Source organism: Centruroides vittatus, unplaced genomic scaffold (genome assembly GCF_030686945.1).
Source record: "Centruroides vittatus isolate TY-2023 unplaced genomic scaffold, ASM3068694v2 scaffold_450, whole genome shotgun sequence".
NCBI classification, from domain to species: Eukaryota; Metazoa; Arthropoda; class Arachnida; order Scorpiones; family Buthidae; genus Centruroides; species Centruroides vittatus.
Genome location: NW_027122709.1, coordinates 1,043,066 through 1,187,244, shown reverse-complemented (window position 1 = coordinate 1,187,244; position 144,179 = coordinate 1,043,066). Strand labels below are relative to the sequence as shown.

The following is a 144,179-nucleotide window of genomic DNA, read 5'->3' as shown; positions in this document are numbered from 1 at the left end:
AGTTTTCGAAATTTCTAAACTAGGCTACTGCACGTTTCCGATTCCGGTGGGGCGTGGCGCTTCATTTGTTGTCTTTGCAGTTTCTATATGTAGAAAAATCGCCGTCGTCATCAAAATTTGCAAGACATAAACGAAAAAATAACTCCAATTCTGTAAGTTATTCAACTCGTTGCAAAGAAAACCAAGAGAGAGGGAGGAGAAAAAAAGAGGGGATTACACCCGTGTAAACTATATTCTTGCCACCTTTTAATAATAAAAAAATATCCTCAAACAAGATATTTACTTATAAGAAGATACAGGGCGGAAGTTACGTAAATTCTAAACGCGTCGACGGCTCGTTTCCTCTTCTAGTTCCGGTTGGGTGTGGCACTTCCGCCGCTTGCACGATCGTTTCTCTATCTAACAGAACACAAAAACTCCTCACTCTTAACATTCTCAGTTTGATTCTTTAGGATCCGAGTGGGAGAAAACGGAATAATAAGTCTTACTTATACAAAACATTCGATTCATTTATTATTATTATTATTATGAAAAAAATGGAAGATAATAAAATTCATCATACGGAAGCAGAGGAAAACTGTCCACAGAAGAAAGAATCGAATTTAATATAGGAGAAGATGGGGAGCGAAGTAACGTTATTAGTCGTAACACAAAGAGAAAAAAGCGTGACGATAAAATCGCTATTGGCGGGGATGCATCTAAATTACAAAAGCGAAATTTCGAATGAATATTTGATTCGTTTAGATACTATTTTTCCCCTTTCTTTCTTTAAAAAATAAAAAAAAGGGGAGGGAGCCGCTTCGTATTTTTCAGCAGAGCCATTTAAATGTCGAATTCTCTACCTCCCCCGCGAAGAGGGGGGTTTTTTTTAATAAAATACAAAAAAAAAATCGATTGGCACATAAAAATCACAGCACGGACGGACGAGGAAAGTAAAATATTTACGGTTGCTTTTTAATTTCGGAAACAATTTTCGTGGCGGAGCCGTAATATCGAATTCCGATATAGAAGTCGGAAGGAGGGGTGACGCCGAGTGGAGGGGTGGCCCCGTGTCACGCTTTCCGATCAATTAACTGATGCGGAGGACCGGCTCGATCCATCTTCCCCAACGACGCGTGTTATTGAGAGTGAAAACATCTCCTCCTCCTCGGCGGGGCCCCCACCCTCCCATTTTTCTCTCTTCTCGCTGGCGCCCGTTGGCCTTTCTTTTGTTCTGCCCTCCCCCACCTCGGACCGTAACCGTGAACACTTCATCCCTCCCCGGAATAACGGAATATCGTCGTCGTTGGCTACATCCGGACGAGTCGAGCGTACCGCAATATTTTCTTGTCCGGACGAATTTTTGTTTATCGGAAATAAAACATTGTAACTTCCTGTTTACGGCGGAGTAAACCGGAAGTAAAATGTGCTGACTTCCCGTTTTTTTTTCCTTCTTCTCCTGGTAGAGACGGAAGTAGAATCTTCTAAATTTCCATTCTTCCCGGAAGTAAACGTGTTTCACTTTCGGTATTACTATGAATATTATACTTATTTTTGTTGCATAAATACGTATTATTTTTGCACTGAAATTTTCATTTTATATTCGTTTATACTTCGGAAATATTCTCTTATTAACTTTAATTTTTATTCTTATATTCTACGAATTTAATTAAAATTTCAGCTTTATCTTATCAGAGATTATCGATATTACGTGTCCTTTTTTTGAATTGTCGCACATTATTTCGTAGAAGAATGCACGTTTGACTTGTAGAATATCTACTCTGAGGGATTTTGCATCCTCTCTTCAAATTCTTTCCTCGCGAAACTCCCGGTTATCACTTTACGTCGTGCATCTTTGATCATTCCTCTTTCAGTTGTAATTAACGATTACTGTAAGTGATTACAACCCATTATAAACCCAACACTTCTACTTCTATGAGGAGGAACGAGTACCCGAGAGACTAACAAGCTAATTTTTGTTTTCGATCCATAACGGTTGGCATCGAAAGTATGGCGTGTCGTCCGTCGATATTTAATTACAACGGAGACAAACCATTGTTGACGACATATGGAACGCGTTAATAAAACTCGGATGACGTTAATTTTCCTACCCTTACCAGAAAAATTAATTGCAATATTATCGACCTAAGCAATTACTGGATGGTCGTACAAAATTCTAAGCGCGTATCCGTGACAGAATTCAAAACATCTGATCGTCTAATGGTAAAAGTATACCCGGTCAGACACACGGACAGTCTCTAGTTTTCCATTGATTAAGTTCAAATGCACTAAACATTCGAAGTTCGGATAAAATTTTCTTAACGGAAGTTATCGCGCTGACATTCAGACCAACGGAATTTAGTATACAAACAGAGGTTTTATCAGCTAAAGTTTAAAGCGAAAAAAAGCATTTATAGTTGTAGAAAATTAATTTTTTAAAGCTTAATAGTGTTTAGATATAACAAAATTAATTAACCTAATTTCAATTTAGATAATTTTGAGATTTTTTTATACGTCAGAAAAGTAATTAGTTACGTTATATATATATAGTTTTTTCTATTGTTTTTAGGATTGTAATCGTGTTTTAAATGCGTTGGTACAAAAAAGAAATAGATGATTAAGTATTGTTAAAAGTCCAGCTCATTGTTTTCGTGTCAAAAGTCACAAGGTTGTTGACGGCAGGTGTTCGATCGATGGTAAGTTTTTCTTTATATAGACAGCCGCGACTTTGATGTGAGTGACGTCGATATTTCCGTCACTTCCGGCAGATAATGTTTGGAAGATTGTCGAGAAACAATTTTTCAAATCTTATACCGTTAAATTCTATTGGATAAATATCTATTAAACGTTTGAATAATTTAAAATAATAAAATACCTTTCCGAACGTCACAAAGTGTAACGTTAAAATGACGAATACGTTCAAACAGATTATGTTAAAGGTGTTAGGAAAATATTCTTCGTCTCAAAGATCAAACATTTTCGTGACAGAGAGGTAGAGTGGGCTATAAATTATCAGTTATATTTCGCTTTGTGAGGTCATTCGCTTCTAAAGAATCGAAACACACACACCCCATACGTCATAACACTTCTTTAATCCATCAGTAGAAATTCGAGTTATCTTTATCCATGGTAACGAGATGCGTAACGAAATTTGTGACCCTCTATAAAAAGATTTCTTAAGAGAAAATGGGTTGCGATTTCGTTACGTCACGTCCGATTTGCTATTGAACATTTAATGCAATTGTAAATAATTAAGACTGCAATTCGAGGTAAAGAATAAAGTTTTTCGTTAACGTTTACGTGTCTAAATATGTAAAAGTGAGAGATAAATGACAACAGTTAGTTTCTACATACAATTATTTTACGAAACAAACAAATAGTTTGTTGCTAACATAAACAATAGCTTTGTTATTAGGCTATTGTACAAGTTTCTAACAAACCATCCGCCGCGTAGACTAAACTTCTGCGCCTGTAAATGTGTATTTCCTGCACGACAATGGAGTTTAAAGGAAAAGCCAGAAGCACTTTCTATTTTCTTTTCGCATAGTTCCAGGTGATTTTATCGCTTCTTTTGTCCCTTTTCTTCCTTTTTAACTGGCGTAGAAATTACTTTTTAAGCAAAAGTATATAGATTATTTGGAAATATTAAATTCTGTATAAAAAAATCTTGAAGTTGGCCCGTACCGTATAACAACAATCTACTGATAAAAATGTAATAATTAGCAAAATTGTTATTAAAAATTGTGATCTGAATGTAAAAATACTTAAAAATTAAGTGTAAGATTGTACACATACTTCATATTTTGCATTAAAGGATGTATTATCTTCCATTCTGCTTCGTTATATATTAATAAACTATTCTTTTTCGAGTTCATTTAATATGATAGAATCACATAAAATCATATAATTTTAAACGAAAGCAACTACTAATTGGTTTTTTTGTAGTTCATTAGCAAGAACGACTCTTTGAAGAGTCGTTCTTGCTAATTCAATTGCGATTCAATTAGTCTTGTTGAGACTAATTGAATCGCAATTGCTATAGAAATCAAAGTTTTATAATTAACCCATCTAAAAGTATTGTAGCAATTTAATATATATATATATATATATATATATATATACAATATTTGTTGGAAAAATAAATTGAAAGTAATCAAAGTATTTCACTTCAATTGCTCTTAGATAAAACGAACGGTTAGTCGGTGGCCATAAACTATGGCGATCGTCTTTATACCACGAGAGAAATCGCATAAAAAACATAACTATTTTCCTTTATTTTCGTTTAGTATTCGAGATAATCCAAGATTTTAACATTTAATATAACAAGAATTTAAATGTAACAAACGTTCAGTCGATAGCAATGTTTTAGACAACTCTAAATTGAATACAGAGTAAGATTATCAAAATTTGCAGCAATAAATTCTTCTCCGGTTGTTTAAATGACAAGAATTCCCTCTTATTTTATCACCAGAAAATATTTTCGTGGCTCCTTTTCAGAAGAAATTGTCGCTTCGCTTTTAATTTTCACTCCTAAACTGGAAGAGTGTGTTTTATTTGAATGAAGTTTCCAAACCAGTAATGTTAATTTCTCGGCCAAGGGTTTAATTTTCTCGTATCAATCGATGTTGTTCGACTTTTAACCCACAGGAGACACGTTCGATTCGTTTAATAATGCAAACTACTACCGACTGCGACCAGTTTTAATTTTGTTCTTCCACCAATAGAAAAACAGAGAAGCGCAATTTTGTTTTCTTATGATCAATATATTCGAATATTTTCTACTATTCTCCACGGCATGTACCGTATCATTTGACACTTCTATGATGCGGTTGATGGCCTGTAACATTATCACAGTCGTACACAATGAGCTAGATTCATTTCGTTCCATACTACTACATTTTCTACAAGAAAATAATACACTTTTGTAACTCCCCACTGTATTAGAATCTATCGACTGCCCTCGAGTGAATGTCACTACAATGCTCTGAAGATGCTCATAGACCAATAGTTTAAGGCATGATATATATATATATATATAACTTTTAAAACTTATCGCCGGTGTAATCTTAACATAAATCCATCATTTTGTAATGGAGTGATGAAAATTTCATGGTAAGAGTCATCCAAATATAAAATTTACTAGAGACAAAGGCTATTAATTAAAGTGTTAATTCAGATAGATGCAACCTTATTCTGGATATTCTGGATTCTGGATAATTTAACCACTTTAAACTATAGATTTTGTATGAAAATCTTGTGAAGATACAAACCCACGAAATCTATCTCGCATCTGTTTTGCATTACTTTAAAATAGATAAAAATTGATGCTTATTTTAAACATTTTATAAAATGAAAGTAGTAATTCTTCAAAATGTTCACATTTTTCTCGAAATTTTACTACAAAATCTTTGTGTGCTTCCACTCGGAGTTGCAACTTATCATAAGAGGATGTACCAAATGCAAACCTTGTACAAGATTTTCCAATCGATAACGTAAGATCTCCAAAACTTACGCTTGGTAATAGCAGGTTGTTTCTAAAGATTTATAAAAGAAAAACTCGGATTTCACGACGTTAGTGCTGACTTACCAAGTGCAAACGAGAAACAAACTTAGAAAGTCTTCTGTCGAGTTGTTAGACGAATAAACCTCCGGAAGACTTCTGATTTTATCAACAATTTGTGATAAAATATCATATGATATATCGCGAATTCCTCGCTCCACGGTGTCAGTTGACAAAAAAATAGGTTATAATTTTTTTTTTTTTTGAAAAATGACCACCCGTTAACGGTTCGATAACGTTGTTTACACAAAGAAGTCGCTCTTTTTTGGCTACTCTAAGAGGACCTCTTTAACACCAAACACGGGGAGGTATTTATTTGTAAACGATTTATAAATATTAACTCTTTAAGTGATCCAATCGCATCTTAATTAAGCATTAACTATAGGTGATTTATTCTTCAGAAATTCGCACCTGATAAGAATCTAGCAATTTTGGACGTGTTCCATGCGAAGCCATTCTAGTGGTAAGCTCACCACACCGTATTCTGTACCAGAAAGCTGAAAATTATTTCTTAGTAAAGTAGTTTAGCGCTCGACTTTGCTATATATCATGCATAAAAAAACTAATTTCCAGCTTTCTGTATAAAATTTTCTACACGAATCCCTCCATATTTCGACTATTTTATTTGCATTTTATCTACTCCATAACCGAAAAAAATGAAACCCGAATGAATAAACTTGAAAACATTTAAAAACTTCCACTCATACTACGTTACGTACAATACGGTACACATTTACAAGCGTACAATCTCTCGCTAAAGGTATGAAAATTTTAAAGAATAACGTTTAACTTCCAGGTTTTACAGTCGATATAAGTTGCGATTGATGCGTGATCTCTAGTGACAGTCACGACGTATATCTTGGAGAGCATGAGAAGTGGATGGCATCAGATATTCTATGATATATTTTACGGAGAGCGAATGCGGAAATGTGATCTAGTCACGATACAAGCTATAAAGATTGTATCTCTCACGGTTTGGCGAACCTAACCCATCTCTAGTATCTTCTTCATTCTAAAGAGAGGAAGAATACCTACTCCAGTTTGGTACAGAAAACATTATTTATAATCCTAATTAGTTTAATATCTAAATCTTTGTTTGAATCTTTATCAATTTAACAATCAAAAGGTGAGAATATCTCGCTCTCTTCTTACAATCTTCCAGTTATTAGAAGATCAGAAGGATCTTCTGGTTCTTAGTTTGTTAGGAGTATAAGATGAGGAAGAGGAAAATCTTTCGTTCTTCCCCATCTTCTGATTTTTAATCTCTTCGATTTTCTCGAGAGAAATAGCTTCGTGTTATATTACTTCTATAAATTTCAGAGACAAACTCGTTCTATACGAGATTTAGGAGGATTTGAGGATGGAAAAGTCCGTTTAATGCAGTGGAAGAATACAACAAAATTCAATTCGAAATGATAAATTAACAGAAGAATGCCAAAGTGAGTTTTCCTTTAATCTATAAAAAAAGTACGAATAATATTTAATGCAGATTGAGTTGTAGAGAAGTTAATTTTAATGTAAAAATGCCATTTTATATTGAAGTAATTGTTCGACATTATTTTTTTCTTTATCTTATAAAAAATATCCAACAGAGTGTATTTATCTTATGATAATAACTAAAGTTCTTATTTTAATGATTTAGAAAATGAAATTCCAAAGAGCATTGTAACACTGAGAATATCATCTTTCTTTATTAGTTCCAAGAACGTGATTTGTTTCGAAGAAAGACGATGCCATACGTTATCCTAGGGATTATAAAAGGGATGGAAGATGCTGCAGGTTAAACAATGATGCATCAATTTATTCAGAATTCAATCAGAAATTTGGATGTAGACGGTAATAAATGGAGAATTCTAATTTTAAAAAGCCAACCGTATGAATTAAAAGATTCAATTTTCACTTATTTATAAGCGACGATTATATATATACTTATATCGACATTAGTTAAGATTAAAGCTTTAAGAGTCGCTATTAAAGAGACCATTTATATAGAGATTGAGACCCAAAATCGACCTTTAGGGACATCTTAAATGATTGTTATTGCGAAAGGATAAAGTGTCATTTATACGTAAAGCATTGTTCAGTTTTGAAGATATTTTGTCACACAAATTATTGCTTCATACATCATAATTACATCGTTCTCTTCTCAATTCCCGTATTCCAACAGCATCGAAAGGAAATCTCTTTCGTAAATTATCTATAAATGATTATGTATTGATTATTCATGTCCAATTAATTTAATTTCGTGAAATTTTAAAGGAAATTTTTTACTTTTCGATCCATTTTTCATTCATTTTTCAATAAATTTTTGAGAAATTTTCTGTTTTCAACAAGTAAATCTGAAAATTTAGCTGGAAGTTAAAGTAAATAACGAGATTTTTGAAGCATTTTTATCTAAAAAAATAGTTAATTTTCAATTGAATTATTTAATTTAATACAAAAATAACACATCAAAATCGACTCTGACACCTAAAATTTATCCCTAAAATCGCTAAAATCCTATCCAAAATTAGAAGTGGAATTCTCTTAAAAGTGAACAGTCGTTTAAGATGAAACAACTGATGCGGAAGATTTTACCATTCTCTAATGATTTTCCTACCTTATTATCAGATGCTACGTTAGATTTATTTCTTTTTTACACTTTTTAAAGTATTCCGACGTAATTTCTTAATTAGTCTCCAAAGTTGCTTTAGAGTTTTTAAGTTTTTAAATACTTCCGCATAATTTTCTTTTGTCTCTTAAGCGCTGCAGACAACTTCTTTTGTACGTTGAGCTATTTTTATTGCTTTGTTGTGGATTATTTTGGATTATCTTACGCTTTGTTTAGCACATCTCTAAGCTTTTCTATTCTTGTACTAATTTTTAAGCAGAGTCGTACATGATTTTACCCTCTTTTCGTGCTTTTTAAAATCACCCTTGCCCGATAAAAAGCTCTCTTTTATCGAATCGATAACCATTTTACCGGCTGCACCAATTAAAAGTTTTGTAACTGGACGTTTACTAAATAAATTCTACTGCATCCGGGAACAATTATTGTATAATTTTAATACCGCGTAGCCTCATTACTTCTAGAAAATCATTTCCAAGCGGGCCACATCGAGAGTCGAGATGTCATTATGATTTGGAAAACCGAGAACCGGTTTCAACCGGTTTTATCAATTCAAAAGATGGTCTCACCATCTTCCAAGCGATAATTAGAGAGTAGAGAGTCTGTGGGATAGGATTTCGAGGGGGCGAATCGACCCGCACCGAATTAATTATTTTAATCGTCACCCGAAACTGCGAATTCTCCAGTGATGTTTTTCCAAAGAAGCGCAAGGAAATCCGATCCACGTCCGGCGCCGAATCCCCATTTTTCGCAAAATACGCTGGATTTTCTGGAAGAATACGCTTTCGGAAGAGGTTAAAGGTCACGCAGAATCCGCCAAAACAGGCGGAAAAAAAGTCAATCGCGTGTTTACTTAATGGAAATTAGAATAGATTAGGATGCGGTCGTCGAGAGGATTATGCCACAGTGGAAAGAAGGAGGAGAGAGGAACGGAGCGAAAGGGTAGACATTTGTCGCGTGTCGTGTTAGCCGCAATCGAGGCGCGAAGAAAGTTTTCCAGGCGAGCGCGGAAGATCGACTACCTCCGGAATTAGTGGATGGAAGAGCGCTTCCTCCGGACCGAGGTGCTTGACTGATAAGAAGAGGAGTCGCTTGTGACAAGCTAATCGTTCACCAGTCTCGCTGGCGGCGCTCCTTAGATTAGCGCCCTGTGATTTTCACACCCAATAAGGTTGTTCGGATAACGAAATCCCCTCCTCTCGTCCCCTCTGCGGGCCGTCTCTCACCTCTACCGCCCAACAACACCTGGATTTCGTCCAAGCTAATATTCGACTTTAAATAAACGGGGGTCATCCACAAAAGAAGAAAACGTACGCTGTTCTCCAGAATAATCTCTCGTGTGTTAAGTACCTATCGACGGATCCATCAAATTAGGTACATTTTATAATTTTATTCATAAAAAGACAAGTTCCTTCGCTACATCAGTTAAGAATCTTACTTCGACATCGCTGTTATTTAAATTATTCTGCAAGTACACTAAGTGTATGATTCTCACTAGGAAGATGATACAGAAAAACATTCTACACTATTTAATATTTACATTTCAAGTATTTTCAATGTTATATCGAAGAAATAAATTGACTAAACACCACGAAAATGAAGTAAATTCTTTAATTCAGTATATATATATATATTATTGCTACTAATATCGATTAACTCTCCTCTTTATTACAGAGGGGAAAAATATGAGAAACGATTAAAGAAAAATCAATTAAGTGTTACGTTATCACGTCTTTATCACAGAAGAAATGAGGATGTGTTATATCTCGAGGATGTATTATGTGAGGAAAGAGAGTAGATGCATCAAATGAATTATGACACGGAATACCGATAGAGTTACACCGGGAAATGAGATCCTTTGCTCAGAAGTGATAATTTAATGGACGAAAACAGTTATTTTGATTCAGAAAGCAACTAAATAATTGCAAATAATACGTCGAAAAATCCGAGTTTTAATCAACTTGATTAAATAATACAGATAAATCTTCATTTGCTGTATGCTAATTATTCGTATTTTAACATTTGACATTTAGAAAGTGACGGAACAGAATCGATAGAAAAATTCAAAAATAATTTTCCGATGTTAAATCTTAGAGAATTTTTCTGATGAAGAGTTATGAAAAAATTAAAGATGAAGACAAGAGAAAGGAATTTTCCATCATCTGATAATGATTTAGTGCTTTAGAGATGCTGCATCTATAACAGGGCGAGTGAAAAAGTATAAGTAAATAATTTCATTTCTGTAATTCAAACAGTTTTACAAATTAATGTGTTTAAATACATTTATGCTAGAAGTTGTAGTAATTTATGAATAAAAGTATAAGAGGGTGAAACATAGTTTCAAAGATAACCCTCGCTAATATGTAATAAATAATAGACGTGCGTAAATTACAAAGCATTGCTGGTGACGATAAAACATTTCTGAATGCAGATTTACCTAATTTTAAACAGATTTTCAAATAGAACCATAAATGTTTATAGAAGCAAGTTTCTGAAATGGAAATTTACGTTAAAAGTTGTTTATTTTTTTCTTAAAATTTATAAATAGAAACAAATTATTATACATAAAAAGATCAACGTTGCTTCTCAGGACTGCTCCTCCCGCTCCCGATCAGCATCACTAGAAGTAAACGTAGACTTGTCAACAGTTCTATCCTCTGGAAAGAAACCATAAAAATTTATTTAAATATTTTCAAATTTTTTTGTTATTTTCATTCAAAATTTTGTGACGTGGTACGTGAAAGTTTCTCCGATTGATCTGGAGTACCTTTTTGAATATATGACATTCGTCTTACAGTCGATAAATTTTTTCGACTGCAAGAAAAATGTCTTTCAGTTACAAAATTTCTCTACATCAATCAGATATCCTGCATTTGTATATCTGATTTTCCTATTTTGGGATACGTTATAAAGTCAGTAAATTGGTTTAAAACTTGTTTCAAATTATTTTCTCTCGTAAATCCTCTTTGTATATATTTAAACAAATATATCGATTGCTAGATATCGATTTTTAATAATTTAATATTATTCTTTTGCGTGCAGATTCCTCCCATTCGATCCTGTCTAACTGTCGATAAGTTATGTATAGAGCTGAACTTAATGGAGATCCATGCAGATATTATATCTTTAGTAGAAGAATTTCGAATATACTTTAAAATTACTTGATTTAATAAAATCATTTGTCACATTGCATAGATTTTTCTCGTTCCTTACATTGATTATTCTAAATTAAGATATCTGAATTAATCAGCATTTATACGCCTTATTCTAACAATTATTCTACTTATATAACCTTACGTTACTAACTAAACAAAGCTTTCTCTTGTTATTTATATAATTTTAATTATTTATGTATTGTTGACCTAATTCCTATTCTCTACACGAATTAAAATAGATGTTTTTATTCAATTACCAGAAATTTGAGGGATATTTATAGGCTTGATAGTGAGAAGATTCATTAAGAACGTTCTATGTGATCCTTGCGCGTATTTTTATAATATTATCGTGTTAAAATATAAGTTTAAACGTTCTAATAAATAACATTACAGGCGCTTTGCATACGTTATTAGAATCCAGCTCCTGTAAAAGAGTCTTTCCGGCGAGACTTACTATCACTGCGTGAAGCTACCTTTACAGGGGCGCGACAAACAATAGCTTCTTTAAGTGTTTTCCTTTGACGAATTACCGTTATTTCGGGAATATTAATCAGGTAGGAAAATAAAAAGAATTAAAAACGTCATAAATCATTCATCAAGATGAATATTGAAAGATTAATTCGAGTGACAACATGGAAAAAAGTTTAGAAAACGAACACGAAAATCTCGAAAAGGCAGTAAAATATATTTTTATATAATGCCGCCCGTTCATGTTATTCTGTAGGAAATGAATTTAGATTGCCTCGTTAAATCGCTAATTTACGCCCAACTGGAAATTCGCGTGGAGAAACGGGGTTTTGGATTTGTAAAGAGGGTTGTTTCTACGTTATTCGCTTTGGTAATTTCACCCATGATTTAAATATAACACGAATCATTCGGGGAATACTCTATACGTAATGACATCTTTGAACTACTACAATTGAATATTAAAGCCAGGGAGGACCAACTACTCATTACCGGAAGTAATGCAAACATACAGACAATGACTGAGACAATCGTCAAATTATCCGCTTCATCGACTACTTACGCTAGTCTGATTCTCTATTTAATGCTTTTAAAAAAAACCTCAATAAAAAACGTAAAATTCTAAAGAAATAAATAGAAATTTAGAAATAATTTTCCGTATAAAATATTTAAAAAAACAAACTGGAATCGTGTCATTCTGTGTAACGTTACTAACGTTTAAGTAGATTTTACAGAAACAATTTCAAAATAAAGACTTAAAGACTTCTGAAAATATAAGAAAAAACTAGAAAATATTCAAGAAAAACATGTTTTATAGCTAATATAAAAATACTAATACACTTAAATTTGTAGAAAAGTAATTTTGTTACGATGCTGTTTTTATTATCGAATAAAAAACTATTAAAAGAGTAATTCTTAAAGATATTTTAATACATAAAAATTTATTTACCTTTGTATATATTTATAGGTTGTTTTTCTTCTCATCCTCCTTAAAAATATTTGTATAGCCATGATATATTTTTAATCATTTCTTTGTGATTAATAGATAAAGTCTTCGATTAAGGTAAGCATTAATTTCTTGTATACATAAAAATTGTAATAAATCATCGAGATGAGAATCATAAAAGATACAATAACTTCAAGAAAAGATCGATAATTAAGTAAAATGACACTTTAAATATTATTTTAACGCAAAAAAATGTATTTCTAATATTAAATTCATGTTTAAACATATAAAATATCTTTGAATATCTAAGATAAGATCGCAGAAAATTAAAAATATGCTAATTTAATCTTCTCTTCTATACAAAAATTAAATATATAAAGCAAAATATTTTTCCCCTGTTAAATTCTAAATAAAAAAAAACGTAAAATAATCTTTTAAATGCTCTTATTCTACATTGATTTAATTTAGAAAACGTAATATTTTTGGGACAGTACTGTTTAAAACATGTATGATACAAGTATATCTGAATGTATTGAATGCCTTAGGCTAAAAGTACAGATATGTAATCAATATTTCCTTTATTAAAACCAAGTTTTTGTCTTTTTTTCACGGTCAAAACGAACTTAACATTAAAAAGAGAATCGTAGACATCACTCGAGAGATGATCAATGGACGTTTGACGATAAATTAATGGTTATACAACTATACAACAACTTCAAATTGATCAATATTAGTTTATAATAACCAATTTTCTAACTTTAATACGACCATTGAAAGCAATCAACGCTTCATTCGTTTTCCTTCCATATTCAATTTGAGACATTGTTATCTTCCAATCGTTCGCATTCGTAATCGTCATCACATACAAAGTATCATTAATAACTAGGTTAAATGGAATGAATTCTGTAGAATACCTTTATTAATCTATCACTTGAGTACCATCGATCCATTCGTTTACAATTATACCACTATGAATTCGGTTTATTGTGACTAAAATAAAGAGAATATATCGTTTCGTATGGCCATTTTTTTACAGTTAAACTAATAAAGATAATTTAGTGATGTTGAGAAGCGCTCCACGAAACTCTGTTTAAAATTTCCTGATGCTCCTCTACGATATACTTCACTTAGTAATATATTGATCTAGTTGGACTGTTATACAATTTTATAAATGGAATGTTGAACAGTGAATCTAGTTTCATGCAACAGGAAACTATTCCTCACTTAATATTATAAGCCGTTCGAAACAAACTCGATTTATTATCCTAAATAACACATTTAATAGTTATATTATACAATTTTTAATTAGATTTACTGCATGATGTTGTTCATAATTAGATACTCTACAAATTACCACAGTAGCCTGTCAATACTAAGTATCGTTATGATGTACAAAGATTCTTAACTAATATTGCCATAAAAAAATATTATCTTGAGTAATTACAGTATACATATCTTCTGTAATTAACTATCGATACATTTTCTATAGTTAATTATCTTATAAAAGTATACACGTTAGTTGGAATTGTTTTAAAAAAAATGGCGGCATTTATAATGTAAACAAACAAACTGTTTGCTGGAAAATTACGTTTTAAATATTCTAAAAGATGCAGAGATTAGATCAGCGATAGTTAAATCTGTATTTGCGTAGGAGGAAAAACAACTCTGTAATGTTGTGTTGCAGTAAAATTTGATATCAACGTATTGGAATATGTAAAACTGATAATAATTTGTTGGAAGAGAAAATTTAATTCTTTAAATCAGTGTCATTATATAAGAATTAATTCTATATCTTGTATGGAAGCTCGAGTCTGTATTATAAAATTCATTCCATAAATATCAAATAAACAAGTCTGTTTCCGAGAATCTCCGATGATGATGATGCTGCTCTCTAAGTTATTCCTCTCTTTATTCTCGTAAAAGAGGCTGTATTTTGCGTAGAAAAGTAGAATTTTAAAATACTCTAACGTGTATTTTTACTTCATTTTAATATGAATCTTTATAAAATTCTGTTACATCTTTTCTAATTTTCTCATTTGTCCAATATATAGAAATTAAATCGCCTTATCACGTATCACACAATTGTTTTGAAGAGTTAATATACGTATCTGCAGCAGAGTAGAGAATTAACTCTGCATATTTGCCTCAAAATCCAAAACTATTTGTTCACTCGACAGTATAACGAACAGTAAATTTACTCGTCGTGAATAAATAATTTTAAGCCCCTGAGTAAATGGAAGAAGTGGAATAAACAGTGATGCTATTAGTCGACTAGGGCCTATTTAGAGCGATTTTCGACTTGTGTGCTAGAGAAACAGTCGCTTCATATGTCATACTGTCATACTGTCAAAATTTCGGATGATCTACGACAAAATAATCTAATGCTAAACGTGGCCAAATCTGGAGAGGCGATGCGCAACTGATATAATAAAAATAAACATCTACCAAATTATTTAAACTCATTAAAGATAAACGATGCCAACCGCTACATCGTCTTGTATTATTAAATATCTAAATTTGATGTGTAAACGGGAAAATAAACTAAATAATCACTTATAAAATTCGTTCCTTACATGGAGAAAACGTAGATAATCGGGATAAAGTGCTTTTTTTTTGTCAAATTAAACAAAAAGTACTTACTTTATATACGTACCTTTGCCCTATATTTAAGCAGTATTTTGTTTATAAAGGAATCATACGAATTTGGGAAGCTTGACATAATTCAAACCCTATGATATATGATTATAAGGCTAATCGCCGTTCATCAGTGGAAAAAAAAACCCGAAGAGGGAGTTTTGTAAGAATCGCTTCTAGACGAAAGAATTTTATTTATAAAAAATAAAAATAAAAAGACATTCTTATTTATAAACAGTGTCATATTCTAAAATATAAATTTTCTTCATTAAATACATTCACTAGATGAGCAAGATGATGAGTAAAGAGCAGCATCTCATCGATGATTCTCGGAGACAGACATGTTCATCTCGTTGCTATGGCGATGTAATAATTATATTGTAGCTTAAATTGTTTAAAAAAAATAATAAAATATCGCTTTACTAAATACATTTTTTAACATATTTTTCTTTTTATTATGTTCATCTGTAAGTACGAAAGTCTTTCGCAACTTCTTTACCAAAAGATAAAGGCTCTGTAATGGAAAATTTCCGCTCTTTTCTTTAAAAAAATATGAACTAGCGTATTAATAATTTAATTTTGGAATATTTCCAAATTAATTTAAATTTTTTTTGTTACGACTTTCTAATTTTTCAATTATATTTTCCAGTTTTTAAATATTAAAAAAAAAATTAATTAATTAATAGGTATAAGATCTTTACTTATTTTTATATTTATTTATCGGATATAAAGAGGAAAATGAGATGAACAGAAATGTAATTATATAATCGAGACATTTAATTATTAGTAAAGTGATTTAGTTATAAATATATTGAAGAATAAAACATTTTTTAAAAGAATTCTTAAAGGTCAACAGGGTCTTGACCTTTATGCTTAACGAGATTGCTCCCGTAGATTTTCTTAAATTTAAAATGGATAAAGTTGTCCCTTTAATTACTAAATGCTTCTCTTGTTTTTATTTTTAGTTCTTTACTTTGATGACAAAATCGGATTATTTTTATCACAGGTTAAACGAGCAGAAAAATGTCCTCTCTTACTACAAACTACATCTTGACGTTCAATGCATAAAAATGATTTATACAGTAAAAAGAGCGGAAAAAATCCATGTAAAATAGCTCATTTTCAAAACAATTCAGTTAGAAAATTAATTTCCCACGAACGAGTAAGCTAATTATAAAGATTATTTTGAAAACACGAAGTATAGACAATCAGACGGACAAGTCGAAATGTTACAAATGAGAAATTTCTTTTTATTTAACCGGGCAACGTCGATAAATAATTTAAAAGATTGTAGGACCACATAAGTACTTTAAAACGTATGATGAATATGTAATGCCGAGGAACAAGAAGGATACACTCTTTTACCTTGTTTAAACATCTTAATACTTTAAACATATTAATCTTTGATAAACTAAAACTGTAACGATTAATCTAACTCCGAGAGTAAGTAATTTATCGAACATAATAATTAATTAAGTGAACAATCCACACGACACAAAATATCATAATTTCCATCGTTAAATGAACGTGTAAAGAAGAAGAAGAAGAAAAAAATAGATATATATAAAAATCTGAGACGTGTTTTGCTTTCCTAGCGAAAGAATCAATTTAGAACGGCTCTTAACTGGCAAACCGCATCTAATTATCCATCTATGACGACGTTTGACGTAATTTCCTCTTCCGGTCGATTTTTCAGGCAACTTTAAAACGAGCATCTCTTCATTACTAGCTTAGTTTTTAACGTCCCGTCCTGGAAGTAACAAGTTTTAAGGTAGAAATCTTTGTGTGTAACTCGATTGATGACTTAATTACTCTATCTCTCTCTTTATTTGTCAAGTTATGTTGCATTTTCATCGGTTAAACCCAGGAGAATTTCATCTACTCATCGAGTTTCTCGAATATCGAACGAGCGAATCTGTCAGAAAAATAGAGAGTACGGTTACAAAATTAAAAATGTCGAAAGTATATTACTTAATATCGATATATAATTTATATTTAATTTAAAAGAAATATCCTTTCTGTAATCTTCGAGTTTTAGATCACGTTATGTGGAAGGAAACGTATTTTTTTCCACAGTGGGAGGAAGGAGGAGAGAAGAAAATTGTGCACTCTCCTATCGACTCCAGCAGACCGTAATTTAATTTGACTCATTTTCTTTAAGTATTTTTCCATCGCATCGGACGTTAAATTGAAATCGAACTACATTCTTATCTAATAAAGCGTTTTGGAGGAGATTCAATCTGTCCGGGATGCTGGATTCGAAAACTTAAATAAAAATAAATCTAATTTTTTGGAAAAGAATTTTTGGATATAGTTCAAAAGATCGGGTTGCAAATCTGTTTGTGTATATACCCATTTAATTAAGTGTTATATATTAGAATACACCCAAAATACATCCTTATCCCGTTCGATATAGAGCAGGCTCCGTACTTGTTGCCTACATACTTAATTTACATAATTATGTACAAATTAAATGTATTTATCACTTAGAGGAATAACCCTTCTAATGTAATTTTTAGAAACATTTTCGAGTTCGAAATTGTTATTTACGGCACAATGACATTAAAAAATGATGAATTTTATGTAGAGAAACGAAGATAGATGTATTAAATTAATAAAAAAAAATCAATTTTTTAAAAATAAATTAAGGAAATTGCTTATATATACAGGAAAAAATGTAATATTTTAATAATTTTTCATCAGTTTTCCCTGGAAAGCATGCGATTCGGAGGATGAAGACGGTTTCCATATTTTACAACGTTACAAAATCATATATTTGTGGTTTTTCTAGAATCTAGAACCTTTACAGATTTGTTGTAGAGTCGTGGGAATAATTTCGACGAAAGAAAAGGCCTTTGGGACAATAAACGGTTTTGTTGGTTCTCCAAAGATCCTTTACTTTGAAGAATACTTGTGTGTACTTGGCCAGTTTTGAGGAGATGCTTAGTACGAGTTTTCCTTATGGGAATTGCGGCTTCTATAAAATATATTGGGTTGTTTGCTTATTTTTTTTTCGATTAAGGCTCCGCTTTTCTAAACTTTTCACTTTTCTAACATAACTTTGGTCCTTTCCTGTTTATTTCCGCCGAAAGATCTCTAATTTGCTCCTTGTATTCCGTGCCTATAAGCTTAAAGATGAGGAATTTACAATTGTTTACGTTCACTTGACTCATTTGTATCGAAGGATTACGGTTACGTGATCACCCGTTATGATTTTAATGAGATCCAAGGCATAATGTGTATCACTAGAAGCTCGGTATCCGTATATTTCTAACGATATTAATATCGAAACATTTATTTTCTAAATACCAAATTATTGAAGTGAAAAGCGATTTGTAAATTGAGATTAATATCGTATTTCGCAAGGCTAATTCTCGCCACTTCAAAAATTTGTACAGTACAACCAATTAATGACATTCCTACGAAGAAACTCGATCGATCTTCATTTTTGTTCGTGTGTTAGCTCTTTTCCCAGCATTTAAATTTATAAAATAATAATTATAATTATAATTTTATATATAACCCGTAAGCTGACGATCAACGTATTCCTCCTGTATCATTTATTCACGAATTTACAAACATTTTGTGCTAATTTTGGGCTACATAAATATTTATTTTGATCCACGTCACGTTAATGAACATCGTAACTGCTCCTCTGTTGGCAAAATTAGAAGTTAGTAGCGAGTGGGGGGGAGCGAATGTTTTAAATTCGTCACCTGGAAATTTTTTTAAATAAATTGTTGCAGTAAAAATGTTTCTGCATTTAATTTATTACAGCTAGTTAAGAAAGCAATAGAGTTATGAAAAATTCGCGTTATGAGTAATTTTTCATCAACTCGTTTCATTCCTCGAATTCCGTTGCACGAATTACAAACGTTCCCATAATGTCAATGATAAATCTTGCCCACTTTGAGAAGTTTTTCCATTAAATTGAAACCAGAAATGCAATTAAAAGTATCCTTGAAACCCCCGCTATATTCCTATCCTCTTTAAGTTTCCATTTTAAATTTTAATAACGTAGTCGCATCACTAATTTGTGAGGATGTTAGATAGAACACGAAGCTCATCTTCACCCTTTTTAACTAAGCTTCTGTACCCGGTAATATCTTTGTAATCTTAAAGAGAAACAGCTTTATACAGTTGCTGTTTTGTAAGAAATTGGGCATCGTTTTTAATATTATTCTCCAAAACAGGCTCATTTTAAACCCCCCCTGTATAAAGTACTATCTTATAAAAGGGTAGGAGTAAAATAGTTTCCTTATAAAAGCGATAACAATCTAGTCTCATCTCGTTGAATTTGTAAAGATTTGTAAGAATATTGTGAAAGTTTCGCGAGAGCATAAGATAAACTACCTATCACACACCCAGATAAAATATAATACCTTCAGGAATTCTTACAAATTTTTTTTATCTTTTCAGACCCTATATATCTTATACTTTAAAATATTCTTACGAAATTTATTGTAAGGATTTTTTACGCCTATCTTACAACCTGATAAAATTGCAAGACCAATTCTTATTATCTATAATATATAGTTTCGAATAGGAGGGATGCTATTTGCAATCTATTACGCCTTGACAATATTAAGGGTAAAGTAGATATAATATTGTTCGTCTCACTCCCTTTATAAACGAACTATCCCCTTATAAAGGGGAGGGGTACACTTTATACGAGATTTCTCACTATGCTTCAGAACTTTCAAAAATTCTTAAGAATTCCCTAAAATAGGGAAGTTTGGAAGATTTAGAGATATTTGAGGGAATTTGGGGAAATTTGTAAATTTTAAGGAATTTTGAAGAATAAATAAAACTCTTGAAAATTCTTTAAAAGTTACAAATTTCCCCAAATTCCCTCGAATATATATAAATTCCCCAATCTTCCCTATTTTAGGGAATTTTATTTCACGGTATTCGAGGAAAATTCTAGATTTTACTGAATTTTGTAGAATTTAACACCTAATTATAGAGAATTTGGGGAAATTTTGCAGATTGTTAATAATAAAATGTGGAGAATTTTAAAGATATTTTAGGGAATCTTTAAAAAAATTTTAAAGAAATATTTTAGGGTATTTTTGTATAATATATTCTCTAACCTAGGGTTTTCACTTAAAAATATCCGGTTAATGTTACCTGTGGTTCCAAAATGGCGGCTCGTCTCTGATTACAGCAAATAGAAGAAGAAAAACAGTGGAGACGCACGTTCTAACCTAACCTAACCTATTCTAATAATTTTGTTGGTAATAATTATGATAATTTATTAGAATAAGTTAGAACGTGCGTCTCCACTGTTTTTTTTTTTTTTTTCTATTTGCTGTAATCAGAGACGAGCCGCCATTTTGGAACCACAGGTAACATTAACCAAATATCCTTAAAATTCAAGGATATAATATGTTCCATGGAAGATATTCAAACTTTAAACTTTAATATCTTCAGAATTAATGCTTATAGCGATCTCACAACAAATCATTCCCGAAAATTTTCCTAGTGACCCAAAATTCCGTCATTTTTGTATTAAGCGAGGAGTGTAATATACAAAAAGTATTTAAAATTTACATAATATTTATTACATACGAGATGCGAAAGTACTTAAGGGACATTCTGTATAACAGATGGGTTGTATATTTATCATATCAAAACTTAAGCGATGAAAACGTAACACGTTTTACTATAAAGTCGTTTATTGTTTGTTTGTTAATAAATTACTATAATTATAATAAATGTGACGTAATTAAATGTATGATAAATTAATGTTTTTCTCCGAATATAGGAATACATTTGGGACATTGCAGATACTACAGGCCATGTTTCTCGTATTTAATTATGTCAAGAAAAGTTAAAGAAATGTAATATTATAAAAAATAAGTAATTTTATAAGGATTTTTCTCTCTCGTAAATCATTTTCTCTAACTTTGCAATCCCCTTTTTAAAATAAAATCTTTTTTTTAAGAAAGATTTCCGTGTGTGCCATTTCGCATTTAAACGGATGCGGCACAATTTTAAAATGGAGTTCAGATATCAATTAAAGCAGTAATGAATTGATTAAATGATTTAAATTGTTGATTTTAATAACAAAAAAATGCTTACTTAACATTTGATTTTTTTTGAATATATTATGAATAATTTTTTCTACTTAGAAAGGAAAAATTTCCAAAGCGTTCTGTAAAATAGGGCATTTTGGAGAATTTAGAAATATTCTAGTAAATTTGAAATTCCCCAAATTCCCTAAAATAGCTCCAAAATTACCTAAAAATCAAAAATTTTCCCAGATTTTAGGGAATTTTAGAGCTATTCTAAGGAATTTGGGGAAAATTTTATAGATTTTACAGAAAATTCTCCAAATTTTCTGGTGAAAAAATTTGGAGAAGTTTAAAAGATATTCTAGGAAATATTTTAAGAATTTTATAGAAATATTTTAGGGTATTTTAGAATAATATATTCTCTAAAGAAGAATTTTTTCTTAATTCTAAAATATCTTTAAAATATCCGACAGAATTTACTTTCGTCTGATAGAAAAAATTTAGAACTTTAAAATTAAGTTTTAAAAACTTTAAAAGAAAACTAAAAATTTCCAGTGTTATCTAAAATGGAATTTTGAAGAATTTAGAGATATTCTAGTGAATTTAAAATTTTCCCAAATTCCCTAAAATAGCTCCAAAATTCCCTAAACATCGAAAATTTCCCCAGATTTTAGGGAATTTTGGAGCTATTCTAAAGGAATTTGGGGAAAATTTTACAGATTGACGAGAAAATTTGGAGAATTTTAAAGATATTCCAGGGAATATTTGAAGAATTTTATAGAAATATTTTAGGGTATTTTAGAATAATATATTCCCTAAAGTAGAGTTTTTTCTTAATTCTAAAATATCTTTAAAATGTCCGATAGAATATAATACTTTCGTCCGATAGAAAAAATTTAAAACTTTAAACTTCATAAACGTGGGAGTTTGAATCTTACATAAAAAGTTTACAAAATAATTTTTCGTAAAGACTTATGCCGGAATATTCGACTGGGTGATGCAATTAAAGCGAAAGTTTGCAAACAACTAAAGACGTTAATTAGTTAGCGTCATTATTGGAAGAAAACAGGCAAAGATTCTCTAATAAAGTGTGTCTTAATACACCAGTTTGGGAAGTGTCTACAAATTACTGTATGAGTAAATTAGATTGGATTCGAGAGTTTCGAGAAAGAAAATCTTCGCTAACGTCGTTGGCATGGATAAAACAGATCACGAAAATTCTCCTAATTAAATATATTATTAATTGCTTAGACAAAACAATAACTTATCGCTCCTTTAAACTATAGATTACGAATTATGTAACGAATAACTTAAGAGAAACACACGCAAGTATCTTGAAAAGATAATAACTTAACTTGCTATAAAATCGTACAAAAAGGAATGTTTTTTATATACATTTTATAATCACGTGTGTAGAATTTAATCCTTAATTTGTACGCCTCTTCCGTCTGTTGAACCACTTTATAATTCTTCTGGTAATTTATGTATCTGGTACAGTATTAGCGATAAAGTTAACGAGTGTTTTCGATGTTAAGTACGGGTCGATGGAAGATGTAAATGCTAATAACAGACGTCATTATGCTACACTTCTCGATTTCCTTTTGTCCCTATTTGTGTAGATTTAAATTCTTAATCGTCTTCCCTACTCCGTTACAAGACTATTTAATTTTAAATTTAAACCTCTGCCATTATTTTCTTTACTAGTTGGATAATGCTAGGAAACAGAGGGGAGAATATGCAAAACTACTTCCTCCCACACTCTCATTCAGTTTTATACTTTAATAATCAAGAATAATAAACTTAGTAATGATAATAATAATAATAATAATAACGACCAACGACTCTCGCATATGGTGGCAATTATGCAAACGAGCGGCGGCTTCCTCAAAATATTCTGCAGATTTGTTCGATAACTGTTCGAAAACAGCAACAGAAATCATGCAGGGAAGTAATTTTCCGGGAAATTTCAGTAGATAGGGAATTACCTGCATGTATTTAAAGTGAGAAAAAAAAATTTAATATTTAAAAAATATCGGAAATTTTAGTCTTTCGCAATATTTCAGTATAGATAAACTTGGCAACGAAGGGGGGAAAACCCTACATAATTACCCTGTAGATCGTAGAAAAATTTGTATAACAGTAAAAATAAAGTATAGTTGTATATAAGATTAATTATTATTATTATTATTTTTACTAAATTTAATGGCTAACTATTGGCGATTTTTCCTTATCAATATCTGGCAGCGTAACGGAGTTTAGAGGGGAGGAAAAAAGGGTAATTAAAGAGCAATAGACCAATGGCGACCAGCGGTCGTCGATTAGTGAATTTCGGTTATTAACGAGTTGGCCAACGACGGTAATAAGGAGAGAATTCTAAACAGTTAATATTTACCACTCGTACGCTGCTAATTACTTTTAATTAACCGGAATAAGTAATTATTGCTAATTGCCTTTAAGTAAGTACAGTAGTTGTTACAAGTAAAGTTTAAGTAGATGCCGATCTCTCTCTCTCTCTCCCTCATCATTCTCCATCTCGCTTCCTCTTTCGACACCCCTCTTAATACTCGACGATCTATCGGTTCTATCGGGTTCGAAATTTCTCCGTTCTGGCTTATTAGTCTCGCGACAGCGTTGTGTTATTGATTCATAAGTGTTTCTGGTCACACCCCGGTCCGCGCGGGCCTCCTCTCTGTTTACACGTAATTATCAAACGGCCCGTAAACGCCTGACCTCGGACGTGCGCCAGGCTAACCATCGTAACATGCGAATCCCTTTATGATGCCGACACGGCGCTTGCTAGATTATACAATGGAAGTATTTTCTGTTTCTTACAGTGTCTCTACCCAGCCGAACCCCGATATAACGAATTGAGTTTGTCGTTCTTCGACTTTAAAAAAAAAAAAAAAAAAATCAGACTATTTTCTATTTTACAATTTTTATCATCATCATAATTTTAAATTCCCAAAGCTTTGTATTTTCCCGAAATTTTTCTCTAAAATTTGCCAAATTTCTTCTGTAAAATGTTTTTTAAAATATTTAATACAACTTTTTTTTTGAAATTCTTTAAATTATTGTAATTTTCTGAAGTATTTCTAAACATTTTTTACAACTTTTCACCGAGGAGTTAAAAATATCGACCTCTAACCCTCTGGGGATCACGGATCGAATTCGAACCTAGAAACTTTCCATAAATAATCTGCTTGGATACGTCCGATCCAATCCCTCATCATCAGGCAGCGATCCTCATCCTCTTCGTGTCCAGAGCGGAAAGATTCAAAAATGAAAAACTTCCTGAAAGTTTTGCCTGTAACCTCAAATATTCTTGTAAAATTCCCCCAAAATTTCTTTAAAATTTCCCCGAATTCTCTTGATTAAGCTAAAAAAAATTATCAAGGAAAAAACTCTGAAACTGGAGAACGTTCCGAAATAGAAAAGTCCGAAAAATTTTTCGATTTTTTTTTCTTTTTATCGAAAAATTCTCGAGATAATTAAGATCCGTTCTGCAGGAGCCATAGGAAATAAACAGTTTATATTCAAAGGAGGGAGTAGAGTAAAAATATTTACCGCTCAACTTGCAAAGCTGAAAGTTTTATTAGGAGAGAAAAATGCAAGCGGGGAAAAATATAATTCGATTCGAATCTTATAAATTATTTGCTACACAATTTCAGAAAAGTGTAAATATTTACCGTTTCGATGAAATTTAATATTGAAATTTAAGAACGTACATGAAACATTCACCGACTCCTAAATAAAAAAGTACCGCCGACCGCCTATTTTAATGCCAATATTTACTTCCTGGAGGATGAGGAGAAGATTACACTAGACCGCGATTAAAAGCTATCCACTTTTTCCTCCCTGGCGTCCAGACTAACTCCCGACGATTTCCCACTACCACCCTCTTTCGGGGGGAGGGGGAAATTACCGGATGGTTTTCGTGGGATGGGGGATTGGGAACTGGTAAACAAAGAAACTAGGAAAACTGCTGTATAAAAAGCCGCCGGAACATTTTCTCGTAAGCAGACGAGAAATCGTTGGCGTGTTAAAATCACTCGGAGAATTTAATAGTTCCGCTAAAGAGGAGAACCCGAGCGGAAAGCATTTAATCCCGCGCTGTCTTCGACGCGCCGCCTGCCTCAGACAACCTCCCCTGATAATGCCCATACGACAAAAGAATGGTCCTACTCTCGTAATGAGTCCAATATCTTTTCGTGTCGTTATAAAACTTCCAACTCCCGGTTTTACGATCTGCGTCACTCTTTCTATCTTAAGAACGAGTTCCTCTTTCACAAAGGCAAATTCTACCGAGCGGTTCCGTCTTCCTGAATGATTTAAGTTGAAAGCAACAGGCTCCAATACATTCCCCTCTACACTCCAACCTCTAACAGCGAGTATAGAGTTGGCTTTTTTGACACAGGCGAGCTAATTTATGCTACAGTGTGGTTATGGCCAATGGTGCCGAGAAGAAATAATAATCGGTTATTTTTCGGTATAATTTTGGAGAAGTGTTTGGCATCTTCGTATACAAAGTCTTGTCCAAACCGCCATCCAAACAAACCATTCGTCCAGAAAATCGTTGAAGGGAGGGGGAGAGTTGGTCAATTTCCCGCATTCGACTTCTCTTCCGGATGGAACGCCTCTATGCGCCTAAAAGTTCTCAGCAGGGAGTGACAGAAATGAGTTTAGTTTCTAAATTTCCTCTCTGATCTATTAACTACGATTAGAAATGTGATCCGCGCGGCTCTGCCTCTTCTCTTGGATACATCGACCCGACCCCCGCTGCACTTCCCGGATACTTGGAAATAAATGACCCGAGCGGCTTTACTTTTTTTTTTATCCCGCAGATCCTCCTCGTGTCCTCCATTTTCGGACCTCCTACTGTTTTCGGGCCACCTTTTTACGGAATAGAATGCGAATTCTCCGCTTAAATTTACGTTCAAGTAATTCATTTGAATGGATGGCCTGGCGAAAGATTGCTGGCTAATCGTTTCGGGGGTACGTAATCGAAGCCTACTAGATTTTTCAGACTGAATGAATCGGTTCGTTACATTAAATTTCGAGTGCTGGCGGTCTAGACGTTAAAGGAATTTACGTAATTTCGCAAATAACCCTTCAACCTCGTACCTAAAATGCGGGTGGAACGGGTCCTGGAGTGAAAAGTACGTAGAAACGTTGACGATCGATCCGAGTACGGTCGGCCGGCCGTTTGTTTTCTGCATTTGGCAGTTATAGTCGACCAACGACGTTATAACGAGGAGAAATGGCATTGCCTCCCGCGGGAACTCCGTCTGCCACAAAAAAAAAAATTTATTAAAGTCGGGTGACCACTAAAATCGACTTTAAGCGGACGAAAAAGAAGGCCATTAAGTAGTTTCGTCCGACTTTAAATTAATTTTTCACTCGATCTTCGGGTCGAAAATGTTGACGTAACGAGATTCGTAAGAGATAAAAGGTATAACAACTCTGGTGTATTCACGAGAAAGCTATACATTAATGAGTAATTAATGTCAAAAGGTAGACTTATAATGGAAAGAAGAGAGTGAGAAAGAGAGAGAGAGGTGGCGAGTCGGGACGTAGAAACTACACGAAAATCGATTTAGCGCAGGATGGCGATATGGCGTGCGGGATTTATTCGGGGTGTGACATTTTGCATATTGCATTAAGTCGGGGTGGTTGCTTTGCTCACCGTGTAGCGTCGGTGGTCCGGAGATCCGGTCTATCGGGCGGTTTTGTTTCTTTCCCCGCCTCTACCCCCTCTTCGAACAGTTTCGTTCGGCTTTCCTTTCGTCAAATATTGACAAGTTAAAGGGCATCGGGCGCGCAATAATCACTTATTTATTAAGAGCGTGACGAAAGGTTGTCGGCGGCCTTCGAAAGTTTGTTTTAAACGATTCTCTGTGTATAATGCGCGGAAACCCGGCCCGGAAGGGGAGTGCCCGCACGCTACAATCGCCATTGCGTTCGGATGACATTGGGCCGCTTCGGTCGTGATACCTCGCTTCGATTTTAGTCTTTCTTAGAAATTCTATTGTCTACCGGATATCCCTTCGAATTCTATAGCGAACCTATTAGAAAATAAGAATTTCTATTTTTTTCCCCCGTGCATTACCCCTCACGCGCCGGATATTGTTACTTAACTTCATGTTTTATTTCACGGACTCCTTTGTAGAAATCCGATTCTTCCATATTGCAGGTGAGCTTTATAAACACTTTAAAATCTGTAACCCGTACTTATTCTGTACAGGTAAGAGCCAGGGCTGCAATGCTAAGAACGGGAAGACCAAGAGATTTACCGCGTTAGAACAGTAAAATCGCAATAAAAAACAATATTACAATTTTATTGTCGTTAAAAATGGTATAAATGATATCACACGAACATTATGGTTTAAGATCATCTTTATTCAGGAATCTGTACAATTATTGATACAAGGAGATACACGAAAATTGAAACATAAAAAGGAAAAAAACAATAAAATTAGTATACAGAATAGGGCCTAACAATAACAGTCTAGAAATAATTTATTTATGGTATAAATTTCTTTTATGGCTCTTCTTAGTCGTGTTCTTGCTTGCTTTTTTTTTTTTTTTTTTTTTTTTTTATTCTTTCGGCCTCCTTCGAAAACATATTCTTGAATTTAATAGAATTATAAATTAGGCCTATCGACTCTTACATTTTCTATTACAACCGAATAATAAAATTCCTGTATATTTTTTCTATAGGAAAATTTCGATATATTAAAAGAAAATTTAAGTAAAAATACAACAATTTTATTGATTAATTCTGTTTTAATTAAGCGTTATTGATTTAATAATATGAATATGCCGCCGCCATTTTGGGTCTAGAAATAAACACGTTTGTGTTTAATGTAAATTAATATTTAAAAAAAATTTAATTAATCTCACTTAAAAACGATCATTTCTATTGAAAATTTTATTCACTTTTGTCCTTTTTAAATTAAATTTGTAAGTGTGGCGAAAGTGACGCTATTATGGGCTATTGTGCTCGTGTTAAAATACTCAAAAATGGCGGCGAATTCGCGTTAATAATACAAACTCTTTCATTTTTGGATTACAAAATGACGATATCTATAGAATAAAAAAACAAGGAATTCTGAACATGTAATCAGGTAATCAGTAAACATTTTCCAATACAATGGAATCTTTAAAGAAGTGTTGAAAACCCCGAAAAAACAGCGGATTTGTATTCAATTTGAAGTTAAGATTTTCAAGCAGGACTGAATAAATTCGTGTTTACTTCGTCGAATAAAGGAAATTCGAAATTCGTTTTTTCATTATTTAATGCGGACTTTGTTGAAGTGACGTAATTTAAAAGCATCCCTTTTGTCTTCGATAATGACCCCCGCTTTTGAATATAGGAACGGCAAACGTTCTTCTGGCTACATTTTACGTAAACGTAAAAGTAATTTTATAAATGTGATGTAATTTTATACATAAATATCCGGAAAGAGTGCTGTTTTATTAAATCCATTTACTCTCTTTATGGAAACAAACATTACGCATCTAACCAAATAATAGAAATCCACTTCCTCTAACCAATTCCCTCTTATCGCTTTTCATTCTTTTATTATTATTTTTTTTTATTTTACATGCTTCTCTGTGGTCACGAATTTTTGCTTTTCCTAAATTTTCGTGGCACAGATAAAATTCCGTGACTGTCTAAATAGCTTTTTTAATCATTTGGACTAAGCGATGTTACGTCGCGTAACGCGTAACTCTCTTGACAAGATATCACGCAGTCGTATATCCAGATGCCAATCCTAGGTTATAAATTCCCGTAAAGTATTCCCCTTTCTAGAGGTTCTGCGTCAAAATCTTCTATAGAGGTGTTTTCCTGTTTTCGGTAGTACAAATGAGCTACTAATTGGCTAAAAAGTAGAGGAAAATTTCATATTACTTATTATTTTAGTGAGAAATAAGAGTGTTCTTCTACATCTTTAACAATGGGGGGTGCCTCCTATTTGTTGACAGTTTAGTAGGAAATAGGGGACATCCCTGCATCACCTTTACTGCATCCCCCTTTAAAATGGTGAGCAATTTCAAAATTAAAGTTAGAGATGTGCAAAACGAGAGATGTGCAAAACGAGAGATGTGCAAACGAGAGATGTGCAAAACGAGAGATGTGCAAACGAGAGATGTGCAACGAGAGATGTGCAAACGAGAGATGTGCAAACGAGATGTGCAAACGAGAGATGTGCAAACGAGAGATGTGCAAAACGAGAGATGTGCAAACGAGAGATGTGCAAACGAGAGATGTGCAAAGAGATGTGCAACGAGAGATGTGCAAACGAGAGATGTGCAAAACGAGAGATGTGCAAAATTAAAGTTAGAGATGTGTTCGTTGATACTGTGTCCTATAAGGTGATGGTGTTTCAAATTGGAGTTCCATAGACATAGACATTGTCTTGTGAATCCCGAAGGAAAAGGAAAAATTTCTGTTTGCATCGATCGTTTTTTTTTATTCTATTTTTTTACGGCCGAGACGTTTCTACTTAAGCCAAATTGACCCATTTGGGAGAGAATTTTGGAAAAATTTGTCGAGAAGATTTATAACCGGCCGCGGGGAGAGAACGGCCAGAGGAACATCCATCTGTAAATTCGCACGCGCTCAAAAAATTTCCCTTTCGATCGACTTTCTTTCGTCGTTTTTGGGTAATTCTAACTGAATTTACCCTTTATTGTGTTTTTTTATAATAGACGTGAGGGGTGAAGAACTGTTACTTCATTTAACTGCAGGTAAGATAACATGTGGAAGAGAAGTCCGTTTATTTTTGTGTTAATCTTATCTTCTATTAATGCAGGATTCGGAAGATAAAAAGAGATCGTCAGGTAAAATTCCCGGAAATTGGAGTCCTGTAAACTTTGCTATAAGCAAAAGTTTACAAGATGCGAGTGGGGTGATAAACCTATACAGTTTAAATGGCCAAGACGGGAGAGGATAAAGTCTGTCTAGTTATTGAAATGGTTAAGAAGCGAATCTTTCTAAAGGATAGGAGAAGTTCCTAAAAAGGATCGATCTTTGTACGTTTAAAGGCCGGCGGCTCAGTTGGACCCCGGTTAATGAATACGGATAAAGGAGAAACCTTCTACTAAACAAACTAAGTGCGTCCGAGCGGGTAGAAGATAGAAAATTGGGTTTTGTCGCGATAAAGGCCAAAGCCATTCCTTTACAAATGCAGAGAATGCGCGAAATTTACGAAAAGAGCCGCCGGCCACCCCTTCCAAAACCCATTTTAAAATATTTCATTATCACGAGAAATAGGTGAATATTTAAATGATTAGATTTCTCTCTGGTATTAATCCTAGCGAAGGGAAATTTCTGGAAGTCGAGTAATTACCTCCTCCTCTTCTCCCGAGCAAATTTATTAATTTCCAGAAGCGAAACACCCCATCGAACATATTTACTGTCTTAAACATAGGATTAATGCTATTCTCGGATCGTTATTTTTCTATTTTATAAGGATTTAAGTATCGCGAAGTGCGATTTTAGGATTTTTAGATGGGTGTTTGGCATTACTTTACTACAGTTATGACCTTAATTCTATTCTAGTTCTAGTTCTCGAAACAATATCTACATCCAGGTTCTCCTTCCTCTTCGGATCTTATCGCCTTTTACTGTGAATTTAGAAACAATGAATAGGATCTATACCTTATATACTCTATCTACTGTAGAATAAGGAAGAGTGTAATACTTTCTTTCGATAAAACGAGTTATGATCTAGGCGTAACACAATCATCAATGCCAATGAATGATGCATCGAGACACTTCGTCACGTCATCTACGTTACGAAGAAACAATGTATTTGTGATAGATGTCGTGTACGGGTATTAAGGAGCATCCCTAAAATAGACTACTTTAAAAATGATCATTGTGTGTACGTGATCATTTCCAGGTGTTTCTCATAATTGAAAAGCCGCCGTTAGATGTTGAAAAATTAATTTCATGTCACAAAATGCGTAATTTTTACTCCGCAACAATTATTTTTTTTTCCAATAGCCTAAAAGGTGAAACGTAATTTTTACTATTAAAAATAAATAATCATCACGTTCTTCGTGGACAATGATACATATTGCAGTTGCAAGTTGCGTGACGACCTCGTTTCATTTATTTATTTTCACTTCGGAGACGTGTTTCACTTTTACTCTATGGTAAAGTGAATCTCTCGCTAATTAAATGTTGACGGCTTCTCGATAATCCTTGCTATAGAACTTTTTAATGTAGAAAAATAATGGAAATAATACTTTTTTCGATAAGAAACTCGTCGTTGTTGAGGGAGGAACTCGAAATTCAAATGTTTTTCTTCTATGTTCGACTATAAAATTATATTTTCCAAACACGTGTCTATACATTGCTCATCGTCTTACCTTTATATCGTATTTCTCTACATTCTATACGTCTCCTATTTAGTATGACTGGTAGAAGGGCTTGCTACAAGGCAAATTTTGAACTCGTACAAAATGGTCTTAAATATGCTGATAATATTGATCAAATAAATTGTATAAAATGGAATTTCTAATAATTTAACTGAATTTCTGATGCAGAATTTAAGGATAGTCCGGCTGTTTTTTCTCTCGTTCTCTTTGCTTTCTCTGTATCGATTCGTCTTCCAAGCTAAAACTTCACTTTCGAAATCTGTTGCAGTTGCAAGAAAAAGTGGTGTTTGAGAAACTTCACGACAGTTAAATCACTACAAATCTTACAATTTTAATAGGATTTACATAAAATTTTATATTTTCTAAGCGTAGTCTGCGTGACAAACCACAAGGTAAAGTATGCATAATAAGCATAAATTAATTACGTTTTGTAGTAGAATACTTACGAATTTCATAGCCAGGAAGAAAATCACAATCTTCATCTTTCTAACCCTTTCTCTATTATAAGAAAATACACTTCGTAGCACTCTACTTGAAGTCTCTATTGAAATTTCCTGTTACCATCCACCACCGGAGTGTACAGGATCTACGAACTTGTTGGGATGTGCAGCGTATTAGTTTATTAACAATAGTGGTTTACAGGTTTAGAGTTATTTTTCACTCCCTAACGTATCGGAGATTATAAAGTAGCTACTCTTTCCGCCACTAGGGAAATAATAGCGGGCCGACGGAACTCGACTCGGACTCTAAGCTGGCGGCTAATGGGTCGGGTGGAGGTAAGGAGTGCGATCAATCTTCGATATTTTTGAAATATTGCCTTTCTTAATCACGGCTCGTTCATATTTTAAGAAAGGGGAAGAAGAAGAAGAAGTTTTTCCGGACTTAATTATTTACAAGTTTTGCCTTAAAGAAGCCTGGACGCTTCCGGACTCGCTTTGCTTAAAATATGGAAAAATGAGTCGAGTATATTGTTCCCTCTTTAAATATTCACGAGAAAAAGTTCGAAAGCTACGACGTCATATGTTCTGAATGGTAAAAAATTCATCGCTCCTTCGATACTACGTAATTATTAACCATATCGGAACCGTTATCGATAGCTAAAAACTAATTAACCATCGCTCACACTTAAGACTCGGGCTAACTTTAAGCTTAATTAAAGCTTTTTAAAAGTGTTTGAATTTTAATTAAAACTTAATTAATTTCTGGTCCCCCTCTTCTCCTGGTCGAATCGCAACTTCTTTAAACAACGATTCTTCTTTTCCCTGTTGCAACTTTGCACAATTTCTGTTATGTTTTCGAACCCGCATCCTCTCTCTCTCTCCTTCCATCCTAATTTTTGCTTAAGAGCAAAATTTTATTGTTATTTTTTCAACTTTCATCATTATTTCTTTTGTAGTTTCGGTATTAAATCCAGGTCCAATTAATAATTCTCGGCATCTTGTAAGACGTAAGCCTTAATTTTGAATAATGTTCCGATCTTTCAGTATACCAAAGGGAGTCACCGAGTCAATGAGGGTTTTCTCGATTACTCCCTTTGGCACAGTGATTTTCGATTGTGAAAACACCGAGAGAGAGAGAGAGAAAGAGGGAGTAAACAAAATTCCACAATAAAAAAAAAGGTTGGCCGAAATAATAATATTGATAATTTAATTAGAAACCGTGTTAAAGAACACGCCAAATAGAGAATTCCCGGGAGGAAGAGAAGAATCGTTAACAATTAGCTGCTCCGTTGACGGGAAGCCACATCCTCCAAGTATTGGGAAAGCAACACAAACATGTAATATTTACCGAAATGAAGACATTTACGACCGTTTAGACGTATATATTTTATTTTCAACGCGTAAGAAACCGGTATTAATATGCAAATAGCTAATAACAATCTGTGTAGACGGGAGCATAATAGCCAATTTCGCCATTAACTTAACAGTACGCGTGTGAAATCTTAAAACGATAACGTAACAAAAAAAAAGAAGAAACAACGTAAGAGCGCATCTCGAATGACACGCGAAAGAGCCACACCACGCTCCTTTCGAATGCCACACGCGTATAGAATCCTCCCCCCCCGTATCTACAGCTACGTTATCGGTGCATAAAATTACCCTCCGGAGTATTTTCCATCATCGAATTCAAATTTAAATAAAACTTTCGACTATAGTAATAGTAAATATATTATTAATTAGGTAAGAGTGTAGTAAAGAGTTCAGAAAATTGTGGTGAAAAATCGTTAAAATTCCTAACAAATAAAAGAAAACGTGGAAATACCGAAACTCTCGTAAGGTGAGGAAGTGTCGCTTGATGTCGATGGAGAGCAGCAACGCCACGCTCGGTGGGGAACGGAATTAACTACGATGGGTAGAAGAAGCTTTGTATCTGCCATTCCAGCCGATCGTTTATTATAAAAATTGCCTAGTCGTTTCGAACGAAAGATATAAATTATCGTAGCGGTTGAATAACCCCGCCGCGGGATAGGAGTCGGAAAGCCACTTCCTGTCTACACCGGAAACGATGGCGACTTCCTCCATCGACTTTTTTCGGAATTTTCAAAACCGTAGTGTGCGGGCCCGCAACGACTCTTTAATTCTTCTGGACTTTCTTTATTTTTCGGGCGGATCGGGCCGGAAAAGCTCGCTTAATATACTCGTTAAAGAGGGTAAGCGCTTTGCTAAACAGATGTTTACCTCGTTCGGCCGTCCGAGATTCGATGCTAGCTCCAGTTTACATTCTCTTCCTTCGGATTCGGAAACTCGCATTTATCAAAGTGACAACTTGAGAAGTCCGTAATGTCTATTCTGTGCAAACTATTGCTGTTTAGAATGTTTCGTGGTTCACCTCGCTCCTAATAAAAACATGAAAAATGTATGGGTTTAGGAAAGTGTTACTACACTTTCAACTCCCCCTCTTACCTTTTTCTTAACTTTAAAAGTCAAATACACACCCTATATATATATATATATATATATATATAAACTTATATATTTGAATAATATATATACTGTGTAAGATTAATAAAAGTCTATATAAGTTGACTTGAAAATATATTTTGAATATTCTGCACTTCTCGGAGTAGGAAAACCGAAACTCGACAGCATTAGACAATTAGATAAGTAAAGAATCGAACTACAGTATAGTTAATTATGGTCCCCGGTAATGATAGCTTAACCTGGTCACCAGAGGGTGTTTATTAAGCTAAAGTTCGATAAGCCGGTCCTCTAGTAATGAGGTCAAGCTTAGCGCAATTATATTAATTTAAATGTACGGAAATGAAAATTAATTAATATACCATTAAAATAAGAGTGACCGTTAATAATTTTATCCACTTTTATTTATTTATAAAAATTGCTAAAGAGGAACGAAAAGAATGCACTCGAGAACGGACCCTTTCGGTGGAATCACCACACGTTTCCCACCCTGCCACATAGTACACGAAGGGTGCTTTAAGTAGATACAATGATATTACACTGCGGGTTTATATTCTGTTCCACGGCAGAGGTAATTGGCGGGTGTGATGGCGCTCCGATAATCGATCGATAGACTTCCGCCCGAACACGGAAGCGCCACGTTCTAAGTGACATTTATCTTTCGGTTGACAACGGCTGTCGGCTTCAATTAACTGCAGCACTTTTTACTTCCCTTCCAACTTCTTCCTCTTCTTTTTTTCCCCCTCCCGCCATAATACCAGTAATGATTTTACCGGTCGTAAAAAGAATTGACGAGCTTGGATCGTTTGTCGAGAGTCGAAGAGTTTCCCGGATGCCTTCACGAGAAATGTGACGAGGGGTCGAGTCCAAATTACACTTAGACACGAAAAGGACTCCAAATAAAGTCCGAATTCGGAAGGAGGAATGTCGAATAACGGTAGTTTTTGGTGTATTCGATTAAAAAATGAGCGATATTTTACGATGTGATTTCTGGATTTTACCGGAATGTGATAGATTTTCATCATTATCCAGGTGTTCCGGTACTAAAAGAAGTTTCCGGATGAAAAATTTCATGAGATCTTATTAAGTAGAAAAAAAAAAAAAAAAAAGACTTTTGGCGAATTTGGTAATTTTAATTTTCGAAAACGAGAAGAATGGAAGCGTGCGAAGCTCCGTTATCGTTTTTTAATAACCAGCATTTTCTAAAAAATGTAAATGTGCCGCCTCCGGTTACCGGGAAAGCAAATATTAGTCGACTCTTTCGCGTTGGGGCCGCAAATTGATCGAAGCCGGAAGCGACGAGTACTAAGAACGGAAGCTCTTTCTCGGCTATTAAGTCACCTCTAACACGTTGTTGCGCTACAAACGGCGGAAACTTCACAACCGTGTCGCTCCTCCCCTCGCTGCCATCCCCGTATCGAGAGATGCGTAATATCGGAGAGATAGGTCGAATAAAAAATAAATAAATAAAAATAAAATATCTTTATCTACGCCGTTCGGAAGCGGAAATGGAACTTTCCGCAGCGAATTTCCGATTTCTTTATTACCTGTAGAAACGTCGTATTGCGCTTCTCCGGTTATAATATGGCGCCTCTCCGGAGAAGAAGAAGAAGCCCGGTTTTCTTCCGACTCTTCGTTTTCTCAGTAGAATTAAGAGACAAAAAGTGATTCCGTCTTATCAACTGACGGAGGAGAAGTCGAAAAAATTCTACTTAATGGCGCGAGATGATGCTCGGTCGATCGGAACCACTAAGCTACAATATTTCCCGCCGATTTACTTTCCTCCGTTTCTCTTCCCCTTCTGACGTCATTCAAGCATTAGAGATCGGAGAGTCCTTCCCCCGTTTCCACCGTACGGATACGTTTTCCATTAAATTCGTCGAGAGGAGGACGAGAACCGTCCCACTCCTCTCGTTCGTCTAGAAATTTATTTTAATATCTCTCTCTTCTTCCCTACTTTTCACAAATTACTCCAACCCCAATGCATCTAAATCGTAAGTAGACGTTTAGTAGGCGGATCTGCACGTTTCTACCGAAATTGGAGGGGAAGGAAAGGAACGAAACACTCTCCTTCTATATAACTATCGGCATTTTTATCATTATTTTTAATATTATTAATAAAATATAAGTTGAAGTAGTCGTACACCAAACTGAAGTAAACGTAACGATGTTTACTTTAGTCTCTCGTAGAACTTGTACCATCTTCAATCAATTTGTATCATTGTGTATAAGTTGATTGTTGTACGACATTACATTGACTAGAGTAATATACAAATGATGATGATCATTTACACGATGTAAACAAGATTATACGTTTAAAAAATGCATACTTTACAGCCGTAATCTTAAAGAAACTATCGAAAATCAACAGTAAACACGTATAAAAAACATCGCAATTTATACCACAGTTTTAATCTTCCATCCTCTGAAATATTCCTCCATCCCTAAAACCTCTGATGATGATTCTCTAACCTGATTTTTATATTGTTATTAGTTTTTTTAATGTTCGTCCTCTCTTAAAAAGAGGGATAAAGCATTAAAAAATTAATAATACGTAATAAAAACGATAAAAGTGAACGTTTTTCTATCGTTTTTGTTACTCTTTCCCGCTGGCTAAAATCGAATAATACGAGATTGGTACTTAAGGCACGGAAATGACGTCATATTTCCGATCGACGTCAGCAGAAACTGATTCCACGAAATGAAAAATGAAATATCGCGACAGTAGTCACGTGATTGCTGCCATGATTGTTAGAGTACGATGAGGAAAAATGGCGGATTATCGTTAAGAACAGAAATTAACACGTGTTAGAGTAAATTTTATAATTAATATAATAGCTGCGGTCTATTCAATCCACCTTCTATAAGTCTCTCCCCCCTCTTACAAACGAAGGTCGTGTCAGACTCTGCTAAAAATATCAAAGCTTTTGCCATTATAAAATATCGTCACCTTACTTCCAGGTCAAAGTAATGCACGTAATTAATTAGAATAAATTGTAATTTAAGTAATTAAGCAGCTATTATTAATTTAAATAATAGTTTTGTTTGGAAAACAAAAGGAATTAATTCGGGTTTTCTAACCGGTAGTCCCGCGATCTTTGTCATATTAATAGTTTCTAAGAAGATAATTAATAAGAAAAGTTAAGAAATAATAATAATTCGATTTAATATTATTTCTAATCCTGTATTACTATTTAATTTATAGAAATTATGGAAATTTTAAATGGAATTTCACTAACTTTTACAATTATGTCATCTGCATACACGAGTAATCTATTTTCTGGGATTTCGTTAAATAAATCGTTAACGTTTAAATTATATAATAACGGGGCAAGAATTGATCTTTAATTTATTTTAAACGTTGTCATAAGCTGTTTATTTAAAGTAGCATATTCCCGTCGTGAATTAATTATAATAATTGTTCGAAAAAAATTGTTATTTTGCGTGTTTACTTATTCTTTATTCACGTCACAGTAAAAGTTCGAAATTGTTCCTACTTCGTTCTAAAAAACGAGTGGTTACGACTTTTAAACTTCAATTTTTATTTTTATTTTTAATTATTTAATACTCGCGAGTTAAATATTTATATTTAAATCATTTATTAAAATTTTTCGCCAACTTTAAACAAGACATTTGAAATATTTGTCTGCAAAATAAAAGAAAACCTTTGTGGCAATCCGAACTGCGAATAAAAACGTTAATTTTAGGATTGTAGAAGAAGAAAAAAAATGAAAGAAATGGCTTCAAACATAGGCGGTCCCTTGCGAATTACCTAAGATATTAATCGAAAGATTTTTGAAAAGGAGTAATTGATAACATATTGTTGTTAAAAATAATCTTTTTCAGTAATAGACGTTCTCTTTTTATTTTTAGTCTTTTAAATAATTATAATCGAATTATTTTGCTTTATTCAGAAAAATCTTTCTGATTAATTTATTTTATTTTCGGTTTGATTTTCTTTTTCTTTATACAGTATTTAATAATATATTTTATTTAATGCTCGCAACTGACTGGTAACTATCACAAAAACACACGTAATGTATATACTACATACGAATGAAAAGGTGTTTTTTTACATGCCAGACCTGATTTAGACACTTGTGACCCTAAGCCATAACATATAAAAGGTCTTTCCTCTCGAATTTAAAAATCACGAGGCCTCGAACGTGAGGCCCTAAGCTATAACTTTATCTTACGTATAAATCTGGCTGTGTTTGTGACGGTTTTATACAGAAAGTGTTTAAGTGTACAGCTATTAATGTATTGATATTTGGAGTATGTTTTTGAATGTAAATAGTAATAAATTTAATTAATCCCAATTTAAATATTTCTACCGTTATATTTATTATTATATTAAACTGTGTATTTTCTTTCTTATAAGCCGTATTGTTTCTTTAATACTGGTAATATTTTATTCAGAAATGGTCATTAGAATTACAAAAATCGTAATATTATACATATTATAATAACTGTCTTATGAATTTTAGAAACTTTTATTTTTATTTGCCTCCACTTTTGTTATTCTAATCCATTAATTCCTTTCGTCCTTCCTGTAGAATTTTAACTGTAATTTGATGGCAGAAAGAAGAGAGAATAGAATCTAAATTCTCCTGATACAAAGTCATTAATCTGTTATTTAAAAGGTTGAATTTGTGGATAAATTTACATTATACTGAATTATCAATGGCAAGTAATCAAAGGCCAAAAAATTGTAGAGATTATTCAATAAATTTCAGATTAACGAATACATTGGAAACATTGATTCCAATTGCTTCGTTTTAATGATTATCTCCCGATAACTAAACAATGCAGTAGAAGTCTGTCCGACTGAATAGAGAATAGCCTTTAAAGAGCATCCTGATGTATCATGCACCACCTAATTCGGAATCAATTACAATTTATCCCGGTTAGCCAGTTTATGCTTAAGATCTTCAATGATAGATACCAAAGCAAGCTACTAACACCGAAAGTCACCGACAAAGTGAAGGAGGCACGATCTAGTATTGATTATAATCAGTAATATAATTGGTAGATCCACCTCCTTCACTCCAAATCTTTATAATGTTTCATAAAATTTTCGGGATACGACCCGAAATTTAATGAAGTAATGTTATTGAAGCAAATCCTCGAGACTTATACGAGTAAAGAGTTTAAGGCCTTTTACGGATTGTAGTTAAAAAGATTTAAACTAGTTTTAATAAATAGCAAAAGGAAAAATCCATATTATTCATTAGATATTAAATAATTTGTTTTATTAATATCATAAAATCTTTAAAAGTTCTGCTAAAGAAAAGAAAATTTCAAAATTATTTGACAAATATTTAATTATAACTATAAAATATTTGTTTTGTATACTAAAATTAAAAAGAATTGAAATTCTTTTCTTTTGTTCTTCTTCTTAAAATTTAAAATTGACACCAAATTAGACGAAATTTGTCAGATAATTTGCATATTTTTATAATGCCACGATTTCAATGGTAAAATATACTAACTTCCTGCAAAATATTCGATTATTTTGGCATTGTAATGCAGATTTTATGAAGGAAGAATCTGAATAACTGTTGATTTTTTGGTTAATGTTACCTATGGTTCCAAGATGGCGGCTCGTCTGATTCCAGCAAGGAAACAGTGGGGACGCACGTTCTAACCTAACCTAACCTATTGTGTTGGTAATAATTATGGTAATTTATTAGAATAGGTTAGGTTAGAACGTGTGTCCCCACTGTTTCCTTTCTTCTATTTGCTGGAATCAAAGACGAGCCGCCATCTTGGAACCATAGGTAACATTAACCGGTTTTTTTTAATAAAGTGTGATTTTTATCACGTTTATTGCATCTCATTACTAGGAGCATGCTTAATTCATCACTTCTACCTTTGTTGTCCATTTAGAAATCTTTTTTCGTGTGTGTGTGTGTGTATAGATTCTGCATGCATTTCGTAAATAGATGCTAACTTGTTTAATAATTAAAATTCCCTACTAACAAATAGGCCTAATCACTTTATTCAATCGATAGGAAGCTCCAAAGTTAATGAGATCAGTAACGAAAAAATTCCTCGAGTGAAAGTGTAGTAAGAGCTTTTTAATTTCTCCTCTTTAACAGAAAATGACAAAACAAAAACAAAAGAAAAAAAACTGTTTAAAAGTGTTGCGAGAAAATTCAAAATTAAAACACTACGAAGAAAAGAAATAACAAAAAAAAAGTTTATAAAAATAAACTTTGAAACGTCGAAATTGTGCAGAAAACAATAGAAATAAATACTGAATTTTATAAAACTTTAAACAATTAACAAATAACGAAATATATTGATATCATTTCAATGCAATTCTTCAATTTTTTAATCATCTTTTAATCGAAAAAAAATTCGAGATTAAAGAGGAACAGACAGACACGAAGACAGGCGAATACAGTGGAAATGTACAGGTCTGCAATTTTTAAATTGCAGCCTAATAAACCATCGTTTGCCGAAATACAGGATTAATTTCGATCTCTTCTTTGCCATAATATATCTATTTTTGGCCCAACATTTATTTTTGGGAATTAAGAGTAAAGGTTCAACAAAAGCGTGTACTGTCAGAGTAAAAGATTTATTTATTTAATGTTAAATGATCCAATCATACAGATTAAAACATAGGAAGAACTTGTAAATTTTATTAAAGTAATGTTATTTTTCTTTCATTATATAAAATTGCTAATTCTCTTCAAGAATTGTATGTGGTTGTGAAGACGAGTAAACACACACACACAGGAAAATAAAAAAAAAATTGAATAAATTTAAGTAAAATAAATGTTTGCTTTAAATATTATATTTGCGATAGCTTAAAAAATATTTGTAGGAATAAAAAAAAAGAATTATATTTGATGAATAATACACAAAAAATAAGTTTTGATACCGAATAAACATCTTTGTAATAACAAGTAATTGTATTTTCTCCCTTCGAAGTTCCTTCATTAGAATAAAATCAATATAGTTAAGTGATAGAAGAATAATCTAATTTAAATTATTCGATTAGATTTTATGATTTTAATCTAATTATTCTTTATTTTTCAACGATTTCGAAAGGGTTATTATATCTCCTGCTGTGATGGGAATCTTTAATGTCTAACTATAGCTTAGCAAGCTACAGTAATAACTGTTTATGAAGTATCTTAAAATTCTCCCGTTTATAACGTAAAGTTAGAGCTATCAAATATGATTAACGTATATGTTAATTAATAAAATATTACTAAACTGTATGTTCAGAACGAGAGAGATGTCATTCGGAGTCACAAATCTCGATACCTTACCTTTAATTATTAATTTTTAGACACATACACACGCATGTTTTCCCCAGTTCATTCGGACGAATGAACTGGGGAAAACCGTGTTTTTATTATTCTAGAATATCTCTGTAATAAACCTTTTACTTCTGGATAACACTTCTGGATTTCTCAATTACACGGTTCTTTTTTAAAACTTTCTTCAACTTATGTGTAGTAGTAAACAAGAAGAAAAACAATAACGAGATAGAGAAGAAGTAGAAAGAGGAACGATTCAGAAAATATTCTGGATATATCTTTCTGGTTTTTCTTTATACGACCGATAAAGCCCCAGAGCTGTATCGGGAGAGTTTATCACCAAAAATACATATTCCCACATATTTCTATCTATCGGCTTTTGTCAAAGTAACTGATCCATTCGCAACATCCCACGGAAGAGAGAGGTAAAAAAATCTCTTCCGATAGTCGATATAAAAACAATAAATTGAGATTTTGTATTACATTCGATACTTGTGCTGTGACCTACACCCGTTACTAATTGCCAAATATATATATTTTTTTCTTCTGTTTGATTTGGATACAGGAGTTAAGAAATTTCTGTTTCCGATTGGCAGATATATCAATAGACTCATCTTTTTAATAAACAAGGAGTGAAGTATATGAATTCGTATATCGTGGCAATGATACGAATTCCCTTCCTCATTCAAATCGTTTCTTAGTCATTCGTTGATAACGTAATTTCTTCGTCTTTATGCGCCTGCACTTTTTATATTTGGTTCCATTGTAAGCGAGTAGACAATTCCTCGACCCGGGTAAACTTCTCGTTACGAATTTACATAAATTTTAATGATAAACAGAAACCTTAATAAAAGGAGTTAATAATTCTCTTTTTACATTCAACACGGAAATAATCCGAAATGCTAAATATTAAGCGGGATATTCAGACTTTGCTTGGTGGGGGAAAAAATTAGTTTTTTCATAATTATGTACCCTGCGGCGTTTAACACGAGCGATAATGAATTTGTTGATATTCGCTCCACACGAAGAAATATCTGACGAAATTTTGTATAATTGTAAAGCAAAATTGTCCTTTCTTTGTGATGTTTTCGCTAGATGGCGCGCAGTGGGGAAGATGCTTCGCTAGGTGGTGCTGCTAGGTGGCGCGTCGTCAGAACGCGCCACCTAGCGGAATCATTTAAACAACCTTTGTGTATGGGGTTACTGTCGAGATGATTCCATTAGAGGGCGCTCTGCAAGGTTGTCCCCACTATCCTCGCTGAGTGCTACGTAGTGGAATTATCCATATTCCCACTAGACTAATGCCAACGTGGTTAAACTCTAACATCTTAGTCTTTTGGAAATAAAGGCATTACTGAAGAGGCTCAATAGGTTGTTACGCACTTGTACCTAAAGCATCATATAAATAAATAAAATCTATGTTTTGTTCGTGGCCTTTGTTTGCTGGTTGAGTATTTTATTAATAAAACTGGAATAACTAATTATTTTATTTTATTAATTACCTTATCGTTATTTTATTAACAAACGCATCGTTTCTAAACATTTTGTGCATATTATATACATTCAAATCTAACTTGTGCCCACGACAGCTTTGCTTTTCTTGGGGATAATTTTACGCTAGCACGAAGAATTATACCATATTATACTACATATTTATAGAATGGCGGATGGCCGAGCTGTTAAAGTGTCAGCCTGCCACATCGAGGAAACCGGGAGCGAATTCAGGAGGATCCAAAAAATCGGAATGGCTGTTCCCGAACTCAGGATCAGTTTGGTAAAAGACCGTCTTAGTGCCCACAGAATGGAGGCTTCTGGAGAACGGCAGATTTCTCTTTTAAAAATAATAATATGGCTACTCATGTGAACGACTTGTTTTGCTATTTTTGTCCTGTGGGCACTACGAGGGCACATTTTCCTATGCCCATTGAAGGTTAGGCCAGGTTTCCAATGAGAGACGAGGCCAGCCTATCCGAAACAAACCACCAATGAAAAATTTTTGAGGTCGCCCGCCCGGATTCAATTCAGGATCTTTCAGAGCGGTAAATCGCGCCCGTATTCGCCCCAATTGTTAATAGATGTATGACTCGTATCTCCCGCTGAAAAGTCATTAAAAACAAATCAGAATAACTTAAAGTTCCTGAATAATTATAGAAAAGTAAATTCATGACATGTTTATTGAATTTCTTTTAAATTAATAATCGCGTAGTTCGTTCGAGCGACATCGAACTGAATGCGGCGACGTCACTACAGCAACTCAAAGTACTTTAAAACAACGTTTCGTTTCGACGTGTTATCAGATTTTAGAAAAACTCTTTTCGTGTTCGTCCATTATTTAGAAACAAAATGGTAGCCATATAAAAGGGTTAAGCGGCAGTTTCGCGAAGTTGCGTGAGGGAGTCAAATCGCTTCGATTTAAAAACAATCGAATGCTGGAGAACCATGTTTTGAACGACGAACACACGTCTTTATAAGTGTTCGAAAATATTTCCTTTAAATTAAGGATCACGCAACCTAGAGAAAAAGACTTTATCTATAAAATTCTTTTAACAAAGTTTTATCTCCACACGTTACGCCAAGCTATAAATTTTTCATTAGTTTCAATTGTACTATACTACAGTATGATTTGTACATACGAAGAGATGTTTGTCGTAATTATTTTCTCCGACCTGGCACGACTTTACACTACATTTTAATGTTAACTAACTCGTGCTGCAAGAAATGGCTAGGTGTTACAACACGGGGCTTCCATTTGAGGGGTACGAATTCGGTTCGTTTCAAGGGACGGAGCTCGACATATCCGGTCGGATCACTCCCGAGGTTTCTAGACCCAAGAACTTTTCGGGGTATCGAGCGCTTTAAAAATCTGCCATTCGGCACTTTCTTTTTACATTCTAGTCGATACGTGATCATTTTTATTCCAAGTTTTCGACTGAATTTTTAAAACATCTCGTGGACTCGACGTTACTCCTCCCTTAAACTACAATCAGTCTACACGTTTCCTGCTTGTCTAGGACACGACTCGCATACAAAATAATAGAATTGAATAGAATATTTTATCGTCATATTAATATTTATATATATATTAATATAAGTTACAAGTTAGCATTTAATTCTGGGTCCGTCAGGTCATTGTAAGATTCGATCGTCGGAGACGATATAAGTCATTTTAAATCCTCACGTATATGTTTTCTAATAAAAAAAAAATGGTGAGAGAAAATCAATATGCGTGTGTTATAAAATGTAAGCGATGAACATCGTAGTTACGTTACTATATCCCATTAGAATTTCCCCGTGACTTAGTTTCTCTAGAGTCTTTTTTGATAGCTTAACTCTACTTATTCATATCTTCGATCGGTGTCTACCCTTAAAGAATTCTCCAAACCAACCAATTGAAATATAATTATTCTTTCGCCAATCGATAATTTATACTCTAAGTAGATTATGACATTTTCTTCGACATCTTTTTTCTTAAGTTTTTCTCGATTTCAGTTTTTTTTTTCAATAAATGCAAACACAGAGGAGTCGAGATTCGAATCGATTTTCGTGTATGATTTTTTTTTTCAATATAATATACTCGAAAATATTTTATTAGAAATGCTTGAAAAATATATTAAAAATAAATCATACGAAACTTATTTGCTTATAAATATACAAAACCTTTAAATATAAGTTCAAAACATGTTTTTAATATAAAGTATATTCGAGTGTACGCTTCTTGTCTCGAAAAGTGTTTAAACTAAACTGTCAAATACTATAGTAGAGATAACAGAGACTAATCACACTGCTACTGGTAACACCAAAACAACACTTCTATCATCAGAATGCAACTTTATTATTGGTATGCATTTCGGTTCACAAGACCTCATCATCTACATATAAAAATATATAGATATATAGGCATGTTTGTAATGTAATCCTCATGGTACTGTGCAGTGTGGGTGGAAATAAATCTTGAACAGGTATGTTTAAAATTGTATATTGTAATTAATGTCAATTTCTATGCCAATTTATTCTACAACAGATATCTATATATTTTTATGTAAGGCTGATGAGGCAGTGGCGTAGCGAACGTAACTGGCGCCCGACACTTTATTGGCGCCCCTCTCCCCCTTCCAGAAATACATATAGTTTGTCTCGGAGACCATTTGGGCACCCCTCTGCGAGTGGCGCCCGGTGCATGATACACCCCTTTGCACCCCCCTCGCTACGCCACTGTGATGAGGATCTTGTGTACCAAAATGCATACCAGTAATAAAGTTTCATTCTGATGATACAAGTGTCATTTTGATGTTGCCAGTAGATAAGTCTCTATTATCGCTACTATAGTATTGGAGATATTAATTTCAATATTATTATTATTATTATTAACATAGTAACATTTTTCTGTTTGAATTGCAAAATGGTAGTGATTAATACTGCAACTACCACTCTCGAAGATCGGGATCGAATCCGATTGTACAACCCCAAGAATTTCTCATGTGCGATCTTTCCTGAATATGCCGGGTCCCGTTCCTCCCCGTACTTGGCCTGGTGTCGAAGCCACGATGTATATGATTTTAAAAAAGGCTGTCAGTGTTCACAAGGTGAAAAGAAAGAAAGAAAAGAAACACAAAATGGATAGGAAATCAATCTGGTACGGTGCATTTTCATCTAAAAATGGTTCCGGATTTAATTTCGGATATATATAAGGCAAATTGTCGATAATAAAAGCTTTTCTAGAATTTTGCTTTATTATCAAGCGCAAAACAAAATAGAGATTATTTCAATTACAGCGAAAAATCTTTACTATTCGGGTAATTCTGATTAAAGTTTTATCTATAAATGCATATTTGTTAATGTTATTATTTTTATAACTCTAATATTAATAATAAGGTGCAAATTAGCATTTGCATCGTAACAAAATGGCGGCTACTGTTAATCGCTCTCCTTCAGATCCAGAAATTTTTCTTATATTTTAATCATTAATAATCAATTGTATGATATTTTTAACAATACAAAACAGTGTGTAACATAGTCGTATGATGAATTTTACTTTCGTAGCTTATTGTATTTATTTATTTAATTGTATCTTTTTTTTCTTCAGTATATCAGAAAGATTAGATGGGATTTCCTGTTTGCATGTCACTCCATTGTAATTTTGTAACGTGGTATATATTTTTCTTTTAGATTACATACTGATAAAATCTTATATTTGTATCGGGAGGTCGTTCACGCCGTATCCTGTTTTAGATTCCAGACATGTCTCGTTAAATCTTAACGACTTCTATCCTCCCTCCTTAATGTATAATCCAGGTAGTTGCAGCAGATCCAGGTAGTATTTTGATCCTTCCCAATTCTCGTTTTATCGACTTTATAGCCATTTTTTTATATATTTCATTTTGCGTATTTTTCTTTAATTTATTTGCCTCTTACACTTAAACTGCCATTTTTCTTTAATGATCGGCACGGACAGTAATGCCAAAATATTTATGAACGTCCGTCGTATGTTAGTGATACGATCAATGTACACGTGACCTCCGTTGCCGTACTTCCATAATTAATACAAAAATGGGCATGCATCAATATATAGAGGAACTTGTTCAATACATTTATTCTCTTCTCTCTGTTAAGTTTCAATTTAATATGAACATTTTAAACATTTTAGATTATTTAGGATACTTAAAAATACATAAATAGTTCACAAAGAAAAACCTTTCCTTCAATTTCCACATGAAAAGACATTAGAACGTTTGGATGTACAGTACACTTGTAAACTTCGTTACTCTAAAAAAGTAAAAATCTGGACATTACAGGAGATATTCACTCTTCAACTGTTCTTTACGTCGCTTAAATTTTTAAAAATTTACGCTTAAATATCAGAATTCTTAAAAACTTATTAATTTTAAACGTAACACGTCGCGAGTCGCATGACGAATGGAGAATGCGATAGACGTCTTACGTTTGTGCGTGATATAAATTTTATATATAGACTATATCTCTTTCTACACTGTTTATACGGAGGTTATGGCCTAGCGCCTTGTCCTCTGACAATCCAAACGATATAAGAATAACACAGCGCAAACGTGTAAAAAAAAAACCGGTCACATCGCGGTAGACGATCGTCATCACACAATTTAAAATCGTAAACATATAAATCGTGGCAACTGTCAAAGACCACACGCGATTTGTTTTCGTTGATAATGACTTTCTTTCCGCATACGTGCATGCTATTAAGTAGGCCAATAGCGAAATAGAAGAGCGAATCTGTATCGTTCTCGAAAACAGACCCTTTTAGTAGAAGCCCGTCTCGCTTCCACGCTGCCACCCGTCTTAATATCACAATAATAACGCTATTTCGCGACTATAGTATGTTATAGCACTAAATTCCTGTAACGACTAGCGAGTTGACGAACTGTTTTCATATTAGCAATCGTCGTGGCGATGTTGAAGACTTCGTGCCAATTTTTACAGAACCGTTTAAGACCCTAAATTCTGGTTTTGTTTTTCTGTAAATAGTTTATATCTCTCTTCTAGACCCGTAGAAATAGGGAAGACTGTAAATTTATAGCATTATATGAGACGGAATTTAGTAGGTAACGACCGATGCTGGGATTATCGAAAATATTTCCAATTTGTATCGATTTGTTCATTACTCTTCGATGCGTAGGTGCCTTACAAACTACTTTTAATATTCCGACTTCGATTTTTCGGGCATCTACAAGTTCTATCTTTCGTTGGCCAGATTACCTTAGCGGTTCGATATCTTCTCGCAAGTTTTTATCGCTCGTTTCGATTAATACATTGCAGAATCGCCACAACTTCACAGAAATCTCTCACTTGCGCAAAAGTAATGCGGAAAAATTTACAAAAAAATCCGAGTTTCGATAGCGCAAGGTTATAATTCATATAGAAATGCGTAAACATATTTATTTCTTATAATGATAGACGAATGATAGCAGTCGATAATTCTCGCTTCTGTTTATTTCGATTCGTTCGTGTTTCTTTGTTTTTTCTTAAGTATGAGTCGAACAGAGTGAGAACACGGTCCTTACAGGTCCATTAGGTATTCATTTGCTTCTTATTCCTCCTCCTCTACGTATGACAAGAGAAATAAAAAATTATCCAGCGATAACTCTCGCCCACTCTTCTGTTCGGAATTTCGTGTTTGTCCCACGTGTTAACAGATCTAGCGATTTAATTATCAATGTATTAAGAATCGTTAGTTTAAAGCCGCCGGCTCTTGATGTGGAGGGGATGTATTCTTTCAACGGATCGAATTGATTTTTCATTCCACATGCCCTATACTATGCCCATCTTCTACATGCCCTATTCCAAAACAACTATGCCCTTACGGCGCATAGTTGTTTTGGAATCGCGCTAGACTAAAAATGGCGGACGGACGGTTTCCTGTGTGCAGAAAAGATTAGTTTTAATGGTCAGAAGGCGCGACTCGACTAGAAAATTAGAATTAAGATCGTGCTAAAAGCAATTTCTTGGTCGACTCTGATCGTAACTTCGGATAATTGTATTCTGGAGGGATCGCGCTGCCGATTCTTACACGTGCGTTAAAACGTTTACGTGACGTCTCGATCTAGTAGTGTAAGTGAATTTGGTTGGCATCGATCTAAAAGCGTCATTTATCTCAAATTGTTTCCTCGTCCTTTCCTCTTAATTCCATTAAGACTGCATAATAAGAACTCTAATAAATAGAACCATTTTTGTTCCGCAACGCGTGACGACAAACCACGTGCCACACTCCGTTACTTAACCTCGTTTTCTACCGAATTTTCCGCATAACTTAATTCTGCATAACTAACACGCCACATACGTAACATTTGCAGTCCACTCGACTTCTTCCATTTCGCTGCTAGTGGGACGATTTTCAAATTAAACACTGAATGTTTAGTGTATTTACTCAATGGCTCGTCTTTAATGTTCATTTCTTCCAAGCGAATATACAATACGGGAACAAACTCGAAGCTGCGGAACCAGAAATAACCATCGAAACGGAAAGAAACAGGCAGTAGATTCGTAACCGCTGCCGATCCGCTACTACAAGAGAAACGTGACTTTACGCATCACGATTGTTGCCGGTATGTTCCCGACATCGGAGGGGGAACGATACTTTAACCGATCAAACGACTGCTCCACCCTGTAAAGCTAGAAGAGATGCATAATTACCGTGCAGTACTCGAAAGAAATGCCTCCTTTATCTTTACGTAAATATGGAGTCAAAAATCTATAAATACCAACTCTTCTCTATAATGACGAAAGATACTTTTATAAAATTGCTTTCGTCGTAGTTTCTTTCGACATCACCGTCAGTCGATGGGACGCCAGCGAGTTGAAGTGGAGTAGGTTTGCGCCCGGGGTGCAGTTCTCGACCCACTTTACGAACGGACCGACCATAGCTCTTCTATTGATCTGTTTCAGTTCGGTCGTGATCACTCCTTTCCTTTTGTGTTAGCCCGGCTTGTTTACTAGTCTCTCCGAACCCCGCGGCTCTACTTTTTCCCGTTCTGTACTAATTTTCGATGTTCCGACCTTCTATTGCGGATGGTCCACTGTTCTAAAACTCTCCCATCAGAGTGTAGTGTTTACCGGCATGGGCGATTATGTCACCTGTCGCGATATTTTCCGGTTAGGAAGAGTAAAGCATCTTGACAGTGAGCCAATATATATATCTATCCGTGGCAAATGGATATAAACGACCGCTTTCTCCCATATAAATTGGTATATTTTATATAAATTGCCGGAAAACTTTGTTTTTCGGTGTCTTTCGCAGCCTTCGTTCCGATTTATTGCTGTCGATTCTTGTTCGATAGAGGAGAAATTTCTGCCCCGCGCTCCCCCCTCATACTCCGTATCTTTAGTTTTAATAAATTTTCTCGTCAATTTTTAGCTTCTTTATTAGAAGCAGCACAAAATGATATATTGCAAACAAATTTACATTTCAGAAAATAGGGATATTTTTAATAAATAAAAAACAACTCGCGAAATTCGAAACAATATTAACCCGATAACCCAAATTATTGATGTCGTACCGCCATCTAGTGATTTAAACAGTTATCAATAAATTCGAAGATTTTTCTAAAATTTTATATTTTATTAAATTATCATTAAATATTATTAGTAATATAATAATAATAATAATAATTATTATTATTATTATATATTAGATAGTTGAAAAACTGTTTTAAAATTATCAGGTTAGGGTCATTCGAATTCTAGTGTTTTCGCCGCTAGAGGTATTCCGGTAGCCAAGTTAAAGAGGAGAGATAGAGGTGAGGTGGGTTTTAGTAATTCCAGATGAAATTTATTTAATTGTGTGTATTATCTGTTACTTAAATATGTTTATAACACGTGCTAAATTCTCAAACAGCATTTATCATGTATAAAATGGCTTCTCATTTCATATTCTATGTTGCATTACACTAAAGAGTTCAGGTGCAGTTGGAATGTTTCTGGACTTCATTAATATGATGAACTTTCATCTGATTTCGTGTTAATGTAGTCCAGAAGCTTCAGTTTCCGTTACATTGTACGCAGAATACCACTATAAAGTTGTGCGTGACATACAGACACTTTATATGGATTATAGAATACTTTGCAGGACATAGTTTTATATGCATATTATTCCTTTATAATTCAGTCCCTTGAAAGACATAGGATTTAGTAAATGTGACGAATGGTGGTGATTTGGATGGAGAAGAGCATTCTTACGTGTTTCCGACGAGATAAGTGTGTGTGTGACTGAAGGGCCTGTATCTTTTCGATACCACGTTGGGATGACACCACTGTATCCTTAGGTCGAAACAGAGACCACTAGTTTGTGCGAGCGGTTACATGTGAGTTTCTTTGGATCCAGAATGGAGTGAACGGAGAGAGGGATGGAAGAAGAGCACTTAGAGAGGTTTATAACAAAAATACCTGTTTATTTTTGTCGTCTTTACAGTTAGTATTTAGTTAGGTTAGTTGATTCAGGATTGTACAGAATGTTGCAGGTATACATACAGGCGTATCGTAATATTAATTCATTCGTTAGAACAGTTGATGATAATGTTTAGTAGAGTCGCAACCCTAATCGAATTTACAAGAGGATCTGAGAGAGAGAGAGCTTACAAATAATCGCGGGCTGAATAAATATCTTAAGATAGTACGACTGAATGTGTTAACAGGAACGTCTCTCCGGTGCGGAAACAGGTGAAGTTGGTTCAGGAAGGAGTCAGGCTGGATCAGTTGACAACAGTCTAGCAAGAATTTAGTTGACGAGGGGGATTGACAGTGGTAGACAGGTATCTGACAGAAGGAACACATCCAAGAACAACTTCCTCCTCCTTACTCATCGTGCCTCCCTTTTTATATGGAGTTGTCTCTTCAGGCCTTTCTCCGATTTTGTCAGGGATGACGATTTCCTTGGATCAATGAAGTGACGGATGACATAATTGTGACAGAGATTTACTCATTTCGACAAGGAACCCAACTCGTGGGAATTGAGTTTGAACTGATTTTATCGAAAAATTTTGTTGGTTAACCTTCCGTTAAAACTAGCCCTTTTTTTTATAAACTTGTTCCGTCTTTATAGAATTGTATTAAAATTTATATAAGGTTAAAGTTTATAACATGAAATTTCTGATTCTTACATTTGTATTTGGCCCACGCGACTGCTGGCGGAGTCTCGACGTTGTGTAGCAGGGGATACGGGCTTACTTCTGCCCTCGTGTCGAGATACCGGCAACTACGTGCGGAGTAGATGTCAAGGTGAGTGACGATGCGCCTCGACTGACGTGGAAGACTGAGGTACCGGTTTGAGAAAAAATGCTCTTTACTGACGCCACTCGTCACATTTCGCCCAATTACTTGTTAAGTAATTTTAAAAAGTAGATGTACTTTCTGTTACTCGTACCATAAACTAAATTTTTAATATATTGCAAATTTCTGTTCTTTCTATACGTTGTTTATATTAATCTGAAATTGCAGACTGTTAATATTTGTAGATCTCTAAAATAAATTTAACAGATTAGACTGGGGGGTCGGCAACCTTTCGGTGGTGTTGTGCCGAACCGAAATTACTGGATACCAATGCAATTCTATCAATTTTGTTATATATAGTATTGAAATTGGTCCGGTTACAATAGACTAATTATTAAAATTTCAGTTTTACTACATTTCTGTTCGATAAGAGTGCTGCCGAAAATCGTCCCACGTGCCGTAGGTTTCCGACCCCAGATTAGACCGTTACTTTCATAAATTGTTCGGTTTATGTAAAAGTGTGATATGTAAGATAAAGCCGTGTGTGCGGTTTTCTCGTGTTGACTGCAAAGCAATGTTCTTCTGCTATCTTGGTCGTTTAGTGGGCAATTTCATTGCCGAGCCAATTTGATATTACGCTTACGCTACGAAAATTGAACTTATTTAGAATTAACATACACTATTCTTATAGTAACATAAATTTGTTAAAACTGGGTTTTCTTTAATTGTCTTTTATTGATAAACTGTCAACAAATTATCCAAAAAAAAAGCATATTTAAGTAATCTGTTTAATTTTGTTTGATTTAATCAACCTATATCAATTTTAAATTAATTCAATTGAACCAACTTTGTTAATATTTTAACAGTCAAATTAGTTTAACAATTTAAAGTCATTTATATTTTATAGTGTTCAAATCCAGGCCAGAATTGTTAGGAATTTTCGTAGATGATATGTCCAAGACGTGTTGGTCTCTTTCAAGCATGCATATGATAGCAAGCAAGCAGCAAGCACTGATACTGCAAGATCGCATTCTTAGCTGTGTCATGCAACTGATCTGATAAAATTTCATATGTGCTGCAGTTAAGAATTATAGTTTTCGGGTGTACTATAGATTATTCCCTATGGAATTTCAGAACTTTGATTATATATTGCAACTCGGGACCGAGACGAGTTCAACGGTCCCCTATTTTTGGACCAGAGACGAAAAATAAAAAATTTATCATACTTTTTCACTTACCATACTTTTTTAATGCACTCATGAAGACGGCACCATAGTTGCTAGTACTGCCATCTTGCGGTAAAGTCTGCAAACCATGACGTCGAACTACGATCATCTCCCGGAGGGTTAAACACGCGATACCAGAGCGGAGAGAGCGACGCGACTTCCGATCATCGCGCGATCGCCATTTCGGTTATGGCAGCGAACATGGCGGCTCGACTGACCTCTCGTATGGGCGCCACCACATGCCGCCATGTGCTAAACTAGTGATCAATTCACGGTAGTTCTTGAACGAAGTAAAAAAAGGGGGAAACGTCTACTAAAGGCAATTTTAACGGCAAGCGACGGGACTCCCGATCACGATAGCGAGGCCGACTTAGCAGAGAGCGATGCGACTCCCTATCATCACGCGATCGCCGAAAAAAGTATGATAACTTTTTTATTTTTCGTCTCCGGTCCAAAAGTAGGGTATCGTTGAACTCGTCTCAGTCCCCTGAGTTCAAATATATAATCAGAGTTCTGAAATTCCATAGGGAGTAATCTATAGTACACCCCAGTTTTCATTAAAATTGTTGGTAATTAAATGTGCCAATGCTCGAATATGACAACCATAGTTGACTACAAACATTTTTGTAAATCTAGCTGACATGGACTTCATATAGCATTCGTAGTGATGATTTTTGAAACCTTTTCCATACAGCTCTTTGCCAAGGTCTGAAATATTTGCAAACCAAATTTAATGAAGTCCTTTATTTAAACTGTTAGTCCTTAAAGTAGCTGTATTTTCTTTTCAAATCTAACAAAAAGACATTTTTTTTTTTCATATATTAATGTAAATTGGTATAATTAAGAATAGTTTTAATATAAAACATATTTCAGTGTATTTAACCAAAGCTAATTAATTTTATTTAAATTTTTCGATAATCCGTACAGTTAACGGGCTTAAAATTTGAGAAAATGCTTCAGAATCATCTAGGACTCATTCCTCGAGCGGTCTATGCCACCTTCCGACGCAACGTGGGCATCAGTGCAGTTCTGTTACAGAAAACACCAACTGATCCAATACAGAAGCTGTTTGTTGATAAATTAAGAGAATATACCCAAAAGAGCAAGTTAGTATTAAAGGTTTAAATATAATTAGAATTGCATAAAAAGTTTTTAATGTATAATATATAAAAACTTAATATTTTGTCATGAGTGATTTATGGAATGAAATTTTTAGACTTAATTTTTTAATTAAACAATCTGAAAATATTACTCTGCATCAGTTGTTCTCAAACTTCTGTCCAAGGAGTACTTGGACAGAAATATGAATCTCTGAGTACCCCCCTTACGTAGGTGGTACTCAGAGATTCGTTGCGTAGATTGCACACAAATACCCCCTGGTCTTTGTGTGCAATCTACACCACATAAATTTGGTTAGATATGAATCGAAATGATGACTGGAAGTGCTGCACTGTATCTTGGTTCTCCATTTAGTGCTCTCCCATAACCTTTCTATGTTTTGCATATGGTAACTGGTTCCTGGATCTATGAAGTTATACTTATGCTTAACTTGCAAACGCTCGTATCCGACCTCTTCTAACTCATCGTTTTTGTATACTTTCCAACAGTCGAAGTAGATTACACTGCCTTTTGTTATGTTATCTCTTACTGTATTAATCAAAGTTTTAGCTTGAACGGTCAGGCACGGTGACTAAGAAACACTCTTTTGATTCGTGGCATATCCCGCCAAATACTTACTGCTTAGGAAGAACGTGTCTGACGTGTTGTTTTCTGTGTGTAAATAGAGTTTCGTCCACCTCTACAACTTTGTTTGAACAGCCTATTTTTACCACAGGTTGAGAAATTAATGAATTGACACATACTTCATGCATATAATTATTCCAGTCAACAGTCTTACTGGGATTAATTCCTAGCTGTAGTTTACAAAATTCTACAGAAGTTAATTCAAGACACCAGAAATAAATAAATCGAAGAGCAGTCAAAAAACAAATATGGGATCCTTTGAACCAGCTTTGACTTTGCAAACCTTTCTATTCGCGGCACAAACAAACGTTGCATCTCCATTTTGGTGTTTTGGAAGTAGTAAAATACAAATTCATTTTGTGACTTCTTGAACGAAGATGTGTGGCACGTAAGACGCCTTTAGCTTGGAAAAAACGAATTGCAATTTCTTCGTCTTTTGGCAATTACCAAATTGTGAAATTCATACACACTTGTTAAAGAAAAAAAGATATCAAAGTGAACAATTACCGTTAACATCAAAGATAACATTTAAAGTATCTAGGTATGTTTTGTATCACTTCTCCAGAGAAACGTAATTTACATATCCACATGATGTTAAATAATGGATTAATATGCAAATTAATTGAGGAATTTAATATAAATTTAATTTTTTTTTATTTAAATTGATCCTTATTTAAGATTTTTAATCATAATACATGTTTTATGTATAATTTACATCTAGAAAGTGACATTGAGCATTATACAATGAAATCGATGCAAATCATTTTAGGAATTTAACATGTATTGTCAATTGTTGGTTTTCTTACCTATCAACTTTTTATTTAAACTTGATTTAAAATTACAAAAGGAGTTATTTTTTATCCAGTATTCTTTATTTAAACGCTAAACATATATTACGAAAATAAGGAATCATAATCAAGCATGAGAATAGTTTCAGCTGGTGTCCAGTTAACTGAAAAGGACCAAAGTGTCAGTAGAATTAAATGTGTCTGTGCCTGTGCTGGACAGAAAGTTGTACAATGTTGGAAAGCACAAATTTCAGTTTTGTCATATGTTGAACACTGACACGACTACCCTAGGGACCTAAACTGAATTCATTAAGGGGAGGAAAAATATCTGACAAATATGTAATTCTCTGGATATGAACTGAGTCTAGATGACAATTGTCCAACTCAAAAGATGCTCAAAAAAAGAAAAAAAAAACATTTCATCTCACAGCTCCATTGTGTATGTCATTACCTCACAAGAGCCAGCAGACTAGTATATGCAGCAACAGTGTTACATGCTCACTACTCATTTTGCTGCAGATAGAAGTAAATATCTTAGCATTCATGGGCCTTGCCTTTATAAAGTTTAAAATTTTGACTACTTCATTGATGGTAATTTGCAAGTTTACAGGCATTACTTTTGTGGTCAATGCTTCTTAATGAATAGTACCATGTATCCAATTTGAATTTGACAAGTCCTCTATACCTTTCTCTGTCCATGCAAATGCCTATGCATTTGGACTACAGTGCAATTTTTGGACATGAAATTATCAGAGAGAAAATGTCTTTTCCTCTTGATGTACAAGTGCTTTCTAATCTATACTAATATATAAAGAGGTAACTAAGTTTGGTTGTAACAGGTAATCTCCGAATCTACTCAGCTGATTTCAAAAATTCTTTCACCAATATTTAGAATGGACCTTCAGGGTGGACATAGGCTATATATTATTCCGTTAAACATTCATATAAATTAAAAGATATCATCTAGGATTAAGGCTTTTATGTCCAACAGATGGCGCTAACTCCGACGACCTAAGTTTGCTTTTCTGTGAGGCATTATGCCTTTCTGTGAGAATGGACTAAAGCAGATCATTTTCTATCTATCTATATAAATAAAATATAACGTTCGTTTGTTCCTACCAATTCCTTTGAAATTTTGACGCAACATTGCATTCAAATACGCACGTGTTTTTATATAATATACATGTCGAAATTCCCCCCACTGGGGGAGATGGACAAGATTAAGACTTACCGTGAAGAACTCGGCTTCTATTATACTATTTTAGATGCGGTTCTTTGCGTTTTAATAAGGTATGTCAAGAGAGTGTACACTAAGAAAGGATATTTCGAAATTCCCCCATGAAGGAAGTGTTATACATTTATAATAGATACATTTTGAGCCACAACAACGCGTGGCCTGGTCTGCTAGTAGTTGACAAAAGAGATCTTCTTAAGTGTAATCATTTGATATATACCTGACATCAAAATAGTGTGTATGCAAATCCAGCTACATCAGTTGACTCATTCATTTTCAATGCATAATAAAAACTACTCTTGACAAGGCAGATAGTGTTGAATCCCAATGAAAGACAGAACTATTTGAGACAGGTATGAGATCCATTTTTTCTATTCTTTATGAAATCCATGCTGGGTGACAATGTTTTTTACATCAAGAATAATTAGAGATTCTGCTAATGTTTGTGGCATTATTGATTTAACCAAATCATAGCTGAGAAGATAGGATGCCTTTAGTGCTGCTTTGTTTGACTGACAATGTTGACAGATGTAAATAGGTTTTCCTCAGTTTCAGTTCTTTGCACTTCATTGCAAAAAATTCAGATGGCTTATTCACAAGATCTGAATGTTTAGTGTGGAGTTGTTGCAATAGAATTGACAGTTTCATGGAATGATTTGACAAAACCTCACAGTAAATAACACATTGTGAAAGAGGGTATTCACTGTCTCTGGTCCATTTAAATCCAAGTTGTAAATATGATGCTTTCTTTGTATTTCCATCACTTTTGTGTTCTGTTACCCATTTCTACTTCTCTCAATTGTGGTGATTTGAATTTGCATGGTGCTGGGAGATTTTTCAGAATTCTCAGGCACATCCACAGATGATGCAAGCACAGAGGTTGGGCCTACATCTGAATATTAATGAGAAACAAACAAACATCGACGGAATTCATAAAGGAATATGACCATGACTAACCAATAAGAACATTGTAATTATTGTAAGTTACCTGTTGATTTTTTTACACTGCTATCTTCCTTTATCATTAAGGATCTGGTTTTCAGTCATCTATCCCACCTTAGAGATTCCAAAATTCCCCGTATTGTGTCAAAATCACAATTAGAAAGCAACTTAAATTGCCCTCACCTTATACATTGCAAACAGAGCAACACTTATCGAAGAAAGTGAATGAAGATTGCAGCAACGAGGACCATTAGTCACAACAGACTGCTCCAACAATGTGGACTGTAGGCCTACTGCGACTAGCCAAATCTAGGACTGTATTGCTGTGGAGACCAGGCATGGGAATGTACCATAAGGCCATCATAATCCCACCTAATCTTCAGCTATAGTTAATCCAGCCAAACGAGAAGGTCACTCTTCCCACAGTTCTCTCCTACCAGCACTCTAGTACACAGCATAGCCACATTTTTGGCAGGTTGCCCACGTTGACTAAAAGAAAAAGTGTCATCCAGAACAGATGCTGGATGGACTCCCTCACTCGTCATCAGTATTGATATAATTTGGCAACCCCCACCAGTAGTGATGGGATGACCTATTTTATTTTGGATGACTAATGTATTTGTAATAATATAAGTCAAATAATAATATATTTGGAGATGGCCTTCAAATTTCTTATTGCATATCTTTTAAATAAAATATGGCTAACAACGTTTATTTCTTTAAATTTATAAGATCTTCAGTACGGTAAGATCTAATTTGAGATACACTTATAACATATTATGTAATATAATTTTAAAATAAATTGTTATAAGGTATAATTTTAACAACTGAAATTAACAAAATTTTAGGACTGCCAAAGGAGGACTTGTGGATGCTTCGCCACAAACATTGAAAGACTACGAAGCCGAATTGACCAAGGTGAAGAGCCAGTATTCGGGAGGAAAGGATGTGGATATGACAAAATTTCCAGCATTTAATTTTGTCGGTAAGTTTTTAGTGAATTTCCTGTAAGAACTGATTAATCCAAAACAATGCATACTTTGACAAACATCTTTATTTCATTCAATTCAGTAGCCATAGATGCTTCAGTATGACCAGTAAATATATATTAATAATAATTTCAGTTAAAAAAGGTCAATTCTCTTATTATAATTTTACACCATTCCTATCAGTTTTGACAAGACATCTTTTGTAATAAAAAGCTTTCAGATCGACAAACCACTTTATTCATGCTTATAATCAATTTAAAAAGAAAATTGACTAAAACACCATCAAAATCCCTTTTTAAAATAATTTTTTTATAATAATTAACTAAAATACAGCATTGAAAATCTATTACTTAATCTGTTCAGTAATTTAAAAAGTTCATACGTTTAAAACCTTAGTACTCTGTTTAGAAGCAGACAATGCATCATTCATGTTCAATAGGTGGTTTTTATTACAGAAAGTGTCCATAACGAGTATTGCCATTTAAATTTCATGAATTTCTACTTGAAAAGACATCTGTTACAAAATATCTTCCAACAACTATATACAGGGTGTCAAATAAGTCACTAACAACTGTGATTGGGGTTTTGTTGCATCGACATGAAACTATCTCTACTGAGAGTATACTATTGAGAACAAAGGTAATTAGTAGATGATGTTTTCAAAGTGCTCTCCTTTACAGGCGATACAGGACTGTAATCGATGCTTGAAACCAGCAGCCACATTTGCCAGAACTTCATCAGGAATGGCCTGAATCTTGGTTTTGATAACAGATTCAAGCAACGGCCGGATGGCGAGCGGTCAAGGTTAGCAGCCTGCCGCCCTGGGGGACCCGGGATCGAATCCGGACGAGCCGAAAAATCCCCGGGAATTTTTCGGGGGGTGGTGCATCCGGATATGTTGGTCCCCATCCCTCACCACCCAGCTGCCCCATTGTGGGCTTGCAGAAAGAGTTACAAAAAAAAAGAAAAAAACAAATTCAAGCTGTTTGAGGTTGGCAATAGGGTTCCAATAAATCCTATCCTTGAGGTAGCCTCCAGAGAAAAAAATTGATGAAACTGAGGTCCGGGAAATAAGGTAGCCATGAAATTCCTCCTCTGCCAGTCTCTGGGAACCCTTTAGCAATCACCCTTGCTCGAAATGTGATTGTAAGTTGTTGAAGACATCTTCATTTTGATGAGGAGCTCTGTCTTGCTTGAACTACAGTTTGTTGACACTATCCTCATTCTTGACCCTGGGAAGGAAATGGTGGTCAAAAATAGCCTTGTAGACTTCACTGTTGAGGTCAAGAAAAAAGGTTTAACAAAATCTTTGCAAAGAGCTGCCCAAACAGTGAGTCTCTTGGGGAAAAGAGGCTTTGTGATGACAAACTTGGGCTTTTAGTTTCCCCAAAATCTACATTTGTCTGTTAACATGTCCCTTGAGATGAAAATGAGCCTTGTCAGAAAACCACAATTTTTCAAGTTGATTCTACCATTATCAACTCTGGCTTTCACTAATGAAATCATAGATAATCTCCTCTCAATCGTTTCTTTACTCAGTGGTTGAGCTGTCTGAATCTTGTGTGGGAAGAGGCCAAGGTCTTTTTTTTACAAGTGTTTAGGCTGTCTCAAGGGTTGTTCCTAACCTTTGCCCCAATTTTCAGACACTGATGTTTGGCTCTTGCTGCCTTGATGATTGTAGTCTGCATGCCTTCATCATCATCATCCTTTATGCTGCCTGTTCTCTCAAATTTCTCGATTAAATTGGTAATGGTAATTGCACCTTTCATTGGCTTTGGTTTGTTTTTGAAAGTTGTCGACCACATCTGCAGTAGCAGTGGGGTTTTCTTCACATTTGTACCAATGTTTAACCAAAAGATTGAGCAAATATTCACTGAATGGACGAAATTTTAAATTTTTCTAAAAATTGGCACATTGGCCCTAAACAATTACCTTCGTTTATAAGATAGCGGCTGTGAGATTTTAACTACCCGTCTGAGGGCGCCGATAAGTTATCCTCAATCAAAGTTGTTACATACTTATTTGACACTATGTATATTCTTTGTCAACTTTATAAAACTTATTCTACAGTTAATAATTTATTTTGATTTGAATTAACTCATCAGAAAAAGAAAGCATAACTTCCTTATCAAAAGTTGTAGCTAAATAAACAATTTGATGGCTCATGACATCATTTTCCAAAAGGTTTCTGCAATTTTTATTATGTACAGGTTTCCTGTCACAACTGCAAGTATATTATCCAGCATTGCCTTTTCTATAAAATGTATGATGTGGATTTATCATTAACCTATTCCCTGGTAGTCATGACCTAACGACCCAAGATATCTCGTTTCAGCATCTGATCGTTTTTAAAACTAGATGTTGCTACTGGTTATAATTTTTATATTAAAACTAACGTCTAAAATATAATAATTTTGGACAATACAATAGCCACGATTATTTTTTCAAAAATGTGCAATTTTCATTAGGCTCAACATGATGTTGACACACAACAAAGAAAAATTTCAACATGGGCTAGGCTAATGTTTGCATCAATATTATACAACAGAATCAAAAGATATCTGTCAGCAGTTTCATGCTTTAGCAATGCACAAACATTTTGCAGACTACATTAAGTCAAAGGAATGACTGCTATTTATATTTGCATTACAGAGTTTTAGATTATTATTTCCTTTTTCTTTTTCTTTTAATAATATTCTGGTAATGCAGCTTTTTCAATTGTTGTATGACACTTGAAAAATCCTGTTTTGAAGTTTCAGAAATGTAAAATCTTTATTCCCAAAATTGAAATGCCAAAAAGAATAGTCTAGTCAAGTTGGGTTATGTTATGTTATCTAATGACTCGTTTCTGCTCCCGTGTCAAACCATGTAAGTTTTGTTTCATTTCTTAGTTCTCTGCATTTTAAATGGGGATTACAGTCTTTGATATCTTCACTTCTGCAACAGTAGCAAAATGTAAAGATGAATGTTGCACTCATCATCTTTGATGGTTTAACTTCTTAACACACCAGGATGAATATAAAATCAAACAATCAGAGCAAAAATGTTCTGCTATTGCAAACATTTTTGACGCCCCTTCTGGGCTCTTCTTCAGGCATTTTATGTAAATCCGTTGCAAGCTGTTCATTCAATTTTTTTACTTTCATTTAGAAGGCATTCGATTTCTGATTGAAAATGTGCACGCATTCCAGGATATTCAAATATAAGATAATAGTATGAGATTCAAAATGTGCACTAGTTTCAATTTAAACCATTCTCAAACCAATACAAAATCAAATGCTATCATCTATTAGGACTTGCCATGCCATGGAAAGTGACATTTTTTCTTTAAAATTAATGCATGTGGACTTGGAGACAATGGAAATATTTAAGGCGGGTTGCAAGTCCACATGCATTAATTTTAAAGAAAAAATGTCACTTTCCATGGCATGGCAAGTCCTAATAGATGATAGCATTTGATTTTGTATTGGTTTGAGAATGGTTTAAATTGAAACTAGTGCACATTTTGAATCTCATACTATTATCTTATATTTGAATATCCTGGAATGCGTGCATGTTTTCACGTAAAAGCCTGAAGAGCCCAGAAGGAGCGTTAGCAACAGTACAATATTTTTGCTCTGGTTATTCGGATTAAGTAAGGTTGATGGTATGCCAAATTTTGTTTTTTTTTTCACTATTTTTTGCAGTTATGACAAGATGCAATCACTAGTATGGTTTAATCCCATATAAAAATTGGAACTTAACTGTTTTAAGGTCTGAAGCTTAAAAAACATGTTTGTATTTTTAGGTAGCCATATTTGGGTTTATTGAATGACTTTTTAATAACACCATAAACAAATACTCATTTATGCTATATTATTAGCTTTAACAATTGCATATCATCTTTGGAGAGGTTTGTCAATTTCACACCAAAGAGAGCAAAGTTTGATCTAAATATATCAAGAATCAGAACTATTGTTTCTAGGTGTTAGGTGAAGAAAGTTTATAAAAAAAAGCAAGGATGTTATTCTCAAACTATATTATTAATCTGCTTTATTGGAATTTTTCTAGTCTTATATACAGGGTGTTACAAACTTCTAGGACTTGTAGAAGGGCGTGAGTACATAATATTTTGATTAGGAACCTATTTCCATTCTACGACAGTTTCAACTCAGATGTTTCCCTCAGCAGAAGTAGAAAAGTCTCAGTGTACCAGAACATGCTTCGTTGGTGGTCGCTACATTGAGCCGCTGTTGTAATGCATCAGTACTGTTCTGTACGTATGGTATGCTGGGTTCTTTTTGGAATAATGTAAACACAAACAAATGTGCTTAAGTGATAAATGGATGCTGCCTTTCAAAAAGATACCTAATAATTGCACTGCATCACGGCTAATTCAAATTCCTCAAGCAGAAGTGGAAGAGTTAAACATCCGAATTGAAACTGTCGTAGAATGGAAATGGTACATTTCCGGACATGGGTTCCTAATCAAAATATTTTGTAGAAGGGAGCGAGTACAAGTCCTGGGAATTTCTGAACACCCTGTATAATTGCTTCCCTTTGTTTGTCTAATGCTTTAAATTTTTTTTTGCAGATCCTAAAATTGACCCCATCAATCTAGAGAAGAAACAATAAAACTTATTTTAGATGTTAGAAATTTGTAAATTCAGATATTCTTGGAACAATATAAATAAATGTAGAAGGTAATATTTTGGAATTTATGAGTATGTTGGTACTAAACAGGTCAGACACGTTTCATTCTTATTTTTAATTAAAAATAATTTATAAAACACAATATATACATTTTATTTAACGAGTCCATTCATCTTGTAAAGCCAGACTGCTGTCTCTTCTAGAACTGGCAACTGGAAAAACCTGAATGGAAAACAAAAGACGTCAACATCGTCATAGAAAAAGGGTAAGATTGGGCAGACAAAAAACTTACTGTGATATATTCAGGAACGTGGACAGAGTTCTGTTTAAATCCTCCAGAGAAAGTAAGCATCTGAACTTTCCTGCACATTCACAATATCTAGACATGTTTGGTTGTTTTATCTGTAAATATACAAACACAGATTAGAACAGCAGCAATATTAAAAGGTGTTCGGGGTAAATTGCAAGTAATGATTAAAATCAAAAATTTTAGCCTATGAAGATTACTTATGTTGGGTGGGAAGGAATTTTGTTGAGTAAAGCTAACAAGAAGAGGCTCAGATTTGGATATTCTGGGTCACTGTAAAGCCATAGGTTCATATGGTTTTTGGTATATATAAGTTTCTTATATGTAGAACATTCAAAAACTGATATAGTGAGAAAATTAAAATTTCCAGTGGAAGTGCTGTGCCAACTTGGAATGTTTGATACTACTTGAGAAAATTAGTTTGTCGTGATCTAAAATTGCAGAAGTGTCCAGAATAACCATGCAAATGCTGATCCAAATCCGTAAAATAAAAATTAGAGAATAAATATACCTGCACAATTGATGATGATAATTGAACTGATACATTGGTCAGTATAGCAATAGCAATAGCAATGACTATGGAGTATACCTTGATGACAGTCTGTTCGTAGGCCATTAGGATATACTCCAAAATGGTTAATCTGTTATTTGTCAGATATAACAAATTTCCACATCTCAGGTAGCAGTGCAATGTCATCTGCATTTGATTTCAAGCATGGCTACCTTAAACTATGCATATTTGCTGTTTTAAAGTGGATAGATTCGGTCTCCTAGAATGAATGCCCGGTAAAATCGTTTGCTGCAAAGAATCTTCTACCATTGAGAGAAATAACATTTGAGCTAAGATAGGCTTTGAATTTACAACATTACTTTTTTGGTGCCAATTACAAAGAAAAAAAAAATATTTGACTTAGCACACAAAGCCTTTTTGGAGATGCAAAATAAATTGAAAGAAGAAAAGAAAAAGAGACCTGAAGACAATTAAATAATATTTACTATTGCTTACCATTCTGCATTTTGTGCACTGCAGATCTTGAAGTGTGTAAGCCATGGTCTTCTTCCGGACGCATTCGATCAGCATTGCCTCCACGTCCAACCGGTTGTAGGGCTCCCGACAGACGCCGCATAACCATTCTCGCCTGTTAAAGAAAGAATTAGAAGGTTTGCCGACTCCGTATTTCGAAACGATGATCTGACTTACATTCCGGTCGTTGCATCGAGTTCAAATGTGTCTCGACACAAATCCAAGTCGCTGCAGTGATTGCACGATTTGCAAATGACCTAAAAGTATGAATTGAAAATAATTAATATCGAGAACATTCCATAAATTTGGAATATTTGAAACCATAGTTACAAATAAATCTTATTATAATATAATCAAGATGGGTTGATAATAAGCACAGAGCCCAAATGGTTAGGAGTTGAAATTTATGAGAATGTACACTTTTGGAAATTCTCCCTAAGTCCCTTCTTATGGAGAAGAGAGGGAGAGGTTAAGGATTACCCCTAAGAACTGCTTCTACTGTACTATTTTAAATGCAGGTTTTTTTTTTTTTTTGCATTTTTGCAGAAAATTGAACATATTCTTAGGTCTCTCTCTTCCTAGACTAATTTAATTCTTGTACCCAGTGAAAATGGGTAAGATCGGCAATAATCTTAATCTTTGCTATCGTTACTTTTTGCCCGAGCAACACCGGGCTCATCTGCTAGTATTTAATATTTATTGATCTCCGAGCGAGTTCTCAATAGTGTGTGATAAATTGGCTCTTTTTAGGACTTAAGTTCCAAAATGTGTATTTTGGAACCTTTGTATATGCTTTGGAGATTCTGTATTACTCAAAAATGCACAAACAATTTATTTTACTTTCCCTTATTATGTATATATAACAGCCGTGGAATTGTGTCACATTTTGAAAAGGCAAAAAAATTCCATGTGTATATGTTGGCATCTATTTTGTTTAATATCTCAGGACAGACTAATGATTAAGAAATAAAATTTGGCACAGTAGCATAAGGGATATATATCAATGTTATTGAATTTTGGTGGTTAAAGGTCGAGAGTGTGGAGAGATATGATCTCCTACGTCATATCTTGAAGTTGGACTTAAATAAAACTCCTCCAACCTCAAAATGAAGTGTTTGCCATAATAAAATCTTATAAATTAATGGTATGATTAAAAATAATTAATAGCAGCCAAGAAAGTTACACAACTCATGGGTGGATATTTTTAAAAATTTCAAAGATAATGATTTGTGAGATTTTTCTTAAATTATTTCTTTGTATAAAGAGAAATCATGAGGGCAACTGAATATAATTAATATTGTATACTCTAGTGAAATTTGGATTCATGATTTTGATCCAATCTGCTAAAAATTTGAGAGGTAATATTATAATTGATGTATAGAAATATTTAAAAATGGAATCAGCCAGATTGACTCATCAAATTACACTGTTTTTGTTTTAGAACAGCAATTCTCAACCTTATTTGTCAAGGTACACTTTTAATAATTTGGCGGCACTTCGGTAAGTACCGCAGGACAACTGGCGACGTCAACAGCAATTTTTAAATGCATGTGGTTATATAGGTCACATTTTTCTAAACGCCTTGGTAACTACCTGCAGTTACAATTTCCAAACACCCCCCAGGAAGATAGAACCGATTGCACTACTTGTCTGATGTTCTTATGTGCGGGTATTCACAGTGGCAACACACTAAAGTGCCGCAGCACAGTGGTTGAGAATCACTGTTTTAGAATTTGGTCCTTTTATTTTCTCTCTTCGCCTTACGGGCACTAAGAGAACTTTTTCCTCGGGCCCGTGACTGGTGGGGTCCGACATATCTGAGACGGCTCACAGGTAAAGGCAGTAAAGGTTTGCACCTTTACTGCCTTAGCCATCTGATGGCTAAAGAATTTACCAAAATGTATGACACTGTAATCTTTCAAAATAAGAGACGGAGAGGTTTGTTGTATAGTTAGTTTCTTAAAAAATTTCAATAATTTAATGTACAGTACATCAAAGAAGTAAAAAACTTTACCTCTGGAAGAATAAAAGATTGACAGGGTTCGCTCCACTCTGCCGTACTTTCGAATTCTCCTACTCCGACCAGCCGCAACAGATCCCTGCGTACTTTTGTCACTTCGCTGGCAATGTTGTGATCGAGCGACAGCACCTAGTCATGGAAATTGTATTCTATATTTAAATTTATCATAACCTGTTATCCTATGTTTTGTATCTACCTAAAACTTAAAACAGTTAAATGATATCCATGCTTGTTTCAAGCATAATTAATGCAGCTGTAATTTAAGAATAAAGAAATTAAAATTTTGTGTTTCAATTCCTCATTGTAAAAATGTTGAAATTGGTAAAGACAGTAACAAAGCATTACTTCCTATCTCTGTGGTGAGTCTTCTCCAATATAAACAAAACATTTGATTCTACATTTTTTTTTTGTTTGTGATTTTCTGATAAAAGGACCTTCTCTCACTTATTCTAATAGCTTTGGCCAAACTAACCTTTAAAGCTATTGCTATAAATACATCTTCACAGTTGTAAGTAGAGAAAAACCTGGTGTACTAACTGATCAATTTAACAAGATGAACATATGTCAGATGATTTGCTTCAAGTAAGCCTCTTAACATATCTGAAATTTCACCACATACTCTAAATTGGTAGAATAATGCCCTTTGCATTTCACTTATAACTGCATTTATTTCATTCTGATTAGTGTCAAAAGTAGAGCATTTGGATTTACAACATACAGATCTGATATCTCTAATCACCTCAACCTATCCCAACTCAAAGTTTAAAAAATTGAATAAAATAAGTCTAAAGAAAATGCATTTTACAATATCTCCTTATATCTGTCTCATCTTAAAGAACAAACTCATATAAATTATTAAACTAGGTTTATTTAATATTAAACAAAATTATAACCATTTCTTTATGTAAACTGGTTATACGACAACTCAAACACAACATCCTGCCATCCTACAAAGAACAAATTTTATTAAAAGGTTGTTACATAGACAATGTCTTTGTCATCTGGCATAATAAATCCAACCTAAGTGAATTTCTCAACCGGGTCGATGCAAATCCCTGCAGCCTTCTACTCTGTCCGAAGCAAGAAAGTCGCAACAAAGTACGCATCCTCGGTCTTTTTGTATCGCCGTGCAACGGCCACGTCGTAACAAAAGCATTCTGTAAATGTATGTGCGTAAGATCTCTTCACCCAGTTTCTCGTAATCTATACATCTTAAAGAAATTTGTGATTTTCGGTAGGAACCGTAACCAATGACTAAATCAAGTAGAATATTTGAAAACTTATGTAATATTTTTAGCAGTCAGTTATTCAAAATGAATTTTGATAGTGACTTCACATTGCCTCATTAAATTATTTGGATAGGCATTCTAAATTAGCAATGCCAAACTCAAAGATAATAATTTTCTCAACTTTGGTAATTAAATAAGATTTTACGTTAAGTGTTAAATCACGTACAATCACTTGTTTCAAATGATTCAAAAATATTAATATTAAATCTTCTTAAAACTGTTGTCAGGTTAATATTCGAGCAAAACCAAATGTTTTTTCCAGAACTTTTAAAAAAAGTACAATGTTTAATTTTAATAATGAACCAATCAGTATGCATCTTTTTATGATTTTATAATTTAACAATAAGTCAATCTTACCGATAAAGAAGTTAATTCATTTATAAATGGACAAATGGACAAATGCTCTACATTTTTGCTCCAAATTCTCAAATGATCTAAAATTAATGTTTAATCTCAAACAATTTTCCATTTATAAATCAATGAACTTTACCAGTAAGTGTGATTTTCTTTTATACTTATTTACTAATGAAGAGGCGAGTGGCCAAATTATTAAATTTATCCCTTGTTCGAAGTGAAAGAGATGATTTTAATTATAATGATAAACTTAAGGGCAGCGTATTTCCTAGTTTTTATCCATAAATGAACGTGCTCACCTTACACACGGTTTTGACGAATGCTAGAGCTGGAATGGTAGACGTTACGCGGATGCCGGGTAGAGAAGGAAAGATGTCGCCGTCGCCCGAGCCGGACATCTTTTTATTTATCTTCTCCGTGATGCTAGAAATTTGAAATAAATCAGAACTTTTTGTAACGATTTGTTTTTCTATTAGCAAATTCAATATATGCTACAATTTCTGTAACAATAATATGAAAAAATTTATATTTATTTCTAGAAGAAAAATAAAAATTTCAAAATCAATAAAAACATACAAGTATAATTTTTCAGACAGGTCGGTCTTTATAATTTCTTGAGAAAACAAAGCGAGTTCGTCGAATACTTCTCCGTCGTCGTCCTCCTGAGTCAAAATATTTTATAAATTAAGTAATAATACATTACGGCCGAGGCGAATCCTTGACAAACTTACCGGGTTCTGGGTGGCCTGCCGACACACGGGCGTTAATCCAGACCATCCTTCTCTTATCTCGCACGCTCTTGAATATACCCTGTGAATGTATTCTCCGATAATCATCTGCAAAAATTTACAAAAATCGATTGAAAACAATCGCAAACAATTAATATATCTGTTTACTATAAGGTAGAAGAAAGATGGGAACTAGTATTTTTGGCAAAAGCTATCAGATTTCCAAAGCCAAGTAGTGCTAGTACTTTAGTAGAGAAAGACTCTGGCTGGATTGGATTGGTATCTGTTTAATTTGACTGTCCAAGGTATAGGTATGCAACAATCCCATATCGGGTATAGATAATTAGAATGAAAGGAAATTAATTTAACATAAGACAAATCGTATTCGTACCCAACAGTGCCGTCCGATATAGCAGGCTGTCGTGAGCTTGTATGGGGCCCATAGGTAGAGTGGAACCCTTTAGCAATTAATTTTTTGAGCAAATAAAATACATAAAATGTTTATTTATGAATGAAGAGAAATTTTAAAGACTTCATTTTCTGTTAGTAAAATTAACATTAAATTTACAGTAGTGGGAACCACTACGGGTCTCTTCACCAGGGTCGAGGTAAAATCCCAGCTCTCCTCCCTCTCGACAGCCTTGGGTATAATGGCGCTCAAACAACCCGGTGTAGTGAATGTGTTACATTTTTACGACATGTAGGGACCAGATTTATATTTAAATCTTATTATTTGAATGAATAAGATTATAAATTTTGTCAAGAACTAGAAAAAGGTGATAAGGAAAAATAATAGCAATAATGAAATGGCTTTTTTCATGCAAAAGAAAAAGTTTTTTCCAGAGCTTCTTGTGGGTTCACCACTTTAAGCAGAATTTTCTTAAGTCTTAATGCTGTTTCAGTTATGGAAAGTAAGCCCAACAAATTAGCTTGCAAAACCTTAAATATACGTACGAGATTCATACAATATCGGAGCGTCATTTCATATTCTCTATTTTAGTAAAATCATTTTTCTTCCTAAAGTATCGATCAATTTATTAATTGACACGTTTGCATCATAGAAAATTACTTCAAATGTCACGAGTAAAATGTTCGTCATAAGTAATTAGTTTAGTATTTATCTCAAGGGACAAGCAAAACTTCTTACGTGAAAGTTTTCCTGTACGGCATTGGCTTCGGGTAAATACTTTGCAATGTTCCAACACATGTCTAATATAATCTGTAAAACAATAAAATTTGGCATTTTCTTGTCATTTGACATAAATGATTAATAGAATTTAAAATTAACTATCAATAACGGAATAAGACTCACTTCGGATTCTTCACTCGGCGTGTTGTCCGTTCTTTCGTTTTCGTTAGCACTTACGTTAGATTCTTCGGGAAGGACACCTTTTATTCCACCAAAATTAACCTGATATTAATGGTAAAATAGTTAATGATAAACATTTCTTTGGATCCTTGACATATTTTTAATTCTTTTAAATGATGAATAAGATGGAACTGGTTAATTAATTAAAGTAATACACTTACTTGATCAAGCCACAGGAGATATTCCCAACAGTTTCGAACGGTCATGTCCAAACCGTGAAAGAGTTCCTTGTTACGGATGCTGTTTACGATGTATTCGGCGTACGCCAGAGCGTTGGCGACGCTGTGACGTTTCGTACACAGAATGAACCGGTTGTAAGTCGCGTGGACCACCACTGCACCCAGACGGTGAAATTCTGCTATCAGCTGTTTGAGAAAAAAGCGGTTAATAATGTTCCGATTAGTTTTAACTCAATTAATATTGATATAATACAACAAAAGAATACTATATTAATAAGTAGGATTTTAATTATTATTTTTAGTAGCTAATAAATTCATCTAGAAAGCATATATTACCTGTGTAAACATTTTCTTCATTAGATTGTTAAGAATGTGCTTTAATGCTGGTTCATACAACAGAGCCTGAGGACAGCACAACCATCTGAAAAATGCAATCTTCATTTTATTTTCTATTTTAATAACAAACAGACGGTCTTTCTATTAGTAATGACGAATATAAAATTAAGGTACAATCTTGATAGGGTACTCTTATATTGAAAATATTTAAGAGGTCATCTTACTAAATCTCATTAGCCTATAATAGCAATGTAATAAATACTCGAATGAAAATTTCATAGACTTGGGCAGCACTCTTTCAAGAAATGTTGCATTTCCGAAGCTTTAAATGACATTGAGTACGATTGCACTTAGGAAGACGTGAACATCAAATCCAGTATTGATTAGCCTAGTTTTAGTTTACTAAGATTAAAACTAAAACGATGGTAGCGATGATTTGGAAGAGACTAACGCGCGGCAAGTGCGGAGGTTTCTGACTTTGATACTATGGAAAACAATGATATATAGCTTACTTTACTTACAATAAATGCTAAGCAAAGTCTATTTTATTTTTCACTCTTTCTCTTTGAGTTCTTTTCAATAAATATAACATGTACAGTGTTTCTACTCAAATTTTTGTTTTCAATTCCGTGACTTTTCCTGACCCTCACGTCCCTTACAGTATGGCACATTGACAAAATAAAACATCATTTGACTTACTATGCACATACGCTATTGCTTCTCCAACTTTTTAATTAGTTATTTTTCTAATTAACAGTTACATATTTTTATAATGGCTGAATTATTAAAATTAAAAATAAAATGTTTTATTAAACCAGCAGTTCCCAATCTTTTTTAGACTGCGACTCCCTTTACAGGCTGTAATTTTTTTGCGACGCCCTTCTAAAAGAAGATACCCGTGCGTAGCTATATCAGACATTAAAATTGCTTTATTATTCAAAGATCAGCCAATTCTCCAATCATCACTGATATCATATCAATCGCTGCGGATAAGATCTTCAGCAATCGTGTGTGGTTTCTTGCATTTGGCAATACGGTGAGCGACCTTGTAAGAGGCGAGCAGTGCTTTGGAAGGAATAGATGCTCTGGAAAACAAGGATGTCGACTGATTTTTCAGTTCTCGCAATTTTCTAAAAAAAAATTCTTGCGGTTTTCCTTGTAAATTACATTGAGTTGTTTCTAAATGACGTTTCAATTTATTAGGAAGAATACTTTCAGCTGCCAGCACCTTATAACAAACAGCACATTGGGGTAGTTCCATATTTCCTTTGCTAACGTAGGTAAACCCAAAATCTAAATATTGGTTATCATATTTTCCGTACTTTTTTCATTTTTTTACAGTTTCTTTTGTACTCTTTCCTGAGTCTTCAACACGTTTTCTATTTATTTGAATAAACTTATCTATTTTACGATGCGTAAATTAAATACAACACACTTGAAATCAAAACACTGATTCGTCGACGCTTGTAATCGACAAAAACAAAAGACTGAACAAAGGAGCGGGGTGATGAGACGCATGCACCGTGCACCCACTCATTACATCGTGTGCAGGTAACCTGTGGGTATCGTGTCGCGACTCCCCTAGGATAGCGCCGCGATGCCCTGGGGCGTTGCGACGCACAGTTTGGGAAGCCCTGTATTAAACTATAGTAGCTCATTCTGTTATTAATCCATAACCATAAATCTTCATGACTTTGAAAAGAAGAAAAAAATAATTATTTATTACTCATTAACAAATCCTGTAAAATCCATGTGCAAAAGTATATATTTATTAAATTTATCCCTTAATAAATTTCCCAAACTTTATAAAATATCAATAAACTGAAAAAAAAAAAATCAAAAATTGTTTTGTTAAAGTTTATAGTAAACTCACAAATTAAATAAGATTTGATATAATAAAAAAAAAAAGGTCTTTTCTCAATGGAACGAATAGAAATAAAACAGAATTAAGTTTAATCAATAAAATTACCTGTAGAAATGAATCAACTGGTTGTCTGCAAAGACGTTATTGTAAGCGGTGAGATCGCGAACCCATCCTCCCACCATTGTCTTCAACAGACGAAAGGCGGCGGCGCACAGCACCGTCTCGTCGTAACTGGCCAGGGAGGTTCCGTGACCGACCATCATGTCTTCCAGGGACACGATCGGAGCCGCATCGAACGCGATGGTTGCGTTGACGCCTTCCGTTTCAGTCAGATTCTGACACTGTAAATTATCAATTCGTTTTATTTTACTCCTAAATGAATAATTTCAGTTTACTCAAGAAAGCAATCAATTTTCTACTTTTTAATTTCAATATTTTAATTATCATTTATTACAAATTCTAAATAATTTTAAAACAATAATTTATATCCATTTAGAAATTGAAGTGAAATCTGTCCATAAATATCAAAAATGTTTAAATGCTTAAGTGAAGTTATAATTTAATATATTAGTATTAGATTAATTTTGGTTTTATTTTGAAGATGTTTTAGACAGACTCACAATTTTCCGAGAGGAAATAATTGACGATGTTAACAAAACTAAAGCAAGCTCTGCTTTGGGTTTACATAATCTCTCTTCCTCTCCGATCAAGAATGCAGAACCAAAACCCATTCCTTATTTGCTTGACTTATATAATGAAGTTTTCAATACAAACAACGTCCCTGTCGACTGGAAGTTAATTAAATTTATAGTGATTTTTAAGAAAGGAAACCAAGACAATCCTGGCAGCTACGGACCGATCACATTATTGTTTATTATACGAAAAATATTCGTACCAATACTTACTAATTGTTTAATCGAATGGCTTGCAATGAACAACATACTACATTCTCTTCAGTTTGAACTTCATAAGAAGGAAAGTACAATGCCCAGCATCTTTGTACTTTTTATACCTTCAAGTACATACAGAGTGGATCATCAGATTTTTCTTATGGAAAAAGGTCTTCCTAGATGGCTTTATTCTAGATAATATTGACATCCACTTTTTACAGTATGCCAATGATGACGTTTTATTGCGAATTGACCTAAATTTGATGGCGACTTATGCCAAGAACGATGGTTTAAAAATTAACGAGCTCGACACAAAAATTTTAATATTTGGCAATGGCGTTTGCTTAAAAGAAGGAGACGAGTTCTTTATACACAGAGTACTTATTTCATTTCATTAGACAATTCTCACGGAGAACTCGCTTCGAATCTCCTCGGCCAAATTTCATTCGCAGTACCCGAAATTGGCGCACCTCTGCAATCCTCCGATGGTTTACGATAGGAACATTAATATTAAAAATTGTTTTATACAACTACATTTAAATAAGTTGTATTTTGTTGGAACGACAGAGATTCTGTTATTTAAAACAGGTTTATTTCAATTTTACAAAGTCAATTTATATTCACTCCAACATTTGTTATTTAATTGTGTAAAATTTTAAATATACGAGATAAGCATTTACATTATAAATTTTAAACTTATTATTGTAAAGACTGCAACTTCATCTGTTGTTATTTTTCAAGTGATTTTTCAATTAATACTTGGTTATAATGTCGTAATGTTTAAACAAAGTGTTTATTAAATGTATTCTCCTTCTCAAGAGTAACTCGCCCTTTACAGGAATAAATAAATTGAATAATAAAAATGATTTTTTCAGTTTAAATGCCAGAATACAATGATTAATTACTATAAAATGCTCAATGGTTTGCCTGATTAAAAAACATGCAGAATAATAGTCTTTCTGCAAATATTATATAGTAATTAAACAGATTACATATGGTGCATATATACAACTAGTGCTGAGTAACTAGTGTATAGCAGAACAATATATAACAATACTATTCCTATGATGACGATGATGATGGAATAGCTTAAATTACTGTATTTCAAAATTCACAAATTAAATTATTTTTGCATAAATACAGTTCTGCTAAATATCACTTTATTATACAAAATGCTACTCACAAAAAAACCTATAACCGGTGCGAATTAAAATTTAACGGTCACTACTAACGCTTTCAGACCCCTCCTGGGCCCTTCCTCGGGTAAAGAATCGTTTGGAATGATTTTTAAAGATGAAAAAAGAACGGAATTACACGTTTAACAGCAACGAACGTCTGATCACTTTTGTTAAACGTCTGAATGTTTAACAGCAACGTAAAAAAATTACGTCTATGTAACTTAGTGGTCTGTAGAATTTTTCACACATTTTACTGGTACTTGGGCTTAAAATGGTTGAGAAATGCTGGACTAAGACTATGTCCTATGTGGCAGCGACCGCGAACAGAAAGAATCATTGTATGCGCTTCCAACTCGTGAGCGACTTCTGTCCATCTGTTGTTTACAAGATGGCAGCAAGAAGACTTCGTAGAATGCTACTATGGAAAATATGACAAGCATCGAAATGGTAAATTTGAAAGTTAAATGTTATCACTAACTAGATACACAACAAATATAAAGAATCTTTATAAAATAATAAGTTAAAAAAAGCTTTTTTTCTTAAAAACATTACATTTATACAAAATCAGAAATTATTAAATTACGTAAAAGATTATTAATTAAAGTACATACAACATATATACACAATTTATTTGTCATTCTGTTTTTATTTATCTACAAAATCAGCCATTTTCTTCTTTCGAAGCGCGAGCAGTGGAAGCAGCGATCAAACGTGCTCGGTAGCTGCTTCCTGCACGCACGTGCAGAAGCGTCATCTGGTGGTCGCTGCACGCTAAACGCAGTTACTCCGAACGTGCACATTTGCTTGAATCAGTTTGTCCGCTCTGCTTGAAAGCGCATTCACGCCTGCGGTCGCTGAACGCTACCACTAGGACATAGACTAAGTCATCTACCAGTGGCTGACAGTTTTGGAACATTTCAGATAACAACAACACGGTATACAACTTTTAGTGCCACCACTTGGAACCATATTATTATAATTTAATACTAATAAAATCTCAAACTTTAAATTCAGTTTACAAGTAATCTACATTCTTTAGTATTATTAAAAAAAGGAAAAAGTGACAATAAATTAGAATAAATTATTATATTTACCTGAAGAAGTGCATTTACGGCCAATCCTTCTATTTCTAGTTCGATGCAGACCGAAGAATATCCACCGGTCTTATTTATTTCTATCAGACTGGTCGATTCCGCTTCTGCCAATAATCTAGGATACAATTAAATATCAATTAGTCTACTAAGTAGGCAAAAATCACATTTTTAAAAATAAACAATTTTACCTGTGATCGTCAGCCTCTTTACCTCCCAGATCGGGGCGATCGTTCGGAGAACAGAACAGGATGTAGTTTTGCTTCTGCAGATAACGTGCGTAAAACAGGTCGGTGCCAAAAAGAGCCATATCTCGAGCAACGTTTCCCAACGGAAGATGAAAATAGCGACACTGTTCCAATACAGTCTGAAATATTTTTAAAGGTTCAAGTTCACTAAGAGAACAGTACTGATGGGTAGAAATAGACTAAATCAACTTTACAAAAACAATATGATTTTGGTGGTAACCATTCAACCATACTATTAATAATAGTTCTAGCCTCTAAAGCAGAGGAGATAATAAAGTTGGAGCAAGGAATTATAGTAGTTAGCGACCAGCTAAAGCCTTTTCTAAAAATACGTCAGGTGTGTTCTTTTGTTCACTAACAGACCACAGGGGCCAATTTAGCTTATGGATTTTTACTTCAAAAAATAATCCGAGGCAAGCCACATTCACAGATGCTCCCAACAGGCCACTCAATTCTGGTGATACCTGGGAAATGAGATAAATTTTACTCGAGAAAACAGGGAAAAGTTGGGATGCCGTATCGGGAGAATACAAATCTTGTGGAACCGTATTTATTGAATTTTGGTCAAAAATTTGCAAAAAACAAGAGCATTGTGAGCAGGTGCATTATTATGGTGCAAAATCCACAAGTTTCCTTGCTACAAATCAGGTCGTTTTCTATAAATGAGCGTTTTGCTTGTTCGTAGGCAAATGACCTGATTTAGTTGAGTGATTTGCTCATATGTTCACAGAAATGAGAAAATCACTCAAATAATATTCTTTATCAACTGTTCGGCCAGTCAGAATGAATTTGTGATGCACAACACCACGATTTTGACTTTTGACTGGCTTTAACATGGTCTTTTCGGTTTCGCTTTACCTTTCAAGCACCATTCACGCGATTGTTGAGCTGTTTTGGTATCAAAAGCATAGATCCATGTTTCATCATCCACAATGACATGCTTTAAGAACGATTTTCCTCGAGACAGCATTTCCTTAGCCACTGAACATTTTGATTGTTGTTTTTTGATTCTTGAAAATTTAATATTTTCAAGAATTTGGAGTTGTTTTACTTATTTACTTAAATTTACTTTGCATTATTAAATATATTCACAATAAATAATAAAAAGAATTATACTTACAGATAAATATGTTTCAACATTTAAAAAATGTCTAATCATAGTTTTAGTGCCAACTTTCTGCCAATCCATTACTTGAAACAGGGATTCACCATCCCGAACATGCACGGGAACGAGGGGAAATTCAGCAAACGACGGCATCAGAATACAAATGTCGGTGCAGTCTTAATAAATATTTAGAAAGATGAGAATGCATTGAAACATAAAAAAAAATCCAAAATAGATTTGTCATACCGTGTAGCGACTGGACGGCAATCATTGTCGATCCTCTTTTTTCCGCCTTGTACGTCTGCAGTTGTCGTTGTAACAGTCTATAAACTTGGTGAATGTCCGTTTCCATTCGAACGTCAAATGTGTAGTTTGACTCTGGTAGAAGAAAGTCTTCTGTACCTTCTTTCAGTCTTTATAAAAAAAATTTACATGTTAATATGAATATAACACTTCTTAATTAATACAATTTCTTTCAGTATTCGTCAAAACTACCAAAATTATAATGATTAATATTGAAACAATATTAAGCTTGTTTAAATATCAAAGTTAAACTATTGAATTATATATAGATTACTACATAAAAATCTATATATTAGTAATTAAATAAAAGATTGCAATACTAACTTGTTACCGTGTTCGGCATTATACACAGAATTCAGATTCGGCGTCTGGATATTTCTCACGGTATCGACCACAAATACGACGGCTTTCTTAGAAGGAGGAAGAAACAATCCAAAAATTGCTTTATGACCACTGTAAATATATTTTAACGTTCAAAATTATTGGAAGTGTGGGAATGTTTTTGCTTAACGGTAACCCCGAAGTTGTTTCTAAACTCCACGGCAGTAGAGTTTAGAAACGTCTTCCATTTCTATCATTGCATTTTGTGTGTGCCCTTTCATCCTCCATGACAACTTGGTGAGTTGTCGTGGAAAATGAAAGGGCATTAAAAATTCAGTAGATCAAACAATCAGCGACACAAAATTATACATTCTATTATTATATACTATTGTAATTAATACAATATGTTTACTTTACCTTGCATGATGATAGAGATATAAATATTTTAAATTCCCGGGTTCTAAATATTTATGTTGAGCCAACGTACGAAATTCTAGATGTCTTAACTCGAAAACGTCCGTCTCCTAAGATTCAAATGTACAAAATTTTAGAAGTTTATAGTTTCTAAATTTTCTAAATCCAAGAGTCTTACTTTCACTGCATAATGCTGAACAAATTTTCTGGAAACGCTACAGATGCAGCCTAATTCGACCAACGATCGGAATTCTAAAGGTACCTGAGTCTCGTAAATTCCCTCGATGTTTAGCGTAGACAGTTCGGCCATAATTTCGCTAAAATAATAAAGTTTTTTAGTCACTTTTGGTTAAATAATTACCGTATTTCTTCAATTGTAAGACATTGTGAGCTTGAAAGAATATTTTACGGTTTTCTTAACAAAATAATTAATTTTATTAAGTTTTAAGTAGTAACAAACTAGATAACCAATACAAATGAAATAAAACAGATAAATTTTGACAGCTCTACTGTATATATATTAAGTATTTCATTGTAATACAGCATCGTATTGTCATCTCAAAGGCATCTTAAACATTAAGAAAAAGTTTCAATTAAACACTCATTATTAGGGGTCAAAGTTTTTGGCTAATGGGTCAAATTTTAAATTTCATGCCATGATTGGTTAGAAAAAATTCCTGTTCACCGATGTTATAAAATCAGTATAAATATACAGTCTCCAACATAAAGAAATTATTCCTCTGCTTAAATTGTACACCATAATTTAGATCAATATTTGTTTGTTCATTATGTACCATATAAAGTATTGACACCACAAGCTGGAAAAAAGAGTCATCAAGAGCACTTTTAAAGAAAGGATAGAAAAAATACATGAAGAGATATACAGCAAATGTTTAATATACTTGTTTAGCTAATAAATGTTTGGCTATATGGACATGATGATAATTTCTTTACATTGGCAACTGTAAGATGCTTCAAGATCGATGAAAAACAGTTGCAGATAGTGGAGTACGCCTATCTCGGCAGTAAGTTTACATCACATTTGGCATGCCGAAAAGAAATTAAGATTAAAATTGCCTAAACAATGACAAAAGTCAAGGCAATGGAGCCAAATCTGGAAGAGCAGAGAGATCGGTATGAGAACCAAACTCAGTGTTCTCGATACCTGCATTCTCAGTGGCATGCTCTACGGATGTGAGACGTGGGCCATGAAGAATTCCCCTCACCAGAAGAATTTTGGCCTTCAAAAAAAGCTGCTACAGAAAACTATTATGAATAAATTGGTCAGACAGGGTCAAAAATGAGGAAATGTATCAAAATTTCCAACCCAAAGAAACCATTAGGCTTAGTTAGTTTTATAATGTCACGGAATATGGCACGCGATAAACGTCCATATACGGAAGGAGATTTTATTAAGATAAATATTCTCGATATCATTAAGATCTTAGATCCTAATAACACGAAACTTTTAAATTCGATTAAAAACATTCCTACCACACGGCATACAACTGAACGTCGTGTTTCGGCGTAAACTTAGATTTATTGGAACAATTGCGTTACGACAAATAATTGTGTAGCGTTTAGTTTAGCCCTGGACGAATCTACTGATGTAACCGATCTACTGCAGCTGGCAATTTTTATTCGATTCGTTTCGAACGAGTGTATAGCACGAGAAGAATTGTTAGACGCGATTGCTCTTAAAGATACTACACGCGGTGTTGATATAAAAAAACGCACTTGATGATGTTCTTAAAACAGTCCCAAAAAATTAGTATTGCTACAGATGGAGTTGCAGCAATAGTGGGCAAAACATAGGTTTAATTGGTCTTTTAAAACAAGATGAAACCATTCCGGACTTTATCCCTATTCGTTGCATTTTACGTCGCAAACATTTAATTGCAAAACACTTAAATTTTGAGCACGTATTTACGCCAGTATTAAAAATTGTAAATTATATAAGCACAAATGCAAAAAACCATCGTCAATTTCAAAATTTTATTGAAGACTGTAATTTAACTGAACCAACGACAGATTTATCTTTGTACTGCGTAGAACCCATATCTGAATTTTTGGATAAAAAAACAATCATACCCACAACTGAAAGATAGTGATTGGATTCGGGCGTGCCGTTACAAATTACACACCAAATTATCCAAAATTAGTTTCCAATTTACAAATTCATCCTTCAACTAGTAAAGACTAAATATTAAATGATTTTGTTTTGTATTTTTTTTTTTTTTTGCGTTAGTCAGTCGATTTATTGTTGTTATTTTTAATAGTGGTGCAATCTTTTAACACTTTATGTATCGATGTGACTTTTTTTTATTGTCATGCAAGTTAATTAATAAATGTGATTTTTTTCAAAATTGTGTTAGTACCATTTATTTTACTATATAAAAACTGACCAAATTTGTCTTTAGCTGTGGAAAAATATGTATATATGTACGTGCGGCTCTTCAACGAATTGTTTTCAATATATGGCTAAAGTTCTAAAAAGTCTGGCCACCCCTGCTATATGCATCCAAGCAATGCATAAGGGAAATTTTTAAATCTTATTAATGAGAAAAATTTTATCACAAAACTACTAATGAAGACTGGCATACGTATACAAAATTCTTATATACTGTAAAATCTAAGAACACACATTTTCTTTTTAAAAAATTTTACCATTTTGTTTTGCTGCCATTTTTTTCCCGAAGTTAGGTCAATTTTCGTTTGATGGTCGTGTAGTGTAGACTATCCATTTTATCTCGAGACATTTAATGCTTCGACAATGTGTTATTGTGATAAGAAATGTTTCCTGGATAAATTATGTAAAAAGTGGTGATATTAGAGAAGTTGTGGCCGAAGTTTTCATCTCTAAAATGTGAATGTCGAACGTCGAGTGCCGCCATCTCGTAAGCCTATAAGTTTGACAACGGTGTTTGGAATGTCGAGCATGACTCCGACGACGTTCCGAACGCCACTGTCAAACTTCTGGGCTTACGAGATGGCGGCACTCGACGTTCGGCATTCACGCTTTAGAGATGAAAACTTCGGCCACAACCTCTCTATCGAGTGGCCTCCTCGTTCTCCTGATTTAACAGTTACAGATTTTTTTCTTTGAAGGTACTTAAAGAGAAAGAGCTATGTAAAAAATCTCAACCATAACTAAGCAGCTGAAGAATAATATTTGTATTATTTGTTGAATTTCTGGACAAGAACAGTGTGAAATGATGAAAAATGTTGAAAGAGCACATATCTGTACAGCAGCTAGGAGATTGCCACTTGGCCAATATATATTCCATATATAATTGGAAAGATTGAATGTATTATTTATTGAAAATATATATTTATATTGTTCATTTAAAAAAAAAATAATAACGCTTATTTATGAGACCCTAAATAATACACATAATGTAATTATCTTGGTTAAAGAGAATTAAAGAATATTTTCTGACAATTTTATTCAAGTTATAAAACTTGGATAATTTATTCTGATGCAATAATGTATTTTTTATAATATCCAAAAGCTTTTAGTGTATAAATATCAAACTATAACAATCATTCTAATATTCTGTCAGCATTCGAAAGTTGATATAGTCATAAAATGATACTCCTAAAGGTATTACAAGTATCGCCGCAGCCGAAAGTTTTCCATCACAATCATCCACTTTAAAGAATTAAATCAATAATACGTTTCCAGAATTTACTAAAAATGTACACAAAAAAATATGTACTTACTTATTATGCTGCTGGAATACATCTTCTGGAATGCAATATTCATATAAATTATAAATGGGTTGGGAACGGGGCAGGATGCGCGTCACCTTCCGACATACTGTAAAAATTCATTAGAATTATTTTGAGCAAAGATAACAGATGTAAAAATATAATTTAACGTTTAATATTTACGTATGTTTTCCGTTTCTTTGGGATTTCTATAATTGACGTAAAATATTCTCGGTACGATTAGTTTAATCTGATGCAGTTCCGAACCAATAAGAGCCCAGAGACGAAATTCTCCGGGGTGTGCCGTTTCTGCAATCTAAATGATATATTTTATCCAGACATTTAAATTAAATTATTAATTATTTTAATAAAATTAATAGAATAAGAAATATATAAATTAAAATTATTATATTAAGGATAATCAATTTAGTTTAATTAACTGGGTTATTTTTAGACTATAACTCATTCTGTCCAACAGACTAATCACTTTTAAGTTATTCTCCATTTTATTCCTTTGCTTTTCTCTTTTATCATCCTTAATGTTTTCATTTCCATTAGCCATTTCAAAACTTCAGCCCCAATTTGAGAAGTTATGCTCAGAAAAGCAAGCTCATCCTTCTCATTAATTGTACTGTTATGTTTTCTAATAAATAATAATTATTAAGATTCTATATTCTTTGGAGTTTTCTTTGAATAATAAAGTAATTTTAACGTCAGCTAGAGCTACACGTATCTTCTTTTAGAAGGGCGTCGCAAAAAAATTACAGCCCGTGAAGGGAGTCGCAGTATAAAGAAGATTGGGAACACCTGGTATAAAGTAAGAAAATACAGAAAAGATTTGTAAACAAGTTAACACTAATTGTCGGGGACTAATTCCGTACAATTCATTCTTTTCCTTTGTTACGTTATTTATATAATCAAGAATATAAAACAAGAGTTGATAACGGCAAAAATGACGAATAAGTGCAGTTTGTTTGATAGTTATTAAGTAAATATCAAGGTTTATTTAAATAACTATTTCAAGTTCAAAATGTTTTTAATTATTACATAAAAACTACGATTCTGTATTATACATTGATAATATTTTATTAAATTATTTCTATAAAAATAAATCCATATACCAAAATTTTCTTTAACGTGAAACCTGTAACATTGACACGTTTTTGTCGATTCGATCATGCCAAATTTATCAATTTCACTGGCATTTCAATACAAGAAAAATATCAATAGATTAATTCATATCTACGTACCTGTATGATTTGCCACGGTGTTTCCAAAATTGACCTTTGTGATTTTCTTAGAAATCCTCCGATACTGGTAGTGGGTCCGCTCCGAATCACGGTGCCGTTAGTGCCACGTGACGTATCCAATCTTATTCGTTTATGTTTTGTTTGTTGTTGTTTTAACTGAAATGCCCATTTCTTTTTCTGGTATTTTATCCATTCTTGTAGTTCACTCTAAAATATACAATTGATTTTATCAGCAACTTTTTACAATATAAATATTATTCTCAATACACGATAATTTAAGATCCTCAAAATTTACCCAATTTTCAACAAAATATACTTGATTCTCTTTATATGGCTTTTGCTATAAGCCTTCTGCTTTTATAGCTCAGTTTTAATAGTCAAAAAAATAAATAATAATAATACAGTATAGGTATTTACTGATGCAGACACAACATGCATCTACCACACCTGCAAATAATATGACATTTACCGATATTTGAAATTGGAATGGATCCTATGGTTTTTATGCAAATAGATGATTCATTATATGGCATTTCACTTTACAGCTAACTTTTCAAGAATGTATCGGGTTGTAATTCAAGGACTGATAGCATAATATATATCAATGACACATCATATATAAGTACTTAGTAAATTCCATTTAACTACGAATTTGTCGATTTTTGAAGGTTTATCACACACGAGCTTGCAAAAGTTTACAAATCTAAATAAAGTTTTCTAAATAAGCTGTTTATTCCTGGTAAAGGCCATGTAAGAAGCCAAAAAAATTTGTTTAAACTAATAAACTATGCACTGAAATGAAGTAAGACGCAAAAGATACTGAAAGAAAAGCATGAGAAGTTTTGAAGAGGAACTGTTAATAAAAAGAAATATACATTTGACAAAATAAGGAATAAAAAGGGTTAGTTCTGATAATCCTTTTTTTTTCGGAAGTAATGTTAGAAGTCAATAACAGAAAGATAAAATATTGTTTAGATTCTACGCATAGAAATCTGGAAACAACGGAATATAGGAGAGATGTCGTAAAAGAAAAGATGATAATGAGTTTAGCTCAAGAAGCAAATGACAAAATCATAAAAGTTGATTGAAATAAGGCTAAACTGCTGTATAAAGAAAGAATTAAAATTTAAATATAATTGAACTCTACGTGTACATTATAATTCAGTAAATTTTTGAAAAAGATGTAGAAGACTAACCAAATATCAAACTCGGCTTTTTGAATACTTAACGAACTATCAATATTGTCATCTGCTGCCGAGAAATGTTTAGTAAACAAAACACAAACGAAGAATCCGAAGTTCAGAAGGGATAATAAAAAGAGCTAGAGAAAAAATAAACATTTAATAAGGTTAAAATAATTCCATGATTTTTATAATGCAGTGAAAAAGCATAGAAAAAAAAATTCTGATTTTAAATTTTGTGTTTAATTTAAGGGTTATTAAAAGTGATATTTGAAAGAAATATCCAGGGTAATTCTAAATTATTGTAGGGGTTTCCATGTCCTATAATTTTCCACCTATAAACAACAATAAAACTGCTTACATAGTATAAAAGTGTTTGGTTCCACTTATCGACGCTCTACTGTATTAAGATTCTATATTCTTTGGAGTTTTCTTTGAATAATAAAGTAATTTTAATGTCAGCTAGAGCTACACGTATCTTCTTTTAGAAGGGCATCGCAAAAAAATTACAGCCCGCGAAGGGAGTCGCAGTATAAAAAAGATTGGGAACACCTGGTATAAAGTAAGAAAATACAAAAAAGATTTGTAAACGAGTTAACGCTAATTGTCGGGGACTAATTCCGTACAATTCATTCTTTTCAAACATTTTATTTGGCAGCATTGTACACACAGCGTTGATGTCTGACAGATAATATACTTCAAAACAGCGACTGTACAAAAGAAATCAGTGCATGTATTTTGGTTTTTCAAAACAAAATCTATTATAGTAATATAATGTCATTACAAAACTTAGTATGGACAAGATCTGGTCAACACTGACCTAGCAACAAGGAAATAAACATTGTTTCTTTGGTATAGTGTTAGCACATTAAGAAAAATAATACATATTCTTTACTAGAAAGTGAATAGCTTTGTCATAATATGAAAAATATAAATCAGAAATTTAAGAATTAAATTAGCAATATTGAAGCTTTATAATATTTGGAAGTATTTTATACTTACTCTAATTTTTCCAAATGGAGGTGGTGGACCAAGAGCTTCTCTCCAACTTCTCGTCAGATCGGACTGTTGTTCCTTGTTAGCATTTTGATCCGAAACGTGTCTTTTCCGCTTTGAAGTTGCGACGATGGTGTTTTTTGAAGTAGAAGCTTGACAAAGGTCTTCTATATCATTTATTTCTTTTCTTACACTTTGAGATTTCTGTAAATTTTATTTTATTTTTTGTTTTAATAATTAATTAAGACGTATGTTATTAAATATTTTAATTATTGCAAATTGTAAGTACAATACCTGTCACGCCTTAATAAAACAAAAAAGTCAAAGATATTGCAGAAAAGAATTACAGAATTGACAGTAATCATTAAAGTTAATTGATTCATCTTAAATTTATAAATTAATTATGAAACATAGCATCAGATGTCTTAAGTTGATGATACTCTCATAAAAAACATCTTCCACAATCTTCCAGCACCATTCCTTTATTAGAACAAATGTTTACAGCCACTTTCGGAACCTGCATCGGGTTGTAACAAATACAAATCAAACATTTAAACCAATTCCTATCCTTATAGTTCACATATTTTCCAGTCCTTAAAGAAACAAAGATTTCGTAGGTGTCCAATGTTCTTATTTTTTGGTTATGAAATTCTTTTCTTAATAACCCAGCTTGATCCCGACAGGTTAACACCCCAGGACTGCACATAATCCAGGAGCTCTATTAATACTGTCACTATCTTTGCTATTGGTTAGTAATCTAAACACAGTAGGGTTTCATTTAAATATTATAGATGAATTTAAACATTTGGCTATCTTTTTGTATATGATATGCAACCTGAGGTTATAATCCAACATAATATATTTTTGATTTTGGTTTTTTAAAGGAAATTTGTGGCGAGTTTTTAAGGTTATTCTCTACTTTACTTGTCAGTTTGGTACTGTATCCATGCTCCCTTGCTATTTTCTTTACAAGTTCTATTTTGTTTCGTGTGTCATTAATACTTGAGCAGTGCATAAATGCCCTTTTAATTAGCAATCTAAAAGCTATTATTTTATAATAATTATGTGGATTGCTAGACACGGATGGATTTAAAAAAGGTAAGGTTTGGTTTGAGATATATTTACATGATGTGTTATAGTTCCATAATAAAATTACAATATTTTACAGTATTTAAATATAGAATTAAGTGAAACATAAATTACCATTAAGTTCCCATTTTTATGAAGTTTTAGTATTTAAAAAAAGAAACAAATGGATTCTCATTTACCTCTATGGGACGTGGTTCCGAAACCTTGAATAACTCGCTTATTTTTTTTTGTTTTAAATTATCATTTTTCTCCAAAAGACGTTTGTGCAACCAAACCGGATGAGCAATGCGAGGAACCGGATTTGACACCTAATTGTTTTGTTAAAAAAAGATGATAATTTAAATCATTTACATTTAATTTTTTAGAGCAAAGTTTACAATAATAAGTGACTAAAATAAAACAAAAACCCTACCTGCTGCAGAGCTGCGGGAATAGTTATTATTTTCTGAATAGCATTTCCCAAACGTTCGACGTAATATTCCCAGTCTAGTATCTAAAATTGTATTTTATATAAAAATACTTCAATTGACCGTTTGACAAAGTGATTTATTCCATTATCGTATCGATACAGTAGATGCCACTTATCGTCGTCATATTGGGACTAACATATACTAATAATTATTTGAGTAGTTCATCCAATATAACGTAGTACTATTTACAGTATTAAGTACAAAGTTAAAATGAACATTTAACATACATAAATTTATAAATAAGAAGTTGACTACCTGACTAAATACCTTCGGGAATGAGAATTCTGATGATATTAAAACGACTAATAATATCTATGATTACAATAACTGGTATCTAATGTATTTACAAAGTTTATAATTTGTAAAATGTTACATTTTTACTTCAATCTGGGAAAAATTTGATTGTATTGAATGATCACACATTTAAAAATAAGTATATATAACTTAAAAATTATCTTAATTCTCTAAGATATATGAACGTATAAAAAGATTAACCAACAAAATTTACCTCACATGTTCGTAGAAATCCTTTTACGTCTTTATTTCTGATTAAACACTTTCAAGATGCCTTCGTCTCATCATTAGGTTGGTTCGTTTTTCAAATACTGCAAGAGATTCAACCGTGAAACGTTTTCTATTACAATGGATTTGGAAGTGAAGAGAAAAAAGGAAACTTTTCACACCTGAATCTGTCGCAATAGAAAACATTCCACATTTGAATCCATTACAGTATTTAAAAAATGAACCAATCTAATGATAAGATGAACATACTTTGATAAGCATTTAATTGGAAATAAAGACATAAAAAGTGATTTCTACAAATACAAACCAGGCTAAATTTTGTTGGTTAAAGTTTATGGAGTCGATAGCATCAAGGACAAGGAATAACAATAGATTTTTTACATCACGTATGTCAAAATCTATCGCAGACGGAGTCTTCAGCCATCTTCGAAGAAAATGTCGCTTCACGCTCGGTTCGGCTTGAAATATGGCAAGAGGTATAGCTCTGAAATATATCGTTATTATTAAAATTATGAAAATATTTTCATACGTTAATTGGATGTTGCACATCTGGAATAATCCTGTATGTTTTATTTACAAATTAAACATAATAATATTTCAAATTTCATAAAATTCCTTTAATAAGTTAATAAGAATTCACCTCTCGGTAACCGGAGCTCCTTCTGGCTTTTTAGAAATCACGTAACGACAACTTAGCCCAGCGTCTTTAACCATTTGATCGCCAAGAAACTACAAAAATCAAGGTTAAACAGATACATAATATAGAAAAATACTGTTTATAAAAACACTACTTTAACTATTCTATATAACAATTCTTCAAAACAACTCTCAACTATTAATTTGAGTACTTATTAAAAGATGTAAGATGTTCTTGTAATGCACGACAGAATAATAATAAATCAACATATCGACACAAAACTCCGTATTCAGAGAGAGAAAAAATGTTTGAACAAAATATTGTACTATTCTGAACACAAGTTGCGTGATCTGAAAACAATAACAGAGCTCCACATTCACAATTCAGTAAGGGCAAGCAACCAACCACTTTTCATATTTATGAAGTAAAATCACTTATTTGCAGAAAGATTAACAATAATAATGAAACAATGGATAAAAAAGAATTAAATAATTTTTTATGTTTTTATCTTAGGCATGTTATACGTCAAACATTTGACGTATAACATCATTTATTTGACGTTTATTTATTTGAGGAAAAATAACAAAAATAAAATCAAATCATTCTGTAATAAATCTAAGGAAAACAAACCTCACTTTTTTGAAACCATTTCACAATAGCTAATTTTTATGTAAAAACGTGCGAAAGATCACCTCGGCAAGTCTCTTGGCAGTACTGATGGAGGTCGACTTCTGCTGTCCGTAATCTTCTAATTTCCGAGACATGCTACGATTTTCGGATATCAGCTCGAATAATTCGTCATCCGGCATGTCTTGAGCCTTTGAAATAATTAAATTTTTTAATTCAAAATTAGAAAGGACAATGTTAGTTAATTATTTGACTGTCGACGTAAATTGAATTTCACAATGAAAAGTTATAAGATCAACAAATGATACTAACAAATACAAAATTGTAACATCATCGGTATATAAACATATCTTTTAATATTTGAAACATATTTGTTTTTGAGAATAACAATAGAACCAGTGAATTGTCTTTAATCTTCGTTTTATATCTTGCTTAGAATATCAAGTATCAAAACTTCCTTCTCTGGATTTTCCTAAAAAATGCTAACAATTATTTACAATTGCGACAAACTGGACTAAAGTTAAATGTTTGTTTTATTTCAAGATTATAGCTTATTATAGTAAAACCTCTAATCTTGATTCTTCTCTTTCTTGAATCCTTCCTGAAAGGATTCCAGTCTTGGCAAACATCCTATACAATATAATGTATTCTTCTACCCTTAAACTTGAATAAAATTTCACATATCTAATGTCCTCCTTCTCAAGCATGTACTGGTATATCTGCTAGGAATACCAGCACGTGTGTTGGCTTTAAGTCGAACTAGTTGAACTCGGCAGCCATTAACCAATCTATTACGTATAGCAAATTCTTTCGGCATGTTGCCTAGTTAACTGTCTTTAATACAGCTAGATAAGCCTGTCGACGACGTTGAATTGACAATTTAGCAGAAAATCCGCTAAATCTAGAACTCTCAAAAACTCAAACTCACTATTTTTCGGTCCCTTCAAATTCAAGATACAGAGATTTTACTGTATATAAATCAATGATTATTCATTTATTAATTTATAATTTGATGTACTTGTATGTTCTTATGAAAAAATGTTACATTTTATATTTTTTATTTTCAAATAAAAGAAGTAATGCAAAGTATTCAAGTTTATTATACCTGACTATAGAGAACGTCAAGCCAATAATCTGCAATTTTGGCAACGGCAGCATAACATTCTTCCAAAGTACTTCCTTTCAAAAATGCTTCGAAGACGGATGACTGAAATATCTTAATCAGTTGTAATTCTCCACGTCTCTTGACTTCGAATCCTTTGAGTTCGGCAATTGTCCCGTCAAAATTAAATACGGCATATCTAAAAAATAATTTTCCGAATATTTGAGCATTTATACAATTCAAAAAGCTGAGATTGTTTAACATTTTCAATTTACTCTCTAGAAAGTATCATCTCACATTTATTTCCAGTAAATTCCTAAATATTTTAAAATTATATTCTAGATGGGTTGGAAAGAAGATAGTGCCAATACAGCCATACATAAAAAAACTATTTATTGCAGAAACCAAATAGCATTAGAATTCATTCAATATAATCCCCTTCTGCCACACAATGAAAGATGCTGCACACCAGTAGCACTGCTATGTTTATTTATGTCTTTAAATGAGTGCCCTATGCTTAAAGAATTGCATCTCGTGTGAAAATGCTTTTCTCTCAGTTGTTCCTTTAGCTTAGGGAAGAGATCAAAGTCAGAAGGACTCATATCAGGTAAATATGGAGGATGTTTGAGTACCTCCCACTACCACTGTCCTAACAACTCCTTCACAGGAACAGCAGATGACAGCAAGCATTTCATGCAAGAAAATGGGAGCAGGTGTTCGGAAATGCTGTTGTTTTCTCCATACTGTGGGTCAATGATGTTCTACCATACCCTAAGGTAGTATGCAGCATTCACAGTCCGGCCCCGAGGAACTGCATGATAGAGTATCCTGCTTTTCACATCGTACCCACTATCAATATAATTTTCACATTACTGCATTCTTGACACCATTCATTGGACTGGCATTTCAATTCTGAAATGTTCACCCACATTTCACCAACACAGTAATCATACTTCGAAAACATCACTTTAGGATGGTCTAATTCGAGACCGTCGAGTAACTGTTTCGTATTTGTCGATCTACACGACCTACAAAAGTGCAACTAGACGCGTCAAACAGCTAGGTCTTTCCCTCCAAATTCCAGAAATCAACAGCACCTTCACTCGTTTGTATGGAATGAGACACAGGTGTGGCTACTACTCTCATTCCAACCCTTGTATAATTATATAATAAATGATTAACCTTCTTACACGAATAGAAATAACGAAACAATAAATCATTAATACACGACGTACGTTCAATTCATGTATTAATGGTTGACTATTTCATTCCTTCTTATTAATTTAATAAAATTATTTAGAAATTAAATGTTTTAACCTCGAGATATTTATCAAAAAAATAAAAATAATGGTTGAACTTCTTATATATTTTTACCTTTTTTTTAATTTTTTGCCTTCCTCTTTGGATGCAGGTAATACCATAGCAAGATAGGGACCGTCGACTTCAAAAAATATGGAATTTTCATTTTTGATTACATAAGAAAGCTTTTTAGAATCCACAAGCTCGTGATATTGATCATTAGTATTATTATCCTATGTAAGAGAACAGTACAGTACATATTATATCATTTATATAGGCTTAAGTTGTAATACAATAATTAAATTTTTTAATGGTTAAAATCACATTCACATTTTGCTGACATATCAAAATACGTATTGGTTCGAAACATTTTTTTTTACTACTGTTTATACGTCAAATACCTACAACCAGAAATACCGCAATTACATATATAAGATAACAAGAATAATATACTTTGTCATCTATTAAGTATTAAGGTATAACTAAAAACTGGCAAACAAAATTTAACTTTAGATAGAGTTAAATAACCTAAATAAATAGGATTTAACAATTTGGAGGTCTTATCGTACCAAGGCTGCCAGAAAGAAGGACCGGATCTTTTACGAAAAAGTTTGGGTACGAGGACCCCTCGTCGGCTTACAAACGCACGGCACCGACATAATAATTATAACACTAATAGTTAACCAATACAAAGGAATATCTAATATATACAGTGCACCGTATTTACAATTTTTAATGTAACCCACATATCAAAGAACTAAAACTATCAAGCATAAAATTTTTCAATATGACGACAATTTGAGACCGATAAACGTCTTATTTTCTCCCACGTTTTCCAAATTCCGGTAGACGGTTCCACTATTAATAATAAATATCGTTAAGTATATTAAAAACCAAAGAGGGAGGGAAACTAACAACGAACTTACTATTATTAAAATGATTTGTTTCCAGACTTTAAACAAAAACAAATACACCTGATCCATGAGACTGTGTGAAGTCAACTGCCTTGTTACAATTCAATTTACAATGTGATGTGAATATACTCCCACATCCGTCATCTGGGAGGCCTCGGTGCCATATGCCCTCCAAATTGTTAAATCCTATTTATTAGGTTATCTAACTCTATCTAACAGATAATACTTTGTTACGCTGTGCAAAACATACAATTAGAACTTTTGAAAAATTTATATAAATTACATTAAAAAAAACTCAAAAATCCACCAAACATTCCGCAATTTCAACCCATAGAACATTTCTGGACTTGTGTAAAATCAAAAGTATACAGAAATAACTATTTAAGAGTTACAAATGGATTAAAGCAACAAATACTAGCATGCATTAAAGAATTTGACTTTAATTACTTTGTCTGGCTATTACAGAATGACTGGCAATGGTGTTTTAAAGGGACCACTTTCAGTTATTAATTAACAAGTATTTAAATAATTTTCTTAATGTTCAAGCCTTAAATTTATAAAACTTTCTTCTTGTAAACTCAATATACTAAAGCAAATTACACCAGATAATCTAAAAGTTCTTTTTAAATTTTATATTCGTATCGTTTAAAAAATATATCACTCGAAAATAAGTTACTAATAATTACTTACTTATTAATATATAACATGATTATATGCTGATTGAAACAACTAAATCTTCTATGTGTGTGTTTTTATATACCTACTGTTATATAGATGTCGAAATTCCCCCCACGGGGGAGAGGGACAGGATTAAGGCTTACCATAAAAAACCTGGCTTATATTATACTATTTTTGATGCGGTTTTTTACGTTTTTGATTCTGTTTTAATAGGGTACATCAAAAGAATGTACACTAAGAAGCGATTTTTCAAAATTCCCCCACAGGGGAAAGGTTGTTAACCTTCCATTGTTAACAATTGGAACCTTCTTAACCTTCCATTGTTAACCTTAAGCCAAACATTGTTAACCTTCCATTGTTAAGAGAAAGCGACATGCAAGATTTACACACGGAGATGCGGTTTTTTGCATTTTTGTGGGAAATCGAACATACTTTTAGATCCATCTAAAAATATTCTAATTAGTTGGAAACAGGGGGACCTAATTCTTGCATTCCGTGAAAACAGGTAAGATTGGCTATAATGTAATAATCGTAATGTTCGATATCGTTACGTTTTGCCCAAGCAATGTCGGGCTCATCTGCTAGTAGACAATAAAAAATGTATATTTGGTCTTAATTCTAACGAACATAATATATAAATTATTTGAGCACAGTAAATATATAAAATTACTCACTTTAACCAGAAGATTAAGCATTGCGCCAGGATACGATATCGTTATCTTAGGTTTCTTCGGATTTAAAGTTTTAATAACATAGTTTTCAGGAAAAGATGCGGGTAAAACACACCAAATACCATCTGTATCCAATTCTAACGGCCTCCTTTTTTCCGTTATAAAATACATCTCTTTACTATCCGTATACTAAATAAAAATTTTAAGTAAAATTATAGATAATATTACCCTATCTGTTCGATAATTTCTCGAGCTTGAGTGATAATTCCAGCACCCGTATGACACACGATTCCAGCCATCTCCATACTGTACCAGCGTGCACTAGAAATACATTTGCATAACGAATATAATAAATGTTTTAACATATCTGGTTATTTTAAAATAATTCTATTATTAGCTCACCCTTTACGCATAACGTAACCATAAAATGAATTCAAAATACATTTGTGCGCTAACTGCAACGAATCGTATAAAACTTCGAGATTTTTTGCAGCTTTTATTTCTCCGGCATCCTTTTTCTGTGTTGCTTCGGTAACTTTCTTCTTAGCTACCTTAATTGAATAAAGTGAGATTTATTAATTTGTTATCATTGGTTTGTATATGTTAAATATAAGATATAGTTTAACGAAAGAATGTAATAACTAGAGCTGATTTATAGATATCAAACTTAAAAAGTTGAATTGGGTGTTAATAAGTATACTTAAATGAAAACAAAGACTTTTCACATCTTAATGCCAAATTGCTGGGAAATAAGAGAATCTTATAAAAGGTCAACTGTATACTGCTATTGCCGAGAAGCACTTGAATAAATGAGCAATAAAAATAAAAAAGAAGTAGACCGATGATGATCACCGTTCATTGTCATTGATAGTTTGACATCTCTGGACTAGTGTTCTCACCCGATCTCTGGATACCACCTAAGCCGTCGCACACCATCTACTTGTCTCGAGACATCGAGAGACTTTCATATTCTTTCGACTTGTCGAAGATCCTAACGAACAATCCTGCGGTCACATATATTTTACACTTGTATCTTTATATTTTTATTTATCCGTAACATCAAAAATCTGGCTATCAACACTTGAAATATTTATTTTATTAGGTTTTAAAAAATTTTCTGTTTCAAATGTAACTGATGTTTGATTTTTCCTCCCCAAAGAAGGTTGGTAAAATATAGGTGCACATTAGTCCGATCAAAGGCTTTAGAAGCATATAGAGGACAATACAGTGGCCATTCTATTTTATATATATAAGTTTGAAATAATTAGAATTCACACTATCTATTTATAACTCACCGAGAATCTAAGTACCTACTCTGGCACTTGATTTGCTAATCACAGAAACATTTTCAGCCCCATTCAGGGACCTTCGTCAGATAGTATGGCCTTTCCGTCAAACCTAATTTATACGGAATAAATTAAAAATAAAAAGTGTTCTATGGAAACATTCCATCGGTGAAGTGACAAATTTAAAACAAATTGTTCTTTTGTTTTGTTTGATTGATCCAAAGATAAACATTCAATCAAATAAATGACACCTTCATATTAACTGCTAGTAAGTTCTTTAATTTACTATAAGTCAGTTCTAAAATTGTACGGGTATCCCTCGATTAACGCAATTAATCGATCTCTCGGCATTACTGCGTAAATCAAAATTTTATTAATCAAACACAGTGGTACCTCAGTGTTTGACCAGACAATCGTGACTCACTAAAGCAAATTTACAGTTAATAACAAATATTTTTATTTTAATTTTGTCATCTCGCTTCATTATGCATCATTTCGCTTAATGCCAGTTTCCAAAAACCCACCAATTGAAGGTTTGCTGTACAATAATTTCTTAATGAGTACATCTTAATCTTTTATAGTTATCCTCAGAATTTTTCAATATACTATAGAACAATAACTGCTTCATTAATGCTGCTTATCAAATCTAATTATTCTTGAAGTGCACAGACAATACATTCTCCCAACATTCCAAAAAGAATCAACACACAAATGTTTTTGTCACTAGTTTGTCTTATATATTTAAATATACATCGTAAATTTCTATACAAAAGAGCATTAAAGTATACAAATTTAAAATTTACCTTCAATAATGCTTTGTATTCGTATCGACGATCTCTGAAAGCTCTTACGGTATCCACGTAAAACGAATTTTCTCGCTGGCAAATAGTTGTATGCCTTATTTCGGTTCTTGTAATGTGGATTTTCTTATAGGCCTTGCGACAATAATCTACATAAAAGAGAACCGACCAGAAAAATTATTATTAAAAGAAAATACTTAAAAATTCGAAAATTTTTGAGTTTTAATCGTTAGGCATCTACAAAACTTGCCAGCTAATCTTTTCTTTTCGACTGCAGCTTGTTCTTCTCGAGGGAGTTCGTGGAATGCTCGATGCTTTAAACCGGGAGCAGCCGGAGGAAATTTTTCCGTTTCGAGCTGTTGCTGAATCCTTTGAAATTCACTTCTATTAGCTGGCACTAATACATAATAAAAAGTCATATTTTACTAATTTTTAAACATTGAACAAAAGTATTGATTGCTCAAAACATTATAACTGTCCAAAACATATAATAAAAGAACTATTTAGAATATTTTTTTACATAGCAGGTAACCATTATTTAAGGAAGTGTTAATTGTAAATGACAGTTAATTAAAAACTTTGATTTATCCATTAACACTTGCTTAAATAATGTGGTTAGTTACTATTAATCTCATTATTTCAAATGGCATCAAAAGATATAAGGGTTAGTTACCATTATACAAGTAAGAATTAATAATAAACGTATTCGAAGAGTTAACAAAAACAAAAGTTCTTTATACAACCTTTTTTTGTCTGGATATGTGTAGTATTTTGTCCATCAATATGATTAGATGTGGAAGCATACAGGTATCATATCCACTCTACAGCAGATTTGCCCACAGATACTGCACTATCACTGTAGATCCCTTACATTTATAGATGGCCAAAGCTGGTGTCTCATCTGGTCCCACAAATGCTTGATGGGTGATAAATCTGGAGACTCGGCAGGCCAAAAAAGTTATGGAGGAAAGAGATATTTCCAGGAATCATTAGCAATGTGCAGCCAGGCATGTTCTTGCTGGACTGCTTGGAACCATGTCATTAAAAAAAACATGAGGGTGCAGGCACCCTCGTATTCTTTTTAATGGCAATATCCCTCAAACCACTATTAGGGTGACCAACTGTCATGTGAGATGTCTCCCAAACTACTACACTAGCACTGAAGGTAGTGTGCCACTCAACAGGATTGAAATGCTCTCAAGTTCACACACTAACAGAGTGGAAATCCATTCCCAAATAAAACCAGGATTCATTGGTAAAGATAATATGTTGTCAGTCCCTAGCAGTTCACATTTCTATGTCACAATACCCACTGCAAAGTTGCCAATGGGAAGACTAATGGAAGAGTGCTAATGGGAGGACACAGTGGTTACTATGCATGTGAACTTACTTCTGCTAATCAGCTGCAATGTTACAAAAATAGAGTTTTGTAGCAAGGCTTCCAATGTCTCTAAATAGTGAACAAAAATGCTGTTGCAGCTACTCATGCTTATATCATAATCATCTTTCCTAGTGGTTTGTCTAGAATTCCAGAGCCCGTCATCTGCCATCATGTAAGTGTGCCCTCACATATCCATTGTCTCCGTCTTCTGACAATCAACTCACAATGACTCAGATGGCAGGAAATTTGAAAAAACTACTGTGAGATCCCAGGCCATAGTTTTTATAATTTATTTTAAATAAATTTTTAAAAAAGAGAGAATTTTAGGAAAGAGAAAGCAAATAATAGATCCTAACCAAAGATAACATTTTCTTTTCTAACAACACTTTCATGCGATGATTACTCAACCCAGGGAGTTGTGAAGAAAAATTCAGATTGGTTGTTAGCAACCTCTTCATCCAATATTACCAATTTTGGAAGTGTTCTGACTCAGGAAACAAACCAAAATTTATAAAAGAAGTCCAAAAGGTCACAAAGGACAGTCTAGTTCAAAGTTGTCCAAGTTCAGTCACTTCAAGAGAGACTAATAGTCCTCTTGTCTAGTTCATCAACTAGTTCCACCCAAAGAGGAAAAACACGGTCTCCTATTTACGATGTCTAGTTCGATGGTCATTCTTCAGTCTGGTTCCATCAACTAGTTTCAGAACAGTCCTGTACCACCTCAACCATTCCAGCTGTTACGGAAGTTGTCCTTCGACCCAATGATCGCCACCCAGGAGGAAATAGAGAGGAATAAACACAAACTTTAAAGTTAGGAATAATTGCTCTCATTAAGAACATATTTCGAGAGAAATAGTCGCCATTGAAGACGTCATTCAACATTGAAGGTATTTATCCATGCACGATCGATGTAAACTCTCACGAACAGTAGAATTTAGTCATTACAATAGCTTTGAAGTAGAAATTCGATAACAGCGTATAAGTATGTAGTATGCCATTTTATAGCCAGTTTATAGTTAAGAGCATCTTAATGTAAATTATAATTCATTTCGTATAATCAAAGAAATATATACTCCCGTCAATAAATATAATTTGTTTTAGTATAATTTTTTTGTTAAGTGCATTTCATTCTGGACTTCCATGTCTCTCTTATTTGCGTCCTCTGTCAGCCCATATTCACCCTCATACAGGCTGTTCGCACATGTTCAAAAACGCGAGGAAAAAAAAGGTTTGTGTTTCCCAATAAAAACAACTTAAAATATCTATTAATTTATTTTGTGCAAATACCAGGTGTGACAATTTAATTCCTGAAATGTATCTTTAAAAAATGTGTGTGGAACTGTATACTAGCGGGTACTACGGCCTTCAAAGTACACACCTTGTGAATCTATACACTGACTTAAATGGCATTCCCATTTCTGCAAGCAGGCGCGGAACTCATTTTTCAGAATACTATTGAATACCAGTCTCGCATTCTCACTACACGCCACTTTCAATAGTTGTAATGTTTCAGTCAGATATGAATACTATAAACACAAAAAACTTTTCAATAAAAGAAAACAAAGAATTTATTTAAACTGATAAAATGAAATGTTAAAAATTAACATACCAACTCAAATTTTATAGATGTTCTGTTATCCCGAGAGCATAGAACAGATGCAGTACGTATATTTGTATTTGTAAAAATACTTTTATTAATTAATAAAACATCCTGATTTTTACTTACTATATTCTCCTCTCCATGTCCACGGCATTACTCTCTGACATCTTGCACCAGGTTTATTAAAATCACAGGCTGCACAAGCAGCTTCATCAACAATAGCTGATGGCTACAATAATAATAAAATTAATATAACCAAATACTACAACATTATTTAAAGAAATATGATTTTACACTCATTTAAGTTAGATAAAATATTACTCTATATGAAATAAAAAGTAATAAAAGCCGTTCTGTTTAAGGTTAAATAAAACCCATTTTAAAAATTGTACTATAAAAACAAAACAATCTTAGAGAAGATAAAGCTGTTTTGAGGCTAGAACCCATATTTTAAAGTTACAAACCAATGTGCGTTGTAGCAGCTTCTATCGTGGTTGCATCGGCTAACATTCGGAACGCGTTGTGGCTTTCCTTAATCACCGCAACGCGTAGTGGTCAAATATCGCGAAAGCCATGTCACAAATTTCACTTTGTGGTCTTTTTGAGTTCGTCACTTGTTGTGGCAATTGTAAAAACAGCCACAATGCGTTACGGATGATTTAAAGAAACCGCAACACGTAGCCGTTTTTTTCGCTCAATGAGCAGTTTCGTTCTTTGAGCCTAACATATATATTCAACGGATCTTGTGACGATTGTCATTGTTTGCATTTTATGATTTATTATTGTGTTGTATATTTTTGTATTTTATGGTTTCTGTATTAGTATTTTAGAGTTGGTCTAGGAAAAAAATGGATAAATGTGTTATGTGGAAAACTTAAGTGATTGAAGTACCTATAAAATAATAATTGACGAAAAGTACGGGTAAAAAAAATTTTGGGAATACAAATCTTATTCGTTCCACCTGGAAAATAAATACAGCATTTATAGAAGTTTTTACGGGCAATTTTAAAATTGTTTAAACAAATACCAAAATGAATTGAACTATATTACTTCTCTTAAGTTTCTTTTCTACAGTTTTTAGTCGAATATAAAAGAAAAAAGTAAGAGGAACAAACATATGTAAGACAAAAACCAATTTACTGTAATATTAAAACAAACTATCTAAACAATATATAGAAGTGTGCACATATGCACAAACTTTCATATAAAAATTAAATTACATTTATATTCTACATAGTATTTTGCAGCTTGTTTAATCAGACTGAGCTTATATCTTTAATCATGACAAAATTTTGCTTCAGCAATCTCTAAATACAGGGTGATTCACTGATGACATTCAGTAGTTTTCTCTCTAGAACCATTGGAGATAGTTCCATATATCTTTCTATGAACACTAGTCTCAAGTTTTGGCTCTATGGAGGGCTTATCACACATTATCGACATTGTCAGTGTTCGCACAGAAGTACGAAGACACGAGTTTATTATGACGACGATAAGCATTTTCAAGCCTACGTCTACCTACTTCTGTGTGAACACTTCGACAATATCAATAGTGTGTGTTAAGTCCATAGAGTCAAAACTTAGTGCTCATAGTTCAATATTGTAACATAAGGACAAAAAGCAATTCACCCATCAAGATGGAACTAATCACCAAGTTTATAGAGCAGACAGGGGACAATTTTGGGGATCTTGGATGACCTTGAAAATTGGCAGTTTTTGAGATACAGAACAAAATAGTTTCTTTTAAATTATAAGGGGTGCTTTTGAGTCATTTTATACATTGTATATAAACTTGATAATTAGTTCCATCTTCCTATCTCTAACAGTTTGAGAAAAACCTACTGAACGGCAACAGCGAATCACCCTATATATATAAATATATATGTGTATACATTATAAACAAACATTATATACATATTCATCTAAGTTTATGCATTTTTATATATCATAAACAGTACAGCTATGACCAAACAATTCAACCTGAAAGAGTTATAAGAATTTAAATAACAAATGTTAAAATTGTAATATTCATTTTATAAATAAATCTAAATCATAAATAAAATCACAGATTCATAATTATTTTAAATTTTAACCATTCATCTAATTAAAACCAATATCTTTCCTATATACATAGTAAACAATTATCAGATACATTCATATTGCCAAACAATCTGCTGGCACATCTAATAAACTATTTTTAAAGCCAATTAGACACAAATCAATTTTAAATTTAAATTAATTTAACTCTAATTATTAAATTTATCAAGAGATAATAGCTTAACTGTCTACCTTAGCCAAATTGGTTTGTATCTAATTAGTTATTGGCCTTAATATAGCCAAATACATAATCCAGCATATCATTTCGCAATACCTTTGCTATATAGAAAGAATTAAAATGAAGCAGATTAATTATTTAAATTTTTCTTTCCTAAATCATATCTTTCTGATAATAGCGAAGTCGAGACCAAAGTTTTAAATGCGAAAACGCGTACGTCGGACGTTCGGCGCCGCTTTCCCGTAAGCTTAGGAGTTTGACAATGGTGTTTGGAAAGTCGGTGGAATCATGCTCGACATTCCAAATGCCATTGTCAAACTTCTAGGCTTACGGGAAAGCAGCACCGAACGTCCGACGTACACATTTTTGCGTTTAAAACTTCGGCCTCAACCTCGCTATTATCTATTAGAAATCAATACATTTAGAATATGTAATAAAAATAGTTATTAAATTCTAAAAATTGTCTTAAGAAAGATAATATTAATAAAAGACTTATTATACCCAGAATTGGATTTACATATAGTGTGGCATTCATCCGAAACATTGAGATTTCCTCAAAAATATTATCCCTTAAGGTGAGAATCTTCCTAAATCACGGCTTATCTAACTTATACATAAACCCACAACTGGCTATACTAATATCAATAAGTTTACTTACCTGTAAACGATTAGTAAGAATGATATTTGGATACATAGCACCAACATCTAAATGATATATGATGGGATTTTCAAGTCTTGTGGGACAGTCTCTTAAATGCGATAATTTCTTGATTATGTCTTCTGACACCTGACAAATAATATTTTATATGTTATATACTTATTTATATTGTAAAAAAAGTTATTAATTTCCTAGATTAGATCTGTTTACCAAATTCTTTCTTAAAAGATTATTAAAAAAAGACTTTTTCGGTCCTTGAGGTTAATGTAACATTTTAAATTTATTATTATTAAAAAGCAATATCGATATTTTAAAATTTTAAACCATAACAAATTTACCTCATCGAAATTGGTAACTTGTTCTAGAGGAATTTTTTCTTCGACTTCAATAGCATATTTTAATTGTCTGTCGACATTATCTATCAACTTTTGAAATGCTTCTGGAATCTGAATATGTATAAAAATTGAAAATCAATATCAATTCTACCTTTAACTCAAAATAAATTACCGAATACTCACTAATCTAAAACGACATGGAAGATCGGCTCGAAACACTCCGGATTCCAGAGCTTCCACGTGTCCGCCGACGTAAGTTTCCTGATCCAGAACGTGACCGTCGTCCGTCAATTTATTTAAAATGGATTCTTGCTTATTAGGAAAAATGATATTTGCGTGAAATGCCTGAACCATCAGAAGTGCCTCGCATAATGTGCCCGATCCTTTTCTTAATACCTGAAGCATTTATTTGAAAACATTACGTTTAAATTTAGTGACAAAATTTGCTTTATTATAAAAGTCTAACCTCATCCGGTTCCATAGGAATGATAGTGCACAAAGCAAATATAAAAGGATGAACGTATTTCATATATAGGTAATACGTGGCAACGGCATCCGAGACCGAATAATTTGAGAGAATCTGCATTATGAAATAATAGAAATAATTAATAAATAGTAAAAAATTGTAATTAATAACTTTATTTATTTAGTAAAAACTCCATTTTAAACAAAAACACACACATTACATGTAATTTAGTTCTTAATTGTAACATCTTTATTTGTGACAGAGATCTTTGAGTTGAGTCGAGTTGAGAATATCAAACAAACAAGTTAACAGAGAAAAGCATATTCATTCCATACCAACATACATTCAACTACAGAGAACATAACAGCTCTCTGAGTGAGTGAATACAAGCTTCCTTTGTATTCAAAGGAAAATAAGGGGTGTGACAATCACATACTTTACAAATGCTCTAATAGTTATTAACAGTAATATACTCATAGTAAACTTTTATTGCAGATCAATTGAATATTTCAATGCAATTTCATCTCGAAGCAAAACAAAATTTTCAAATTATTTTTTATAATAAACATACTTGAGATGAGATAGAAATACACACTCTCTCTCTCACTATGTCATAAGATAAAAACACTTCATTAAAACTAAAATTATAACCTTGAAACTTTTAAATTTTATCCGTTCAGAAAAAAGTTCGTAAAAGCGACCAATTAGGTCATTCAAATTCAAAAATATTGCATCTGTGAGAATATGGGCGAGGGAGTATTGCCCTCTTATCGTCGGATCGGGGGATCCACTCACTTTGTCAGTGGATGGCTTCAAAATTAAAAGGGTTCGAGCAGGAGGGCGGGTGGACTCTCGATGGGACGTTGGCCATTATATGGAGAAAAAGAGGATACCATTAAATAAATTCGAAATCAAAATTTTAATAAAATAAAACAAAGGAAAAGAAATAAAATACAAAAATGGGTTGAGATAAGGGATCTATATTCCCTATTAACCGAGAGAGAGAGAGTTTACAAACAGATTATATTACCTCGTTGGACATTCCCTTTCGAATTCTGCTGCAGGGAGGAGCAGGAAATTTGACTTCTGGTGACATGGCCGGATGAGTCGCAGGGGGAGGGGAGAATGGCCAGTATAAATTCGAACACAGTGTTTATAAATTATTTTAAATTCCAAAATATTTAAACACTGGAAAATGATTTTCGCCGTATGTACTAATAAAGTGATAAAAATATCCTTACATCACCACACATAACAGCCAGCAACTGTATTAATGCAAAGGATGCTGCTAATATTTCATATGCATGGAGGTGGTGCTATGAAAAATAACGGGAACAACACTAGCAAGTAGCTAACGTTTCTACACCAGTAATTACGTCTTATTATTTATGTGTGGTGATGTAAGGATATTTATATGACTTTATTAGCAGCAGACAAAAAAAACATTTGTATGCAGATAGTAGATGAAAGTAGATCATTTACTCGATTGATGTACATTACATACTTCTCAAGTAGTAATTAACATAATTACAATAGTTGATTTAAAAGCTGCTTGCCCTAGTTGTATTAACGTCTTCTATGTAAGCATAAAACTGCAAAATGGACTTATCGTACAGTAATGTATGATGACAATAAGTCCGTTACAGCAATTTTATGCTCACATAGAAGACATAATTATGATAATTTAAAATGATAGCATTCTTTTCAGAAGACCTCATATATGGCTTTGAAAAAAACAAATAGCCTTTATTTATTTATTATTCATTAACAAATCCTATAATCTATTACGGAAATATAAATTTATTGAATCTGTTCATTAATAAATTTCTAGAATTTTATGAAATATTAATATTAGTAAAAAAAAGTCAAATTGTTTTGTTATGCAATCAAAATTATTAAAATATGACAATTGATAGTACAGGTACTCCTCACTTTATGACCTACCTGCTTAACGACCACTCGCACTTACGACCAATCGAGTTTCGACCTGCAATTCACGGAATCCCCTTTCTCAGCTTGAGTGTCGGTCAGTGGCAAATGGTGAAATGTGCACTAAGCGTACTATAATAGGTTTGCGCATACTATAATAGTCTTTTTATGAATAAATTTGAAGTTTGTTGCATAATTTGTATAATTTTACAACGATCCTATATTCCCAGTGAAAGCTCCTCGCTTATCGACCAATTCGCTTAACGACGTAGTCGTCGGAACGGAACTCGGTCGCAAAGTGAGGAGTACCCGTACTGTATGAATACATTAGGATCTTAGTTTGATCCCCTGGCACTTTGTGATGCATTTTATAATAATTCTTTATGTAAACAATTAATATTAGTTTTAAAATTAATCTGCAACTGTCAGTAAAAGTCTGTAATAACTGTCCAAACATTAAACGAAATTCTAAAAAAGTACACAATGTAATCACAATTTATATGGTCCGATTTTAAGTGATTTTAAAACAAAATCTTTCGGTGCAATAGAATAGGTCAATTTTATGTGTAACAAGAGTTACTTAAAAATGCGAAAATTAAAATTCACTCATTTTATACAGTGTGCAAAGTTTTAAAAACAGCCTAAGAACTTGGTCTCTAAATATAGAAAGAAAAATGAATAGCATTTATACATAATTGTATATATATCTATGATCAGCCATACTATCAGCAAGCAAAATCAAGAAGGCAAGTTTCTTGACTTTCCCTGACTTTTACTAAACATTAACAAAAATCTCTGACTTTCCATATACATAGGAACACTGTATTCAACTATTTGTGTGAAATAAATAAAAAATTCTTCACAAACCTGTGGTTGTTCACTGGCCAATCTACACATATCTTCGGGATCAAGTTCTACTGGATCATATCTCAATTTAGCCTGATTAATAGAAATAATAAGTCTTTTTATACAAAATTATTGAATTAAAGTTAAAATACGTAACTTTTTAAAATCTAGAAATTAAATTATGGATAAATCATTAATAAAACTTAAATAAATTCATGTACAGAAGAAACACAAAGTCTTCAAAATTCATCCTTCTAACATCAATATTTCATGGTGAAATTGACCTTCATTTTGAAGCACTTCTCTGCTTGAATATATAAAAAAGTCCAGCAATGCATTTCATAACTTTCCTGGCAAAACAATTTAAACTGTGTGGTGCCATCTGTTATGTTATTTTATTTAAAAACTTTTTATGCTAATAACGAGAACAATTGTCATCAAGTTTGACTCCACAAGAGATATGACGCACGACCTATCTTCCCACCACCAAAATTTAATGGCATCAATGCTCCTAATAAACAAACTCCCCACAAAATTTCAGAAATTTTCAACGATAGGCATACGAGTTATTAAGTTTCAAACGGGAACAAAATCGTGCCCCCTACGGACACAGAAACACCCCAATATTTTAAATTTCAACATTTACAAAGTATCGAGATATGCAAATATTATATATAAAATGTATATTCAAATGAATAGTAAATTCAGTATAAAGTTTTGTTTAAATAATTTAAAATCTATATTAGCATAAACATCATCTAAATACTGTACGACATGAGTTACATATTTATTTAGTTTCATTTTGGCAAAGTACTTTTTATAGTTCAGTTCTATTGTAATAAATATTTTTTGTTTCTAAAGTACATTTCACAATGAATCCGTTTTAAGTTATATTTTATTGTTTTCCAACAAATTATCCAAAATTTTTATTTTTCTCCTTTGTATAATACATTAACATTTCAAAAGCGTACTATTCAAAACATTATTATCTTCAGTTAATTTATTGAGACTGAAAATTAGAATTATTTCTAATCTTCAATTTTAAACAATTTCCTAGATGATAACTAATCTTGGATCACTTGGAGGGCTTAACTAATGATGTACCCACCAATTTACAAAGTTTATGGATCTTAGCCCTATCACGTTTCCTTGAAAATAAGACCTAATAGAGATTTTGCTGAATTGCTCCCCGGAAAGTAAGATCTAGCAAAGTTTTTGTTTGGAAGCATACCCACCAAACAGAACACCAGGGCATGCAGCTGTGATTCTTTTTAGCCTGCCGCCGTTATCCCCTATTTTCACCGTCCATTGCAGAGCAGCTGCATGCAGGACACGAAGACCGTCACCTACCGCCGACCCCGACGTTCCCTTCCGTGGCCGTCACTCGTGAATGTGCAGGCAAGGCATCGAGAGGCCCGTCGCCTGCCGCCGTACCGTACGCTGTCCCTGCTGTGCTGTACGAGTGTGCTGTGATGAGCTCCCCCTGGTGGCTGGAAGCCACCATACCGTACGGAAAGTAAGACCTTGCACATTTTTGGGAGCAAAAATTAATATAAGACACTGTCTTATTTTCGGGGAAATGGGGTAATAAAAGTCAACCTTCATTAACGTTTTTCCAAAGTTATTGAATGTAGAAAATTGCTACTTAATTATTAAAGTTACTATTTAATAATAATTTTGTGTAATACTTGAGATTACTTTCAACATAAATTAAAAGTAATTTAATAAACTTTGGAAATGTCAATAGTTTTGCTAAAAATCAGACTTTTGGACATTTTATGTATAAATTGATATAAAAATTTTATCGTCTTGGCCATAATAACTGGCAATTATTAAACAACTTTTACAAAATAAATTAGATACGGAATATTTTTTAACTTATAAATGTGTCGACGTAAGCTTGTGTTTGATAAATAATTCTAACTTTTAAAATATTTCGCATATCATTTAGGAATTTAAATCCATAAAATTTTATAATTGCAACAGAAATCAATTTAAATTATTTAAATAATTTTAGGAAGGCGATTTACCCATATAAATTGTATGTAAATATCTAAAAACTTACCTTTGCCACAGCTTTTAAATTTTGACTGCCAACAGGTAAATAACTGTCTCTCTTCACCCAGTGCAAGCAATCCAGATGTATGCAAGGACGACAAGTATAAAAACCATCCCTGTTCTGAGAAAATCCAATCTCTCTCAACATGTCTAAAGAATGAAAGTTGGCTCTTGCTTCAACAAATGGCCTTTAAATTATATAAAAACAATATTAAAATGCAAATATAGACATCTGTAAGCATGACAGTTACATTAAAGCCAAACGATTTCCAGATTAGATCGAGTTATATTACCGCTACTATTAATTGCATAATGTTAAGTAATTGGTCTAAAGGTATGCATTAGGTACAGTCTCTTATTGAATTTAATAATTGTAATCAAATTAATATTTATTAGGTTCTGGAAGAAAAAAATCTGTTTCTAAAGCATTTCATGCATTAGAAACTTGTGATTTTCTATCTGTACCATAATAAATAAAACCTAACACTAATGTTGATAATAGTTCAAATACTGGCCGACAGAAGATTGCCGACAATTGTTACTATTAATAACTTCATAATTTCTAGAATTAGACAGATAGAGAACAATGTTTTTAGCAGTATAGTTTACAATGATAAACAGTATGATGATATAAAGGACAAGGATGATGAATATAAAGTTCTGTACTTGGATAATAATGATAATATGAAACTTCTATTTTATAATATTGTAGGTTTAAATAATAAAATATTGTTTTCCTAACTTCTAGAATCTGATATATAGAATGAATGTGTTCTATTTGGTAGAAATGTGGCATACATCTCTTGCAATTGACTCAATGTTTTCTAATGATTATAAAATTTATCATCAGGTAGCGAATAGCTGTGAGGTCCTGGAAGACCCAGTGGCAGATTAATTCTCAGTCTTAGATTAGACGCAGTCTCTGAAGTTAAACTGATATTTCAGTCATGATTTGTGTTAATTTTACAACTAGATACTGAAGACTTAACCAATATACAGTTAATACAGTAGAGAGTCGTTAATCCGAACCCCGGTTATCAGAATGCTTTTCAGTCAAACTGTGTCGTGCCGAATCGAACGTTTTTGATACTAGATTTACTTCTAAAGTATAATTTTTATGTTTTTATATTTTTCAATATATTTATTTTGTTTGTACAAAATGCAGAAATAATTTTTAACGATACAATAGCCTCGATTATTATTATAAAAATTTTCGTTAGGCTTAAAATTGACGAAAATTCAACACGAAGCGACACCAACGGAGAAAAATTTGAACATCGGACAGGTTAATATATTTTTTCGCACGTAATCGGTTATCCGAACAACCCCAGTCCCCAATTGATTCGGATAAACGACTCTCTATTGTAGTGTCATATATTCTGCCTAACAATAATTATGACAGAATAATCATGATGATTTCAAAAATATTTCGTTGCTCATAGAAAACTACTCGCTACATGGAAATAACTTGATCTTGTGCACAGATTTTAATGCTAGAATGGGACATTCTGATTATTTGTTATGTTTTACCAGTGGCCAGCAAATTGCTTTCAGAGCTTCAAAAGGTTCCATTGTTAATGATTGAAGGAAAAATTCTCTACCATTTCTGTGAGGATAATAATCTTGTTTGCTTAAATGGTTTATTGCCAGGGGATGTAGAAGATAATTTTACCTATCATACAATTTTGTGTTAGTGTCGCAAGAAATATTTTCTCACATTGTAAACGACTTATCACTAATAGGTTCTAATCAAATGGACAATTATATATATATAATTGGACAACAGCACTGTAAAATCTGTTAGATCAACACAGTTTCTCCTTTTTATGGTTGTCTCAAGATTCTCATTTGATTGAAAACTATCAAGCATTAATTCTGAAAGTGTATTGTGAACAATGCATACAAGAAGATTGGTCTCTGCTAGAAAAGAATAAGCATTTTCAATTGTACTCTAGTATTAAAACAACTTTTGTGTGTGAAGGTTATATGTTGAACATAAATTATTATGTAAAACTATTAATTCTTCAACTAAAATGTGGTCAAATTTATATTTTGACGTATAATAGTAGACTAATAATAGATCCTGATAGAATTTGTAGTAATTGTAACATGCAAGTGTATGAAACTTAGAAACATGTATTTTTCTATTATGTAAAATTCATGAAAGTAGGAAAAAGTATTTGATGAGATTTGTCTTAAAAAGATATGATTAGTTTGTTGTGTTTCTCAAAAACTGATGATTACTGTGTAGTTTATTTTGTGTTACCTTATACTAAGTTGTTGTATTAATTTGTTAAATATTACTAACTTACTTTTAAATTATAGTTTAACCCATTGCAACAAACTAAGGTTCGTGCAATAAAGAATTACTAATTTCTGGAATTTAGTAGACCGACTCCCTGAGTCAATTTCAATTAACTGACTTTTAGATAATCTGAACTCTTGTGGCTGTCAGCCATATTTTAGTTATATATATATAGTCCATAAGTTCTGTATTTCGTTTCTATTTTCTTCTCTCATTCCTACTTTCGTACGTCCTTCCCATTGTCTCAAAGAGACTCATACGTGAACCATTACCGCTCGAGGGGAAGGGTTGCCCTTTCCAAAAACCAAGTGTCAAACAAAGAAGGAGATTAAGACTTCCCCAAAATTGGGGATATGGACAAAGAAAGTATAGGCCCAAGGCAGAGTAGGAAAAAGAAAGGAGACTTTTCTGGCTGGACATCGGAGGATACAGACGTAGTAAGTAGTGCTCCAGACTGAGAAAGAAAGGGGACTACGAATTGAGAGAGAACCTACCGAGACCAGAGAGGAAAGGAGGCTACGAAGATCTCTAAGGCATCGAAAGAGCCGAAGAATCTAGGCATAGAGCTACTGGAGAAGTAGAGCGAGACTACTACAATTTTGCATGAGCATAGAAATCATCAAGGACGTTAACTACACGACTTGGGCCCGGGTACTTCCTATCTGCCTTTTCCCTACTTTTCTTAGTCTGTCCATTCCTTTTCCTTGTTAGTTCTAAGATAGTTATAAGGTTAGTTGTAAATTAGTTATTAGGTCTCCCCCTTTTTTTATCTTCATGTTCATTTGTGTTACACGCGCGTTGTATATATGTGAAGTAACAGGAAGTGACCTGCCTTCCCCCCTGTAAAGTTATAGAAGTAACTATATCGAGTTGGGGTCCGTGAATTAAAAGAACCGCGTTCAGAAGAAATAAAAGGAGTATTCATTGTGTAATTTTTTCTCTCCGTGTCGTTAATTGATACCGTTACTCGCTGTTTTGCAAATATTTCCTTCCGAACTACCACACTCTACTGTACTTAAGAATAGAGAGGTTGAGGCCAAAGTTTTCAACATGTAAACGTGTACGTCAGACGTTTGGCGCCGCTTTCCTGTAAGTCTAGAAGTTTGACAATGGCGTTTTGAAAGTCAGTGGAATCATGCTCGACATTCCAAATGCCATTGTCAAACTTCTAGGCTTACAGGAAAGTGGCGCCAAACGTCTGACGTACACGTTTTTGCGTTGAAAACTTAGGCCTCAACCTTGCTAATAAGACATGTGATAATATAAACATCACATTCCCTATAACTTATTATTCAGTAAATTTTACTGTAAGTATAAACCACTAGTGATGATCATTAAACAACTATTACCATTGATGCTTTATATATATGAAGCCAATATACAAAAGTCAAGCCAATTAATTACATTAATTAAGCTATTGATATATGTAGCTTAATGTAATCAAATTATATATAAACTATACAATATATACAATTAATAACGTACAATATATTAATAAACTGATAATAAATCCTAAGTAATATTAAAAAGTTTTAGTTTTTAATTGACATAAATATTTGTAAAATTTAAATTATTTTTCAAAGTACTTTAATCGAAACTAAAACATTACAAGTTAAACATACATACCAATCAAACATATCGCCGTTGTAAGTCACAAAAACAAGAGGCTTTACTTCATAAATATGATCAAAGAAACGTTGAATCAGACTAACCTATACAAAATATGTAATATTACAGTTATAATAAATTAAATATATTATAAGATATAGTTATCTCTAGTCCTTACTGAAAATTACAGTGTAAATATCCTTATGAATACAATTATAAACATTTATAATAATTTAATAAGAAATCTTGTTAACTGGAGAACTGATTAAATGATAACAGCTCAAGCATCTTCCTGCAGAAATATTCTATTTCATCAAACATTTTAAGCTATCTAAGCAGTCATCATCAGAACTGAATGCTAACTGATTGGAATATGGACTATAAATGCTTTAAAAAATTAATAAATAAAGTTTCAGAATAGTCGAATGTATACATCAAATAAATGAGATTATATAAAAAAAAAAAAAAACAAAGCAAAAATACTATAAATGAGCAAAATAATATACTAAAATTAGTGTGTGTGTGTTAGTAGTTTCTTTACTTGTCTGAATATACTTTCAAGCTGTGGACAGGCAACTAGCATCTTTAAGGTTGATGCATAAATCCTTCGTAACATGCTCGTGTACTGTTGTCTTTCTGACGACTCGGTTTCTGGCCGTAACAAAATATTTAAGAACTTTTTATATAATTTCGTTCGGTTGTAACAGCAGCATAAATTCCCACAACTACAAATCTCCAGCAATTCCAGCAGATCTTTAAATTTTTTTCATTTCTTTCAAAAAGAAGATTGAGCCATGGATATTTTGAGTAATATCTTTTTTCTAGGCCCGATATGCCTGCATTAAACTGGATTCGTATGCATTTAATGTATTCATTGTACTCTATTTCTATATTAGATCTACTTATTGATCATAATAACTTTTAAATTACGCAATAAAGCACTTTTAATTATATTTATAACTGTATTATAATTGTAATCAATGATTTGCATTTGGTTTTTAAGGCAAATGCAAACCTATAATTGTAATTAAAATTTCTTTATTCTTTTTGTTTCGGTTAAATGTCTTTCGTTTTACTAGGCATACGCTCGCCGTCTGGCGGTCTCGTGAAGACAAGACAAAGATTGGTGGAGCCCAAGCCGAGCCGCGCAACTGTCACGAGAAGCTAAGAGAATAAATTCTTTTTAAACTTTTAAAACTCCTTTCAGAATTCCAATCTGGAAACCCAGATGAGAAAACAGAGGACTTTTTCAAAATTGGTCTGTCCCTCGACAACCAGCTGCCCCACCCTAGGTATGACGAAAAACATGATGAACGTTAAAAAAGATCTCTTAGTGTACAGTACAGGAAAAAAACATTTAATAAATGAGTGAGGATATTGAAGTTTTGTTATCATTAAATTAATTATATTCAATTTTATTCTATTCAAAATACTTAAAACTTTTTAAGAAATATAAAACTTACTTCATTTGGCTCATTAAAAATTGTAAAAGGTCCTTCAAATTCTGGCTTTGGCGTATATTCAAAATCTTCTACATCAGAAGAAATAATTTCTCTGTTTGTAATTAAGTATCCCTATTTAAAATTAAGATATTATAATTTCTTAATCTAGAAAAAAGTTTTAATTAATGTGCGGAATTAAAATTAATTTAGTAAAATTTAATGAATTAAAATTCTTTAAAATTTTTAAAGAATTTTAATTAATTAAATAATAGTTTTTGTTGTTGTTGTTTTTTACTGTTAATATTTTTCAATTGGTGATTGTTAATGTAAATAGTTTTATACCAAATGTGCTGATGTTATGCTGTTTATTATTATTTTATTTTACTTTGCTTATTCCCTCAATAGCGAGGTTGAGGCCAAAGTTATAAATGCGAAAACGTGTACGTCGGATGTTCGGTGCCGCTTTTCTGAAAGCCTAAAAGTTTGACAATGGCGTTTGGGATGTCGAGCACAATTCCACCGACTTTCCAAAAGCCATTGTCAAACTTCTAGGCTTACGGGAAAGCGGCGCCGAACGTCCGACGTACACGTTTTCCGTTTAAAACTTCGACTTCAACCTCGCTAATATGGTTCTGTTTTAAACTTTAATTCTATTGCTTTGTTTTATGTACAGCATATCTTCATTCATACTTAATTTTTTTACATAGTAACATCCGAATAATTATATTTTAAAGACGAATATAATAATAAGAACATATTAAGAATAAAGTATTTACTTACTTGTCCATCTATCATATAGGATATCATCATTATCTGATCAGTACTAGAATCTGGAAATTTCAGTGGAAGTTTAGTTGTTTCTATATCATAAGCCAAAACAGTTACATCCTGAAAAATAATAAAGATCTTATTGTCTTAGTTATAATATCAGAAAGCCAACTTTCTTCAAACTAACTTTCGGCTAGACTTCGGTTATTATAGCTAAGTAATTCGGATTAAAATAGACAATCGGGCTGCTATCTCGTACTAATATTAATTATTATGTTAACTTTAAAACAACATTCGATTCTAAAATTAACTTAGCCTAATTTACTTGCTTATAATAATAATAATTAAAGTCCAGCCAAAAGACAAGACAACCTAAAGAAATCAGTCTTTTGGATAGTTTTGATTATAGAAATGAATTTGCTTGCTCGTTATATTTGATATCAATTACTTATACTTACAGGAGTCTGTAATAAATCATCCCGTCTAACGATTTCTGGAGGTTCGGTTCCTTTACACCTCACCGAATACCAATGACCAACGAAGATCTTTTTGTCAATGGAAACTCTTATATGATAAGGAACATCATATTCTCTAAAATTTTTTAAAATTTTAACAGTCAAATTTAATATTCTTAGTAAAAATTAGTATTATTTTAATAATATGAAGTTAATCATAAAATTGTTAATTGTAGCAATAGTTTATGTTTAAATAAGATCTCTAATCTTGTATAAACAAAGAGGATGCACATAGTGTTTTACAAACATTGTGCTCCACATAACTTTTTAAATCATAGGAAGCACATATTTATGATAAATTGATTTTGTTTTTTGGCGGAATATTAAATGACTGTCAAAGTTTGCACTCGTATAATCTTTTTCCGTTTCAAGTACACCCAATGAATTAAGAAGTGTTTTTCATAAAATGGCTTTCCCAAAAGTAAAGGTATGGTATATCTTAGTTTATTGTAACTCAGAGTCAATGAAACTACAGAACAGAGCATAAAAACCTCCATCATCATCTCTGACATAAAACGGGAATATTGTTAAATACTAAGTTTCATAAAACTAACTACAAAAACAAAACAAATCCCCCTACGCCTAAAAAGCGTCCGATTCTCCCTACGATAGGGAGAAATCTTTCAACTACGGAAAAATAGAAAGATTTGTACGCTTAAAAGAATGCCTCGTTTCGGCTTTGAATGACATCAGTACTTCTCACACGTGGAACGAAACAGAGTATTGTAAAATTGTAGAGCTCCTTAAAGTTTAAGGACCAATACGTTCGGTAGCTGATGCCTTAGGACGAAAGAGTTTGCATCTTGTCATCCTATTTATTAACAAGTGAAGGCATATTTGAATTTCTATTATGTGAACTGAAAAATTTGAAAACTGAAATTAGTTCCAAGTTGTTACATGCTGAGAGGTACAAATTCGAGAGAGAAGACAAACAGGATTAGTAACACTTCTCCTTTATTTACAAAATCCACAGAACGTTTGGACAAAGTCATCTGGCGTATTTCCTCCACTAGCTGCAAAATCTGATATCATTAAGTTATCTGGACAAATATTATCAAGATTACATCCAAATTACTCTATAGAAGATGACTGCAATGATGAAAAAGTGGCAAAGAAGAAAATTAACCCAAATCTTTAAAAAATGCTATGGAAAAATCAATACTCCAAGAACCCAAAGTGACTTTGTCCAGCTCTAAGACACTAAAAAAGAAGTTTTTAGTATTAGAGGGTTACAAACAGAAGAACCAAAGATTTTGATTTATTATTTAATGCTTTTAAGGTTAATGCTTTAAACCCAGCTTGGTAGGAAGTGAGAGAGTTTCTTCTATTTCTGGCAATTTCATGTGCAAAATAAAAACACAGTTGAACAATAGATCTATAGACGTTCTTTGCATTCTAAAATCATGTTTTCTTAGGAAAAATAAAAAATAAAATAATATTTTCTAGGCATTCGTCGTTATTCTTTTTCTTTGCAGAACAAACTATTACTGCAGAAGTGTATCTAAATCTTTTGACTAAATTTGTGGTGGCAAAGTTACATGACCTACAACCATGTATAACCTTTCAGCAGGACAATGCACGTATGTGTGAATTCCTAAATCAAACATTCCCTAATAGATGAATTGGAAGAGATGGTTCAATTTCCTAGCCATCTTGTTCTCCAGATACTGTATATTCCTTATGGATTTCTGTAGGACTATGCCAAAGATATTGTATATCATACAAAGTACAGAATATTGTGTGGACCCAACACAAAGGATTCGGGATACAATTTCCAAATTCCCACCTTTAATGAAGATCAGTTGCACTAAACACTGCCTGGAGTATCAGTTTAACGTACTGTGTGCAACAAATGGCGTACATATTATGATACGGTAAAAATAACTTTGAGAATTACTAATCACCTATCTCTAGCCAAACTGCTTTATATTTAATTACTAAATTAGCCATATTATAGTTTGGTGAAGATTATTTGGCAACAATTATTACACATTATGTATTAAATTGTATGGTTTATCTAGTCGTCTGTTTTCTATGGTTTGTTAATTCTGCGGAAACTTCAAGTAAATTATAAAATTAATAATAAACTTATCAATTTAAAGTAAAAGCATAAATGATCAAAAATAGATTATCTAATTAATTAGAAATAAAAAAATTACATTATTAAAAGTATTCATATGAAATTTAAAAATTACAATTACCGAATGTCTATGATATTCTCCATCTGTTCGGTAACTCTACCCACGATAATTTTCTCGTCGCCGGATGACATATTACTGGAATATACATTTTTTAACTAAATATATTACTGAAGAGATTCATTAAAATATAATAATAAATTGATTAAAATTAACGAATACTTCTTCAACATCTCTACGTAGGTTGATCTAGATTTCATCCTGTCTTGGTTCTTTTTAATCGTCGGAAGTAGTTCTTTCCTAACTTTCGTTAAATCTGACACAGTCAGAAAAGATAGTTTTAAATAAGTTTTTTTTAATCCAATTAGATGGTTAGGCTGTAGAAAACAGGAAAAAAAACATTTTTGAATAAGTCTAAATATAATTATAATTAAAAGATAATAATTTAAAAGTAACAAATGCAATACATGAAATTTTAATAGACTAAAAAGTCTTGTTTATTTTTCATTAAATAAAGTTGTTTTTGATGCTTCATCATCAGATGCAAAGTTAAATCATTATCAATAGAAAACACATTAATATTTATATAAACAATAAATCAAAAGCTAATAGCGAGGTTGAAGCCGAAGTTTTAAACGTAAAAACGTGTATGTCGAACGTTCGGCGCCACTTTCCCGTGAGCCTAGAAGTTTGACAATGGCGTTTGGAATGTCGAGCACGATTCCACTGACTTTCCAAACGCCATTGTCAAACTTCTAGGCTTACGGTAAAGCCAAGCCGAACATCCGACGTACACGTTTTCGTGTTTAAAACTTCGGCCTCAACCTCGCTATTAAAAGATTTAGCTCCGATTCTGTTTTCTGCCAATTAATCCAATAAGTTTATAACAAAAGAAATAATAGTGTAAAAGTAAAACTTACCAGATCAAGATCTTCTTTTTGGATGATCTCAACTCGATAAAGACTTCCAGAAAATTTTCGAGTGAGAAAGGAAGAAACTTCCTGTTCGCAATTAGTTTTAACAGCAATATAAAAATAGGGATTAAAAGGAAATGACACTTTAAAGCGATTTCCATCTTCTTGAACGAAATAATAATCTACAGCACTAACTAATCTTCTGTCTTCATCTAAGATTTCAGTCTAGGAAAAAAAACACTAGTGAGGTTGAGGCCAAAATTTTAAACGTGAAAACGTATACGTCGGACGTTCGGCGCTGCTTTCCCGTAAGTCTAGAAGTTTGACAATGGCATCTGGAATGTCAAGCACGATTCTACTGACCTTCCAAATGCCACTGTCAAACTTCTAGGCTTATGGGAAAGTGGTGCCGACGTACACGTTTTTGCATTTAAAACTTCGGCCTCAACCTCTGATGTTTTTAATCGAGTTTTAATCATCCACTGTCAGAAAGTTACATGGAGAAATAATTTAAAAACTATATCATGAACAAAAAATTATTCTTATTAATTAATTAATTCATAAAGACAACCTTAATTTTCAATAATCCAGCATAAATTTTAATAAACTGTCAAACATTTTCAAACTTATGTATTTTCAATCTTAAATTTAATAATCTGTTAATGGAGCCAATGTATACTAGACTACATTCAAGTCTCTCATCTGTGGCTGGGATACTGTATACTCCTGGTGCTCTCAATGTATCTATATTGTCGCTAACAAATCACTAAACTTAGGATCGCAAGTAGATACATACATCATCACGTCACCACTCTAGCAACAGAACTGGAAGTAAAAGGAAATTTAGAACAAGCCGAACCGATTCGGCATGCCTTTCACAATCACCAGATCAGAGCCTCGGAGACTAGAGACATTCGAAGCAGCCAAAAAAAAGGGAGCATCCTTAACTTTACAGATTGCAAAACACTATCGGTAGCTTGGTTATATTCTTACGATAACTCCGAAAGATTCATAAGCATAATGGACAAAAATAATTGTGATATTTTAATTTATTACTTTTAACATCAGTTAAAATCTGGAATTTTTGTCAACTTTTGATTTATAAATTTATGTAGAACACATGCTTCAATGACTTAATCTTCCAATTTTTGAATTTGTGAAGTATGTTACGGAATACCTATATGTTCTAGAATAGAGAGTATAATCTTAATGGGTCGGACATGAACTGGACTAAATTGTAACGAACTAAAAATGTTTGTCAGTTAATTAAACTCTATGCTGAATTGTTGAAAATTAAGGTTGTCTTTATTAAAATTATTAAAATTTTAACAATAGATAGATTTAAAATGATATACCGGATGCATGTTGACAAGCCATCCTACTATTTCTGCCGATTCTTGATATCGTTTAAAGCCAAATTTTAAATCAATTTCATCGTTAAACAACGACTGCTGCAATCTCCGTTCGGATGTATCGTCTTTACTATAAAACAAAATTGATCAAATATTACAGTTACGTCTAAAAGTCCTGTTGGCAATAAAAATTCTTGCAAAATTAAATGATTAATTATGAAATAGAGCACAACAGTATTAACTAATCACTCTAATTCAGTGGTTCTCAAACTTTTGTGACTCGTGGATCCTTTAACCTGATGTCATCTTGCAGCAGCTCTATATGTGTATATATATAGTGGACCCCCCCGATATAACACACACATGTTGGGCAGGAAACAACACCCGTGTTATAAGGTGAACAGTGTTATACCAAGCGGCGCTGTGTAACGCTGTTCACCTCTTTACTTTAGCAATAATGTCAAGTTTTTCTTTCACACTATAAGCTTTTCTTTTACTCATCATGCATACAATAATTAAACACTATTCAAAATACATGCAGAAACTCAATACATACACAATTACTCAATACACAGTAACAATAAAATGCGCTACTCACTAAGACCGCACGGACCGGTATAAATGTGTTTGAGCTTATCGCGAACATCGCCCGCACTATAACCGAGTGCGCGGTAGAGCGAGCAGCACTATAACGAAGGTCCACTGTATATACAATATATATATATAAACATACATATGATATAGCCACATGTTGAAATTTTCCATTTCAAGAAGTGACTAGACATCTCTTGAAGCACTATCACATCCTGTAATAAACATTTGTTTCAGATTCTGTTTAGTTTTTCTAGTCACTTCTTGAAATGCTAAACTGATTTCTGCAGACGTCTAAAGATATTTCAGAATCTGTCTAATGAAGCTGGACGTTTCGTGTAATGTTTAATGGCGAATTATCACATGGCGTAAAACAAGAGAATTGAATGTTTCTGCACTTCTATATGCTGTAACTTTGTTGGATATACTGTAAATTATTCAACAAAACATACACCATTTAATATATTTAGATCTTCTATATTGATTTTAGCAAAATAATTATTATTGTAAACATAATAACACAGCAAAAAATGTAGCCTATATTTTAAATTTAAATATATTTAATGGTTGTAAAATATAAATGAAATAAAATAGAGAAGAAACTTAAAATTACTTATATTTTTCACTCAAAGAAAAAATTTCAAAGTGTGGGTTTTTCCAAAATTTTTTCTGGGTACATTACTAATTTATATTTTATAATAAAGAAAACAAAAATGAATGCTACATATAACAAAACACTACTGAAAAATCAAACTGCGTATTTCAGTAGCAAACATAAAATAATAAATTCTCAAGCAAGCAAAAGGGTATAATGTTGGCAGCATTGCAGCATAACTTTATTTTCTAACATTTGCAGCAATGTGCTTTGTTGTAAACAAACTGTAAAAAAATTGAGTCAACACTCATTCTGAGTAGTCTATCAGAAGCGTCAATGGCTGAAGTAATTAACATGTCAGAGTACCACTCTGGAACAGGTTCAGTGACACAGAAAATCAGCTCAAAAAAGTTCGGGTAGTGAGTTATGGAATAGTGATAATAGTGAATGTGGTGGTTGATGCACCACTTAACCCGAGTGTTCGTTAAAAATATGAAATACCCAAAGCCATATATCTCACCGTGTGAATTTACAACCATATACAAAAATTCGTTTTACACTTATCGAGTAAAGGTCGATTGGTTACAAGATCACGTGTAGGTATAGTACAGTACATCCACTCGTCATGTGAAGGGTAGCCGAGATGAGGGAAAAGATAATGGCGGACAGCCTGCATGTGTTTTTATATCCTCGTGCCAGCCCCACCTGGATTTTCAGATGCAGCGCTAGGTTAAATTATTCGGCCACCACAGTGAACAACAAAAATAAATACGGGGCTCAGAGATATATCTTAGTATTAGTAAATACACTAAAATCCAGTCTACACAGCAACATTCAATGCTGGTATTTATGTCCCAGAGTAGTGTCTTTGCTGTCCATTTTTTCATGGTACTGTCTAAGTGAACATGGATTAATGTTACTAGTGGCTATGATACCTTCTTGTGTAATGTTTTTTAGTCTTTTCTCCCTTTTTCATTTGGCTTTTTCCAACCTGTGAACATTGAGGGTCTTTTATCAAGTCCATTGTGGATTGACAGACCTACAACTGGATAGTCAGGTGGTGAGAAGTGAGTCCTTGTGGGTCAAACTGGCCATTAAAAGTTCTTGGGAGTTTTTGACTGCTTTGAATCAATTCTGGGTGGGAACAGATACAAAGGGATAACTACAGAACCTAAGCTCTCACCACTGACAAAGAAATTAAAATTTATTTGTTCAAATTTCAAAATGTTGTTTTTAAAAAATTTATGATAGCAAATATGTTTCATTAGACCATGTGAAATACAACTGTCATACATACGTTAATAAAACAGTATTTATTAATTATTCAGATATTTTTAATTTTTGAGTTATCTCCCCATTGGATTCTTCTGGATTTACCACTGATCCTGAGTTCTTCCAGAGCAGTAAGCTGACATCTTAACTGCCTTGGTCATCCAGCCAGACAAACTTTGACATTGCAAACTATAAAAAGTCACAAGCAGAATATAAATTGATTACAGTATAAAGGATATTAGATGGTGATCTGCACACACCATTCACAACACACTCATTCAGAACACCACTTAGTTAGTCCAGAGATGCAAGTCTATGGCACTGTCCAAACAATGATACTTCAGTGTATACCGCATAACACGGCACTTTTTTAGAATCTAATAGCCACATTATACGAGGGATATCCGTACTTATTCCCATTGTTCTTCACTATATATTCTATTACTGAACGGGTATAAGAAATGTAGTTTCATTTCAATAACTTCTAACTTCATATACTACTTACAGCAAAAATAAATGTATATTTTTGATATAACAAAGGATCATTTTTAAATCAAATCATAAATGTTGATAAAACTATGCTATCTTCAGACCGACAATAATTTAATTTTTAATATCACACTTTTAAGGAAAAATGTAAACTTTCGAGAATAAATCCAATTTAAGTATCTCGCTTCACGGTTAAAACTTTTTAAATAACTTTAATACAGCAGCACATAAATATATCTAAATAAAGATATAAATCAAAATTCCTCCTTTTTTGTTTGCCTTCGCTATGCTTTCCAAACTTAGGTGTCGTCCAATTTTTGTTTCTTGGTGTTTCACATCAACCGAAATCACATAATCGCAAATGGAACAGCAAAGAACTTTTCCGTCTGTGCATACGCCTTCATCTTTAAACTTATTTGCTAAAACGTTCGGTTTAGATGCGGTCAATTTAACCGTTTTCTAACGTCGCCGACACCGAACAAAGGAAATTGGAACCGCTGCGCTCACAAGTCAGGGTAAGGAGACCTCAATACAGAATTTTCTAGATTGTTCTTCTCTTAGAAAAGAAAATACATGTTGCAGATTTTCAGTGAATCTGTTTACATCCTTAAAACAACCCTAAAACTTAATTGTTTTAGTCCAGCAAATTCCGCTTTACCCCTTTTTTCTCAACAAAAGAAGAAAGTAAGCTAATTATCGTATTTTTTTCCCTCAGCATACGTGGTCTGGTTTAACGAATTTGTTTTTCCCCCTCAAGTGAATGAATAAAAACCACCAAAAAGATAATTGTCAACATATTCTTTGAAAATGTAAAAAAGGGGAAAGCTGGGTGTAAAATATATAGTTTGGGTGCTATTCACTGTTTTGGGGGCAAGTTTGAGATTTGGGTGCTAAACAGTTTGGCAATGAGTGGGCCTACTGCACTAAAATCAACTTAGTTTACCGATTACCATACCCAAGTAACAAAACTATATAACCCCCATGAATATCAAACAAAAACAAATTTAAAAATTAGTTTAAAATTCAAAATTAGGCATATTCTTAATCATTAATAGTTTATCTGCTATTAATTACTTTACCTGGATCCCAAAAGATTTTTAGACGAGTTTTCTTTATTAACTCTGTATCGACCAGTATTTTGTAAAACCATTTTTGCGGGAGTCTTTAAACTCCAGCACCAAACTAAATCAGATTTGGCGGGAGAAATGCTGCCTGTCGTGACGTCATAAAAAATAATAACAAATTATATTTCCATTTATATTAAATTAAAATTCGATTATTTTATTCAATTTATGATCATTTCCAGTATTAATATAGTATATATTCAGTTTAACTGTTTAACAATGCTTAACATCCACTGCCGACATGAACTTGTATGGCCACTAGAGGACGATCATCGCATTCGGTTATGTATGTGATCTACGGTAGATGGCGTTAAAAATATAAATTTTTTTTTAATAAAAGCTTTTCCAAAATTTAAAAAAAAAACAGAAAAAATTTTTTTAAGTTATTTTGATGTTGAGTTTATTATATAATTATATAATAATAATTATAAATAATTTAGATAAATAATTATCTATAAAATCGACTATATAAAACTGAAAAAATGGTCTCTGTGACGATATGCCAAAACCGGCCACTAGGGGCGCCCTAGCTATTATTGAAATTAAAAATATAAATTATTTATATATTTTTTATATTGTTACAGTATAACTCTGTATATTATTATTTTTATTTGTAATAGGAATTTATTACTGATATCAATTTATTATTTATACCACGGGATGACACCGCTGCTGCTACTGAAAAAATGGGCAGTCTCTGTCGGCGTATCGAGCGCCAGCAAAGCAGAGTGGAAAGGCCCGATGCCCCGATGCCTGCATCGGGCCTTTCCACTGGTAGTATAATAATATTGTTTTATATGTAATTTTTTTAACGATGAGTTAGAGATTTCCCAATTTTAAAAGTAGGAAACTTAAAAAATTTGTAGGAAATTAAAAAGTTTGGTGCGTAAAAATTCTAAAAACTGAGCAAAAAAGAGAGGAAAAAAATTATTGAGGATTTTATAAATAATATTCTCGTACAAAAATATTTTACATATGAGTCAAGACTTTTACAGCTAACGCCATTGCGGGTCAAACTTCTTCAAACGAATTTTGTATTGCTTTTCTTTTCTCAAATTAAAAATGAACAGCTCTCGGCGGAAACAAATCCAGTTCAATACAAATATTACATTCAGCAATTCTTTGTAATTATGCACTCAATTTTGAAAAAAAAAAAATAAAAAAAAAAAATACTGCACTGAAGTCATTTGTCACGCTTATCTCTTTGACAAAAGAAAAAATTCATTTATTTGGAAGTCATAATCGTAATGAAATTCTAAAAGTGAATGAACGAAGAGTCATCAGCTAATATAGGATTTTCTGTTGCCTTGTAATTATACTTACAGTTGTAATTTTTCTGAAATACGCACGAATATCATTAAAGATAATATTGCCAAAATATTATTGTAAATCACTAACATTGTAATTCTTTGGATAACCTTCATATGTTGAAAATCAAATCGAAAACAATGCTCCGAATCGCCACGATTGAAAGACTGAAATCCCGTAGTGGTTGACTCCTCTTGGTGTAAATCGTGTTTGGTAGGGAGCCGGGCAATTGCCCGTTTTGTCCATAGAATAAATGCATTTAGTTTGGTGGAGTATTGCGAAGCAAAACACTGGCGATCTGCCAAAGAAATGCTTCTCGAGAAGACTCTATGAGAAATTGGCGCTATTTAGGTGTTAGACATTCAGAAAATTCCGCATGGCGAGCTCGTTGTTGGGGCGCTAACTCGCGACCAATTGCAAATGCCAGTGGTTTTATTCACTCAACTACTAGTGGTCCGAATTATTATTTGGAAATAGTTAATTCCGATTCTTTAAAACATGCAAATAAGAAATTAATTGACACAAAATGTATAAATTATATTTCGATTCTTTGGCTTCTATTTTATTGATACAGTAGAGCGTCGATAAGTGGAACGTCGGTAAGTGGAATGGCCGGAAAGTGGAACGATTTTCAGTCGGACTGTGTCGTGCTGAATCGAATGTTTTTGATACTAAATTTACTTCTAAAGTATAATTTTCATGTTTTTTATATTCTTTAATATATTTATTTTGTTTGTACAAAATGCAGAAATAATTTTTAACGATACGATAGCCTCGATGATTATTATAAAAATTTTCGTTAGGCTTAAAATCGACGAAAATTCAACACGAAGCGACACGCAACGGAGAAAAATTCAACAGGAAGCGATACGCAACGGAGAAAAATTTGAACATCGGACAGGTTAATATATTTTTCGTACAAAGTCGGAAACTGGAACAAATCATTAACTGGAAGGACCCCAGTCCCCAATTGGTTCCACTTATCGACGCTCTACTGTATATCAAAATTTAGCAGAGGTTTTATATCGAAAGTTTCGTGATAATAATCTCAAAAAACGATGATACAATTGAACGTTTTCTGTCGTTAGCTTTATAAGTTAAGAACAATTTCGGATTATAAAAAGGCAATTGAAAAAACGGTTAATGTTACCCCAGGTATACAAAATGGCGGCTCGTCTCTGACTCCAGCGTACAGAAGCGAGGAAACAGTGGGGACGCACGTTTTCTAAATCTAACCTATTTTAATAAATTATCATAATTATCAGCAACTAAATTATTAGAACAGGTTAGGTTTAGAAAACGTGCGTCCCCACTGTTTCCTCGCTTCTGTACGCTGGAGTCAGAGACGAGCCGCCATTTTGTATACCTAGGGTAACATTAACCAAAAAAAAAACATAGGAACTTAACTATATCCACTTCTTTATCGCTAAATTATACATTTTTTGTATCTCCATTTCGTCGACAATGAAAAATGCTTATGATATTCTTCTTCGCAATGGTTTTTTTTCCTTCATAGAAGAGATCAACAACCAGGAAAGATAGAAAAGGGAGATGAACTTCACATGATCCAAATCTGTGCTCTGAGAAAGTATAGTACAATTCTAACTCTTCCTCCATCCTATACTTTTAGTAAAATTGGATGAAACAAAATTGATTGCGATGAGTATTCAGGAAAATTGACTGATTCTTTGTAATGAGAATGGAAGTAAAACAAAGGTTTTAGTATTTCAAACAGATGAAGAAGCGATGTATTTATAATAATTGTACTTCGATAGGAATAAGAGATACAAACCTATTGTTTGTAAAGTATCTTTTATTCCTAACGAAGTGCAATTTATGATTTCTTTATATTCGAAATATAACGAACAGGAATCACATTGCAACCAAGAGAGGAATTATTTTTAACAAATACTAACAATACAAAATTACGAATTTGCTTCGAAACAAACATGAATTAAAATAATAATAATAATTTAATACCATAACTACAATATAAATAATGCATTTTCCACTTGAAAATTTTCCTCGAAATAATTCATTTACTTAATAAACACGAATTAATTCGTCGTAATTCACGACAAAAGGTAGGTAAATTCATAAATACAATTAAATAATCTTCAAAAACAAAAATACTTAATTAATTATTCAACGATCAAAAAGTTTTAAAATATTTATACAATTGAAAGTTTCGCCCATTTTATTTACATCATTATTTTTATATAAGGATTCTTTTTTTTATAAATATTTGTTTTTGTTTAATGTCGATACATTTAGAATTAATTATTTATTTTATTTATTTTAATAAAATTGAATATTAATGGAAGCCCGACGGCAATATTTTAAACTTATTCTTTTATAAAGTGATACGAGTTTCTTCTATTTTAGAATCGAGTAACGTGTACAAATAACATGAAAAATTTATATTTAACTTTATAAAAACGTAACTTAATCATTATTAATATCAATTATGACTTTAATACATTCGAATTAATATTTTACAGTTTGTTTACATTTCTTTCGTGTAAAATTAATTAGAAACAATTAAATACTTTCGTTACGTCTTAAGATATTAAAGACGAGAAAGTAACGAATTACAGTAATTAAATTGTATCTACAGAAGATCCCGTTTTACGGCTAATATAAATCTTGTATAATGACTAAATAAAACTCCGTATTTTAAATACCGATTCTTTTGTGGTATTACGTAGTTTAAAACTATATTTCCGGGTATATTTCGGCTCGTTTTACGACGAATTTCCAATATGGCGGTTCGTTCTATTTGCTTCTAATGTAAACGTAGAAAGTAATTTTTTCCAACTCATCAATGTGTGCTGCAATGAAAATATAACCTGTATTTTTTCTCCCTCTCTTTCACCTACTTATAGATGATGAAAAGATGAATTCGACGACATATCTCGAGATGTTATATCACTTTTCTGACAAATTCATAATTCATAACTGTATAAAAGATGACGGAATTATCTCGAATTTAAACGTTCCTGAAAAATAACTTGGATATTTTTTTATTTTGCTGATATTCCCGGTGATAAATAGATTTAAACCTAAATGTAAAGAATTCGAAAATAATATTGACGTGCCACACCATTTCCTATTTCGATACATATTATTGCGATTTTGATAAAAGTATCAGAAATGATAATGGTAATAAATATCAATATCGTTGTCGAAATTCTTTATACTTTGCAATGAACCTATCTGTCAATTCAATTTTCAGAAGATCTTTATAAGAAAATGAGTTCTTCTAGTGTTAAAAATTATGTATTGTAGAAAAAAATACGTCTTTTTTTTAAAAAAAGTGAAGTATTTCTAGGTCTTTTACTAATTTCTTAATTTAATTAATTCCAAGTTATGCTTAATGAGTAATGCAATTAGTTTACCAAAATTAAGTTTACGAAACTACAACTCTTGATATAAACATCGTTTAATATATATTTTAAATTGTAGATGAAAATAAAACTTGTTTTGTATCACAATGCGGATCTTCTTTCGGTTTGAATTTTTTTAATCTTCTGTGTTTTATAGTTGAAAAAACAAAATTAAAGAATAGTTTAGGGGGGAGAATGTTGAATAAGCACATACAAATTATTGTTTGACATAATTGGTAATAGGTTTCTCAATTCTGTTACATGATTAGAAGTGATGCAGAATGGAAGAAAACTCATGCAATTCTAATGCAATATAGAAGCAAGAGAAATGTACCATGTATTTGTATCAAAACACACTTAAAATGTGTTTTTTTTTTATTTTATTTCATTTGTGGAAGTGACAAATCACAGAACTACCACGGTACTGGTGTATGACAATTAGAACACCTTCTACAACTTTAAAGCTTCTGTCTTTGATAGCAGTGAATATTAGGTCTTAAAGATACAATTAAAGCTTTGTCTCGACGACACGTTATTAATTTAAAAATGTATTTAAAAATCCCTTAATATAATTCGAATGTGTCGATTGGAAGAACATTTCATAAACAATATATATTTTAGATTTGTTTTCTTTTCGATTGTATGGAACGTGTTATTTGATAATTAGATTTTAAATAATTGAATGTAATTAGTTGTATTAAATGAAATTTACTTGACGCCATTAGAATAGGTCATTGTTTATAGTTAGTTTCCTTCTTTCAGCGAATTATTTCATCTTTATGATTCCAAAAGAATATCGTAAGATTAAGATCTACTTAACGCTGTCACCCAAAAAGAGGACGGTCGTTAGTTGTCTGATTACTTTAATTAAATTAACTCGTTGTTTATGAAATTACTGTAATTTAGAAACAAGCAAAGTTTGGTCATACGTGAGATTGCAAATAAATTTACAATAACGTGCCTTAAATTAATTAATAATTATTCAAATTAGCATATTACAATAATCACAGTTTCTTGTTTCGATTCATTGAAATGGCCTAAATCTTAATTATAATTTATTTAAAATAACGTTTTTATAAAAATAAACAAGTAAAAAATTAGTTGTAATTTTTATCACCAGAGAGCGTAAGAATGTTAGTGTTATTCACCTATTCAATAGCTACAGGTGGTTTGAGGAGATGTACAGTACATTGGGAAGATATGTTGATATATAATGACGTTTTTATCCATTAAATAGCATAAATTATATTAAAAATTTATTATGATTAAGAACAGGATTCATCCGAAATGAATTATTAAAGAGAGAGAAGAAATTGGATGATTTCTTTTAGAAAAAAAAGCAATAATTACGAATGAAATTTAGAGTGGAGCGAGAAGCGATGCGACGTTTCTCGCTCCATTCTAATAATCTGAATTATTAATTATCTCTGTTATTTCTATCAAAATATGAATAACTAAACCGTTACCGGAGATAAGACAGACAAATCATTAATGATGCGGCCGTATGTTGTTCAAATAAAGATGTCGCGATTTACGAGCGATGCGGCGACAGACGTTTATCGCGACGCAATCAAACGAAGAAACTCTTCACCACTTTCGATTAGTATTAAAAAATCAATTTTTAAATTATATTCATAACATTTTCCTTCGTTCTACACGGTTTAATTAAGCCCGCAGACATCGAATGGTTGTGCAAATGTAGACAAGTAATGATCATTTTATTAATCGGTCGACTGAACTAGAGTAATAAGTATTAAATGGTTAATGGGTCCATCGATAAAATTTCCTAGATTAAATCTTATGTACAATCAATATTGCTAAGGTATAAAGAGTAGAGGTAGGACTTCATTCCAGATGCAAGAGTTTCGACTTTTTTTAACACTTTTCCATTAAAGTAGACAATTAAATATGTATTTTCTTAGCACAATGTTCACACCAATAAACCAACTAACCTAACCTAACCTAATTTAACCTAACCAAGCTCCCCCTTTTCAAGTCCTCCCAGTAGGCCCTCTCCTGGCTTGACACCTTGCACCTCGACGCAGGCTCCCTTCCAAATTATATATCTTTCAAATTAGTTGGGCAGGACCATCTGTGGCTTTGCCACTACCTTTCCACAGTAGCTTTGGATAAGTCAGAAATTTGGTTAGGTTATGTTAGCATAACACTATACTTTCCTATCAACCTTTGACTATCATTCTAATCTTCGACTACTCTTATCCAGCACCGGCCAGGTGTCTTACTCCCCTTAGCAGCTTTCCTAGTCAGCCCTGTTCTGGACTCTATCACAACTGTTTTTCTCTGCTAAAAACCTTCAATTAAATAATTCTATTGTTACATCCCTACCCCCCTTGGTTATCCCTCTCCATAAAATCAACTTGTGAACAACTTTGCCAGCTATTGTGCCCCATCGCACCTGGCCATTACAAAACAAACTTTCGGCTAAACTCCTGCTATCCGTTTAGCAGCCTCTGCTGCCCATATTAACCTAACAAGTAATAAATAATCTGCATGAACAAATCTCAACTTACTCTAACAAATACAATTACATACAACTATATGAGCCCTCACAAGGGACTAGTCTAATACAATATGAGCCCTTTTTGGGACAACTATACTTCATATATTACTTCTCGAGCCCTTTAGTGCTCTCTGAGCGGAAAAGGGCCCTTAGCTTACACAGTCCGAACTGTCCCAAAAAAATCTAACCTAACCTATCTGTTCACACCAATAAACCAACTAACCTAACCTAACCTAACCTAATCTAACCTAACCTAACCTAACCTAACCTAATCTAACCTAACCTAACCTAACCTAACCTAACCTAACCTAACCTAACCTAACCTAACCTAACCTAATCTAACCTAACCTAACCTATCTGTTCACACCAATAAACCAACCTTTTCTCTCTGAAAGTGTTTTTTGCGTGGTACGTTCTCAACAGCAACATTGTGCTAAGAAAATACATATAATAGAGAACAACAAGCAACCAAGATTTTGCAATTAAATATCTTCACAAAATACTTTGCTTACTTATATATCACTATTTGCATGTATTTTCACACTGACAATATGAGTCTGGTCTTATTTTTAAGATTTATCAGGAGAGATCCTATTGATGTCTTGGTATATAAGATCAATAAAATTTAATATGTTATATTACTAAATTACTTATTTCTTGATAAAAAAATCTCTGTAATATTCATGTAGAAATGTTCGAGTTAATTTAAAAACTGTCGAAAATAACAGAATTAATATAGAAGACACAATAAAAACTTCAAAATTCTATTTATTCCTCTCACATACGAGTATAATAGAATCGAAATAAGTACAAAGTTTCCTAAAGTCGTACCAATTCTTATCATCACAGCAGCAAGAATTTTCAATTATTTTAAATAAATTTAGAATTTAAAATTGCTTCGAGTTTCAAAAATGCAAACACATATTTACAATGTTGTTAGCTTTCATTTCTTTTGACAATTTAATGGCCAGAGTTTCTTTACGCCTAACCTAACCAGCATTTATGACGTTATTTTAACTCTCGCTATCAAGAAATCGGTAATCAGAAGTTTTATAACTTTCCAAATGACCTTTTAAAAATGTTTCCATTAACTTAAAAATTATGTTTTTCGACGTATCGTTTGATTTTCTTTCAATTATCTCTTTTTTATATTTAGTTATTTATGTGTCAACGTTTATATTATAATCTCTAACACTTTCGAAGATCCTCATCATCATCATCATCCTCATCCTTTCTTGCATCATATATGATTTTATCTTAAAGTTATTTATAGTGTTCGATTGGTATTTATTATACCGGAAATAATATAACAGGTCTTTAGACGTTTCTTTTAATGATTTTGACCTCTTCTGGCAATTCTTCTTAGCTGCAATTACCTCCGAATCAATTATTTTACTTTGTTTTTGAAGCATTATTTGTTAACAACCTCTGTATTTTCGAATGAAATGATGAAATTTGTTTCTTTAACTTTCATTTACGGTTTAATAAAGACTCTTCTGTGAAGAGGATTCCTCACTTTTCTAATAAAAACTCTTACAAGAAGAGTCTCTTCTGTCTTTTTCTAAAATGATACACTTTTTTCCTCCGATAGACATTCTTTTAATTAAGATAAAGTTTCAAATTTGTGACTTAAGATGTTCCGGGGAGTTTTTAAATTAACGGTAGAGTTTTTACCTTATCAAATAGAAATTTGTAGTATATGAAATATTCATGATTTATGTAATTGCTTGCCTGTAGGAAACCGTAAATTAGCTTTAGGATAAACTTGTAATCGTAAATCGAAATTTAGTAGATAACATTCAGAGTTATCCTCCTATCGAAGTTTAAACGTTTCTCTTATTGATTGCAATAAATGTACGGCAATTATTGAGGAAGGAAGACTTTTGTTTAGTACTTCACAACACAGATTTAACACAAGAATTACTTTAATCCATATTTCAAAATTAATTTGCATTAAAATGCTCTCGCTATACTCGTTATAGTTAATATATATTTGCAAATCATTGTTCCTTTAGTATTTATTAATGGAAATAAGAAGAATAAATTGAGAAATAACAAAATTATTCTTGCATATTTTTCAGGAGAAAGACTTAAAAATTCATCGAAATCTCAAGAACTGGAATGGAATTAAATAAATTTAATCGAGATCTTTAAATATCTCCAACCGTCGACGGGTTGGATTTGGTAACGTCGAGAACGTCGATTAAAGAATATTATCAGTTATAATCGTTTAATTTGCCGAAAATTAATGCAGTTTTAAATGATTCTAAATACGATTACGGTGGACGTAATGCCAATTTTCTGGATCCGGTGAGGGAATAACAGTGGCTACTACATTTAAACTCTCTTCAATTAAGAGGGAGATAGGTTAACGCGTTAAATAGAATATTTGGAAGTGACGTCCGCATTGTCATCATATCGGAGATGTCTACCGGTTGACGATTTAATAACAAAAGGGAGCGAAACCGAATTCCTTGGGGAATGCTTCCATTAATAAAGATGGATTACGTCGAAGCTGCTCTTTAAATAAACATATGGAAGTTTCTCCCGGTCGATTGCTGATCATCCCAGATTTTCTAACGTTATAAGCTCTTCTTTTACACTTTCTTAGTAATTCCGTACTCGTTTTTTCCCCTCTACGTGTTCTTTAATAATTTATTAGCATCTCTTTGCTAGGGGTTGGACGGTTTTCCCCGTTGCGTGGCAAAAACATCTGTTTATCGCTCAGATAGTGGGAGATAATTTGTCTTTCCTGGGTGTAAAAGCGTCGCAATTCTATCCGGACTTAACTAAGAATGATAAATGTGCAATTTGCAACTCTAATCTCGTGATATATTAGTCTCGATGATAGAGAATTTTAGTGCCTCCAATTCTTTCTTACTTTAAAAATATAAGTCAAATTCTCTACGTTAAAGCCTTCCGAATGCCCTGTTTTATATATCTACGTATTTTAGAAGACGTTCTCTTTCCGTATTTCTATTAGTTATGGGTATATAATATTGCCTCCAATTAGAGTTTTAATATGTGATGATGTGTTTTGACAAACTGATTGATCGATGCATAATGCGGTACACGATGATTGATATCGAGAGAATTATCGATTAGATTTGATAACCGAAAATTTTAATTAAAATCTGTTCATTTTGATTTGAATTTTTGAATTCGTTGGATTGTCAGATCGAAATAAATCGAACAAAACTACGTGAATTTTGTTTCTGTGTGCGATTCTAGTGGAATACACAGATGAATACACTTCTACAAAGTTAAAATAGAGGAGATCGTTTAGAAGATCTTCATGAACTTTGACACGAAAAGGAATGAATGACAGACTTGTGTTAGTGTTCGCTTAATAATTGTAATGCAAAGATTTGTTTTTATTTTATTCTATAGATTTATTATGTAAAATATTCTACTTTATTTAAGAATAAAACATTTTTACTCAGCTGTTTTAAAGTAATAAAATATAAAATCTTGCATTATATTCTAACCAAGTGGAATATTTTCACTCCACTGCCAGACCATTGTACATTTTTATGCAAATGGTTTCATTCCTTTTATTATAAACGCGTATTCTTATTTCTCTTATAATTGAAAATTTTCTATTTTATTATCGTACTTAAGGTTATAAAAATGTATCCTGAATTATTTACAGTATATTAAAACTGACAATAGGCTTGTAAAATTGATAAAAAAAAAGGAACAAATTAAATAAAAATAATTCGTGAATATATAAAATAAGTTAAATATTACACTGTAAACATCTTATTAAATTTTAATTTCCAAATATTTTATTTATTATATTTCCAGTTAAGCTTTTATTATCATTTATATCACGTATATATTCAAAGTTGTACTGTACAAGAACATTATAATTATCCCGAATAAAGTAAGTTAATTCATTAAATACGTAATTAATATTTAAAACTACGTACTATATTTTAAATATGTAAACAAAAATCGATGTTATAAGAAAGCAGTGGCAGATTGTATTTGATATTACACTTTAGGTAAATTACTGTATATTTATGATTGTACAGTAGGACCAAGTCGTTACCATAATATTTCCATAAGATAATGTTTTTGCTCACGAAATAGAGAAATAACTAAGTTTCTGCTTTACTTTTTGCATTTGACTTGCATTTCTCGTTATCTTTACTTAAAAAATGCACCAAATAACCGAGTAAATGGCATTAGATGCTCGAAAGATCCGTTAAAAGATGTATTTATGTCCCTATTTCTTGGAGTAAGATCTAAGTTGAAAGAGCCAAAGTGCTTCCACCCAAATATATATATATATATACATGTAACGTTATATTAATGTAATAATTATTACATTTAATTACGTTACATAATAGAAAGTTAATGCATACTTATCGTATAACATTACTATTACATACACTCGCTGTTTATATAATTCAGTTATTAATACTGTTTATGTAAACATTAGTAATATTACATAAATTTATTGTATTATGTAATTGTAAAAGAGTAATAAAACAGTAAAGTTATGTTTTCGTAACAAAGAATAAGCGAAAGATTCACGTTTTTATATGAAAATTTTCTCATATTATTCATATTCTTTCCACTAATAAGATATGTATTAAAATTCTAGCGTTATTAACGTTGCAAGAGTTCTATTAATGCAATTTTTGAGTATAATATCACAGTGGCGTAACAAACATAACTGGCGCCCGACACTTTAATGGTGCCCCTCTTCCCCCTCTAGAAACACATATAGTTTGTCTTGAAGACGATTTGGGCGCCCCTCTGCGAGTGGCGCCCGGTGCATGATACACCCCCTTGCACCCCCCTCGCTATGCCACTGTAATATCAATCGAGAGGCATAACTTTGACACGAGTTTTCGTCAACCGAATTGAATTTCTGATGTTGTATAATTTAAACTTATGACCTATCGTAGTTCTGAAATTTCTTTCCGTGAATTTTACATTATAGCAATTAACCTAAGTCATTAAAATGCAATTAACTTGTCGTTTAATAATGGTTATTCTAGAAGAAAAGACATTTAGAAAACGTCTTCAATGGGGTAAAACCATTCCGCACATGGCAGATCTTCTTTGTTGTAACGGTAAATTAACGGTACCCGAATGATACTAAATTTGAATTTTCTTCAATAAATTATATGAAATAAACGATGTCGTTTTTTAAAAAAGGAATTGGAATTTCAATACAGAATTCCACAATACAATTGCGCGGATACTCGCTCCGGAGTGAAAGTACCAAACGTAGTTATAGCTTTATATAAAAAATGATTTATAATTCTTAAGTACATTTGTGAAATTTATTCAAATTCTGTCGCTATCAGCGCGATTTTATCAACGTTACAGAAGTAATTAGGAATAGATCTGTGGCATCCATCTTGGGATTTCAATCGAAGAAATAAGAGAAATGGAATCGATTCCCTCTTTAGAGATCGTGGTTAGAATATCAGAAATGCGGTGAGGAAAGTAAATTGATTGCTCTCTCTCTCTCTCTCTCTCTCTCTCTCTCTTTTGGTACTCACGTTATTACTCCAGTTTCTTAAAAACGATAGCTGGCAAGTGGAAGATTCAGTTTGGGTACCTCTCAGGAATTTCAAATTAATGACGAACTAAAATCATTAGCATGGGAGAATCGATATCGATCATTTCATTATTAATTCATTATCAAAAGTCGTGATATTCCTCGGACGAATGTTTACAAGTTGTTGGAATCCATTCGAGTTTTTACAATTCTCGCAACTATAGGTTTGTATCGTGAGGAATCACGACACGAGGGAACGAACTGGACGACTGAAGATTAATGAATTCTTATAATTCCTCTACAAAAACCGGTTTGAATTTAAAAGTAAGAGGTCACGCCATTTCGTGTTTTCGTGATCTCGAATATCCTACGTAATAAATAATTTTGCTGAATACGAAATAACTTAGGTGTTAATGTGTTTTGTATACGAGAGAATTTTCATCATCACGTATTTAAAAGTGTTGCAAACTGCGAGCTGTTGTTTAAACAGAGTTAAGATTTCGATAGAATTGTTTAGAAATTACACGATTAACATGTTTTAGAATGAAAAAAAAAATTATGTTAAGATTAATTACGTTTGTTCGAAATCGTTTCCTTTTTTTTTTTTAATCCGGATTTTATGATGTTTAAGATCGAAATGTTTGTCTTACTCCATCAGATATTGTCTAAAATCCTAATTGATTAGGTTAGAAAATTCTAATTAATTACAAGCTTTTCGTGTCTCTTTTCGTTGCAATTTTTTAAATTATACTTTTAAAATAACAAGACGAACTTAAAGCTTTAACTAAATACGGTTGTGTTTATTTAACGATAATGGAGACTATGGCTTAATTTCACGAAAAGGTCGATCAAGACGTAGAGCGAATGGAAGAAAAATAATACTCTAAAATAGAGACTTTGTGGCAAAGATACCATTCGGTGCTTTGATTTTTTAACGTTATTTAGAACGTAAGAAAACCGAATGATGATCATTAGTAAAATTCTAACGGAAATATTAACAATACAAGTAGTCTGTGATGGTAATAAGAGTACGATCGTTGTAGGTTATCGACACCATGACATGTTTTGCTATTATCTCCATATTTTCAGGGAGAATTAAATAAGTATACTGGAACTTTTCAGTTGGGTCAGTCGAGAAAATTCTCAACAAATTGTGCTACAGATTTGAATAATATAGAATTTATCTCTAAATGTTTTCACATTCCTGATGGGCAATATTGCCGATTCAAAGGTTTCTGATTTCTGTGTACGTTTACAAAGGTTTGTGACATATTTAACCTCTTCCCTCCTGTTGCACTATAATAAAAAGTATTTTCTTCAACCCATTATTTTTATTGAAAAATATTATTTATTTCAATTGAAAAAAGTGTTTTTTCAATTTTGCCAAATTGATTCCTAAATCGCACCTTTCCCTCTAAATAGCCAACTTTACAGGGGCCTACAGGGGCAACGGGTGGCTTCTCTGCATGAGTCGCTATCGTGCTGGAAAGCTGCCAATCGTAGGTTAGCTTTAATTGGCAATGGAACGTGAAGAATATAATTCGTTCTTCGCATTGATTGATCCCATATCGAATATAACCGAACAACTTTTAAGGCCCGTAATCCATTTGCAAGGTTCAAAGTAATAAGATATGTAATTTCATTGGCCTTACGTAGAGTAACGTTATAAAAGTAATCGTTGCTGTAACTCCGAAGGAAAGTTATAGATTATAAACGACAGTAAAATAGCAATTCGCAGTTTATTATATCTGTTTGTTCTTGGATGTTTGTCATTTATCTTTATGAAGCGCAGTTGATCGGTAAAGAGAGATTATCCAACTGTCCCTCCTTAATTCGATTTTCCTCGGATTATCGTCACGATACGAAAATTCTTATTCGATTCCGAATAAGATTTGACACGAATAATTTTATAATAAATTTTAACGTTATATTGTATAATGCCTTAGAGAAAAACCACATTTGAGAGTAAATTATTTGTTCTTTAGTTTCATTTGTTATAATAAATATTAGATACTGTATGCATGAAAACACAGAAACTTACACTAGTTTAAACTATTAAATAACTCTATCAATCTAATAGTTTAAACTAGTGTAAGTTTCTGTGTTTGTATGATTCGAGCATTTGTCAAAAGAGATTTTCTTCCCCCTTCTTCTTTTCTGTATCCTTTTAGAGAATACAGAAAAGAAGAAGGGGGAAATGACACAACTAAAAATGTCAATAAATAAATAAATAAATAAATAAGGGCCCTCTTACAACTCATAGGGTGGAAAGAGTTGAAGAAATCAATACAGAGTGTCGAAGTGAGAAACGGACACGTGTAATTACGAAATGAAGTTTAGCAGAGAAAAACTACTTAATGATAGATTTTAATATAGAAGTAAACATCACAACGAAATATTTTATCTCGACGGCAAAATTATATATCAAAATAATTGTCAAACTCTGTAAGGATATCTAAGAAAAACGGTGTATGTCTCTCTCTCTCTCTCTCTTTCTTTAGACCATCAACCTACGAATTAAGGAAAAAGAATGGTTTTCTTCAATCCCTAGATTGATGGCTAGTATATTATATTCTTAACATTTTTCTTAACATAGTTGGCACAATAAGATTTATTTTCTTTGAAGCCATTTAAATATTATGTTCTGTCTTCTATTTCCTATTCTCCTTCACGAAGTGTTTGGGATACTTCTTGAATGAGAAGTCGAGAAATAAAGCAGACCGATCTGAATATTATATATGTATAATCATACCATTCGTTTTCTTTTTGATTGCTCCTATAAATCTTTTTACTGTTCTCAATACTTTTTTTATTATTCTCATCATCTGGCATTACCGTTTATGTAATTATTATATTAATATTTTATTATATGTTTGAGCATCATTTACATATTTTTATAAACAAGGATATTTTGTTTGACGAAAGTCTTTGTTAAAAAGAAATATAAAACATTGTTTTAACAAAGTAAACATCCCGGAAATCGGATTAAGAATTAAGAACGAAAGACTCTTTCTTCGTAGAAAGGGGATAAATGAAAATGAATGAAATTAAATACAGCAGAGACTTTCATTAAAAGTCCCGTTGTGTTTAATTTCATTTCATTTGCATACTTTTGTGTTATACTAAAAATATCGAAGGAAACGGAATTAATTATAACCACACTAGGCACACGAATGACAATAAATAAACGGTTAATTCATTATGAAAAGATCTAAAGGGGCTACTTTACTAATTAGAAAATAATTAAAGCCTAATATTTACGAAACCTTTATAGTTATATGCATTAATTTAATGAGGTATTTTTAGAATTACTCTAAAACTTCGAAGGGCGAGATGATGTTAAACAAGAATCGAACCTGGACTCCTCTGGAAAAAACCATTTAATACGTTACATTTTGTTACGTAGTAAACGTGGTTTCGGGACAAATTTGTCACGTTCAAACACTGTATCTTGTCTATTGTTTGAATGTTCTTAAAGCCATGGAAAGATTGTAAAGATGTTTTAATTTAAGTTTCGTGTTTATTCAGATAGACACGTTTACAATATACGGTTCGTTTATTAATTTAATTCGTTATTACGTGGAAGAAATATTTGCAGTTATACTAATTAAAGAATTCAAAAAAGCAATTTCTAGTGTGATCGGTTGTTCTTGTTTTCTTACACGTTCGATATTTATAATGGAATTCTATTGAAGAACGGTTTTGAACATCGTATGGGCCATGCTCTATGTTGTATGCCTCTCACGAACGTTTCATTCGTAATCAAAAAATATGACAAGAGAGATTTTCGGGACGTTTCCTTTATAATGAAATGTCAACTTTATCAATCGCAAGTTCGACGCTTCTGTTTATTCGCGAGTTAAACCGTATTGTCGATATTCTGAAGAATAAATTTAACATTTTTATTCAATCTTTCCCAAAGGTTTATTTTGAGAAAACTTTTATATATATTTTAACTTCTTGTTTGCACCGGAATTTATTTCTTTACCTTTATTAATAATCCTCTACACTCGATTTGGTTAATGTTACCTATGGTTCCAAAATGGCGGCTCGTCTCTAATTCCAGCAAATAGAAGAAAGGAAACAGTGGGGATGCACGTTCTAACCTAACCTAACCTATTCTAATAAATTACCATAGTTATCACCAACATAATTATTAGAATAGGTTAGGTTAGAACGTGCATCTCCACTGTTTCCTTTTATCTATTTGCTGGAATTAGAATTAGAGACGAGCCGCCATTTTGGAACCATAGGTAACATTAACTCTTGATTTCATTGGTTGCGCGAGTTTAAAAAACACTTCTTCTATACTATTTCCGACTAATTACGATACACTTTAATATTTTATACGCTATTAAATGGCGTATACAGTAAACACCCTACCCTTACTATAAGTATAAAGTTTTTACTAAAATTTATGAAATTCCGTATTTAACTACCGTATTTATTATTATTATTTTTTTTTAAATTAGCAATTAAGTAATTTAAAAGTTTATTTCCGGGACAGAGCTTCAATTTATCACACTGGGTCCATAGGAAATTCGAAATGGGTTTTTCAGAAAGCAACGGCCTACTACGTGTCTACGCTTATAAATATAAAATTGCCAATTACGAATGAAGTTATAAATTACTTTAAATTTTATTAATAAGTACGAATTTCTGCAGTTTAAATAAATTATTTTAGTTTATTTCTTAAAACCGAATAATTAATAATTTAACCTCAAATTTTACGCATTTATTTCGCTTGTTTTCCATGCGAAAGTATTCATATTTGGTACATCTTTATAGTGTTTACTTGTTTTTAAAAACATCGTTTATGCTTAAATTTCAAAAAATAAATATAAAAAAAGAAATTCCTCGCTTTTAATTTTAATTAGAAATTTTTTCAGGGATTTTTTATATTTCTCTTTTCTCTCCCAGAAAAAAAATGAAGGAAAACAGTATTTTTAAATATATATATATAATTATTAAATTATTATTATTATTATTATTATTGATTTTTCTCCTCTCTTGATTGTAAATGTAGAAAAATAAGCTTTGGTGAAGTCGACTGTTGAATGTAGATAATAAAGCAAGTAGAGTGGTTATTCGATAAATTTGAAAAAAAAACAGAAGGTTGGTATATTAATTTTTAGGTGGAGAAACGATGCTTTTGTCGATTAAGATTCTATAATTTCATTTAAATAATCGAATTAACAAGAAGGAATTCGACGGTACAAAGTCATCTTTTGCCAATGAAACTAATAAATGTCGAAATCGTAAGAGTTAAAAATTGATTCTTCTTCGTTTTTTGAATGATGGATGACAGCTTCTTCTACGTTTCTACTCGTTGCTTTTTGACATTAATTGATTTTATCGTTGTATTTTTTAACAGATACGTTCGCTTCGTCTTTCTCTACTCGTAAATGTAATTATTATGGAGATGGTGTAGAGAAACGTTTGACACCACGTATCTGTATATCTATCTGGCTCTTGTTAAATTCAATAATAAAGTTGTTACTGATTTAAATGAACTATATACAAATTCTTCAGAATTCAATGAGAATTCAGGAGAGCACTTTGTAAAGTATCGATCGATTTTACAATAGTTATACGCCATTATTGAATATATATAATTATGAGTAAGGTTCGTCTTTCGTATTTTTCAACAAATTACAATGATTTCTATTAGAGAATGGAGGAGATGTTCTCCCAAAGCTCCTTATTTAAACTGGATAAGTTTCGATCAGTTGGTAGCCAGAATATCTTTAAGATTTTTCTTTAAAGAACACAATTCTTTGATATCATTTTTCCAAAATACTTCAATGTCTCCAATTATTTAACTCGCCAGTCGTCTGACTCTCTGTCTCTCTCTCTTTCTAGAGACAAATCGTCGTCGTCTAAACTTCTTAAAAGCTAAAAAATAATATAAAATCCATTAACATTATATAGGTTGTTTCAGAATAATAAACGACTCGTTTAATGTCTTCTCGATTGTATTCCACGTTGTTACATTAAAACTTTGCTGTTATATTGTAAAACGGAGTTTGTTTTTATATTATTTTTAATTGTAAAGAGTCTTAGACTATTTAATTTCCATTATTGGGGTTTATAATTTCCTATTTATAACGTCAAATCATAATAGAATTCCATATTTAATCAGCAATTATTTATTGTGACATGGTTACAATGCAGCAATAGAGTAGTGTCGGTCATCAATCTAACTCCTTTCGGGGGGAGGAAGAATTTTTGAATTGAAATGACGTGATTTCCGGTAGTAATCTGGACCTCCTGCCCATAATTTTTCCATATCTGGTCTCGGCTTTTATCTATCTAACACCGTTCTCGAGATTAAGGAAAGACATACAGACGGGCGACAGTTGGAATTTATAGGTCCAGCATAGTACTTAAATATAATCCATTCTGTGTTTTTTAACCCATTGGCGGAAAGCATAATTTATATTACTTAAGTAATTGTATAAATTAAGAGTGTACAGTTGAAGAAGATTATCCTCTTCTAATGCACTAGTAATTCGCTTTGATCGTTGAAAATTTAGAAACTCTTAGTTACAACACAAAATTTACTCAATGTAATTCCATTACTATGCGCATTGCACGAGGAAAAAAAAAATCTCTTCTACATAAATTTAAAAGACTTCACTCTTCAGAATTACATCTTATAAGTTCCGTATCGTCAATCGGATGTCGGAATATTATAAGAAATCTCGAAGAGCATCCAAGCAAAACGGAATTACAAAACTTCATAATACCACTTTATCGAGTGGCGGAGATTTATTGCCACTCGTATCTTTATTCCAGAAGAATGATAAAGAAGAAGAGGAGGAGGAGAAGAAAAAAAAAATCTGTACAGAATTCGTTCGATACATTTAAAATTAAAATTTAGTAACTATAAATAACTGCTTTCTGTAAAAAAATATCTGATAATCCGGATCATATAGAACCGATTGGATCTATTCTAGATTACGTATCCTCCATTTTATATTTCTACATTTTGCACCAAAAATTATATATATTATTACCTTAAATATCGTTTGAATTTATTTTCCGGTTAATGTTACCTATGGTTCCAAAATGGCGGCTCGTCTCTGTTTACAGCAAACAGTGGGGATGCACGTTCTAACCTAACCTAACCTATTCTAATAATTTTGTTGGTAATAATTATGGTAATTTATTAAATAGGTTAGGTTAGAACGTGCATCCCCACTGTTTCCTTTCTTCTATTTGCTGTAATCAGAGACGAGCCGCCATTTTGGAACCATAGGTAGCATTAACCTATTTTCCTTATATTTTAACTGAATTTTAAAGTAATTGAGTCTTGTTTTCACTCGTTCGTTCGTTTGTCTGGACGGATTTAACTCTGCCGAATCTTCTCGATAATAAATGCTTCACAGCAAAACTCTTTGAGATTTTTGTATTAAATCATAAACTTGTCTACTCCAATTTATAGAATTTATCGAAATTCTGATATATCTTTCGTCGCAGAATGACAATCGTTATCGAGGTATATCCAGGAATTTACGAAAGAAATAATGAAAAAAAAAAAAAATTTGATCGATGCTTTCGACATATCCGACCGTATATCATGACAAATTATTTTGTCTTAATGAAAACAGAATGGCAACCGTTCGACTCATTTCGACAGAATTAAATCGATACAACAGCATATATTTATTCCTATAAAAAATTGTCGAAATTCCTACACTTGACACGAATTGCATCTTCTTTAGTTTTTGAAGTCTCCGAAGAATCGTCCACTCCCCCCCTCAAGAAATACGTACCAGCTTAATTGATACTAACAAATTAGCTTTAATTTAATTATTTAATCTATATTCGTTTATTATTCATAATATATAAGGTCTGTCATATATAATTCGTGACAAACTAACGTATTAGGGTCTAATATCGAGGAGCGCATTATGTATATTAGAAATTTATGCATCTGGTTCGGTTCTGTTAAAAGCCGGCTACTGTTATAGATAAATATAAATTTTATAAATTTTATATCAGAAATAATAAAGGTTTTTAGTAACTATGTGTGGGTTCGATTAGATAGGAGAAAGAGCAGGAAGGGGGGGGGCTTTCACCCTCGTTAGTTGGTAACTTTCCACGCTTCTATTAAAATACTGGTTTTTTCTTCGTTCGACGAGTAGCAAAGCGTGTCCGATGACGAAAGGAGCGAGAGGTCAACTGGGAATCTCGTCCCCTCTTTTATGTGATGCATCGTGTGACACTGTCGTTCGTTTGGAACAATACACGTTTCCTCTTGTGTTTAAGTTCTCCGCTTTCCACCGGATGA

The 144,179-nt window shown here is 32.7% G+C and overlaps 2 protein-coding genes and 1 long non-coding RNA gene across 5 annotated transcripts; 2 read left to right on the top strand and 1 right to left on the bottom strand.

Annotated features, from left to right (window-relative positions):
• Window positions 1-3,375: 3,375 nt before the first annotated feature.
• LOC136989249 (uncharacterized) lies at window positions 3,376-7,425 on the top strand. Its single transcript, XR_010882884.1, has 3 exons — window positions 3,376-3,532; window positions 6,860-6,978; window positions 7,237-7,425. It is a non-coding gene; the product is annotated as an uncharacterized lncRNA (long non-coding RNA).
• Window positions 7,426-51,143: 43,718 nt separating this feature from the next.
• Window positions 51,144-64,297, top strand: ATPsynCF6 (ATP synthase, coupling factor 6). Of its 3 annotated transcripts, none has more exons than XM_067287352.1 (4): window positions 51,144-51,211; window positions 54,833-55,011; window positions 59,461-59,597; window positions 64,175-64,297. In XM_067287352.1, exons 2-4 carry the CDS (start codon window positions 54,857-54,859, stop codon window positions 64,213-64,215), a joined length of 333 nt encoding a protein of 110 aa, XP_067143453.1. In that variant the 5' UTR covers window positions 51,144-51,211; window positions 54,833-54,856; the 3' UTR covers window positions 64,216-64,297. The 3 variants fall into 3 exon arrangements, with proteins under 3 accessions (XP_067143453.1, XP_067143454.1, XP_067143452.1); XM_067287353.1 differs by having other exon boundaries at window positions 51,193-51,216; XM_067287351.1 differs by lacking the exon at window positions 51,144-51,211 and adding an exon at window positions 51,249-51,319.
• A 32-nt stretch (window positions 64,298-64,329) lies between these two features.
• PolE1 (DNA polymerase epsilon catalytic subunit 1) lies at window positions 64,330-123,235 on the bottom strand. The gene is made up of 52 exons (XM_067287323.1): window positions 123,103-123,235; window positions 119,080-119,206; window positions 117,731-117,949; window positions 117,033-117,187; window positions 116,874-116,948; window positions 114,616-114,748; window positions 114,170-114,277; window positions 113,411-113,521; window positions 111,966-112,051; window positions 108,042-108,222; window positions 105,998-106,069; window positions 103,202-103,315; window positions 102,919-103,131; window positions 102,739-102,846; window positions 102,401-102,529; window positions 99,594-99,696; window positions 96,737-96,883; window positions 96,490-96,635; window positions 94,803-94,951; window positions 94,629-94,721; window positions 94,404-94,548; window positions 92,213-92,370; window positions 90,842-91,037; window positions 89,802-89,927; window positions 89,113-89,201; window positions 88,854-88,956; window positions 87,893-87,973; window positions 87,660-87,788; window positions 86,398-86,595; window positions 84,215-84,421; window positions 83,148-83,280; window positions 82,977-83,073; window positions 79,432-79,570; window positions 79,257-79,363; window positions 78,843-78,971; window positions 78,462-78,628; window positions 78,231-78,391; window positions 77,054-77,229; window positions 76,866-76,980; window positions 73,809-74,044; window positions 71,840-71,924; window positions 71,486-71,689; window positions 71,268-71,366; window positions 71,103-71,174; window positions 69,959-70,063; window positions 69,804-69,889; window positions 69,527-69,650; window positions 67,579-67,713; window positions 65,742-65,821; window positions 65,547-65,679; window positions 64,526-64,635; window positions 64,330-64,455 (listed from the first exon to the last, which is right to left on the bottom strand). The coding sequence occupies exons 1-52, from the start codon at window positions 123,171-123,173 to the stop codon at window positions 64,386-64,388; spliced, it is 6,735 nt and encodes a 2,244-aa protein (XP_067143424.1). The 5' UTR covers window positions 123,174-123,235; the 3' UTR covers window positions 64,330-64,385.
• Between the last annotated feature and the right edge of the window lie 20,944 nt (window positions 123,236-144,179).

What these genes read in the sequence shown, in the direction of transcription:
- ATPsynCF6 (XM_067287351.1), top strand. Translation starts at nt 51,278, where the DNA reads ATGTTTATAACACGTGCTAAATTCTCAAACAGCATTTATCAT. An exon ending in GAATATACCCAAAAGAGCAA is followed by an intron (nt 55,012 to 59,460) that starts GTTAGTATTAAA and finishes ACAAAATTTTAG; the next exon opens with GACTGCCAAAGGAGGACTTG. An exon ending in TCCAGCATTTAATTTTGTCG is followed by an intron (nt 59,598 to 64,174) that starts GTAAGTTTTTAG and finishes TTTTTTTTGCAG; the next exon opens with ATCCTAAAATTGACCCCATC.
- PolE1 (XM_067287323.1), bottom strand. Translation starts at nt 123,173, where the DNA reads ATGGTTTTACAAAATACTGGTCGATACAGAGTTAATAAAGAAAACTCG. An exon ending in CGCCGAGTGAAGAATCCGAA is followed by an intron (nt 71,175 to 71,267) that starts GTGAGTCTTATT and finishes ATTGTTTTACAG; the next exon opens with ATTATATTAGACATGTGTTG. An exon ending in CTCGATGCAACGACCGGAAT is followed by an intron (nt 65,680 to 65,741) that starts GTAAGTCAGATC and finishes TTTCTTTAACAG; the next exon opens with GCGAGAATGGTTATGCGGCG.